Source organism: Mytilus californianus, unplaced genomic scaffold, assembly GCF_021869535.1.
Source record: "Mytilus californianus isolate M0D057914Y unplaced genomic scaffold, xbMytCali1.0.p SCAF_1, whole genome shotgun sequence".
Lineage (NCBI taxonomy): Eukaryota > Metazoa > Mollusca > Bivalvia > Mytilida > Mytilidae > Mytilus > Mytilus californianus.
In genome coordinates this window covers 133,514,067-133,636,865 of record NW_026262581.1, presented here as the reverse complement: position 1 = coordinate 133,636,865, position 122,799 = coordinate 133,514,067, and the positions used below count along the sequence as shown (strand labels likewise).

At 32.8% G+C, this 122,799-nt stretch overlaps 4 protein-coding genes and 1 long non-coding RNA gene across 5 annotated transcripts; 3 read left to right on the top strand and 2 right to left on the bottom strand.

The window, feature by feature from the left end:
- Nucleotides 1-12,645: 12,645 nt before the first annotated feature.
- On the bottom strand, nt 12,646-36,905 carry LOC127735155 (uncharacterized). Its single transcript, XM_052245257.1, has 3 exons — nt 36,876-36,905; nt 25,150-25,217; nt 12,646-17,303 (listed from the first exon to the last, which is right to left on the bottom strand). The coding sequence occupies exon 3, from the start codon at nt 17,280-17,282 to the stop codon at nt 14,787-14,789; it is 2,496 nt and encodes an 831-aa protein (XP_052101217.1). The 5' UTR covers nt 17,283-17,303; nt 25,150-25,217; nt 36,876-36,905; the 3' UTR covers nt 12,646-14,786.
- Nucleotides 36,901-65,292, top strand: LOC127735371 (cytochrome c oxidase assembly factor 7B-like). The gene is made up of 3 exons (XM_052245533.1): nt 36,901-37,090; nt 57,607-57,759; nt 64,826-65,292. Exons 1-3 carry the CDS (start codon nt 36,967-36,969, stop codon nt 65,254-65,256), a joined length of 708 nt encoding a protein of 235 aa, XP_052101493.1. The 5' UTR covers nt 36,901-36,966; the 3' UTR covers nt 65,257-65,292.
- Nucleotides 57,766-60,215, top strand: LOC127735426 (uncharacterized). Its single transcript, XR_007998417.1, has 3 exons — nt 57,766-57,884; nt 57,969-58,701; nt 59,030-60,215. It is a non-coding gene; the product is annotated as an uncharacterized LOC127735426 (long non-coding RNA).
- Nucleotides 65,293-69,654: 4,362 nt separating the features above from the next.
- On the bottom strand, nt 69,655-93,617 carry LOC127735378 (UMP-CMP kinase-like). Its single transcript, XM_052245547.1, has 7 exons — nt 93,547-93,617; nt 87,613-87,780; nt 85,573-85,719; nt 82,027-82,167; nt 79,893-79,969; nt 76,112-76,208; nt 69,655-73,615 (listed from the first exon to the last, which is right to left on the bottom strand). Exons 2-7 carry the CDS (start codon nt 87,688-87,690, stop codon nt 73,571-73,573), a joined length of 585 nt encoding a protein of 194 aa, XP_052101507.1. The 5' UTR covers nt 87,691-87,780; nt 93,547-93,617; the 3' UTR covers nt 69,655-73,570.
- LOC127735128 (SCL-interrupting locus protein homolog) lies at nt 93,555-121,578 on the top strand. Its single transcript, XM_052245208.1, has 16 exons — nt 93,555-93,678; nt 97,501-97,601; nt 100,932-101,033; nt 102,963-103,078; nt 103,519-103,622; nt 103,821-103,883; nt 105,410-105,657; nt 105,947-106,030; nt 106,998-107,084; nt 107,798-107,945; nt 108,508-108,614; nt 109,031-109,124; nt 110,800-112,409; nt 113,002-113,170; nt 116,322-116,452; nt 118,533-121,578. Exons 2-16 carry the CDS (start codon nt 97,513-97,515, stop codon nt 119,557-119,559), a joined length of 4,179 nt encoding a protein of 1,392 aa, XP_052101168.1. The 5' UTR covers nt 93,555-93,678; nt 97,501-97,512; the 3' UTR covers nt 119,560-121,578.
- The last annotated feature ends 1,221 nt before the right edge of the window (nt 121,579-122,799 follow it).

Genomic DNA, 122,799 nt, shown 5'->3' with positions numbered 1-122,799 from the left:
GATCTTGTGGTGTCAACGTATATTTGTTCCGCCTAACAGAAGTTCCACTGGAAACTTTGTTATAAACAATGTCATAATATCTGTTCCTGTTGGAACAAATATTCTATACCATTTATTCCGTTAGGAACATATACTGTAATATTTATTCCAGTGGAAATAATATTCCAGAATATTTTTTCCATTTGGAACTAATATTATGGAGGAACTTCTATTTCGTGACAGTGGATAGTTCTCAACATTTTGAACATTTTTGACAGGTCAAGTTTTCTCTATCTATTTAGCGGTTTTCAAAATAGTTGACAAAAATTGCATTTTACCCCGACGTTCTATTTTCAGCCATGTCGTTCGGTTCCTGTTTGTTGGCAGGCAGGATCATCGGACACATATTTTAAACAAGATACGTCAATGCTTTTTGCGACAAAGTTTGGTTCAAATTGGTCCAGTAGTTTCAAAGATTTTTGTAAAAGTAACAAACGTCGGACGACGGAAACCAAGTAATAAGAATAGCTAGCTCACTTAACCCAAAAGAGTAAAACTAATAAAGAAATCATGTTCTCTCAGACTAAAGTATCAATCAGTACACATCAAACGGGTTTAGTATTAAAATGTCATATACAGTATGAGAAAAGCATGATCTGGTGCAATGCAAAAATATAGGTAAACAGTGTCTAGCATATAATTGAGAATAGAAGCGGATAGCATATTTTCTTTTTTCATTACAGAAGGCTCTACATGATTTGCAGCAAATAAATCTGGCTTCAGATTTGTCAAAGTACAATTTAATTAGATAAAGAGGCACTTCTGTTTGATAAGATTGGTAGGAAGGGTAGTGTAGAGTGTCGAGAAATCATAATAGTCAACGAATTGAAAGAACCACAAAAAGCACGTAGTTTATCTTAAAAACCCAAAGATATTTTTACACTAAAAAATAATGAATTTAATTATTGTCATTCATTTTATAACAAAAGTTCGTATTTAGTTCATAATTTTAGTATTTTAGTAAGGGAACTGATTAACAGCAGAGAAAGATAAGTAGTAGAACACTTAATGAAGGGGAGATGAAACGATATTTGACAGGTTTATGTGTAGTTGGGGGTAGGCAGTACATAATAGAGACCTTAATATGTTCAGGTGATCTTGAATTGATATGTTTGACCGAGTTTTTTCAAATCTTTTCCCATCTTTACATAGACATTAAAATTTCTATATCAGGTTACTGGTATACATTAAAGTGTAGGATAATATGAATTTGCATAATCAGTCCGACTTCCACAATAAGAGTTACCCAAATACATTATGCATCAATATGCTTTCAATCTGTGTGCAACTCCTGCTTTCGGTCTGTGTGCAACCCCCGCTTTCAATTTATGCGCATCCCCTGCTTTTACTCTGTGTGCAACTCCTGCTTTCGGTCTGTGTACAACCCCTGCTTTCAATTTATGTGCAACCCCTGCTTTTACTCTGTGTGCAACTCTTGCTTTCGGTCTGTGTGCAACTCCTGCTTTCAATCTATGTGCAACTCCTGCTTTCAATCTGTGTGCAACCCCTGCTTTCGATCTGGGTGCAACCCCTTCTTTCACTCTGTGTGCAATCCCTGCTTATAATCTGTGTGCAATTCCACCTTTAGGTCTGTGTGCAACTCTGCTTCAATCTGTGTGCAACTCCAGCTTTCAATCTGTGTGCAACCCCTGCTTTCAATCTGTGTACAATCCGTTTTCACTCTGTGTGCAACTCCTGTTTTCGATCTGTGTGCAACTCCTGTTTTCGGTCTGTGTGCAACTCCTGCTTTCAATATGTGTGCAACTTCTGCTTTCAATATGTGTGCAACTTCTGCTTTCAATATGTGTGTAACCCCTGCTTTTGTTATGTGTGCAACTGCTGCTTTCAATCTGTGCAATCTCCTGCTTTCGTTCCGTGTGCAACCCCTGCTTCCAATCTGTGCAACTCCTGCTTTCGGTCTTTGTGCAACCCCTGCTTTCAATTTGTGTGCAACCCCTGCTTTCAATATATGTCCAACTCTTGCTTTCGGTCTGTGTGCAACTCCTGCTTTCAATCTGTGTGCAACTCCTGCTTTCAATCTGTGTGCAACTTCTGCTTCCAATCTGTGTTCAACCCAAGCTTTCAATCTGTGTGTAACCCCTGCTTTTACTCTGTGTGCAACTCCGGCTTTCACACTGAGTGCAATTCCTGCTTTCCATCTGTGTGCAACTCCTGCTTTCAATCTGTGTGCATCCCCTGCTTTCAATCTGTGAACAACCCTTGCTTTAAATATGTGTGCAACCCCTGCCTTCAATCTGCGTGCAACCCCTGCTTTCACTGTGTGCAACCCCTGCTTTAACTCTGTGTGCAACTCCTGCTTCACACTGAGTGCAACTCCTGCTTTCGTTCTGTGTGCAACCCGTGCTTTTATTCTGTGTGCAACCCCTGTTTTAACTATGTGTGCAACTGCTGCTTTCAATCTGTGTGCAGCTGCTGTGTTCAATTTGTGTGCAATCTCCTGCTTTCGTTCCGTGTGCAATCCCGCCTTTTACTGTGTGCAACTCCTGCTTTTACTCTGTGTGCAACCCCTGCTTTCACACTGTGTGCAACTCCTGCCTTCGTTCTGTGTGCAACCCCTGATTTTACTCTATGTGCAACTCCTGTTTCGTTGTGTGCAACCCCTGCTTTTGCTCTGTGTGCAACTGCTGCTTTCAATCTGTGCAATCCCTGCTTTTACTATTTGAGCAACCCTTGCTCTTTTTTTGTGTGCAACCCGGCTTTCAGACTACTAGTATGTTAAAAGTTGCTTTCGCTCGGTGTACATGTGCAACCCCTGCTTTCACTGTGTGCAACTCCTGCTTTCAATCTGTGTGCAACCCCACTGCTTTCACACTGTGTTCAATCCTGCTTTCATTTTGTGTGCAACCCTGCTTTCACTGTCAGGACATTAAAATTAGAGCAGAAGTACCAATAACAAAGACATGTGGCTAATCAAACAAACTAAAGACTGAAAATCTTACTCGTACAGGACTGAAAATAAAGTGTAAGAAGGCATAACTTTTTGACCAGCAGATTAAGTTTTTCACACTTGCATTGGTAACTGTAAGCATTATTTAATACATGTTCTCAACTTGAATATTCATTTATTTGCCACTGAAAACTAAACAGCTTCTGCTATACATCATATTCTGTAACACTGTACTAAATAATATTTTATTTCTTCTTGAGATTTTGTCTTTGTAGACCAATATCATAGATGTATTATAATCACTTTTTAAAATTTAATTGGGCCCTTAATGGCCTAAAGGTTTAGGTAGTCCAACTACTGAATTTAGAACCCTGCACATGGCAGGTACATTCAACTCCACTTTCAATTGACTAGGATTGTCAGTTTTCCTGCCAAAGTTGGGTGGTTCTCTCCAGGCACTCAGGCTTCCTCCAACAATAAATAAACTGCTTCGCCGAGCGAAACGAGAGGTCCAACCCTGAACAGTTGGGGCAAAAATGGACACAATATTCAAGCTTGATACAGGTCTGAATTTGGATTGTAATTAAATATTTGACACATTATAGGTTTCTGACACAGAATAAATGTAGTCAAAGAACTTGAAATTGGTTATATGATTTGAATTTATAATCAATTGAAGATTTCTTGCTGTTGTGCAATACGCTGTGCTGTTGCGCAATACTTAGTAAATCTGTTTTCAGACTATATACAAAGATTTAGCAAAATAAATTGTGACCCCAATTTTTCTTTGGAAAATTGACAATTTCTTAAATCTTGAGGAAAAAAAAATTGACCACCCCCCCCAAATTTTTTTTTTACCCCCCTCCAAAAAAAATAATATTTTAAGAAATTTTCTTTTTTATTTCTTAAATCTTTGGCAAAATAAATGGGGAATGTGTCCATGGGACACAGATGATGCCCCCGCTCGCATATCATATCAAGTTGTAAAGGGACATAACTGAAGAACGGTAAAATGACGTTACCGAAATTTGTACTTGATCTGAGTTCTGTTGTTATAAGTATTGTGTATAAGTTTCATAAAATTTGGTTGAGCCTCAAACTTAAGTGAGAGATCAAAAACGAAAAATTCAGCAATTTTTCCATTTGTAAAGGGGCATAACTCTAGAACAGTAAAAGTGACACCACCAAAATTCAAAATTGATCTGTGTTTTGTGGTAATAAGCATTGTGTATAAGTTTCATAACATTTGGTTGAGGCAAACTAAAGTTAGAGAACAGAAACCAACTTTGGTACGTACGTACTGACGGACGTACAGACGGACAAGGATACAACTTAATGCCCCCTCCACTATGGCGGGGACATAAAAATTGCACCCCCTTTCCACAAAAAATAATTTTTGAAGAAATTTTCTTATTGTAAAATGTGGTACAATTTAAGAGACATCCATACACTTAAACACAAGTCTAATATTGTCTGAAAAGTAGAAAAATGCTTGTTTTAGACCCTTTTTGGCCCCTCATTCCTGAACAGTTAGGGCTATTACCCCCAAAATGAATCCCAACCTTCTACTTGTGGTAATGAACCTTGTGGTACAATTTCACAGCAATCAAAATACTTATACACAAGTTATTGTCCTGAAACTAGAAAAATGCTTGTTTTGGGCCCTTAATTCCTAGACGGTTGGGACCATCACCCATAACCCTTATCTCGCAGTCGTATAAAAATAGAATGCCAGGAATTAGCTAATAGTGCTGAAAGGGGGTTTAAACATCAGTCAATCAATCTAAACTAATTTTTAGTGTACATGAATTTTTGTGCATTTTGTTATACAAATAATCAAGATAAATAAGGGGGAGGTTGTAGCTACAACTAGTAAAATCCTGTCACATGCTTATTTGTCTGGACCATGTCAAATTTTTAAGTAGATCTCTTTGTCTATATATCAACAAGAGTGCACACGCTGAAATGTCTCACCTTCTTTACTAATCATTGATATTATGTTGATAGTCCTAAATATAAAGCTTTATTACAACTGTCACATAAACTTAACATTAACCAAGTAAACAAAACATTGACCAATGAACCATGAAAATGAGGTCAAGGTCAGATCAACTATGCTAGGCAGACATGTACAGCTAACCATTCTTCCATACAACAAATATAGTTGAACTATTGCTTATAGTTTAAGAAAAACAGACCAAAACACAATAAAATGCTCCGCAGGGCGCAGCTTGATACGACCGCAGAGGTCGAACCCTGAACAGTTGGGGGAAGTATGGACACAACATTCAAGCTTGATACAGCTTTGGATTTGGATTGTGATTAAATATTTGACACAGCATAGGTTTCTAACACAGATTGAATGTGGTCTAAGAACTTAAAAATTTTAAATTGGACATTCACCTATTATGGTCCAATATCCAAAATCTAAATACATGGTTAGATTCAGCATATCAAAGAACCCCAAGAATTCAATTTTTGATGAAATCAAACAAAGTTTAATTTTGGACCCTTTTGACCTCAATGTGGACAAAGTTGATAACGGGGCCCAAAAATCAAAAATCTAAATACATGGTTAGATTCAGCATATCAAAGAACCCCATATATTCAATTTTTGTTGAAATCAAACAAAGTTTAATTTTGGACCCCGATTTGGACCAACTTGAAAACTGGGCCCATAATCAAAAATCTAAATACATGTTTAGATTCAGCATATCAAAGAACCCTAAGAATTCAATTTTTGTTAAAATCAAACTAAGTTTAATTTTGGACCCTTTGGACCTTAATGTAGACCAATTTGAAAACGGAACCAAAAATTAAGAATCTAAATACACGGTTAGATTCGGCATATCAAAGAACCCCAATAATTCAATTTTTGATGAAATCAAACAAAGTTTAATTTTGGACCCTTTTGACCTCAATGTGGACAAAGTTGATAACGGGGCCCAAAAATCAAAAATCTAAATACATGGTTAGATTCAGCATATCAAAGAACCCCATATATTCAATTTTTGTTGAAATCAAACAAAGTTTAATTTTGGACCCCGATTTGGACCAACTTGAAAACTGGGCCCATAATCAAAAATCTAAATACATGTTTAGATTCAGCATATCAAAGAACCCTAAGAATTCAATTTTTGTTAAAATCAAACTAAGTTTAATTTTGGACCCTTTGGACCTTAATGTAGACCAATTTGAAAAGGGAACCAAAAATTAAGAATCTAAATACACGGTTAGATTCGGCATATCAAAGAACCCCAATAATTCAATTTTTGATGAAATCAAACAAAGTTTAATTTTAAACCCTTTTGACCTCAATGTGGACAAAGTTGATAACGGGGCCCAAAAATCAAAAATCTAAATACATGGTTAGATTCAGCATACCAAAGAACCCCATATATTCAATTTTTGTTGAAATCAAACAAGGTTTAATTTTGGACCCCGATTTGGACCAACTTGAAAACTGGGCCCATAATCAAAAATCTAAATACATGTTTAGATTCAGCATATCAAAGAACCCTAAGAATTCAATTTTTGTTAAAATAAAACTAAGTTTAATTTTGGACCCTTTGGACCTTAATGTAGACCAATTTGAAAACGGAACCAAAATTTAAGAATCTAAATACACAGTTAGATTTGGCATATCAAAGAACCCCAATAATTCAATTTTTGATGAAATCAAACAAAGTTTAATTTTGGACCCTTTGGACCTCAATGTGGACCAATTTAAAAACGGGGCCCAAAATCCAAAAACTAAATACACGGTTAGATTCAGCATATTAAAGAACCCCATGAAATCAAGAATAAAACCCCATTGAAATTGGTCAAGAAATAAGCAATTTATAGGAAGTATCTTCTTTTGCACAATCCTGTGCTATTAAATATTTCTTGCTATTGCGCAATACTGTACAATTGACAATTTCTTGCTATTGCGCAATATTGTGCTATTGGATATTTCTTACTATTGCGCAATACTGTGCAATTGAAGATTTCTTGCTATTGCGCAATACTGTGCAATTGAAGATTTCTTGCTATTGTGCAATACTGTGCAATTGAAAATTTCTTGCTATTGCACAATACTTATTATATAATAATTTACACATCCTGTTTGGTGTGTATCTCCTACCATATCATTATTATTTGATTTTAAATATAAATCAGAAATAACCAACTTAAAATGGAAAATTTTAAAAGAAACAAAAAAGGAAAAAAAGAAAAAAAAGGAAAAAAAAATAAATCCCCCCCCAAAATTTTTTGAACCCCCATTATGATTCATCACCCCCAAACTCAATCCCAGCCTTCCCTTTGTGGTATGGTACCTTGCAGTACAATTTCAGAGAGATCCATACACTTGAACACAAGTTATTGTCTGGAAACTAGAAAAAAATGTGTTTTTTGGCCCCTTTTTGGCCCCAAATTCCTAAACGTTTAGGGCAATTACCCCCAAACTCAAACCCAGCTTTCCCTTTGTGATATGGAACCTTGTAGTACAATTTCAGAAAGATCCATACACTTACACACAAGTTATTGTCATGAAACTAGAAAAATGCTTGTTTTTTGCCCCCTAATTCCTAAAATTTGGAGGCAATTACCCCCAAAATCAATCCCAGCATTCCTTTAGTGATATGGAACCTTGTGGTACAATGTCAGAGAGATCCATACACTAACACACAAGTTATGTCTGGAAGTTACAAAAATGCTTATTTTTGGCCCCTTTTTGGCCCCTAATTCCTTTACTGTTATTACCATAACCCCCAAAATCAATCCCAACCTTCCTTTTGTGGTATTGAACCTTGTGGTAAAATTTCATAAAGATCCATTCACTTAAACTAAAGTAAGAGTGCGAAAACCAATGTGTCTTCGGACGACGCAGGACGACGCCGGACGACGACGACGCCAACGTCATACCAATATACGACCACAAAAATTTTTTTGCGGTCGTATAAAAACTTAACACTGAGCAATGAACCCTTGAAAATGAGGTCAAGGGTCAAATAAAACCTGCATGACTTACATATAGATCATAAAATATTTCCATACACCAAATATAGTTGAACTATTGCATATAGTATTAGAAAAAAGACCAAAACTCAAAAAACTTAACTTTAACCACTGAACCATGAAAATGAGGTCAAGGTCAGATGACACCTGCCAGCTAGACATGTTCACCTTACAATCATTACATACACCAAATATAGTAGACCTATTGCATACAGTATAAGAAAAAGAGACCAAAACACAAAAACTTAACTATAACCACTGAACCATGAAAATGAGGTCAAGGTTAGATGACACCTGCCAGTTGGACATGTACACCCTACAGTCCTTCCATACACCGAATATACTAGACCTATTGCTTATAGTATCTGAGATATGGACTTGACCACCAAAACTTAACCTTGTTCACTGATCCATGAAATGAGGTCTAGGTCAAGTGAAAACTGTCTGACGGGCATGAGGACCTTGCAAGGTACGCACATACCAAATATAGTTATCCGATTACTTATAATAAGCGAGAATTTAACATTACAAAAAATCTTAACTTTTTTTTCAAGTAGTCACTGAACCATGAAAATGAGGTCAAGGACATTGGACATGTGACTGACGGAAACTTCGTAACATGAGGCATCCATATACAAAGTATGAAGCATCCAGATCTTCCACCTTCTAAAATATAAAGCTTTTAAGAAGTTAGCTAAAACCGCCGCCGGATCACTATCCCTATGTCGAGCTTTCTGCGACAAAAGTCGCAGGCTCGACAAAAACTAATATTGATCGAATCTCAAGCAACTTATACTGAAATTTACGATACAACAAAATCAAGTGAGAAATAACCAGAAAAACAACAGCATGAAAACAATTTTTTATTTTTGGTTTGAAGCAGTGAATGATGAAATAATAAATACAAAATCTCTATCAACAATTAAATAATGATACTATACAGATGGTAGGTATGTACATAATATTGTTAAAAAAATTTAATTCAGATTTACATAAATATAGACATGATAATTACGAGTAATCTTACTGAACTTGTCAACTCATTACAACTTGATAATTTTAGTGTGTAGTAAGTAAAGTTATCTAAAGTTGCTTGCTGTTTGTAATCATGATTTTCTGTTACTATAGTTAAAAATGAAATTAAAGTGATTGTTTTTATTTATGTAAAAATTTTGAACCAAATAACATTTAAATAACTACCGTAGAAGAATTACATGTCATAAAGGTCCAAACAGGAAATATATTTGGGAAAAAACAAAAGTTTCCTAAAGTACTTACAAGTACTATATCCACATTTGTAATGTAAATTAAGATGAACACTAAAGAACTTTAAAAAGATAAAAGTTTAGAGAAACAACAACTCAACTGGGAGCAAGGAAGAAATGAATAGATACAACCGATAGAAATAAATGGGAAATGTGTCCATGGGACACAGATGATGCCCCCCTTTGCATATTATGTTATAAAGGGACAAAACTCAAGAACTGTAAAAGTGATGCTACCCAAAGTTGTACTTGATCTGATTTTTTTGATAATAAGCATTGTGTATACGTTTCACAACATTTAGTTGAGGCAAACTTAAGAGAACAGAAACGAAAAATTCAGCAATTTTTCCATTTGTAAAGGGGCACAACTCTAGAACGGTAAAAGTGACGCCACCAAAATTCGAACTTGATCTATGTTTTGTGATAATTTGCATTGTGCATAAGTTTCATAACATTTGGCTGAGGCAAACTAAAGTTAGAGAACAGAAACGAATATTTCAGCAATTTTTCCATTTGTAAAGGGGCATAACTCTAGAACAGTAAAAGTGACACCACCAAAATTCAAACTTGATCTGTGTTTTGTGGTATTCAGCCTTGTGTATAGTTTCATAACATTTGGTTGAGGCAGACTAAAGTTAGAGAACGGAAACGAAAAAATTCAGCAATTTTTCCATTCAAAAAGGGGCATAACTCTAGAACGGTAAAAGTGACGCCACCAAAATTCAAACTTGATCTGTGTTATGTGGTAATAAACATAGTGTATAAGTTTCATAACATTTGGTTGAGGCAAACTAAAGTTATAGAACGGAAACCAATTTTGGGACTTACGGATAAGGGAAAAACTTTCACTTTCAGAAAGAGTTTCAATTTCCAAATCCAAACATTGTGTATAAAAATTATGAAAATCAAAACAGCAAATGTGAGTTATTGTACAACTTAGAAAAGTTTCTAACCTTTTCTTGGCATCAAAGTATGTGCAGAAACAAATCAATATATGTTCAAAACTAAATGGGAGCTTCTTTTCTGCTCTTCTCACATAAAAATTATTAAAATAAACTGCTTCGCCGAGGGCAGCTGGATACGACCGCAGAGGTCCAACCCTGAACAGTTGGGGCAAAAATGGACACAATATTCAAGGTTGATACAGGTGTGAATTTGGATTGTAATTAAATATTCGACACATTATAGGTTCTGACACAGGATCTATGTAGTCAAAGAACTTGAAATTGGTTATTTGATTTGAATTTATATTCAATTGAAGATTTCTTGCTTTTGTGCAATACACTGTGCTGTTGCGCAATACTTAGTAAATCTGTTTTCAGACTATATACAAAGAATAAGCAAAATAAATTGTGACCCCAAATTTTTCTGTGGAAAATTGACAATTTCTTAAATCTTGAGGAAAAAAAATTGACCCCCCCCCCCCCCTTTCCCCAAAAAATAATATAAATCTTGTGGAAAAAAATTGACCCCCCCAAAAATTTTTTTTTTAACCCCCCCCCCCCCTTCCAAAAATAAAATAACATTTGAAGAAATTTTCTTTTTGTAAAATGTGGTACAATTTAAGAGACATTAATACACTTAAAACACAAGTTATTGTCTGAAAACTAGAAAAATGCTTGTTTTAGACCCTTTTTGGCCCCTAATTCCTGAACGGTTTGGGCTATTACCCCCAAAATGAATCCCAGCCTTCTACTTGTGGTATTCAACCTTATGGTACAATTTCAGAGCAATCCAAATACTTATACACAAGTTATTGTCCTGAAACTAGAAAAATGCTTGTTTTGGGCCCCTTTTTGGCCCCTAATTCCTTAACGGTTGGGACCATCACCCCCAAAAACAATCCCAACCTTCCTTTTGTGGTATTGAAGCTTTTGGTTAAATTTCATAGAGATCCATACACTTAAAAAACTAAAGTTATTGTCCGGAAACCAAATGTCTTAGGACGACAACGACGCTGAAGTGATAGCAATATACGATCCCAAAATTTGTTTGCGGTCGTATAAAAACTGTAATAGCAAATTTTGAGTTATCGTAAGACATTGAAAATGATGATTGACCAATGGACACTACCTTAGGACAACTGTTAAACTTCATTGGGCCTACTCATGAATTCAAAACTCTTGATTAACTTAAATTATTCTGCTATGAAATCTGCAATCTGATCGAAATACAGACCTTGTGTCCACCCTTTGGTTACAAGGATTATCAAGGCCCTTTTCTTCATTCTTCTATGATAGCTATTACATCAACCAATGAAATGTCTGTCTTTTGAGGGTGTGCATCATTACAACAAGACTAGGGGATCCAAAAAAAGTCTTACAGAGCATTGTCAATATCCTTGCAAGTGAAGTGTGGACATTGAATCTGTATCTCAATCAGATTGTTACATGTTTATAGGTAACATTATTATTCTTTAATTATAATTAATTAATTGTCAAAGATCTATAATAATAAATGCTATCATTCAAATGTGTATTGACAGTACTGTTTTTGAGTTAATGATAGTAAAAGAAAACTTAATGATTACATCCATGAGTTTATTTGTTTGCCTTAGTTCACATCCCTTCATCTGGCCAGCAAGGAAGATCAAATTCTTTGATTTTCTACACACTAAATTTTGTTACAAAATTGTGAGTCTTTAGTACATAAGTTTTGTTCACAACATACCTTTAACAACATATTTTTCTTGTTAACATCATAATCACTGTTTCAATCCTCTTTAATATTCATATAAAGTAATGCTTTCAACTCAAATACAATGTACATCTTCAAAAACAAGAGTAGATTAAGGGTAGATAACCTGAAATTCTATGTGAAACTATTAATAACCAAGACTGCCTGATAAAAAACTAATGCTCTTTTGGAAACTTATTAAATCTTTTATTCTAAGACTGAACATAAACTTAAAAGTGAATTAAGAAAAACTGGTATTCTAACAAATACCTTAGTAACCAAATTCTTAATTAACAATCTTTTCAGACAGTATACTTATTGAATTTGTCAATACTAGGAAAACCCCCCTTTTTATACAGCAACATGAACATCAATACAACCTAGTTTACTCAACATTTTCCCCTGAATAATAGCCCCTGAAAGTAGATGTATAAATATCAAATTTATATAGCAGATAATGTAACACTAAATGAAACTAATTCTCATAATAAATAATTATAAATAGTCTGTAATCCCATTGTTGTGTTTGTTCTCACCAATGAAATATAGCAATACGTTATTTTACTAATCACCAACCTGCCTTTTAGAGCTGTACACTTTAAGAAAATATTCAACCATTATTTCAAAGAGTTTTGGGCATTACAATGTACCTATACATTTTATTTGTCATAATTTGTACCCAGCTGATAAACATAATTATTTTTGCTTCACCTTATGAAGGCTTCATTGGAGCTACATCTGTCATTATTCTCTCTATTTCTCATTATTTCAAAGTGTTTTAACTTTATTTAATTTAATTTTTTTTTTTTTATTATGAATGACAACCTTTTCATATGTCATTGTATGTATAATATTGCAATACTTAATGAATATACAATGTCTTGCAATCAATTCAAGGCTCTTATTTTCTACAAGAAACAATAAATTAATTTGCATGCTCATCACATTCTTATAAACTGAGTTTTTTTTTTATTAAAAGTATAATTTCAAGTAAATGTACATAATACTCATTAAATAACAATCACTGGATTCAGCTTATTGTCTAATACAAAAAATACTGAGAAAATCTACCAAAAATAAAATGTACAAATGTACAAATGTATGGTAAATTCATTAGGACTAATTCTATACAGTACAATGTACAAAACATAATAACAGTTTAAAATAGTTTTTTTCAAATCGTAACTCTTGTCAATGTTGTTTTCCTTTTTTCCTATTGCAGCAATATAACAAATCTGATGCTAAATCAACTGGTCGATAATCAATTTCATAAGAGTTTTAGATAAAGGATGATTGTGAAAACAAACCACAAAGGAATCAAAGTCAATTCTTTAACTCTTATTTCAAATAATTTAAACATAAATTTTTAAAGGAATGATAGCTTTCCATTTCTACTTTTAGAATGTTTCAATTGTTTAGACGTAAAAACTTCAGTTTATGAGAAATTAGAGCTGTATTTTTAACACTAATTAACTTAAAACTAAAATTAAAATAAAAAATTATAAAATTGTACAAGAAAAATTTGGATAAGTGTATATGAATAACTAGAAATCAAATTTGTATGGTCGTTTTAAGGAAATCTAAATAAAAAAAAAACAAAAAAACAAAAACAAGAATTACCAACCCACAACAACAGTGAATTATCACATGTTTTACTTAGAAAGTCCATGGTATAAACCGTCAGAACTATGTACAGCACTATTTACAAAATAATTACATAACAATTCATGTAAATCAACAATCAATAACCCTTTGTACATGTAACATAGTTATTCAAAAATAAAGTAAAAACTGCATTCAAATTTTCAACTTTAAGATAACAATTACAACATGCAACCAGGAGTTCAAACACTTAATCATTCCTGCAATAAGTGTGTTCATTTATTTGGAAAATAAAATGCAAATGTGAGATGCCCAAAATTATATTAAAAAGCAGATTCTGAAAAATTCCTTTTTCAACTTTCATTTTTTTTTACAAATATATATTTTTAAATGCTTCTTTTTCATTTGTATTTCTGAAATTTTCTTCTATTTTTCATTAAATATCTTAAATATAAAGACTTATATGTAAGTGCACATTTAATATATTGCTTTTACTTTGTTGAAGAATTCTAGATCTGTACTCTATGGTTAATACTAAATGCAGACTTAGTAGTTGTAATTTTAGAATAAAGCCAGTAAAAGGTAATATTGCAATAATATATGCAAAAAATGGTCTCTATTAAATTTATTCATGATCTTTATTTGAGATTAAAAGCTTTAAATGTAGTATCACTGAACATACGTTTGGATTGATCCAACATGTCTAGATCTGCACTATCATGACTATATGATAAACAAAAATATTGGTGAATAACTGACCTGATATGAATAGTCTTTTTCTCGGCATAGACATAAGTAAAATCATAGATAATAAATTTAATCCTGAGTCATTTTTAGCTTACGTAGGTCAGTATGTAGTATTATTGGGAAAATTTCAACACTTTTCTTTAATGAACCTAACAATGAAAAGCTAGGTACCAAATGTACAGTACTGAGAATTTTGAGTTAGATAAACTAAAGGGCTGTTCCAGAATTAAATGTTTAGAGGGGAATCACTTTTGGTCCCCCCCCCCCCCCCCCCCCCCCCAATTTAATTGATCAATTCCTATAATTCTCCAGACTATCTTTCTTAAAAAAAATAACCATCCATCAAATTTTAATAGGAGTGCCTTTTAATCCCCCTCCCCATAAAATCAATTGACGAACAGCCCTAAACAATTACAGAAACAGATCATATAGTCTACTATTTCAATACCTGAATTTTCAATAATGTAAACAATTGAAGCATACAAAATATGTATATAAAAATAGCTGATCATATAACATCATTGTTAATATATATTCAGTAAAAAATATCATAAAGTCAATGAATCTTTCTTATTACTAAGAATTACTGCATCAAGGACATACTCGAGATTGTCTGTATTCTTGAAAAAATTCCTTTCAAATGTTATTTCTGGTAAGAGCCATCTTAATAGAAGACAAATTTTCTCTTTAAATGCTCGTAAACAAATCTTTGGTTTCTTACACAAAACGATGGCAGGATCATAGACTTCAACATAAGTTTCTTTTGGTTTGTCTTCTTGAGTCGGAGAGTTGCTGCCAAAATTGTCAGAGTTATTTAAAGGGAAATAAAAACTTTGAATTTCTTGGTCACATATCTCATCAAAAGAGCCATCTTTTTGTTCACAATGTGTTGGTGGAACTGATGATTCTATATTCATACCAAATAAGCTTTCAAATATATTGCGGTCGCTTGATTTAGCATTAGTTTTGTGCTCACTTTTTTTATCTTCATGACTAGAATTCAACACATTGTATTGCATTTCTGACTTTTCTTCCGCTTTAGAAGGAGTTGATTCATACTTAGAAAATAAATCAAATATATTAGCAGTTTGTTCAGTTTTAGCACTATTTGGACTAGTTTTTGATTTCGAAATTATGTCTTTCGATATTATATTTTTCTTCTGGTAAAGTATGCTACTTTTTCCCACATCTTCAGGAGAACTAACGTCATGGTCATTCACAATACCAGAATCAGCCTCAGACAAAATTCTCTCATGATTTTCGCCTTTTTCAATATCATCTTTATTTTTGTTTTTATTTCGGTTCTGAAATAAATCCTCATTGACATAACCTTCATTTTCTGATATATCTCCAGTCAAAAGGACTTGAGTCTGATGAGGATAAACTATCCCGTTCTCTACAGGAATAGCATAAACAATACCTTCATTACTACCTGGGAGGCACAACTTTGACAATAATTCAGGTTCAGCAGATTTATTCAATTGGTCTGATTGAGAACAAAGTAATATAGGTGGCGCTTCATCATCAGAGGATGGATTGTTCATTGAGTCTTGTGGACCTTGTTTTTCAGGGTCCAATATTGGTTTGGAAGGATCACAAATTGATACAACATATTCATTTGAATTGATCTGATCATATTTGAGATTCCCTTTTCTTTCAGATTTGAACTTTTTCTTACTTTTACCACTCCTGCTGACCTCAGATTTACTGTTCAAATTGTGTAAAAATTGCTGGTGTGCATTATGAAGAATAGAAATCATTTGATCAATACACTTGTCCACATCTTCACTATCTGGACTGGCGTAATTAAATATTTCATGAACACATTGTGGGAACAAAAGCCTACACACTTCCATCACTTTGTTTCGTAACGAGATGAGCTGAGTCATATCACGAATAAATCGCCTATGATCTCTCATCATGGAATGTGGTTTACGATATCTCACTAAGTCTTCTGATTTTCTTCTATGATGTCCAGATCCCATACAGCAAGGACACATACTCTGTCTTACTTTCCGAGATCGTTTTCTTCGTGGAGATTGTGATTTTGAGTCCTGCTCATTATCTCCTTCACTAGGTGTTGTTGCTGATGATATGAATGACATGAATTGTTGCTGCCATTTGACTTGGGCGATTTGTGTTGATGGCTGAGAATGTTTGACATTGGACCCAACATATTGCACTTTTTCATCCACAATTCCATTTTCAAATACTTCTGTTACTTTATTTGAAACTGAATTTGTGATTTCAGTTGATTTTATCTCACTACTATCATCCAAACTTTCCACATCAATGTACGTTTCACCGGCAGTATCATTTTCTGAACAGTTTTCACTAGTATAACCTTCTGAATTCATACATTTATCACTGTCATTGTTTTCAACAGTCCTAGATTTAACAGCTTCATGAACTTTTGACAATGAATTTTTCTCAGAAACATCTTCATTTTCTGAATCAGTGCCGTCTTCACTTGTTTCTCCTTCAGTTTTCATTTCAATGTCACAGCTAACTTGTACACTTCTTAGAACACATGTACATCTAACATTTGTGTTATTGTTTTGTTCAGAGTTTCCAAGTCTACATTTCTGACATTGAATTTTGTCATTTTTTCCACTTGTTTCAACCTTTGAGAATAGCTGTGAATCTGGAGGTGAACTGCAACTGGTACTACTATTAAATGGGCTGTTTCCATTATTACGAGTTCCAATCTCTGACATAGGAAAGTCTTTACACTCACCCAGATCTGGCAAGACTGCTGAATCAAATGAATGACTCTTACTTAAACCACTCTTTCTATCATTCAAAGTTGGCCATGAGTATCGGCTTCTACTTTTGATCTTCAGAACGTCACCTTTAACTGTTTTGTGCACTTTCTTCCGATGAGGTTTGTTTCTCCAGATCTTTCGTTTATACTTTCTTAAGAGTTTTTCAACAGCATAAGTATATGGTTTATTCTTAAATGCACGGATTTTCATGAATTCTTTGTTTCTTTCCTGCTCTGATTTCTTAAGGTGGGCCAAGAAAGAGCTATTGAAGTCTGTCATATTGTCACTTTCACAGCTAACCTGAAAATAAGATTACAATAATGAATTGTGATTTTGAGGTACTGGTTGAAAACTGTAATGATTGCTCCTTTCTTATTTCATACAACTTTTAATGCAAGTTCTTTTAAAAGCAACATTTTAAATACCTTTGACCATTCTAGTCACATTTTAACTCTAACGTCTTTGTTGTTTAATAAATTTGTCTTTTGGTCTGGCCGACAGTTGTCTCATTGTAAATCATACAACAACTCCTTACTTATATATTAAATGGAGTACATTTTTGTACAATATTTTGAATACCACCCATATACATTGCATTTCAAATTTTCTGACCATATTTTATTCTTGTGTCATGTGAAAATGTGATGAAACATAAAATACTTTTAAAGTTAAAAACTGTGTATTGTACCTGTTTTTTTTCTATCAAAATTCAAATTGCTAGAAAAGAATGAAAAAATATTAAACTTTAAACTTTCGTAAGGTGTTGATCTAATCACCTTACAATACAAATGGTATGGTCCGAAATATAAAATTCTTTGTTCTGATGTAACTTTTCAGATAGTTGTTGTTCTTTTCTTTAAGCATACAAACTTCATATATATATTATTATTGTTGAGCTCTTATAAATTTATCCATATATTTAAACAAAATTAATGCAGCTTTATAAATTAAAAATAAAATTAATAAATGTGGATAGTGTCCGCATGTGGACACAGATGATGCCCCCGCTTGCATATCATATAGTTATAAAGGGACATAACTGAAGAACGGTAAAAGTGACACTACCCAAATTTGAACTTGATCTGAGTTTTGTGGTAATAAGCATTGTGTGTAAGTCTCATAACATTTGGTTGAGGCTAACTTAAGTAGAGAACAGAAACTAAAAATTCAGCAATTTTTCTATTTGTAATGACGCATAACTCTAGAACGGTTGTGTATAAGTTTTACAACATTTGGTTGAGACAAACTAAAAAATTCAGCAATTTTTATGTTTATAATGGGACATAACTCTAGAATGGTAAAAGTGTTGCCACCTAATTTCGTACTTAATCTGTATTATGTAGTAATTAGCATTGTGTATAAGTTTCATAACATTTGGTTGAGGCAAACTCAAGTTAGAGAACTGAAACAAAAAAAATGTACTTGATCTTTACCGAGTTTTGTTGGAATGAATATTGTGTATAGGTTTCACAATGTTTGGCTGGGGAAAACTTCAGTTACAGAATGGAAACTAAAAAATTTTGCAATCTTTCTATTTATAAAGGGGCATAACTCAATAATGGTTAAAGTGACACTACCCAAATTCAACTTGATCTGTGTTTTATCAGTGGTAGTCAAAATTAAACATTGCATTGTATAAAGCATTGATTGTAGTTGATTCAACTATAATCATGGTCAAAGGAAGATAACTCCAATTTTAAAAATATATTATATAAACTTGATATTTAGAAGAAAATAAAAATTTTGCAATTTTTCCTTTTATAAAGGGGAATAACTCTAGATCGGTTAAAGTGACACCACCAAAATTCAAACTTGATCTGTGTTTTGTGGTAATAAGCATTGTGTATAAGTTTCATAACATTTGGTTGAGGCAAACTTAAGTTAGAGAACGGAAACTAAAAATTTTGCAATATTTCCTTTTATAAAGGGGCATAACTCTAGATCGGTTAAAGTGACGCCACCAAAATTCAAACTTGATCTGTGTTTTGTGGTAATAAGCATTGTGTATAAGTTTCATAACATTTGGTTGAGGCAAACTCAAGTTAGAGAACGGAAACCAATTTCGGGACGTACAGACGGACGTACGTACGTACGTACGTACAGACGGACAAGGGTAAAACTTAATGCCCCCTCCGGTACGGCGGGGGCATAAAAAGTAATGAAGACCAAAAAAATGTATGTGTTATGGGTTTCAAAACTGACCCTAATGTTTAATGGGGATTTCCTCAAAAACTTTCCACCAAAATATCAGTTGTTGTAACTCTTTACTTATTTCATAATTAAAAGTGACCAAATTGTGAAAAATAAATGGGGAATGTGTCCATGGGACACAGATGATGCCCCCACTTGCATATCATATAAAGTTATAAAGGGACATAACTGAAGAACGGTAAAAGTGAAGCTACCAAAATTTGTACTTGATCTGAGTTTTGAGGTAATAAGTACTGTGTATAAGTTTCATAACATTTGGTTGAGGCAAACTTAAGTTAAAGAACGGAAACGGAAAATTCAGCAATTTTTCTATTTGTAATGGGGAATAACTCTAGAACAATAAAAGTGACATCCCCAAAGTTCAAACTTGATCTGTATTTTGTGGTAATAAGCATTGTGTATAAGTTTCATAACATTTGGTTGAGGCTAACTTAAGTTGGAGAACGGAAACAGAAAATTCAGCAATTTTTCCATTTGTAAAGGGGCATAACTCTAGAATGGTTAAAGTGACACCCTCAATATGCATACTTGATCTGTGTTTTGTGGTAATAAGCATTGTGTATAAGTTTCATAACATTTGGTTGAGGCTAACTTAAGTAAGAGAAAGGAAACGAAAAATTCAGCAATTTTTCCATTTGTAAAGGGGCATAACTCTAGAACTGTATAAGTGACGCCACCAAAATTCAAACCTGATCTGTGTTTTGTGGTTATAAGCATTGTGTATAAGTTTCTTAACATTTGGTTGAGGCAAACTTAAGTTAGAGAACGGAAATGAATCAAAGCACTGTAAGCGCTGCAGGCAGTTAACCAAAAACCAAGGCAAACGTAATTATGAAAACTGTGGCAGTGTTGCTTCAAATTTTTTTTTCAGATTTGAAAGAACAAACATTAAACATTCGTATATTGTACATTTATGTTTATTTAATGAATTGATTATTAAGGCAAATTTATTAATATTTTATCAAGGTTTTCTAAAGCAACGCATATATCAATGTATATTTTTAATGGTGAGTCTGCAGTGGTACAAGTTCGCAATGATTGCAGGTGTTCTAGTTGGTAGTTAACGTTGGTACCAGTTGACTTTTAGTGGTACAAGTTGGCGTAATTGTATGAATGGACTTGCTTCCCTGGAAGGAACACTGAGTTTGGGTTCTACAGCACAAAAGTTATGAGACACAAATCAGACAAATGTTTACTACTACAGGGATCAAAGGTGAGGTCTGACTGCCCTGACCATAGTAAATGTAAATGACCCCCACCTTCACCCCAAGTCCGTGATATCACTCCATACCAAGTTTGGAATAAAATGACAGGTGATTATAAAAGAGGGACGAAAGATACCAGAGGGACAGTCAAACTCATAGATCGAAAACAAACTGACAACGCCATGGCCAAAAATAAAAAGACAAACAGACAAATAATAGTACAGATGACACAACATAGAAAACTGAAGACTAAGCAACACCAACCCCACCAAAAACTGGGGGTGATCTCAGGTTCTCCGGTCAAATAAAACAATTGGTCAAACATTCTTGGGCTTTACACTGCTTGAAAAATTTATATGTTTTCTTTAAAATGAGCCATAAATGAAAATTTTTATAGGCCCAGAAATAATTCAAAAAATAGTTAAAATTCAATTTACCTAGACTCATTTTTTGCATCAATAAAATTTTATAATAAACAAGAAATAATTGTAACAGGATGCTGTTACGAAGTCTCCCAAACAAAGCTCCCATAATTCGTCATTCCCATGGTCGCCTGACATTGGGCAAAGTCCAGTACACATTGGTTTGGTCTAGTAAAGTGATATGCATATGTCACATAATGTGACGCCTAGGAGATTGACCCTGTATATCATTCAAATTATTTTGAAATGACAAACAGGAATAAATATGGTTTAGGAGTGGGGACCGTTTACAAGTTCTCAAACAGGAGGGGGTGGGTTGACCCCAGGGACTCCCCCTATATTTCATTTGATTTGTTATATTGTCCCATACATGAATATATATGGTTTAGGAGTGGGGATTTCAACCGCTTACAAGTTCTCAAACAATAGGGGGTGGGGTGACCCCAGGGACTCCCCCTATATTTCATTTGATTTGTTATATTGTCCCATACATTAATTTATATGGTTTAGGGGTGGGGATCTCGACCGTTTCCAAGTTCTCAAACAAGAGGGGGTGGGGTGACCCCAGGGACTCCCCCTATATTTCATTTGATTTGTTATATTGTCCCATATATTAATATATATGGTTTAGGGGTGGGGATCTCGACCGTTTCCAAGTTCTCAAACAGGAGGGGGTGGGGTGACTCCAGGGACTCCCCCTATATTTCATTTAATTTGTTATATTGTCCCATACATGAATATATATGGTTAAGGGGGGGGATATCGACCGTTTACAAGTTCTGAAACAGAAGGGGGTGGGGTGACGCCAAAGATTCCCCCAAATTTTCATTTGATTTGTTTTATTGTCCCATACAAGTATATATATGGTTTAGGGGTGGGGATCGCGACCGTTTACAAGATAAAAGAACATTTTCAAATTGAAGGGGGGTGGGATGACCCCCAGGGACACACCCTATATTTTATTTGATTTGTTTCATTGTCCTGTTCTCATTACTGAAGACCACGCGTGTCTATCACTTACTGTTTTCGAGTATAAATAGTCATTTGAAAATAAAATCCCATAGGGTTCTACAGTAAACCCCTCCCTTCTTTAGGCCCCTCAAAATACCCCTAAATAGTTCCCAATGCACAAACGAAAGATTGATGGCTCCGCTAGACATGTTAGTCTTACATTTTATGAAACCCTAAGTTAACCTGACAAGGGGTCCGAGTTGTTTTCTTAGACGGTCCGACTTGTCTCTGGGACGAGTTATTCCGCATTTCTTAAAACATCGACCTGATTGGTCGACATTGATAACGTCGATTTCCGGTTTTTCATTCATAAAATAACAACAAGTTCAGTGATAAACGGAATAATTTAATAAAAGAAAGGAATTTAAATGTGCATACATTTAATTGAAATCAATTAAATAATCACAATCTTCTTAAACTAAAAGAATATCATGATTAAGAGTTCTTTCGCTTAATCGGACTTTATATCATCAGAATCAAACGAACTTACGTTTCGTGTAAGTTAAAATTACCGCCAACTTAGACTACATGTGTACTATATATAACTTTATTCCCTCTATCATAGAGATTTGGTGTACATGAACAATATTCCTACGCATTTTGCCATTTGGGAAATATAAACGACTTGTAATTACAGATTTTCGGCGATGAAATATTTCATACAATTGTTCTTTGCCATCTTAGCCAAAAGCACAGGGGATAATAAACTACGTACGGATTTCTATTGAGCACTATTTCCTATGTGCAACTTCAAATATTATGCGTCGTTCGACGATCATTTAAGGTTATTCTGGTCATATTTTTTGTATTCCAGAATTAAAAGAATGAAAAAAATGTCCAATTAGTTATAAATAACATATTAGCCTGCTAGATTACAACAATGGCACTTTTTTCAGCATTCGTTAGGAAGAACACAAATCTAGGGTGCTAGCATAAGGCAGCTTAACTGCCTAAAAATTCAGCAATTTTTCCATTTGCAAAGGGGCACAACTCTTGAAAGGTAGAAGTGACGCCACCCAACTTCAAACTTGATCTGTGTTTTGTGGTAATAATCATTGTGTATGAGTTTCATAACCTTTAGTTGAGGCAAACTAAAGTTAGAGAACGGAAACCAATTTCGGGACGTACGGACAAGGGTAAAACTTAATGCCCCCTCCGCTACGGCGGGGCCATAAAAAGTGTGGAAAACTGTTTTGCCTGACTGACGAATGGACAGACAGACAGACAGATGGATGGAATGCAAACCTAAAGTCCCCTTTGACTCCGTCGGTAGGGGACTAAAAATAAGGAGATGTGGTATGATTGCCAACTAGATATCATTGAGATGGGAGCCATCTCTGTGGGCCCCGCTGTGAATAATGTGTGGTAAAAAAATTGTATCTTTATCATTTTACATGGGATTGTCAACTGAAACCGAAGTTTATGACCTTGACCTTTGAACTAGGAAGTTGTACATACATTATGACACACCCTCTGGTGTTGGTTTATATACATGTCAAGCATAAACTTTGAAATCATAACGGTTCTCAAGATGTAGAGCGGACACAATCTTTACCATAGGACATGGGGTTGTCAACTAAAACCAAAGTTTTTGACCTAGGAAGTTGTTCATACATTATGACACACCCTCTGGTGTTGGTTAATATACATGTCAAGTATAAACTTTGAAATCATAACGGTTCTCTAGATATAGAGCGGACACAATTTGTTACGGACGGACAGACGGATCACTATAGGGCGTCCACCATTCGGCGGGGCCCTAATGAGACAACTATCCATCAAAGTTCAAATGAAGTGGATATAAGCAATTACAGGCAATTGTACGTATGCTGATTATCTGCCACCATTTATTAAAAATTTGATGTGTGACAGTGTCCAAGATTTTTGTTGACAATGCAAAACCAACCATAAATCTCAACAACAACAGATGCTACTTTGTACGACTCTATAGTGGTTAAATCCTTGACTTCAATAGTTTAGGAAATAAAAGAGGAATGTGTCTGAGAACACTAATCGCCACGCTCAAGCATTCTTATGATATGCTAGGATCTCCATGCCCTGTTTTAGGAAGGTGCAACGCCATCGTTAAATTATCTTCGCCATTGTACCCACCATTTTTAAATTACTGCACTATGATTGAAAAGAGTTGTCAAAATTTGTTTTCATTTTGCTAGCCATCGCCATTTTTGTTAGCAATTATAATCAATTGCATATCCCCTTTTCCTGATTACTGTTTTAAAGCCCTGAGGAATATCCGGCTTATGATTGCTAATCACTTGTACAGGTAGATTGACACACTCGACAGGAGTACTTGATCAAGAGAGAAGATTAATTGCATCATTTTATTACTTTTCAGCAAATGCGGACGAAAATTAAGATTAAAAAATAAAATTTAAATTCAATTATGAAGAATAAATGGAGAATGTGTCCCCATGGACACAGATGATGCCCACTCAAGAACAATAAAAGTGACGCTACCCAAATTTGTACTTGATCTTAGTTTTGTGGTAATAAGTATTGTGTATAGGTTTCATGTTTGGTTGGGGCAAACTTAAGTTACAGAAAGGAAACTAAAAATTTTGCATTTTTCGATTTATAAAGGGGCAAAACTCAATAATGGTTAAAGTGACACTACCCAAATTCAACTTGATCTGTTTTATCAGTGGAAGGCAAAATTAAACATTGCATTGTATAAAGCATTGATTGTAGTTGATTCAACTATAATCATGGACAAAGGAAGATAACTCCAATTTTAAATATTACTTGAACAATGACATCATTAATATTTTTAGAAAAAAAAAATGAAAATTTTATTTCCATTTGTAAAGGGGCATAACTCTATAACAGTAAAAGTGACACCACCAAAATTCAAACTTGATCTGTGTATTGTGGTAATAAGCATTGTGTATAAGTTTCATAACATTTGGTTGAGGCAAACTAGAGAACGGAAATGAAAAATTTTGCAACTTTTCCATTTATAAAGGGGCATAACTCTAGAACAGTTAAAGTGACGCCACCAAAATTCAAACTTGATCTGTGTTTTGTAGTAATAAGCATTGTGTATAAGTTTCATAACATTTGGTTGAGACAAACAAAAGTTAGAGAACGGAAACCAATTTTGGGACGTACTGACGGACGTATGGATGGTTGTACAGACGGAAAAGGGTAAAACTTAATGCCCCCTCCGCTTACGCAGGGGCATAAAAAAAAAACACATCCTTGCAGCATGTACAGTAATGTATCTTAAAATATTTATCCATTTACAAGTTACTATTATTTTGGATCTCTAATTTGTACCTGTTTTCAGATAGACATTTCAATGGACGTATCTGTATGCCTGTATCTTTTTATCTTCAAAACACTCTCTGAAATGATAATTCATATTGCAGTCATACATAACATAGATGTATATATTGAATAAAATTGCAAAATGATTCAATTTTATGTACAATGTAATATTTAGAATTGAGTTACACTTGCTCATTTAAAATAATCTTCAAAAGGAAAAAAAGAAACATGTCCATATCTATTCAACAGAATTATGATGATGGATGGCTGTTTAACATTCTTTGGCAAATTAAATGCATATTCAGGATGAAAACATGTTAGTAAGAAATGAATTTTAACCCTCTTTTGTACTAGACTGACAGTCTGAGACAGATTTTTGAACGCTTCAGTTCAGTCAGTAACAGTTCACACAAATTATTCATACTATGACTTTGCTCTTACTCCTTTACCCTGTTTACTTATCGAAAAGCAGCAAACATCAAGTTCCCAAAGTCTTTGGTTTGATTGAGTGGGATCGAACCTACCAACTTTAGTACTCAAGGCGAGGATGCTACCTCCAGACCACAGTGGTAGTTATCTTACATAAAATTGTGCAGGGATGATTTCAACCTTTTTCAACTGATGACCTATGAAGGCATTTGATAATTTTCATTGCGAAAACAAAATAGTGATTTAACATACTTATTAAAAATTTATCTTTGTACTATTGAAGTAATTTGAGCCATTATGATTATTACAATTTATTAGTGTGCAAAACCATGTTTTCTTTTTTTGTCATTTTGATTATACATGTAAGTAGTATTTATACTTTCAAATGTTTTAAAAGTTCCAATTATTGACAGTAATTCATGTTTAATTTACAGAGAGAAACAGCATCAACATAATTTAGCCCAAAACAAGAGGCTCTCAAGAGCCTGAATCTCTCACATGTAATTTTTTGCTTAAATCTTTCATCAATGATTATTTTTGCTTTTCAATATATATTAATGAGTGGCTTAAAAATGCCTTTTAAATGTTCTTTGTATCTGTCATTTTTCTTCAAAAGCAAATAAACTGCTTCGCTGAGCGCAGCTGGATACGCCCGCAGAGGTCCAACCCTGACCAGTTGGGGCAAAAATGGACACAATATTCAAGCTTGATACAGGTCTGAATTTGGATTGTAATTAAATATTTGACATATTATAGGTTTCTGAATAAATGTAGTCAAAGATCTTGAAATTGGTTATATGAATTGAATTTATATAAAGATTTCTTGCTGTTGTGCAATACACAGTGCTGTTGCGCAATACTTAGTAAATCTGTTGTCAGACTATAAACAAATAAAGTTCAATTTCTTCTCAATGTCATATTTGAAATTTATGAAAATCAATAGGGAGATTAAATCAATAGCTATGATTAATTCACCAAAGTTTCATGAGAACTGCTGAAAGCATTTTTGAGTTATTGTCCAAAAACTGGAAAATCCCCCCATTTTTAAAGAATAAAACCCCATAACTCAGAAATGTTGAATCTAAAATTTATAAAATTCTAAAGGGAGCTTACATCAACAGATATAAACAATTCACCAAAGTTTCATGAGAACTGCTGAAAGCATTTTTTAGTTATTGTCCGAAAACTGGAAAATCCCCCTTTTTTTATGAATAAAACCCAGTAACTCGGAAACGTTTAATCTAAAATTTATAAAAATCCTAAAGGGAGCTCATGTCAATAGATACATATAAACAATTCACCAAAATTTCTTGCAAGTTGGTGAAAGCATTCTTGAGTTATTGTCGGAAAACTGGAAAACCCCCCCTTTTTTAATGAATAAAACCCCAAAACTCGGAAACGGTAAATCTGAAATTTATAAAAAACGAAAGGGAGCTCACGTCAATAGATATAAACAATTCATCAAAGTTTCATGCATATTGGTTAAAGCTTTTTTGAGTTAATATCCGACATGTTGACGACGGAGGGACGTAAGCAAGCTATATGAACAAATTGTGAATAAAATGCTCCGCAGGGCGCAGCTTGATACGACCGCAGAGGTCGAAACCCTGAACAGTTGGGGCAAGTATGGACACAACATTCAAGCTTGATACAGCTCTGAATTTGGATTGTGATTAAATATTTGACACAGCATAGGTTTCTGACACAGAATGAATGTGGTCTAAGAACTTAAAAATTTTAAATTGGACATTCACCTATTATGGTCCAATATCCAAAATCTAAATACATGGTTAGATTCAGCATATCAAAGAACCCCAAGAATTCAATTTTTGATGAAATCAAACAAAGTTTAATTTTGGACCCTTTTGACCTCAATGTGGACAAAGTTGATAACGGGGCCCAAAAATCTAAATACATGGTTAGATTCAGCATATCAAAGAACCCCATATATTCAATTTTTGTTGAAATCAAACAAAGTTTAATTTTGGACCCTGATTTGGACCAACTTGAAAACTGGGCCCATAATCAACAAGAGTGCACACGCTGAAATGTCTCGCCTTCTTTACTAATCATTGATATTATGTTGATAGTCCTAAATATAAAGCTTTATTACAACTGTCACATAAACTTAACATTAACCAAGTAAACTAAACATTGACCAATGAACCATGAAATTGGGGTCAAGGTCAGATGAACCATGCTAGGCAGGCATATACAGCTAACAATTCTTCCATACTACAAATTTAGCTGACCTATTGCTTATAGTTTAAGAAAACAGACCAAAACACAAAAACTTAACACTAAGCAATGAACCTTGAAAATGAGGTCAAGGTCACATAAAACCTGCGTGACTGACATTTAGATCATAAAATATTTTCATACACCAAATATAGCTGAACTATTGCATATACATGTAGTATTAGAAAAACAGACCAAAACACAAAAACTTTAACTTTGACCACTGAACCATGAAAATGAGGTCAAGGTCAGATGACACCTGCCAGCTAGACATGTACACCTTACAATCATTCCATACACCAAATATAGTAGACCTATTGCATACAATACAGGAAAAACAGACCAAAACACAAAAACTTAACTATAACCACTGAACCATGAAAATGAGGTCAAGGTCAGATGACACCTGCCAGCTAGACATGTACACCTTACAATCATTCCATACACCAAATATAGTAGACCTATTGCATACAGTATAAGAAAAACAGACCAAAACACAAAAACTTAACTAATAACTGAACCATGAAAATGAGGTCAAGGTCAGATGACACTTGCCAGTTGGACATGTACACCTTACAGTCCTTCCATACACCGAATATATGAGACCTATTGCTTATAGTATATGAGATATGGACTTGACCACGAAAACTTAACCTTGTTCACTGATCAAATGAGGTCGAGGTCAAATGAAAACTGTATGACGGTCATCAGGACCTTGTTAGGTACGCACATACCAAATATAGTTATCCTATTACTTATAATAAGAGAGAATTTAACATTACAAAAAATCTTAACTTTTTTTTCAAGTAGTCACTGAACCATGAAAATGAGGTCAAGGACATTGGACATGTGACTGACTGAAACTTCGTAACATGAGGCATCCATATACAAAGTATGAAGCATCCAGCTCTTCCACCTTCTAAAATATAAAGCTTTTAAGAAGTTAGCTAACGCCGCCGCCGCCGCCGGATCACTATCCCTATGTCGAGCTTTCTGCGACAAAAGTCGCAGGCTTGACAAAAATCTAAATACATGTTTAGATTCAGCATATCAAAGAACACTAAAAATTCAATTTTTGTTAAAATCAAACTAAGTTTAATTTTGGACCCTTTGGACCTTAATGTAGACCAATTTGAAAACAGAACCAAAAATTAAGAATCTAAATACACGGTTAGATTCGGCATATCAAAGAACCCCAATAATTCAATTTTTGATGAAATCAAACAAAGTTAAATTTTGGACCCTTATGACCTCAATGTGGACCAATTTAAAAACAGGGCCCAAAATCCAAAAACTTAATACACGGTTATATTCAGCATATTAAAGAACCCCAAGAATTCAAGAATAAAACCCCATTGAAATTGATCAAGAAATAAGCAATTTATAAGAAGTATCTTCTTTTGCACAATACTGTGCAATTGAATATTTCTTGCTATTGCGCAATACTATACAATTGACAATTTCTTGCTATTGCACAATATTGTGCTATTGGATATTTCTTGCTATTGCGCAATACTGTGCAATTGAAGATTTCTTGCTATTGCGCAATACTGTGCAATTGAAGATTTCTTGCTATTGTGCAATACTGTGCAATTGAAAATTTCTTGCTATTGCACAATACTTATTATATAAAAATTTACACATCCTGTTTGGTGTGTATCTCCTACCATATCATTTTTATTTACTTTTAAATATAAATCAGAAATAACCAACTTAAAATGGAAAATTTTAAAAGAAAAAAAAAGAAAAAAAAGAAAAAAAAAGAAACCCCCCCCCCCCCCCAATTTTTTGAACCCCCTTATGATTCATCACCCCCAAACTCAATCCCAGCCTTCCCTTTGTGGTATGGTACCTTGCAGTACAATTTCAGAGAGATCCATACACTTGAACACAAGTTATTGTCTTGAAACTAGAAAAATGCTTATTTTTGGCCCCTTTTTGGCCCCCAATTCCTAAACGTTTCAGGCAATTACCCCCGAACTCAATTCCAGCTTTCCCTTTGTGATATGAAACCTTGTAGTACAATTTCAGAAATATCCAAACACTTACACACAAGTTATTGTCATGAAACTAGAAAAATGCTTGTTTTTTGCCCCTTTTTTGGCCCCTAATTCCTAAAATTTTGAGGCAATTACTCCCAAAATCAATTACAGCCTTCCCTTTGTGATATGGAACCTTGTGGTACAATGTCAGAGAGATCCATACACTTACACACAAGTTATTGTCTGAAAGTTACAAAAATGCTTATTTTTGGCCCCTAATTCCTTAACTGTTGGTACCATAACGCCCAAAATCAATCCCAACCTTCCTTTTGTGGTATTGAACCTTATGGTAAAATTTCATGGAGATCCATTGACTTAAACTTAAGTTAGAGTGCGAAAACCAATGTGTCTTCGGACGACGCCAGACGACGACGACGACGCCAACGTCATACCAATATACGACCAAAAAATTTTTAATTTTTGCGGTCGTATAAAAAATGTCTTTAAAGGACAATAACTCCTTAAGGGGTCAATTGACAATTTTGGTCAAAAAAAACTTATTTGTAGATCTTACTTTGCTGAACATTTCTGCTGTTTACAGTTTATCTTTATCCATAATAAAATTCAAGATAATAACCGAAAAACTGCAAAATTTCCTTAAAATCATCAATTCAGGGGCAATAACCTAAAAATCAGATATCCGACTAAAAACTGCATTTTACCCTATGTTCTATTTTAAGCCATGGCGGCCATGTTTTCTGAGGAAACAGAAAATAAAACACAAACTTTATTCTCGATAACCTAAGAATCATTCAGCTTAAGTTTGGTTTAATTTGGTTCAGTAGTTTCAGAGGAGAAGATGTTTGAAATAGTTTACACCGGACAGGCGACGACGACTGATGCCAAGTGATGGCAAAAGCTCACCTTTCCAAATGAAAAAGGGAAATGAGATCTGCAGCATTAAAAAAAGTCAGTTTCTGGTTACGACCTTAAAAAATAAGCAAATGAAACTATTTTATTTTTTTTTTGCAATCCAGTGTGCACTGTTAAATTTGATGAATTTCTGGAAGGTATTTGATCAATCTTGCCCAAGCCAATCACGGACTGTTCTATTTTCATGAATAGTATTTTTACTTTATACTATTCATATGGCTCATTTGCACTATGGAACATATGTTATAAATCACTGACTGCACATTGTGTAGATTGGTTTGTTCATTTAACAATTATATGGGACACTGGACCAATGTGACTGCATTAAATCACTAAATTATTTAAAAATATTTCACTATCTCTTGTTCTTATACAGGCATAGTTAATTGTAAACCCTATGGTAATTATTTCAAATACTAGGGCAAACCTCCCAACTTTTCATATCGCCATGGGGGATTTAAGCACAAGAGGAACTAATGATCCTCTTATATTATTGTAATAAGTGTTCTTTATCTACTACTTTATTGTTTGAATGAGTATATATATGCTTAAATACCCTTTTAACTCATTTGAATGCCTGTTTTATGGTGTTAAGTTTATAAAATAAAGAATTTTAAAATTCAGGTCAACACTTCTAATGGGGGATATTCCCAATAAATCGGGATAGTTGGCAGGTCTGCCTGCTAGGGGCAGAATCAACTTAAAATGTATGCCAGAATGTCTTGGAGCAGAACGACATGAAACATATTGTTGAAGCCAAATTCAAGTGAACCGCATTGTTGTTGAATACTAATACAGTCAACTCCACTTAATCGCATACCGCTTAATAGCATAATAGCTTAATATGCTTAGTTAAAACTGATGAGATTTTTGACCAGCAACGGCAATTTGGTAAGTATATTTTTCTTGAATGCATCATTATATTTGCTATTATTTCACATTCACTTTTGAGTTATTTAAATGAAGTTTTAAAACAGTTTTTTTCGTGTTTGTATGATGGAATTAGATTTTAAAATAAACCTCGATGTGTACACAGGTAGATGTCATAAAATGTCAAACAGGTAATTGTTGTAAAAACAGGACCACAGACTACACGAATGAATTTTATTTTTACAGGACATTCGGATTGGTAAACAACCTAGCTTTACCAGACCGAATGAAATTTTACCAGACCATTTTTTTTTTACATCTTAATGTATGTTATCCGACAAAATACAACAAACTTATGACTTCTTGTGGCCTACTCCTCTCCAAAATGCACAAAAACAAAATCATGTGATAAGAGTGTATATTTTGATGAAAGTTGTGCACAATTGCTTGAATGCATTTCAGTGATAAAGAAAAGTAATGTCACATGACATGAAAATTATTTGTAAACTAAAAATAATTTAGAGTTTCTATATAAAATATTTCCTGTTTCTTCTTTCTTTTTCATATATCTTTTGATTTTCAATTTTAGTGTTTATATTTCAGTGTTCCAGCTAGCATGAAATGGAGGGGCGCCGCGCCCCGCCCCCGAAATTTTGCGCCCCTCTGCCTTTTTTAAGCGCCCCTGCGCCCCTCTGTGCCCTTTTGAAAAAAGTTTAAACAACGATCTTTTTTCCTCATATTGTCGCCATTTTGTTGAGTTCTTTATACACACACTTCATTAAGACAACAGATTAAAATTGTTAACACTTGTTACCTGTATTATAATCACCTATTTGATAAGAGTCAATTACTTAATCAGGTGAAATTTACGACCCTGTCTAATCCCTTTGCCCTGAAGCACCAAACATCCAAGTTAAATGAATTGATTTTTTAACACCTGACGATGCAAAATAGAATTTATAAAATAAAAGTGAACGATGTTCATTTCTATTGTAATTGTTATTCATAAAATAACGTTCATTAAAAAAGAATCATTCCAATAGTATATTGTAAATCGTCAACACGCAAAATGCCGACGAAAAAAAGAAAAATTGACCAACTCGAGAAAATGACAAGAAGAAAATATCAAAGACATGCCAGTCTATTACATCTTTTTTATTCAAGAATAATGACCATCAAAGGTTAAAAAATAATTTAATTCTTTACCTTTATGAAAAATCGAGAAGAAGAAAGGTTTTTATCAGATATCGCAATTGTTCTTCTATTGTAAATTCCACCGATTACGGAGCACTCGAAAGTCCGATTTTTATAACATTTTTCTTAAATTGAAATCCGTTTTGACTAACTTTAATATTGATATTATGAGATACGCTCAACATGAAATATACGGATATGCATGTTGAATTGATAATAAACTTTCAAAGTCGAATTAATTTATTATTGTGCCGATTACGGAGCTCTCGAAAGTCCGATTTTTGTATCAATTTTCTTATTGAAATCCGTTTTGACAAAATTATTGATATTATTAGATACGCTCAACATGAAATTTACGGAGATGCTTGTTGAATTGATAATAAACTTTCAAAGTTGAATTAACAAACTTATTTGTTGAATCAATCTATTTCTCAAGATCGAAATAAAGACAATTGTCTCATTGGCACTCTTATTTAAATTCACAACCAAACCTACACAATTTTCAATGTATGTAATAGTATAGAGTATTTAACTTAGCTACATGCTTGCTAAAAATATGTCATTATGTGGTAATATTAAGTATTTGATTTTTTTCAGGAGAACGCGCTAAAGTGCCCTTTTTTAAAAACGCGCCCCTCTATTTTCAAATCCTAGCTGGAACACTGTATTTCATAGCTGTATTTTGTGTCCTGCTTAGTTTTTTTAAATTTATTTATTGTATTTGATCGGCAAACCCAGAATAAGCCTTATCCGTTCCCGGAATCTGATCCGGTATTGTCTACATTTCCGGTTGATGGCAGCCATTGTCTGTTTTTTTGTCATTCAGATATGTTTTTACTCGGATTTACACATTACTTGTTGGTGATTTTCGGCATAAAGCTAGCGGTTGAACAAAATAAACATTGCTGTAATGAATACTAAAGATAAAAATGAATTTTGAGATCGTTTGGGAATTTTGTTTGAATGCTTGAAAAATCCATGAAAAAAAAACAACACCGGACATTCAGACTGGAATTCAACAAAATTTTACCAGACCGATCCATTATTCACCGGATTTGTCCGACGGTCCGACGAATTTCGTGTAGTCTGGGACCATTCTTAATCAAAAAGTGGTATTTATTGATTGGATTTCAAACATTGTCCACAGATTACATTTGGGGTGAATTTTAAAAACAATAACGCTTGCTAATTAACTTTGAAAGACCATCCAATGTGTACTCTCGTAATTCGGCATGGGGTGATTTGCATTTATGTTAAACATTACAGGGCATTAATATATGGTTGAAGAATTTTATACGCCAATCATTTATTTTTATTGATTTTTGAAAAGAGCATTTACTTCTAATTATTATATTTTCTCACATTCAATACTCGTGTCCAGTAAATAACCCGTACATGCATGGCCCCTTTACCTGTTTCCTGCTTTGCATAACGAAACTAACGAGGTTAAAGAAACAGTGTTACATCACTGTGCAAGCGGTAAATACTGCATATCAAAGGCAGCAAATCTATTTTTAGAACAATTTGTTCTAATTTTGTATCCCAGGTAAAGGTGACATCGGTTGGCAAATAAACTAAAACAAAATGTGTTTATAAACTTTATTGAAAGAATATAAAATACAATAACAAGAATGACACTAGACATAAAACTTTTATTAGAATAATCAACATTCAATATGTTGTAAGTGGATAATGGCCGTTCATCTTTCTTCACAACTTCAGGGATTTCCTTTACTGATCTTTACTATCGATGTTATTTGACTCCATAATTTGGCATTTCGGATATAAGCAAACGCCGCTTAATTGCATAATTTTGTCTGACAAATAGGCTTTGCAATTAACCAGAATTGACTGTAGACCTGTCAGGTTCCTTCATGTACTTTATATCTAGTTAAAAAAGGTGGTATATGTACATGTGTTTGCCATATTATAATTCCTACACAGGAAGCAAGTTAACTCGTACCACTGCAAACTCGTACCACTTTGAAGTCGTATCATTCACAACTCATACCACTGCAAACTTGTTCCATTAAAAATACATTCTAGTGATTCCAAAGGTCAGTCAGCAGCCGTTTTCTAATTTTTTAGATCAAATATAATGTCCCATCTCAAGGGACGTACATTGACCATGTTGACAGCTGATTGCTTTATTTACATTGTCTCGAATGGTTAAACAAGGTTACATCCAATGAACGATCATGACCCAGTTTTTGTCAAATTGAAAAGTAAATATTGACTGTACCTTAAATCAGGAATGCATATATATCCTAACCAAATTATTAAAAGCAGTAAAATAGCAGTGCCAGGAAAAGAGTACCGTTACACTTGGTATATATAATTCCTTATTTACACACCATTTGAATGCATTTAAATAAATTGGTACGAGTATACAAATTAAAAATTCGTAAGGGTTCCGCGGAACCCAGTGTCTCGCCTACTTTTGCTGTTAATCACAGGCTCAACAAAAATGAGGAAAAAAATTAATAAAAATATTCCTCTCTATACTATCTTTTGATTGTAAGTAGCTTCTGTCCAAGTTTGGTAAAAATCCAGGAAATGTTTTAAAAACTTAAACTGCAGACTGTATGTAATGTTAACTGGAAAAAAAACTAAGTCCATTTATAAGTAAAACACGGAAAAAATGGAACAAAATTTCCTTCTAGATACTAGCTTTTAATCATAAACAAGCTTCTGTCCAAGTTTGGTACAAATCCAGGATAGTTTAAGAAAGTTGTTAAAATTTTAAAAACTTTAACCACAGAGTGAATGTAATGTTAACTGGCAGAAAAACTAAGTCCATTTATAAGTAAAATACGGAAAAAATGGAATTTTTTTTTTACCAAATTTACTTCTGGATACTATCTTATGATCATAAACAAGGTTCTTTCCAAGTTTGGTAGAAATCCAGGATAGTTTAAGAAAGTTATTAAAATTTCAAAAACTTTAACCACAGAGTGAATGTAATGTTAACTGGCAGAAAAACTAAGTCCATTTATAAGTAAAATACGGAAAAAATGAATTTTTTTTTTTACAAAATTTACTTCTGGATACTATCTTATGATCATAAACAAGCTTCTGTCCACGTTTGGTAGAAATCCAGGATAGTTTAAGAAAGTTATTAAAATTTCAAAAACTTTAACCACAGAGTGAATGTAATGTTAACTGGCAGAAAAACTAAGTCCATTTATAAGTAAAATACGGAAAAAATGAATTTTTTTTTTACAAAATTTACTTCTGGATACTATCTTATGATCATAAACAAGCTTCTGTCCACGTTTGGTAGAAATCCAGGATAGTTTAAGAAAGTTATTAAAATTTCAAAAACTTTAACCACAGAGTGAATATTTGTGGACGCCGCCGACGACAACGACGACGACGACGCCGACGGAATGTAGGATCGCTATGTCTCGCTTTTTCGACAAAAGTCGAAGGCTCGACAAAAATGGTATGAATTTACCGTGGTACGAGTTAGCAGTGGTACAAGTTTGTTTTCAGTGGTACGAGTTTGCAATGATACGAGATAGCTATAATTCCCTACACATATACCAGGAAGTTTTTCTTCAATATCAACAAAAATATATTGAATATGAAAGTTTTATATTCTAACGAGTACATTTCATATGCAAATTCTTTATTCACATGAATGTATAGACTTGCGTTATGTGTATTTTTGTATATGATGAAATCAACATGTGCACCTGGTTTGACAAAACAGAAAGCACTTTTTTGGAAATATCATACATCTTTATGCCAAACTCAGTGATTGGTTAGATTCAGTTGACAATAAATAAAATAATCAGGTAACATAAACTGGGCAATAATTGAGAACAATTACACATCGTATCACTTTGGGACTTTTTTTTTCGGCTTGCAAATAATGAAAACATAACAAACATGGCCGCTGGGATGTAAACATGCCAACTGTCAAACATTAAAAATAACGATCTGACACCACCCTGACACTGTCAACAGTTTAAAAGGTATGAAGAAGAAAGTGGGAAACACAGCTTGTTATTGAAATAATTGTCAAAACCAACAACGCATGCTGTCATCGAAATAAATGCAACATTTGTTGAATGTTATACTTACTACTTGATTATTCTGGCGCGAACTGCCATCTGGTGGCAAATCACAGTTCAACTTTCGACAACTCAAGGTCGCACTTGTTCAATTATATAAAATGGCAACAAGTGCCAGTACTCCTTATTCGTATGATTTGAGTAACGAAGAAGATGTAAAACATTACCTTAAAAATATAGAAATCGAGTATTCCTTTCATTGCTTTAGTGAAAAGAATCCTGACGGTAAGTTGACAAACTGGACAACATAAATTGTAGAACGGAATTGAGTAATTTGAGAAAGAAAATGGATACTGGTCGTTTTTCCGGATTTAAACATCTTCAACAGTGATGATAAAAGACTTTGTCATGCTCCAAAAATAGTGACAAGGTCTATTTTAACCATTTTTTTCTGCCCCATGATAGCCAATGACCCAATGACCAAAACCATTAAACTGATATTGTTTGAGCTGTATTTGGCAAACCTTTCAGAATTTTGGGTCATCAATGCTTTATTCAACGCTAACTAACTATTAATTTTATTTGACGTTTAAACTGCTTTGATTCGAGTGTCACTGATGAGTGTTTTTGTAGACAAAAGGCCTGTCTGGCATACAAAATTATAAGTACAAATGAGGTCTTTTTTTTACAGCGAATTACAGAAATTCTAATGAAGATAAGATAAGAAAAATTTATTTTAATTCGGCATAAGTTAAATATACAACACAAGCTCTAAGGACAGAATATAAAAACATATAGGTCAACTATATTTGGTGTATGGAAATATTTTACGATGTACATGTCAGTCTGGCATGTTTTATTTGACCTTGACATCATTTCAAGGTTCATTGCTAAATGTTAAGTTTTTGTGTTTTGGTCGGTTTTCCTTAAACTGTATGCAGTAGGTCAACTATATTTGGTGTATGGAAATATTTAATGATGTACATGTCAGTCTGGCAGGTTTTATTTGACCTTGACCTCGTTTTCATGGTTCATTGCTAAATGTTAAATTTTTGTGTTTTGGTCTGTTTTCCTAATACTGTATGCAGTAGGTCAACTATATTTGGTGTATGGAAATATTTAATGATGTACATGTCAGTCTGGCAGGTTTTATTTGACCTTGACCTCGTTTTCATGGTTCATTGCTTATGTTAAGTTTTTGTGTTTTGGTCTGTTTTTCTTACACTTTAAGCAATATTTGGTGTATGGAATGATTGTAAGGTGTATATGTCTGTCTGGCAGGTATCATCTGACCTTCACCTCATTTTCATGGTTGATTGGTCAATGTTCAGTTTTCCTGATTAACTTTTTTCTTAGATACCTTAAGCAATAGGTCAGCTATATTTGGAATGATTTTAATGTGTACATGTCTGTCTGGCAGGGTTCAAATGACCTTGACTTCATTTTCATGGTTCATTGGTCAATATAGAATTTCCATGCTTTGGTCTGTTTCTTTTATACTATAAGCAATAGGTCATCAATATTCTGTGTATGGAGGGATTGTATTAAAGGTGTACATGTATTTCCGGCTTGGTTTATCTGACCTTGACCTCATTTTCTTGGATCATAAATGTTAATGTGATACTTGTAGTAAAACTTTATATATAGGACTATCAACATAAAATCAATGGTCAGTATAGTAGGCAAGACATTTCTGTGTGTGCACTCTTGTTACAGACAGGACAGTATCTTTCCTCGCTAGGAATGTTAAGATGTCTTCCCCTTTCAATCATTAAATAATGTGCACTTATGCTAATTTTGCATATTGCTGCTCTATCATTTACATTGTTTATTGAATCAACATATGATGGTCTTTGACCCATTTTGTAGACTTGACGAAAGAAACTGAGTTTAGAAGATTCCTGTATGTTTGCATTTTGATTTTGCAAACACTGATCATAAATTCTTTGTTTTACTTGTCCCAAGTGCTGCTTTGTTAAACAACTTTTTTCTACAAGATATATCCTAATTTTTGTAAAATGCATTTAGTTTTTTTGATCCAGGGGTTTGAAAACCTTGTTGCACAGAAAATTTGATTTACAAGGGTATTTTCTGATGAAAGTATATGCTCTAAAAAATTTATGCTTGAAAATACAATTTTATTTTTGAGTGGAATTTGACCAAGCCCAGCACGACAAGCATCATTTGAAACCTTGCAATGAACACCAAGTGCTTCCTTGATTAATTTAATGTAAAATTGAGAATGGAAATGGGGAATATGTCAAAGAGACAACAACCCGACCAAAGAGCAGACAACAGCTGAAGGCCACCAATGGGTCTTCAATGCAGTGAGAAATTCCCGCACCCGGAGGTGGTCCTCAGCTGGCCCCTAAATAAAATTGTGTGCTAGTTCAGTGAAAATGGACGTCACACTAAACTCCAAAACATATAAATGAACTAAAATTAAAAAACATACTAGACTAACAAAGGCCAGAGGCTCCTGACTTGGGACAGGCGCAAAAATGCGGCAGGGTTAAACATGTTTTGTGAGATCTCAACCCTCCCCCTATACCTCTAGCCAATGTATGATAAAGAAACACATATAAATGTGTAGTTTTTCAAAGGGTTCAGAGTCCCTAAAGGATGAGTAAACACCCCAAATTTCATAACAGTACATAAGTATAGGTGATATTAATGTATCAAACAATTTTTCAAGTAGTCTACATGGATTATTCAGACCAACAGTTTTCTTTATTTTGAAATAAGCTTTTCTTGTCTTTTCCATAAAAGTATTAATAATGGCTAAATTGAAATTACCATTACATTTTATTACAATACCTAAATAAGAATAATGACTAACAGTTTCAATACAAGAATCATTTGAAGTAAATTCATCCAAAAAAAGTTTTACCATTTGAATTAAATACAATAACTTTGGACTTATCTGTCTTAACTTGTAGTTTCCAACAGTCACAATAATCATATAAAGCATTAAGACTTTTGTAGTCCTTTTTATACGACCGCAAAAATTAAAAAATTTTTGGTGGTACTGTAAATTCAGAAATTATTGCGTTCATTTATTATTGCGATTTTTGAAAAATGGACATAAATGCGAGATTAATAATTGCGAATTCAGGAAAAGTTGCATACAGATATATGCATCAGATATCAGAATGCGAGTTCTTATTATTGCGATACTCACCCAGTCGCATTATTTGCAATACTAAAAACCTCGCAATAATTTCTGAATTTACAGTATATTGGTATCACGTTGTCGTCGTCGTCAGCATCGTCCGAAGACAGATGGTTTCCGGATAATAACTTTAGTATAAGTAAAAAGAAATCAATAAAATTTTAACACATGGTTTATAACCACTAAAGGAAGGTTGGGATTGATTTTGGGGGTTATGGTCCCAATTGTATAGGAATTAGGGGCCAAAAAAGGGGCCCAAATAAGCATTTTTGTAGTTTCCAGACAATAACTTGTGTTAATGTGTATGAATCTCTCTGAAATTATACCACAAGTTTCCATACTACAAAGGGATGGTTAGGATTGACTTTGGGGGGTTATGGCTCAAACCAATTAGGAATTAGGGGCAAAAAAAGGGGAAAAACAAGGGTTTTTCTGGTTAAAGGACAATTGAGACAATTTAAAAGCAGTGTAAGGGAGGTAATCCAAATCAAAATCCAAATTAATTTAAATAACAATGTTTGATTACCTCCCTTACACTGCTTGTAAATTATGTATTAAGAAATGATGATTGTCTGAGATACTGACCATAACTTGATGGAAAGAATTATTTTTTGGAATAAGGGAAACGGGGGAGGTGAAAAATATTGGAGGGGGACAATCTTTCTCATTTCAGATTTCAGAAATTAAAAGAAAATTTCTTCAAATATTTTTTTTTGGGGGGTTTATATTCAACAGCATAGTGTATTGCACAAACACAAAAAAACGGGGTAACATTTTTTTTTGGGGGGGTCAATTCGCATAGTGTATTGCACAAAAGCAAAAAATTGAATATAAATTCAAATCATATAACCAATTTGAATAGAAGTTCTTTGACTACAGTTATTCTGTGTCAAAAATTTAATTACAATCCAAATTCAGACCTGTATCAAGCATGAATATTGTGTCCATTTTGGTCCCAACTTTTCAGGGTTGGACATCTGCGGTCGTATACAGCTGCATTCAGCGAAGCAATTTATTTACTTTGAGACAATAAGACAATATCATCTGCATAAAGAAGAATATTTAAAGAAAAGTCCCCAATTACAAATGGATCAGAATTACAATTAATTAAAGCATAAGTGAGGTCATTAATATAATAATTAAAATTGTCAAACATATCTCACACACATAGCATGCAATAAAAATTAAGCAACAGATTTAGAATGAAGTAAAACATTGTTTACCTATATAAAAGTTTAAAATTTGGATTAAAAATATGGTAACTATTTAAATAAATTGATTACTTTAATAAAAATCAAATAAAAAAGTTTAGAACTAAAGTATATGCTTCACGAACTAGAAATTTCAAAGAACAGAATATTTTCAACATGAATTGATTACCCAATTTCTGGAAATATGTGTCAGAAATTAAAATTTAAATATATAAAAATTCGCGAAGAAATACATCAATACTAGTCCAAAGCAACAAAAAGCAACATAAATAATAAACAGCTCAAGAGTTATCTGCAAGCAGAACAGCGACATTCCAAACTGTTCCAGGACTGAACTAGACTTTTAAAATGTGAAAAACTATTTTCAGTCCTGAAATGGTTTGGAAGGCTGTTCCATAAAGTTGCGGCAGCAAATTTGAAAGATTTTTTACCGGAACGGGTTGACTTTACCTTTGGAACATCCAGAATATTTACATACCTGAAAGAATACTTAGATTTTTTGACACTCACAAAATTTTGTAAGCACACAGGAGCTATATTGTTCATAATCTTGAAAGTTTCTAGAGCCATTGTTCTTACCCATCTGATCTGCAAGGAGGGCACCTTAGCTTTATGTAAGAGGTCCTCGTAGGAGCTGCTAAAATTCTCGTATACAAAACGGAGTGCTCATTCCTGCAAGAAATGGTTGTTGGTATAACTGTTTATTAGTTTATTTGCATATTAAATTATTACTATGGTTAAATATCAGCAGGGAGACAATATAAAGAGTTTTGTCTAGGGAACACATGGAAGGTACAAAAAAATTTCATATTGTATCAAGCAGCTCATTTTTATTATTATTGATAAATTGATTAGTGTTAAAACGCCACTTTCAGCACCACTGGCTGTTATTGTTGCGGTAAGTTTTTATTGGTGGAGGAAGCAGGAGTGCCTCTACAGAACACCGATCTTGGGCAGGCAAAATGACAATCCTAGTCAATTAAGATTATAGTTTAATGCACCTGCCACATGGGGGTTTAAACTTATACAACCTCAGTGTTGACAGGCTAGTGATACAGTAGCTGGACTACTTAGACTACTTGGCCACTAAACCCCCCCTTTTTTAAATATAAAGTTTTATCATCATAATTTCCTTCTCCAATTTTCGTTTTTTTTCCGAAGATATTTTTCACACAACTTATATTACCATTAGATAATCATGATAATACTAAATAACCATATTGTTTAAAACCAGTTTCTAAGCACTTTTTAATCATGCTCAACTCGCCACTATATTCAACATGTTGAATGTGGGCAGTATATGGAGGAAGAAGAAGAATACCTAATCAAATAGATGAATGGGTCCATAAAGATTGCATATTATTTTTTTTTAACAACATAATTAAATATTTATTTCAATTACTGGCTGATGTTACAATATCCTTCAGAAGTCCAAGTTCCTACTAATGTTCCATGTTACATTCCACTAATTACTCAGGGCAGTTATTAGTTGTAAAATTCATATAACATCAAATATATATTCAATAATATCACTCATAATGATTGTTCAAATGTTTTCAAATGGTTACTAAAATATTATTTTGAATTGTCACACTTAATCTTCTATTGAATTCATTAATGAAAATTGAGGAAACATTGACATTTTTTGTCTTTTGATCAGATATGTAATACGCTTTGTAAATTGAAAAATTAACAATTGTTTAAAAGTAGTTAAAGCCAAAATACTCTTCGTCTGAAATTTTATATCCAAATACTAAATGTTTTAATTTTATCTTAAAAGTTATTTTACTTCTCTTTAAAATTTCATTTATTTTGTTCCAAAAATGTTCATAAATGGACATAGTATAAAGAAGTGATCGTAATCTTCTTCTTGTGTACAAAAGTTACAATAAACTGTTAACACAGAGATATGTGTAGCCTTTTTGTAATTTTGTAATTTTGATAATGCAAATGTTGAAATTAAAATAGCAATACTTAAACATGTAAGTTATGCAAATATTCAGAGTCAATGAACCATGACTGAAGGTACATGGCTAAAAATCTCCATGGAAATGAGATATGCCAATGCTAATACAACTGCATTCCAAATACCATTGACTTATCATAAGCCGTTCCCTTTTAACAAACCTAAACACAAACATTAACTTGTTAACTATGTAAAAGTTTCAAAGTCAATGAACCATGATGAGGGGGTGGAGCTATATAATCTCCATGGAAATGAGACTTGCAAATGCCAATAAATTTGCATACTAAATATCATTGACTTAACATTAGGGGTTCATCTTAAACTGATCTAATCACAAACTAAAACATGTAAACTAAGCAAAAGTTTCAGAGTCGATAGACCATAACTGAGGGACGGGGCCAAATATTCTCCATGGAAATGAGATGAGCTAATGCTTATACAACTGCATACCAATTAACATTGGCCTTCCACTAATGGTTCCCTTGAAATGACCAAATCACAAACTAATACATGTAAACTAAGTAAAAGTTTCAAGGTCAATAGACCATGACTGAGGGGGGGGAGCCAAATAATCTCCATGGAAATGAGATATGCCAATGCTTATACAACTGCATACCAAATGGGTCAATGTTCGCAATTGTTTCTCCATAGGCAGTAATGGTAACGTTTTCTTCTGTTGCTCAGTCCATATCGTTAACTTGGATATGTATGATGGCTCGTTTCGAAGCTGAGACATTTTCACATATGTGGTTAAATTTTCGGGGTACGAAGTGAGGTTATTTTTTCTGTAAATTAGCAAACCCCGAAAATCCTTTCGTGATGCAGCTCCTCGTGGTAAAAAATCCCTTTTTAGCTCACCTGGCCCAAAGGGCCAAGTGAGCTTTTCTCATCACTTGGCGTCCGTCGTCCGTCGTCGTTAACTTTTACAAAAATCTTCTCCTCTGAAACTACTGGTTCAAATTTGACCAAACTTGGCCACAATCATCATTTGGGTATCTAGTTTAAAAAATGTGTCCGGTGACCCGGCCAACCAACCAAGATGGCCGCCATGGCTAAAAATAGAACATAGGGGTATAATGTAGATTTTGGCTTATATCTCTGAAACCAAAGCATTTAGAGCAAATCTGATGTGGGGAAAAAATTGTTTATCAGGTCAAGATCTATCTGCCCTGAAATTTTCAGATGAATCGGACAATCCGTTGTTGGGTTGCTGCCCCTGAATTAGTAATTTTAAGGAAATTTTGCCGTTTTTATACGACCGCAAAAATTAAAAATTTTTTGGTCGTATATTGGTATGACGTTGGCGTCGTCGTCGTCCGTCGTCGTCGTCGTCGTCGTCGTCTGGCGTCGTCCGGCGTCGTCCGAAGACACATTGGTTTTCGCACTCTAACTTTAGTTTAAGTGAATGGATCTCCATGAAATTTTACCATAAGGTTCAATACCACGAAAGGAAGGTTGGGATTGATTTTGGGGGTTATGGTACCAACAGTTAAGGAATTAGGGGCCAAAAAGGGGCCAAAAATGAGCATTTTTGTAACTTCCAGACAATAACTTGTGTGTAAGTGTATGGATCTCTCTGACATTGTACCACAAGGTTCCATATCACACAGGAAAGGCTGTAATTGATTTTGGGGGTAATTGCCTCAAAATTTTAGGAATTAGGGGCCAAAAAAGGGGCAAAAAACAAGCATTTTTCTAGTTTCATGACAATAACTTGTGTGTAAGTGTTTGGATATTTCTGAAATTGTACTACAAGGTTCCATATCACAAAGGGAAAGCTGGAATTGAGTTTGGGGGTAATTGCCCGAAACATTTAGGAATTAAGGGCCAAAAAGGGGCCAAAAATAAGCATTTTTCTAGTTTCCAGACAATAACTTGTGTTCAAGTGTATGGATCTCTCTGAAATTGTACTGCAAGGTACCATACCACAAAGGGAAGGCTGGGATTGAGTTTGGGGGTGATGAATCATAAGGGGTTCAAAAAATTTGGGGGGGGATTTTTTTTTTTTCTTTTTTTTTCTTTTTTTCCTTTTTTTTTCTTTTAAAATTTTCCATTTTAAGTTGGTTATTTCTGATTAATATTTAAAAGCAAATAATAATGATATGGTAGGAGATACACACCAAACAGGATGTGTAAATTATTATCTAATAAGTATTGTGCAATAGCAAGAAATTTTCAATTGCACAGTATTGCACAATAGCAAGAAATCTTCAATTGCACAGTATTGCGCAATAGCAAGAAATCTTCAATTGCACAGTATTGCGCAATAGCAAGAAATATCCAATAGCACAATATTGCGCAATAGCAAGAAATTGTCAATTGCACAGTATTGCGCAATAGCAAGAAATATTCAATTGCACAGTATTGTGCAAAAGAAGATACTTCGTATAAATTGCTTATTTCTTGATCAATTTCAATGGGGTTTTATTCTTGAATTCTTGGGGTTCTTTAATATGCTGAATCTAACCGTGTATTAAGTTTTTGGATTTTGGGCCCCGTTTTTAAATTGGTCCACATTGAGGTCCAAAGGGTCCAAAATTTAACTTTGTTTGATTTCATCAAAAATTGAATTATTGGGGTTCTTTGATATGCTGAATCTAACCGTGTATTTAGATTCTTAATTTTTGGTTCCGTTTTCAAATTGGTCTACATTAAGGTCAAAAGGGTCCAAAATTAAACTTAGTTTGATTTTAACAGAAATTGAATTTTTAGGGTTCTTTGATATGCTGAATCTAAACATGTATTTAGATTTTTGATTATGGGCCCAGTTTTCAAGTTGGTCCAAATCGGGGTCCAAAATTAAACTTTGTTTGATTTCAACAAAAATTGAATATATGGGGTTCTTTGATATGCTGAATCTAACCATGTATTTAGATTTTTGATTTTTGGGCCCTGTTATCAACTTTGTCCACATTGAGGTCAAAAGGGTCCAAAATTTAACTTTGTTTGATTTCATCAAAAATTGAATTATTGGGGTTCTTTGATATGCCGAATCTAACCGTGTATTTAGATTCTTAATTTTTGGTTCCGTTTTCAAATTGGTCTACATTAAGGTCCAAAGGGTCCAAAATTAAACTTAGTTTGATTTTAACAAAAATTGAATTTTTAGGGTTCTTTGATATGCTGAATCTAAACATGTATTTAGATTTTTGATTATGGGCCCAGTTTTCAAGTTGGTCCAAATCGGGGTCCAAAATTAAACTTTGTTTGATTTCATCAAAAATTGAATTCTTTGGGTTCTTTGATATGCTGAATCTAACCATGTATTTAGATTTTGGAAATTGGACCATAATAGGTGAATGTCCAATTTAAAATTTTTAAGTTCTTAGACCACATTCATTCTGTGTCAGAAACCTATGCTGTGTCAAATATTTAATCACAATCCAAATTCAGAGCTGTATCAAGCTTGAATGTTGTGTCCATACTTGCCCCAACTGTTCAGGGTTCGACCTCTGCGGTCGTATCAAGCTGCGCCCTGCGGAGCATTTTATTGGTTATTATCTTGAATATTATTATAGATAGAGATAAACTGTAAACAGCAATAATGTTCAGCAAAGTAAGATCTACAAATAAGTCAACTTGACCAAAATGGTCAGTTGACCCCTTAAGGAGTTATTGCCCTTTATAGCCAATTTTTAACCATTTTTCGTAAATTTTTGTAATCTTTTACAAAAATCTTCTCCTCTGAAACTACTAAGACAAATCTGACCAAACTTGTCCACAATCATCATTAGGGTATCTAGTTTAAAAAATTCGTAAGGGTTCCGCGGAACCCAGTGTCTCGCCTACTTTTGCTGTTAATCGCAGGCTCAACAAAAATGATGAAAAAAAATAATAAAAATATTCCTCTCTATACTATCTTTTGATTGTAAGTAGCTTCTGTCCAAGTTTGGTAAAAATCCAGGATAGTTTATGAATCTAATAAACGTTTTAAAAACTTAAACTGCAGACTGTATGTAATGTTAACTGGAAGAAAAACAAAGTCCATTTATAAGTAAAAAACGGAAAAAATGGAACAAAATTTTAACAAATTTTCCTTCTAGATACTAGCTTTCAATCATAAACAAGCTTCTGTCCAAGTTTGGTACAAATCCAGGATAGTTTAAGAAAGTTGTTAAAATTTAAAAAAACTTTAACCACAGAGTGAATGTAATGTAAACTGGCAGAAAAACTAAGTCCATTTATAAGTTAAATACGGATAAACTGGATTTTTTTTACAAATTTTACTTCTGGATACTATCTTATGATCATAAACAAGCTTCTGTCCAAGTTTGGTACAAATCCAGGATAGTTTAAGAAAGTTGTTAAAATTTTAAAAACTTTAACCACAGAGTGAATGTAATGTTTCCTGGCAGAAAAACTAAGTCCATTTATAAGTAAAATACGGAAAAAATGGAATTTTTTTTTTACAAAATTTACTTCTGGATACTATCTTATGATCATAAACAAGCTTCTTTCCAAGTTTGGTAGAAATCCAGGATAGTTTAAGAAAGTGATTAAAATTTCAAAAACTTTAACCACAGAGTGAATATTTGTGGCCGCCGACGCCGACGGAATGTAGGATCGCTATGTCTCGCTTTTTCGACAAAAGTCGAAGGCTCGACAAAAATGTGTCCGATGACCCCGCCCGTGAACCAAGATGGCCGACATGGCTAAAAAATAGTACATAGGGTAAAATGCAGTTTTTGGCTCATATCTCTGAAACCAAAGCATTTAGAGCAAATCTGATGAGTATAAAATTGTTCATTAGGTCAAGATCTATCTGCCCTGAAATTTTCAGACCAATCAGGCAACCCGTTGTTGGGTTGCTGCCCCTGAATTGGTAATTTTAAGAAAATTTTACAGCTTTTGGTTATTATCTTGAATATTATTATAGATAGAGATAAACTGTAAACAGCAATAATGTACAGCAAAGTTAGATCTACAAATAAGGCAACATGACCAAAATTGTCAATTGACCCCTTAAGGAGTTATTGCCCTTTATAGTCAATTTTTTACAATTTTCATAAATTTTGTAAATTTTTGTAAATTTTTACAAAGTATTTTCCACTGTAACTACCGGGCCAAGTTCATTATAGATAGAGATAATAGTAAGGAGCAAGAATGTTCAGTAAAGTAAGATCTACAAACACATCACCATCACCAAAACACAATTTTGTCATGAATCCATCTGTGTCCTTTGTTTAATATGCACATAGACCAAGGTGAGCGACACAGGCTCTTTAGAGCCTCTAGTTTAACACAATAAGTTCTTTGAAAATTTAATACTTTGAACACTTTTAATAGCTCCATAGTTTTTACACATTTATTCTATGTTCCCCTACTTTCTAAATCAACACAAATGGTTAAGCTCAGTCACTTGTTTATCATAGAAGCGTGTCAAATATCACTACACAGAGATTTTTTGTTTACACACAACTTTTGAGTTCCTCATTTTGAGGCGCATTAGGGATATTGACCCAAATATCATTGACCTACCACTAGTGGTTCACCATAAAATAGACCTAATCACAAACTAATACATTGTTGACGCTGCTGCCGCAGCTGCTGCCCCCGCTGCTGCCCCCGACCCTGGAAACAGCATACCTATGTCTCGCTTTTTGACTCTGTCAAGGCGAGACAAAAAATATTGTTTACAATTTTCCACCTGAATAAAAGTTTCTTTGTAGGTAAAATATGTTGTAGTAATTTCCATCTAAAATTTTTAAGTTTATTTTCTTTTAAATACTTGAATGAAAATTCATATAAATTGTTTTGATATAACACATCATCGCAGCCATTTTTTGGTCCAATAGCTGGTTCAAATTTTCTATTTATCAGAGTCTTATATATAAGATATAAATAAGGAGTAGTATGAGTGCCAATGAGACAACTCTCCATCCCAGTCACAATGTATAAAAAGTAAACAATTATAGGTCAAAGTACAGACAACGGAACCTTGGCTTACACCGAACAGCAAGCAATAAAGGGCCCCAAAATGACTAGTGTAAAATAATTTTAACAGGAAAACCAACTGTCTAATCTATATAAAAAACGAGAAATGAGAAACACCTTTGAACCACACCAACAAACGACAACCACTGAACAAGCTCCTGACTTAGGACAGGTGCATACAAATGCAGCGGATTTAAACGTTTTAACAGGCGCCAACCTTCACCCTAACCTGAAACAGTAGTGTAACATTACAACATAAAAAGACACTTTAAAATATCAATTGAAATGGCCTAAATCGATCAAAAAGATATGTAAACAAAAACAAGTAAACATACACTGAATTAATAAGTTTGATCTATGACACAATATAGATACAATATTAATAAAAAAGATGTAAAAACAATGTCAAAAAGACAACTCTTCCCTGGGACAAAATGGCTTTAAATAAAATAACATACACGGGTAAATTTGAATAGAATAATTTTGTTGTTAGGAGTACAGAAACATTTTTTACAAAACAAATTAATTTGTTGTTCACAGTACGAGTACAGAAGTGAAAATTTATCGTCATACTAAATACTTATCAAAGGTGGTACATATTAAAGATAGTGAGATGAGATTTAACACAAAATAAGATGTTTGTTAGTGATTCTAATATTATAGGTAAACCTTTTCATATAAATTGGTTTCTTTTTATATTAACAGTGCTTTTTATAGAATTTTCTGACTTTAAGATGGCTGCCCAGTCTTTTGGTATTGATTTATTTACCAAATTAATTTCAGCTACCCAATTTGATCTATTTTTATACGACCGCAAAAAAAATTTTGTGGTCGTATATTGGTATGACGTTGGCGTCGTCGTCGTCCGGCGTCGTCGTCCGAAGACACATTAGTTTTCGCACTCTAACTTTAGTTTAAGTGAATGGATCTCAATGAAATTTTACCATAAGGTTCAATACCACAAAAGGAAGATGGGGATTGATTTTGGGGGTTATGGTACCAACAGTTAAGGAATTAGGGGCCAAAAAGGGGCCAAAAATAAGCATTTTTGTAACTTCCAGACATAACTTGTGTGTAAGTGTATGGATCTCTGTGACATTGTACCACAAGGTTCCATATCACAAAGGGAATGCTGGGATTGATTTTGGGGGTAATTTCCTCCAAATTTTAGGAATTAGGGGCCAAAAAGGGGCAAAAAACAAGCATTTTTCTAGTTTCATGACAATAACTTGTGTGTAAGCGTATGGATCTCTCTGAAATTGTATCACAAGGTTCCATATCACAAAGGGAATGCTGGGATTGATTTTGGGGGTAATTGCCTCCAAATTTTAGGAATTAGGGGCCAAAAAGGGGCAAAAAACAAGCATTTTTCTAGTTTCATGACAATAACGTGTGTGTAAGTGTTTGGATCTTTATGAAATTGTACTACAAGGTTCCATATCACAAAGGGAAAGCTGGAATTGAGTTTGGGGTAATTGCCCAAAAAGTTTATAGGGAATAAGGGGCCAAAAAGGGGCCAAAAATAATCATTTTTCTAGTTTCCAGACAATAACTTGTGTTCAAGTGTATGGATCTCTCTGAAATTGTACTGCAAGGTACCATACCACAAAGGGAAGGCTGGGATTGATTTTGGGGGTAATTCCCTCAAAATTTTAGTAATAAGGGGCCATAAAAGGGCAAAAAAACAAGCATTTTTCTAGTTTCAGGACAATAACTTGTGTGTAAGTGTATGGATCTTTATGAAATTGTACTGCAAGGTTCCATATCACAAAGGGAAAGCTGGGTTTGAGTTTGGGGGTAATTGCCCTAAACGTGTAGGAATTTGGGGCCAAAAAGGGGCCAAAAAACAAGCATTTTTCTGGTTTCCAGAGAATAACTTGTGTTCAAGTGTATGGATCTCTCTGAAATTGTACTGCAAGGTACCATACCACAAAGGGAAGGCTGGGATTGAGTTTGGGGGTGATGAATCATAAGAGGGTTCAAAAAATTTGATGGGGAATTTTTTTTCCTTTTTTTTCTTTAAAATTTACCATTTTAAATTGGTTATTTCTGATTTATATATAAAAGCAAATAATAATGATATGGTTTGAATAGGTAAATTAAAATTTTTTAAGTTCTTAGACCACTTTCATTCTGTGTCAGAAACCTATGCTGTGTCAAATATTTAATTACAATCCAAATTCAGTGCTGTATCAAGCTTGAATGTTGTGTCCATACTTGCCCCAACTGTTCAGGGTTCGACCTCTGCGGTTGTATCAAGCTGCACCCCAGCGGAGCATTTTATTTAAAACTAGCTTTATTTTCAAATTTAATAGATTTATTGTTCCATATATATATAATATTTGTTTTTTTATATCTGTAAATGTATAAAGCTTTTTAGTTAGACCCCCACCAGTTAATTTCCAACATTTGAGGATAGTTTTATAAAAATCTGGGATTCTTTCAAGTCTTTCTTCTGGATTATCCCCACTGTTCATTTGAAACACTAGCCAGTTTGACCCAAAATTATAGAAATTGTACTGAGGTATAATTTTTCAATCTCCTTCACAATCACTAGTCTTTTAACCCACATAGCTTTTAAAGCAAAAAAATAACTTATGTCTATCTTATCTAATTCCCCCTTTTCATATGGACCAATGATTGAATTTCTTTTAAAGGGGCATTAGCTGTCAAATTCATGTTCACCAATTTTACTCAAATTCTTATATTCAACTTATAACATATTAAAATACATATCCAAATTATAAAAGGTCTAAAATAAACATTTACGATGCATAGACTCGAGTCGATAGTATAGATCAGCATTTCCTGCATATTTTAGTCTAGATGCCATCTAATTAACCATCGAGGTGACCTCCCAAGACTGCAGATGGTCAAATAACCCGATATAAACATAAACATAGATATAAATAGATTGCGAACTCGTGCAATTGGATTATTCTAGGTCTGTTTGATTTCATATTATAGGTTAAAATAATATGTTAAATAATCGCTTTTACCTGTATAAGAATGAATTTTTCTAGATCGAACCAGTCAACCAAATGGTTTACCCTTGTTTCACTTTCAATCTTTACATTCTTTTCCATTTAATAACTGAACACGCCTAGTTCATGCGTAACCCATCTCTAGCTATAGGGATCAATTAAAGTTCACATGAATACGAATTCAATGAGGTCGAATTATTCACTTGTAAGTGAATAATTCATTAGCAATGTTTCTTTGCTTATAAATTTGATAAAACTGAACCAAACTGGCTGTTAAAAGCGAATAGTTATTTCACTATTTCACTTTGTTAATGATTGAACAAAAAATAAATCATATTTTTTTTTTTATATCTCGTAGCTAATGCCCCTTTAACTTTATCTGGTTTATTATCCCAAACGAATTTAAAACAACCTTTTTCTATTTCTTTCAAATATTTCTCAGGAACTATACAAGCAGTTCCTATAAAATTGAAAATAGGCACAATTAATGTTTTAATTATCAAAATTTTTCCCAAAATAGTAAGATTTCTTTTCTGCCAAGAACAAAATAATTTATTCGTCTTTTCAATTTTTTTTCCCAATTTAGTTTTTCACATTCCTCTCTACAGTGCCCAAAGGATATGTCAAGAGATTTAACTGGTCCGTCGCTCCAGTTAATTCCCTCAATTTTGTCTGTACATGATTTTAGCTTTCCTACCCATAACCCTTCTGTCTTATTTCTGTTTAATTTCAATCCTGAAAAAGAACCAAAGATTTCAATTTCATTCATGGCTAATTGAACGTCGTATTTGGAACAACAATATAAAGTAGTACTGTCTGCTAGTTGCGAAATTATTATACTATGATATTTGCCATCCAGTTTGATTTTGATACCTTTAAAATCGGTATTGCTTCTTAATCGTGACGCCATGATTTCAACTTTTAAAACAAATAGTAAGACAAAGGACATCCTTGGCGTATTGCTATACAAAGTTTTAACCCATCTTATAAAAGAATCATTAAATCCAAAATGTTGTAAAACTGAAAACATAAAATTCCATTCTAAAGAGTCAAACACTTTAGAAAAATCTACAAACACTATAGCCCCTTCTATTTTGTATAAATCAGTGAAATCAATAATATCTTGTATCCGTCTAAGGTATAAACCAATAAATCTATTCTCTACATATCCAGTCTGGTCTTCTTTATTAAGCTTTGGTATTATCTTTTTCAATGGTTGTGCTAGAGGGTACAAAAAAGTTTCATGTCAATATTCAAAAGAGAAATAGGGCGATAATTAATTAAGGCGAAGTGTACGTAATTGCACGCCTCTAGCGGAATTTAGGATAAAAAACGTGCGTCGTTAGTTACGCGGGTTATCTCCCCTACTCTCAAGAAAGGAAAAATGGGCACATGAAAGAAAAATGACTTCGTGCGGTCTATCATGAATCCAAACAAGTATTCATGTGCTTTCTCAAAACTTCAAAGAAATTATTAGAATGACTCCAATCAGAAATCTGAGTATCCTATTGTAAGTTAGTCTGACTTTATTACCACTGTTTTTGTTTCAGACACGCAGGAGCAGGTACACAATACGACTCGTGTTTTTTTCAACAGAAGGTAAAAACGCATAAACAACAAAATTATAACCAAATAAACAAATAAACCAGTGACAATTCTGCTTCTATTCGTATCAAATTCATTAAAATCAAACCAGAATTGACCCTATAATATTTTTAGAAAAACCATAGTTTTGAATGAAATTCACAGTGTAGCGTAAAATTGTAGGTAACGAATAATTATATTGCATGTGAATTTGTGTGTTGAACAAGAAAGGCGTTGGCATGTCCGTTTTTATGCAATTGAAAATTTTATGATGTTTTATATTTTATTATTTATGTAAAAAGTATAAAAGATACTAAGGGGTAATCGACAACTAGTACAACATAATGAACATTTATAAGCCGAAGGCGAAGAAAAAGCCAACAGCAAAAAAAAAAAACCCATCAGATTTCGTCCACAAAACATTACACACTCAGAAACTAAGAATTGAGCACTATTACATTTATCTCAGAATAAGTAAAATATATGTCATCCAAATCTCAGTTTTCAAGGTGCAGAAAATAAACAGGTGTCTTCTATTCCATTCCGTCCGCAATTTTTGGGGAAAGTAAAATCTAAATTTAGAACCATGGTTGAAACTGAAACTACACATGTATGATAAAAATAGAACGTGTTATTTTTCTTTATCGAATTCCAATTTCGAAGGGATACCGAAATATGTTTTCTTTTGTTGTGCTTTTGTGTATCATTCAGCAGTAGTATAAGGTAGGGGAAGAAGGGGTAGGGGTGAAGAAAATAAGGTCTACAATGTCGGGGCTTTTTATAACCGACTATACGATATGGATTTTTCTCATTGTTGAAGGCCGTATGGTTGCCTATAATAATTGCTTACATCTACATCATTTAAGGTAGCTGGGGTGTCTAAATGTTGGACGATACATTTTTCTTAAACTTCTGTAAAAGACTTCTGGGTCAATGTAATTTCAAATTTCAATATAAAAACTGGGGATCACGGACCGTGTTTTTTCGTAATAACACATTGAAATTAACGAAATTTGGGTTATTTTATATTGTTAATATAGGGGAAACTTAAGTTTTCCTTATTGCAGAAACATTGAACGATAGAATTGGCTAAAATTCGATGAGAAAATTGCTTTTCATTAATAACTCCGAAATATCCAATAAAAATAGGGGGTCACGGGCCTTATTTTCTTGAAAAAATCCCCAAAAATTTTAAATATACTTTACGACACTTAATTTTTTGATAGTTCAATCTTTAAATTTCAAGTTTTAGGTATTTTGTTGTATATTAAATGATACTTGGTAAAATATTTTTAAAACAAAAAAGTATTTTTGCAACATGATCAGAACGGACGCTCAGAAAAAGACACCCGATCTACCTTAAACTGTGGCAGATAGTTGTCTCATTTGCAACCATACCACATCTCCTTATTTTCATATTATATTAACAAAACTGCAATTCATTTGCATTATATACAGGGACAAGTTATATCAAAAACTCCGATCTGATTTACTTTGCTAAAATTCATATGCGGGTTCTTCTTTTGACCTTATTACAGCCATAAAAATTCTCAAGATAATATGCAGATGCAGTTTTCTTATTTTTTGGGAGTCGTGCATGTGGATATTCAACAAATAATGGTACAAGAAATTGTTTCCTTTTTTACTTAAAATCTCCAGCAAACATTATATTATGCTTTGTCGTGTAGTTAAAGAAAAGGGAAAGCGATCGAGACAGGAAATTTTTTAAATAAAATTGCAGAGTTGTGTCACGTGCACGTGTGTGAACCTGACAAATAAAATGGGTTTTGTGCGCAATACCTCGAATAGCGCCGGAAATGGTGAGGATGAAAAGATGCAGCAAATTATATACACTTTTTTAAAATACAAACATACAGAAATAAGATTTTAAAAAAGACGTGTATACGCGATCCCAATATTATAACCGATTATTTAAATACGTATAGAATCATTCTGTCAACGGGTTATAAATAATTCGTAAATATAAATCAACATGTAGACATCTTATACGTTCAGGTATTTCACATCCAATATTTTATGGTAATATTCTTTACAAAGCACAAAAATGTCGGCATTCACCTCAAAAGCTAACCAAAACTTTAAACAGACTTATTCGGAAAGGATATAGTTACGATACTGTTGTCAGGTCATTAAGGATTGCATATTTTGGTATTAATATTGATTCACTCATAGGGTCTTTGCATCGGAAATAAACACTATTATTCTAAAACCAGTGATTGGCATGATACAGGTTATGTTCTTCTCATATATTTTATGATTGTATGATACTAAACCCCTAACGGGAGGTATTGTACTTAATTTTCATATGATGAAGACATAATCTTTCAATCAGTTTAATTGAGGTCTGGAGCTGGCATGTCAATAACTGCTAGTAGTCCTTTGTTAATTTATGTATCATTGTCTTTTTGTTTAGTTTCTTTTGTTACCTATTCTGACATCGGACTCGGGCTTCTTTTAAACTGAGTTATTGCTATGTGTTTCTTTATTCTACATTGGCTAGAGGCATAGGGGGAGGGTTGAGATCTCACAAAACATGTTTAACCCCGCCGCATTGTTGCGCCTGTCCCAAGTCAGGAGCCTCTGGCCTTTGTTAGTCTTGTATATTTTTTTAATTTTAGTTCATTTATATGTTTTGAAGTTTAGTGTGACGTCCATTTTCACTGAACTAGTACACAATTTTATTTAGGGGCCAGCTGAGAACCACCTCCGGGTGCGGGATTTTCTCGCTACGTTGAAGACCCATTGGTGGCCTTCGGCTGTTGTCTGCTCTTTGGTCGGGTTGTTGTCTCTTTGACATATTCCCCATTTCCATTCTCAATTTTATACACACTCACGATTTTGTTTCGACACTGTACGGTATAATAGCGTTATAGAGTTATATCTAGTAGAAATTGTGATGACGTTACAGTAGACATCAATAACGTCGCCGAATGTTTTTTATTCTTTCCGCTAAAAATCAAACTTCCACATGATATAGCTTGAAAACTAGCACGGTTGCTAAGGACTTTCTTTGCACCAATGGGTTCGTCGTTCATTTTTGAATCGCATATCGATTTTTAAAAAAATTCTGTGGACCAACGAATTAGAAAATCTTGATAAAGTAAAAATATCTGCCGATTTTTATGATTTTCCCTATATATCCTTTGTATTTTTGGCGTATCATGCTGTTAATTTCAACAGCTTGTATCTGAAAAACGAAAACGGTTACCCCCTTTTTTTATTTTATTGTCTGATGTATTTTTACAAGCAGAATCCACATGTAAAATAAAAAAAAAATCTGTGGAGTAGTTAATTACGTACACTTCGCCTTAAGTGACAAGGGATCACCCTTTTTAACTAAAAGTGTTAATACACTTGTACACTGTGAATATGTAAGTGTTTGATCTTTATATCCAATATTAAGAATGTTTACTACTATGTACTTTAATTTATCGCAAAATTTTCTATAAAATTCAACTGTTAATCCGTCTTATCCAGGAGATTCGTTAAGTTTTATTTTATAAATAGCATCTGAGCATTTGTCTACTGTAATATCCCCATCACAGACTGATTTATCATTTTCATCCATTTCTTTTTCCATAGTTTTGTCTCAAATATATATTTATCCCTTGATATTTTATCAGGCTTTGCGTCGAGTATACATTTTTATAATACTCTTTTACACTACACAGTATATCACCTGGATCTGCTATAATCTCATCATTTTCCCCTTTTGATTTATTGATTGACTTTTTTACCCGTCTCTGTTTTTCTAAACCTAAAAAGTACAAGTTATTTTTTCCCCAAATTCAACCCATTTCTCTCGTGATCTAATTTGAGCCCGTTTAGCATTTTGTTCGTAAATTTCGGTAATATTATTTTCAAGTTCTTCAATATTCTTGTCTAAAGATTGTATATTATCACTTCTTAAATTCTTTGTTTTTTTACAGGTTGTTATAGATTAGCATCGTTTTATGACACAATAAAAATTGACAAACAGAAAGCAGTAAAGCTATATCAAACAAATTGTGATGATAATGAACATGGGGATAGCTGTAACAAGTTAGCCAAACATATGATGCTGAAGGGAAAACTTGGGGGAGGTAAGACAAATATATATTATAGTGAAGGAAAAGATTTCAGGAGGTAAGCCAAACATATAACTCTGAAAGGACAGCTTGAGGGAGGTAAGACAAATATATTATAGTGAAGGGAAAGCTTTCAGGAGGTAAGCCAAACATATAAATCTGAAAGGACAGATTGAGGGAGGTAAGACAAATATATATTATAGTGAAGATAAAGATTTCAGGAGGTAAGCCAAACATATAACTCTGAAAGGACAGCTTGAGGGAGGTTAGACAAATATATTATAGTGAAGGGAAAGCTTTCAGGAGATAAGACAAGCATATAACTCTGAAAGGACAGCTTGAGGGAGGTAAGAGAAACATATGATGCTGAAAGGAAATCTTGGGGGAGACAAGTTAAACATTTAATGTTGAAGGGAAAGCTTGGGGGAGGAAAGAAAAACATATAAAGCCAAAGGGAAAGCTTTCAAGAGGTAAGACTAATATATCATGCTGAAGGGAAAGCTTTGGGGAGACGAGACAAACATATAATGTTGAAGGGAAATCTTGGGGGAGGTAAGACAAACATAAAATGCTGAAGGGAAATCTTGGGGAGACAAGAAAAACACATAATGCCAAAGGGAAAGCTTTCAGGAGGTAAGATAGATATAATGCTGAAGGGAAAGCTTATGGGAGGTAAGAAAAACATATAATGTTGACAGGAAAGCTTTCAGGAGGTAAGACAAACATATAATGCTGAAGGAAAAGCTTGGGGAAGGTAAGACAAATATATGATATTAAAGGGAAGACATGGGAGATGTAAGACAAACAAAATATTGAAGGGAAATCTTTGGGAAGGTAAGACTAATATATAATGTTGAAGGGAAATCTTTTGGAAGGTAAGACAAATATATAATGTTGAAGGGAAATCTATGGGGAGGTAAGACTAATATATAATGTTGAAGGGAAATCTTTGGGAAGGTAAGACAAATATATAATGTTGAAGGGAAATCTTTGGGGGAGGTAAAACTATATATGATGTTGAAGGGATATCTTTGGGGAAGTAAGACTTAATATATAATGTTGAAGGGAAATCTTGGGGAAGGTAAGACAAATATATAATGTTGAAGGGAAATCTTTGGTGAGGTAGGAAACATATATAATGTTGAAGAGAAAGCTTTCAGGTGGTAAGACATACATCTTATGTTGAAGGGAAATCTTGGGGGAGGTAAGCCAAACACATAATGCTGAAGAGAAATCTCTGGTGAGGTAAGACAAACATATAATGCAAAGGGAAAGCTTTTAGGAGGTAAGACAAACATATGATGTTGAAGGGAAGGCTTGGGAGAGTTAATACAAACATATTATGCTGAAGGAAAAGCTTGGGGGAGTTTAAGACAAACATATGATGTGGAAGGGAAAGCTTGGGGGAGGTAAGACAAACATAAAATGCTGAAGGGAAATCTGGGGCGACAAGAAAAACACATAATGCCAAAGGGAAAGCTTTGAGGAGGTAAGATAAATATAATGCTGAAGGGAAAGCTTAGGGGAGGTAAGACAAACATATAATGTTGACGGGAAAGCTTTCAGGAGGTAAGACAAACATATAATGCTGAAGGGAAATCTCAGGTGAGGTAAGACAAACATATAATGCCAAAGGGAAAGCTTTCAGGAGGTAAGACAAACAGATGACGTTGAAGGGAAGGCTTTGGAAAATTATGCAATCATATAATGCTGAAGGAAAAGCTTGGGGGAGGTAAGACAAATATATGATATTAAAGGGAAGACATAGGAGATGTAAGACAAACAAAATATTGAAGGGAAATCTTTGGGAAGGTAAGACTAATATATAATGTTGAAGGGAAATCTTTTGGAAGGTAAGACAATTATATAATGTTGAAGGGAAATCTTTGGTGAGGTAGGAAACATATATAATGTTGAAGAGAAAGCTTTCAGGTGGTAAGACATACATCTTATGTTGAAGGGAAATCTTGGGGAGGTAAGCCAAACACATAATGCTGAAGGGAAATCTCTGGTGAGGTGATACAAACATATAATGCAAAGGGAAAGCTTTTAGGAGGTAAGACAAACATATAATGTTGAAGGGAAGGCTTGGGAGAGTAAATACAAACATATAATGCTGAAGGAAAAGCTTGGGGGAGTTTAAGACAAACATATGATGTTGAAGGGAAAGCTCGGGAGATGTAAGACAAATAATATTGAAGGGAAAGCTGGGGGAGTTTAAGACAAACATCTTAAATACATAAGATCTGAAGTATCTGTCTGTCATATGTCCTTTGTCTTGAAAAAGTGTAATTATTACATACACTTCAATGATAGATAAGTGTATGTACAGTATTTCAAGCTCTAAAGCATCCTGAATCTTTGATATTCTCTGTTAAATTATTCACTACTCTCCTCTGCTATTTTTGTTCCCATGTTATGTTTCATGGTATCTAAAACTCCTTTGTTGCATTGTTATATTTCATGTTATCTCACCCTCTTTTGTTGCCATGTTACATTAAATGGTATCTCCACATCTTTTGTTGCCATGTTACATTACATGGTATCTCACCAATCTTTGTTACCATGTTATGTTTCATGGTATCTCCACATCTTTTGTTACCATGTTATATTACATGGTATCTCCACATCTTTTGTTGCCATGTTATATTACAAGGTACTGTAAATTCAGAAATTATTGCATGGTTTTTATTAATGCGAATAATGTGATTGAGTGAGTATCGCAATAATAGGAACTCACATTCCGATATCTGATATAAATAACTGTATGCAGATTTTCCTGCAATCGCAATAATTAATCTTGCATTTTTGTCCTTTCCACAAAAATATTAGCACGCTTTAATTTCTGAATTTACAGTTTCTCCACATCTTTTGTTGCCTCGTTATATTACATGGTATCTCCACATCTTTTGTTGCCATTTTACATTACATGGTATCTCACCATTCTTTGTTGCCACGTTATGTTTCATGTTATCTCACCCTCTTTTGTTGCCTCATTATATTACATGGTATCTCCACATCTTTTGTTGCAATGTTACATTACATGGTATCTCACCATTCTTTGTTGCCACATTTTGTTTCATGTTATCTCACCTCTTTTGTTGCCTCGCTATATTACATGGTATCTCTGCATCTTTTGTTGCAATGTTACATTACATGGTATCTCACCATTCTTTGTTGCCATGTTATGTTTCATGGTATCTTACCATTCGTTGTTGCCATTTTATGTTTCATGGTATCTCCACATCTTTTGTTGTCAATGTTATATTTCATGGTATCTCACCATCCTTTGTTGCCACTTTATGTTTCATGGTATCTCAACATTCATTGTTGCCATTTTGTATTTAATGTTGCCTTACTATCCTTTGTTGCCATGTTACACTTCATGTTATGTCATTATCTTTTGTTGCTATGTTATACTTCATGTCATCTCATTATCTTTTGTTGCTATGTTATACCTGATGTTATCTCATTATCTTTTGTTGTCATGTTATACTTGATGTTATCTCATTATCTTTTGTTGCTATGTTATACTTGATGTTATCTCATTATCTTTTGTTGCCATGTTATACCTGATGTTATCTCATTATCTTTTGTTGCCATGTTATACTTGATGTTATCTCATTATCTTTTGTTGCTATGTTATACTTCATGTTATCTCATTATCTTTTGTTGCTATGTTATACCTGATGTTATCTCATTATCTTTTGTTGCTATGTTATACTTCATGTTATCTCATTATCTTTTGTTGCTATGTTTAATGTAATGTTGCCTTACTATCTTTTGTTGCCATGTTATGTCATTATCTTTTATTGCTGTATTTAATGTAATTTTATCTCACTACTCTTGGTTGCCATGTCATGTTTCATGGTATCTCTCATTTTTTCGTTTCCATGTTATATTTCATGATATCTCACAACCCTTCGTATTTATGTTCTATTTCATGTTTAAAAACCATCCTTTGTTGTAATGTAATATTTCATGGTATCTCACCATCCTTTGTTGCCATGTTATATTTCATGGTATCTCACCCTTCATTGTTGCAATGTTATGCTTTATGTAATTTCACCATCCTTTTCTGCCATGTTGTATTTAATGGTATCTCACCATTCTTTGTCGTCATGTTATATTTAATGGTATCTCACCATTCTTTGTCGTCATGTTATGTTTCATAGTATCTCACCATCTTTTGTTGCCCTGTTATGTTTTAAGGTATCTCATCCTTCATTGTTGGAATGTTATGTTTCATGGTATCTCACCTTTCATTGTTGCAATGTTATTCTTTATGTAATTTCACTATCCTTTTTATATTGGTATGACGTTGGCGTCGTCGTCATCTTCCGAAGACACATTGGTTTTCGCACAATAACTTTAGTTTAAGGGAATGGATCTCTATGAAATTTTACCAAAAGGTTCAATACCACAAAAGGAAGGTTGGGATTGATTTTGGGGATTATGGTACCAACAGTTAAGGAATTAGGGGCCAAAAAGGGGCCAAAAATAAGCATTTTTGTAACTTCCAGATAATAACTTGTGTGTTAGTGTATGGATCTCTCTGACATTGTACCACATGGTTCCATATCACAAAGGGAATGCTGGGATTGATTTTGGGGGTAATTGCCTCAAAATTTTAAGAATTCGGGTCCAAAAAAGGGGTAAAAAACAAGCATTTTTCTAGTTTCATGACAATAACTTGGGTGTAAGTGTATGGATCTTTCTAAAATTGTACTACAAGGTTCCATATCACAAATGGAAAGCTGGAATTGAGTTTGGGGGTAATTGCCCAAAACGTTTAGGAATAAGGGGCCAAAAATAAGCATTTTTCTAGTTTCCAGACAATAACTTGTGTTCAAGTGTATGGATCTCTCTGAAATTGTACTGCAAGGTACCATACCACAAAGGAAAGGCTGGGATTTATTTTGGGGGTAATTGCCTCAAAATTTTAGGAATTAGGGGCCAAAAAGGGGCAAAAAACAAGCATTTTTCTAGTTTCAGGACAATTAACTTGTGTGTAAGTGTATGGATCTTTATGAAATTGTACTACAAGGTTCCATATCACAAAGGGAAAGCTGGGTTTGAGTTTGGGGGTAATTGCCCTAAACGTTTATGAATTTGGGGCCAATAAGGGGCCAAAAAACAAGCATTTTTCTAGTTTCCAGACAATAACTTGTGTTCAAGTGTATGGATCTCTCTGAAATTGTACTGCAAGGTACCATACCACAAAGGGAAGGCTGGGATTGAGTTTGGGGATGATGAATCATTAGGGGGTTCAAAAAATTTGGGGGGGGGTCGATTTTTTTTTCTATTTTAAGACTTTTATGATGTATTTAAATTGGCAATTATGGTTGCAAACTCCATTGGAAATTTGAATTGAGATTATGACCATATCTTGAGGGAAAAAAAAATTTTCTTTTATTATTGGAGGGGGGTCAATATGCAACAGCATAGTGTATTTCACAAAATCAAAAAAAAGGGGGGTAAATTTTTTTTTGTTTGGGGGGGGGGGGGGGGGGGGGGGGGGGGGTCAATTTTGCAACAGCATAGTGCATTGCAAAAAAGCAAAAAATTGAATATAAATTCAAATCATATTACCAATTCTAAGTTCTTTGACTACTGTTATTCGGTGTCAGAAACCTATTATGTGTCAAATATTTAATTACAATCCAAATTCAGGCTGGTATCAAGTGCGAATATTGTGTCCGTTTATGCCCCAACTGTTCAGGGTTGGACCTCTGCGGTCGTATCCAGCTGCACTCAGCGAAGCATTTTATTTGCCATGTTATATTTCATGGTATCGCATCATTCTTTGTCCTCATGTTATATTTCATTGTATCTCACCATTCTTTGTCGTCATGTTATGTTTCATGGTATCTCACCATCTTTTGTCGTCATGTTATGTTTCATGGTATCTCACCATTTTTATGCATTAAGTTTTACCCTTGTCCATCTGTACTTCCGTACGTACGTCCGTCCGTCCGTCTGTTCGTCCGTCCGTCTGTCCATCCGTTTGTACATCCGTCCGTCCGTTCGTACGTCCCAAAGTTGGTTTCCGTACAACAATATAGTTTACCTATTGCTTAAAGTATCCTATTAACAGACAAAACCATGAAAACTTAACATTGACTTTAGTTTGCCTCAACCAAATGTTATGAAACTTATACACAATGCTTATTACCACAAATCACAGATCAAGTTTGAATTTTGGTGGTGTCACTTTAACCATTCTAGAGTTATGCCCCTTTACAAATGGAAAAATTGCTGAATTTTTTGTTTCCGTTCTCTAAATTTAGTTTGCCTCAACCAAATTTTATGAAACTTATACACAATGCTTATTACCACAAAATACAGATCAAGTTTGAATTTTGGTGGTGTCACTTTAACTGTTCCAGAGTTATGCCCCTTTACAAATGGAAAAATTGCTTAATTTTTTGTTTCTGTTCTCCAACTTAAGTTTACCTCAACCAAATTTTATGAAACTTATACACAATGCTTATTACCACAAAATACAGATCAAGTTTGAATTTTGGTGGCGTCACTTTTACTGTTCTAGAGTTATGTCCCTTTACAAATGGAAAAATTGCTGAATTTTTCGTTTCCGTTCTTTAACTTAAGTTGGTCTCAACCAAATGTTATGAAACTAATACACAATACTTATTACTACAAAACTCAGATCAAGTACAAATTTTGGTAGCATCACTTTTACCATTCTCCAGTTATGTCCCTTTATAACTTTATATGATATGCAAGCGGGGGCATCATCTGTGTCCCATGGACACATTCCCCATTTATTTTTTGCTATGTTATGGTTCAGATACAGATCAAAGATTTTGTAAAATGGAGGGGCCCACCATAGCAAAGTACTGGAGGGGCATGTGATAAAAGTCTATGCATTTACCATAATTGTCTGTAGCTTCATACCCCATAATCTGCCTCTCGGGAAAACTACATATTTTATATACATTCTAATGTTATTATTGAAAGTTTACAAATAATGGATGTCCAATTTTGCATTGTAGAATTAGACCAACAAAAAAATTGATAATTAACTATCTTATCCCATCTTTACTTACTTTTATTTCAGGCATTAAGGATGGAAAAACAGAGGACATTTTTAAATATCACCACAAAGCTTGCCAGTATGGAAACAATGAATCATGTTATTCCTCAGCACTGATGAACATGGACCCTGAATATGTTGGTGAAAATAAAAATCTTAAAAAATGTTTAGAATATTTCAATATAGCTTGTGACCGAAATGATGGTAGGAGTTGTAGTAAACTAGGAGAGATCTATAGAAAAGGTACACATGTTCAAAGAGACATGACAAAAGCCACTGAGTATCATAAAAAAGGCTGTGATTTGGAAATGCCACAATCATGTATCAATCTTAGTTATATGTATAGAAAGGGTGATGGTATGCCAAAAAATGAAGACTTGGCTGAAAAATATAGAGACATGGTGAAAAAACTGGCTGAAAAAGAAAAGGCATCAACATTAAGAATGAGTCAATAGTTTGTTCTGTTTAATAAAGTAATATTTTGATGTTAATTATTACTGTTTATTTGATTAACTATGTCTTTATTATACTTTTAAGCTTATTAATTTTATGGATAAATATTAAGAATCTTAGGCTCAGCTATGAGAGTTACAGACGTCAATATGTAACTGTCAAGCTTAATAGACATCTTATCTTACACCACTGGATCAATTTGAACTTGAGTTTATTCTTAGGGTGTTCATTATAAAACTTACACATTTTATAATGCCACTCACTTATCAACATGGCTGCCATTACTAATAATAACTTTCAATGGTATGCGATGTTTTTAATTTTAAATTATATCTTATATGGATCAAATATGGGAGTTTAGTGGTCTGTTTGATGTTTCCTACTGTACAACCAGTACGGCAGTCAAAGGAGTAAGTTTGATAAGTGCCCTATTTGGCCCAGAATATTAAATCCATTGGTGTCAGTTAAAAAATGTTTCAAATTAATGAAAAGTCATGTTAGAAAATAAAACAGAACTTTTGTTGTTAAACTTTTCTTATAAAGTGTTGATATTGACACTCTGATTAGGCCAAAACTATATTGACACTCTGATTAGGCCAAAACTAGAGATTTTGGTGAAAGTTGAAGAAATCATTTAGATTTCAACCAAATTTAGTCCCAGGAAACACAGATTGCAGGCTTCGACAAACTAAATGTTCAAGTCAGATATGTACTTTTTTTAAACAAACATAAATGTTAAAAGATATTTTTTGTTAACACATGTTGTCTGTGTTTCTAGTGCTAAAAATCAATGAAAATTTAACTGTTTTCATGAAAAAAATGCTAATACATAAAATTTCAACATAAAAATCTATTTCCTACATAGCTATAATTCTTTGTGATATTGGCCAATTAATCCTAAACCCTAAAATAGGGGCCTTATCAAACCTACTCCTTAATAAAAAAAAATTAGTTAGCATATTGTTAAGTAATAGTCCTATAAACAGAGGAGACATTTCAGTGTGTCCAGTCTTGTTGGTATGTAGAACCTTAATGAATAATTTTAAAAGATTGAACTTGTATAAAAATATGAATATGTGGTATGATTGCAGATGGGATATCTCTACAACAGAGACCAAATGATGTAAGCAACTACTAAATGTTTTTATTTCACGTTGATCTACTTTTCCTTGAACAATGATCTAAATAATTTTGTTTTCAAAAGGGAGGAATAAAAAGTCTGAAATAATAAAATACAGTGAATGAAAGTGCATTTTATTTCAACGTCAATAGCAACTTTATTTTGTTCATCAGTGGAGCATTAGTGGTAGTGACTGTTGAATTTCTATTTGTGGAATATAGAATATATAGCCCTTTACATGAAACCATATCACGATAATCTTGTTCATCATGTCTGTCACTCTGCTATGAGGGTAAAATTTTAAAGAAGCTTCTGGATCAATATCCATAAAGACCAAAGAAAAAAAAGATAATAATTACAGGTCACTTATAATATGGCCTTCACCATTGAGCAAAACTCCTACCATAAAGTAAACCATGTAAACCATAAAGTAAAGTATGACAAAATGTGAAAGAATTCAAAATTCCACTTTTTATCGGTCTGTAACTAAGGTAAACCAACATTTTGAATTTCAGCCTTTTTAGCACACCTGACCTTTAAGGCCAGGTGAGCTTTTGCCATCCCTTTGCATCCTTCATCTGTAATATTTATAAAAATCTTCTCTCAAACCACTGGACCAAACTTTGGCTAAATTGGCCTTAGGGTATCTAGTAAAAAATTTGATTTATTTATTCTTGTCCATCAAGAAACCACCATGGGTAAAAATAAAACATAGATGTAAAATGTTGGATCTGGCTTATATCTCAAAAACTGAAGCAGTTAAAGCAAAACTGATAGAGTTAAAATGATAAGCATGTTAAGATTAATCTGCCATGAAATTTTCAGACCAATTGGACAACCCTATTTGGAGTTATTGCCCCTGAAATAATAAATTTTACCAAATTTCTTATCTTGAAAACTGTTATAGAGAAAGAGAAATTTTAAACAGCAAAAATGTTCAGCAGTTATCATCTACTGATAAGTCAAATTGACCAAAATTGTTAATTGATCCATTATAGGAGTTATTGCTCTTGAATGATAGTTTTCGTCTCGCTTACAGAAGTAAAACTAGACAAAGTGATGCCCCCGCACTCCACTCTGAAGTAACTGTATTATAACAAAGTCAATGTAGGACTTTCTTTGAGATATTATTGTGTCTGGGAGACACAAATGATGTCCCTGCAGATACAAAGTGTTATTTTAGAATACACAAAGTTGAGCATGGGAGCACATAGATCTATGGTTCACTGTATAGGAGGAGTTATCCGGAAACACTATGCACTTCTTATGCAAGTATATACTCCAAAAATTACAAAGTTCAACTATCTCCCAAAAGAGCAAATATTAATAAAAATCAAAACACTGACCACATGCACACCTTCAATATATGTACAAACAGCCAGCAAAGTGAAAACTCCCTAGCATTCAAACTGTAGGAGGAGTTATCTGGAATGGCTATATACCTATAATGGGACGGACGGGCGGAAGGACAGATGGAAGACAGACAGACAGCGGTAAAACAATATGCCCCCCCCAACTTTCAGTTGTGTGGGCATAAAAAAGCGTGATTTAGACGTACTATTTCTGGCAGCGACATCGGCATCAACAATGTATTAGTTTGTGATTAAGTCTGTTTATTTGGAACCATTAGTGATAGTTCCATGATATTTGGTATGCAGTTCTATTAGCATAAGCACATCTCATTTCCATGGAGATTATTAGGCCCCTCCCCCTCAGTAATGGTCTATTGACTTTGAAACTTTTGCTTAGTTTACATTATTAGTTCATGATTCGATCAGTTTTACAGGGAACCATTAGTGGTTTGAATATTTTGCACAGTTAAATACAAATTAAAGTCTGTGATTAGATCAGTTTAAGGTAAACCACTTCTAAGTCAATGATAGTTGGCATGCAGTTGTATAATAAATCAATATAAGCATTTGCAAGTCTCATTTCCATGGAGATAATACAATGGTACTGACTGTTCACTAGCATGCTATCTTTTGGAAAACACTGTTATCTCCCTTTTCATATATAGTGATAAGTTTCAGATGGTGTGCTGTTTTATAAGCATTGGCATTTCTCATTTCCATTTAGGTTATTTGGCCTGCACCTTCAGTCATGGTTCATTGGCTGAATCATTTGCATAGTTTACATGTTTAAATATTGCCATTTTAATTTCAACATATGCATTTTACTATCAAAATTACAAAACAGCGAGACATATCCCTGGGTCAACAGTTTATTTATTAATTTTTTAGTTTTTTTGCAGAAACTATGATAGATAGAAACTTTAAGTGACAAAAATGTACAGCAAAGTAAAATTTACAATAAGTTAACATGATCCAAATTGGCAATTTATCCTCTATAGGAGTTAAAGCCCTTGAAAGATTATTTTTACTATTTTTTTATAAATACCATTCTTGATTCTTTGAAACTGCAAAGCAAAATCTATTCATATTTAATTAAAAATAAATAAGGTCTTGGGAGATCCTGGAAAGATAGTAACAAGGCTACAACTTATGTTCCTATTGAACCCTAAGGGAAATCACATTATCATCTCTCAAACTATATTATCATTTTGAGCTTTGCAAAAACATTGTATAGATCTTTCAAAATAAATCCTCATTTCATTGTTATAATTATATATAATGAAAACACTTGAATGCCCAAGAGGCAATTCTGAGTTGTGATTGTTCAACTTCGAAACTCTTTGATGAGAGTACAAGGCTAGATTTTGGGTTTATGATATGGAGAATTGTATTATTATATTTCATTTTGTACTAATAAGTTGGCACACAAGACAGTAATTCCCATTTAATCCTATTAGAAATTGCAACTGGACATTAATCAAGCAACAAAGAATGAATAAGAAGGAATTGTTATGCCTGTCTATGATGGTACTGTTCTATCTTTCCATTCCATATTAGGTTAATAAATGTGAACTTTGTTAAATATATGGCGAATTAGAGCTTTGCACATGTGGAGCAGGATATGCTCACCCTTCCAGAGCACCTGAGATCAACCCTGGTTTTTTTCCGTGGGGTTCTTTTTGCTGAGTCTTTAGTTTTCTATGTTGTGTTTTGTTTACTGTTTTTTTGGTTTTTGGTCTATTTTTTTTTTTTTTTTGCTATGGCGTTGTCAGTTTATTTTGATATGAGATTGAATGTCCGTCCCTTTAGTATCTTTCACCTCTCCTTTGCAGTTCACTAAACATGGATATGTGGTAGTGTGAGTAGGGCATGGTGTTCTTTGGGCACATATTCTTTTTCTCAGTAATATCAATACATACTGCATTAAAGTCATTTCTGCCAAGTTTTATTTCAATCCATTTGTGATCCCTGTCTTTATCATGCAGTTAAGAAGTTCAAAATGTGAATTGATCAAACAGACTTATTCTAAAGGACACACCTCATAAAAATAGCTAAATCCAAGAGGCTAAAAATAAGGGAAAAAAAGAAAATTTTCCCAATGTTTAATAAAGAGATGGCTAACCTTAAGAACTTAAGTACTTTCTAACAAAAGCATTGAATAAAAAATTAGTATTTATTAGTATCTGAAAAGGAATGAAATATAAAATGTTTCCATAATGTAAAACAAAATGTCTAAAAAATGAGCGGTTAATCATAAATATCTTATTTGTCAAGTACAATATATGTCATTTTATTTGTAAATCAATATCTTTACAACAACTTAACAATTTTGATTACAAAATATCACTCTGGTCTGATGTGTAATAATTCATTATATATAAATCTTGTTTTCCCATTGCAAATACACTTTGATAAAATAAAAAACCTTAATATTGTATGTCTTGGAAGGCAGAGGACATTTTAGCAAAAAATATTGTGACATTTTAGTGCAAAAGTATAACATTGGATGTGAATAGATCATGATGACCACAAATACGTGTACAAAAATTGAGACAACCTTTGAACCTGCACAAACAGACTTTTAAATTGTTATATTCCGGAAAACACAATATTTCTATATTAAATGTTCCTGTGATAAGAGTAGACCAGTGTACTCGAAAACTTGTATGTGTAAGGACTTTGTGGAACACTCCAAAAATTGGGAACCTAAAAGATCTTTAGATTTTGTATGTACATGACTCTTTCCAAATTTTTGTATCAATATGCAGCAAAGATTTTTAGATATCAGTTTCATAAGCTTCTAATGCAATTATCTCGATAAATACTGAACTTAAAACATTGTGTATTAGAATGTATATTTGTAATAACACAGTTTGACAAACAATTTCTTTAAACTGTACAATTGTTGTTAAGATGTAACTTTTGATCAGTATCGTCACCGACATTGTTTTATTATTGATTTTCTCAACTTTTTCATAGGAGTGAATTTTCTATTGTTCTTAATCACTAGATTTCCCACTGACTATTCACAATTTTGTTATGGTGATTATTATTCAACCAGGTAAGTTTTTGCTAATATTGGCTATCAAAAATACAGGTGAACAGATAAATCGGGTGCTACAATGGGCTATAATGTCTGTGCTAATTTGTCTCCCATTAGTTACAAATATTTCTCTAAAATGTCCTGCGCCCATCCTGGATGTATTTTAATTTATTTATTGATGTGTTTTATCAGCAATTATTAGTTATCTTTATTTCCACTACCATCACATTCATGATAATTAACAACAGAAAAAAATAGTGGCAATTTTGCAGCTAAAAAAAGTTGTAAATAATGCTGAACAGTTTAAGTACATGTACTTGTGAACATTGAAAGGTTCACTTAAGATACTGTTACATTTCTATTTAAAATAAGATATCTAGTATGTAGTTACTTCAGTGTATAGTCTCTGGTATTTTCAAGTCTTTTCATAACTTACATGATTTCAATAACAATTTTGAATTAACACTTGCTATGTGACTGCATGTTTTACAGTATTAACAAACAGGAACATGCTATGTGACTGCATGTTTTACAGTATTAACAAACAGGAACATTGTATTTTAGAACATGGTCAATTTCTGGTGTTCCACTTATACCTACATAAGTTAAAGAACATTTTATCATTTATTTATAGAGTGAGGAACTAATTGCAACCTACAGTATACATATTTGTTAAAGCATTCTACACAATGAAAAAGTAAAAACATTCCTAAAAAATGTAAATATTTTAAGGCAATAAATTACCAGGTCAACATTAAAGCAATTAAAAATAAAAAGAAGATTATCAAGTTATACAAGCTTCCCTCTTAAGACCAGATTTTTACAATAAGATCATTCAATCTTAAAACACAGTATAACATATGTACTTTTAATAACAGTATTAACCTTGCTAATTTATGATATATATATAAATACAGAACAGTTATCATTTAAATAAAGCAAATGGTAGTATTTACAATGGAAGTTAAATAGTTTTGTTAAAATGATTCAATGAATACAACCAAAACCATCATTAGAAATACCCATAAAGGTTAAGAACAATGAGAGAAATAGTTTTAAAATTCAACATAATCTATGGTTTTCAATAAATTTTCTTTTTCAAGATAATAGCAAAATTATTTATGCCTAAAAAGTTTATAGACCTACTTTTAAAATACAAAGTATCAAAAGAATACATTATTACAAAACAAGTAGAGTCTAATAAGGTATGAAAAGTGGTAAAAAGATTTGCATCCTATACGCATTCCTTTTGTTATATATCACATCTTGAGTATATATTTGATATGTTTTAAAATGCAGAAAGGACTGATTCCTTTCTGTGTTTGATAACAAGACTTAATGTTAAAGTATTGACTATACCAAGGTTTTTTGTGGATGATTTATTTCCGACATCAGTAAGTATCATTCTGTCCATCTCATGAATTATTACTTCCATCTTTTCTATTGCGTGTATACATTTGTTTAAAAAAATAGTACTTTCAAATGTTTTTTATTGTATGAATAAAGGTGTACCTATGTAATGGTTGTTTTTAGGGAGTAATTTCAAATTAATAGCTTCACTGGTCACATTAGAGAGGTATTTTGATATTTATACAAAATAAGCTACTACACAAGGTTTCCGCCTTATAAAACAAAGTTGGATGGTGATGAGATTGTATAAGAGGAAGTGTACTAAGAAAAACTGTTCAACAGTATAAAAATAAGAAGATTTGGCATAATTGCCAATGAGACAACTATCAACCAGCGTTCAAATGAAGTGGATTTAGGTAATCATAGTCCCCCAAATGGCCTTCATCAATGAGAAAAGCCCATTTGTAAAATTGTAATATTTTTATACAACAAATGTACTTCTTCACCATTTTAAGGTAATATGTTGTTTCCTTGCAGTAGTAGTGATAAGAAAAAGTAGGTGTATTTTCTATATTGCGTTAACTTCCAAATCTTTTGGAATTACAAGACATTGAGATTATACATATATTAACAAGACGTTGCATTTGGTTTCTAAGCTTAGTCTGAAGTTTGAAAAACAAGAATGTGTCCATAGAACACGGATGCCCCACTCGCACTATCATTTTCTATGTTCAGTGGACCATGAAATTGGGGTCAAAACTCTAATTTGGCATTAAAATTAGAAAGATCATATCATAGGGAACATGTATACTAAGTTTCAAGTTGATTTGACTTCAACTTCATCAAAAACTACCTTGACCAAAAACTTTAACCTGAAGCGGGACAGACAGATGGACGGACAAACGGAAGGACGAACAGACGCACAGACCAGAAAACATAATGCCAATACTACTATTGTAGGTTGGGCATACAAAAATAAAGCTAAAACCTTCCCTGCAGTATGAAGCATCAGTCATGGCACAATGAAGAGAAGACAAATATGTTTGTTTCATAAAAAATACATAGAATTATCGATGTTTTCTTCATGCAATGTAGCAGAAATTAATATTCACTATGTAAAACAATTAACGCCACAAATACTTATTTTTTCATGTTTTTTTTTCCAAAAAGTAAATTTGAAGTAGTATGAAATGACTTGGATTAATGCTAAATGATATATTTCAACTGATAATTCACTAAAAGTGTATAAGAGCAATTCATACTATCAAATCAAGCCATCTTTAATAATCTATACAGGTTTTGAGGCATGTTATAATTGATTTGGTGAGACATTTTATAACAGGATTAACAGCATGTTTGTAGACTGAGAGTATGGCAGTTAACAATCACATTTAATAAAAAGTTGCACATAAAAACCCACGGATAAAATAAATATATAAATATTACTACTGTTAAGAACTAATCGTTGATATAGCTTTCTTAACTTCTTCAAACACCTGAAATTAGAAAATATCAAAATTAAGGAATATTCTTGATTATTTTATTAATCAAAATATCACTAAACATTTCAGATTGTATTTCAAACTGCTGTTTATATATACATCTAAATTAAAAAAAACTTTGATGTGGCAGCATGGTAAGTAACATTATAGCTAATCTGAAAGGTATACCATCTACTTGCCACTATATATAATATACTGTGTTACAACCCTAGATAAAGCAGACAAGGAAAGGCATTACTTGACTAATGAAAACTATATTTTTTAATAGCCTAGTTGGTCAAGTGGTCTAGGGTGCTGGACACAGTGCAGGCAGTGTTGCAACGATGTCACAGAAGCAAGGGTTCCATCCAGCTGAGGGAAGAACAAAAAATTTCAAACAAAAATTTGCAAATCTAACATTATTGGGCTAAATTTTAGACGAATTATATATATATATATATAATAAAAACTATAACACAATTTTCCATACGTTTCGGCCATTATGGCCTTCTTCATTGGAATAAATTACAAAATTGAAACAACAATTACATCGCTTGGATACATTACGTTATAATTACTACTATGACGTTCTCTTTTTTTCTCTATAAATATTTTCACTATCGTTCATACATTGTGTTGAGTCCATCAGGCTCTAAAGTTTTAAATTTTTTTATCCAAAAGGCTTCTTTAGTTTTTCTGTAAATTTCTGTTCCAAATATTCTTTCTATTGCGGTGACTTTTAAATTTTTCATCGAATGATTATGTTGAATGAAGTGGTTTGCTACTGGATCGTCTGTTTTGTGTGTTCTAATTTTTGAAAAGTTTAATAGCATCCGTTGATATAGTGTATCACCTGTTTGTCCTACATATATAAATTTTTCACATTTTGTACAGTTAATTGCATATACTACGCCCACGGTTTTACAGTTTATTTGTCCCTGAATGGTATATTCTTTTCCGGTGTTATCACAAAATACCTTGGTTTCATTAATGTGTGAGCATAATGCACAATTTTTCCCGCATGGTCCACAGCCATTAGTTTGTTTATAAAATAATAAATTGTGCTTCTTGTGCACTAAGATGTCTTTTATGTTGTTGTCGCGTTTGAATGCTACGATAGGCGGATCAGGGGAATATTTTCTTTAGTCTGTTAGATTGATGGAGAATTTTTAAAAATTTTCTTAGAATTGAATGTATATTTGGAAGCGCTTTGGAATACATAATTACCAAAGGTACTCTGTTGTTTTCTTTTTTTGGTTTGTACTGTAATAGATCGTCTCGGTTTAAATTGTTGACTTTTTTTAATTGATCTTCAGTTGATGAATTGTAATATCCCCGTTTTTTCAGGTGCCTTTTTATTTCTTCTCTTGGAATTTGGTAATTTTCTTCTGTTGAACAACATATATATGCAATACTCAGAACCATGTCCATCCCCCCAAATGTTTCCAATCCCCATAACCTGTTCAGATGACGTCACTGAACTCCAAAACATGTCTAGTTGATGAAGGACGCCATAATGTGTCCTTTTTATGAACACTAATCATGTTAAAATTGAAATAGTCCATCTTAATTTAAAAGTGTTTCGTTATCACAAGAGTATTACAGGGACCTTAGCCTCAAAGTGTACATAACAATTTTTGATTGGGTTATTAAATGTAATTTTTCAAAAGTTTTGTTATTGTAAAAAGGGGACAGAAGAACTGTAGCTCTAAAGTACCAGGGTTCCATGATTTTTAGCAAAATATGCACATAATGTCAAATAAAAAGTGCAGGTGCTACCAAATTTAAAAATTGTCAACACAGAACACTATCAGATAGTTTTCATTAATTCATTTTTTTTAACCAAGTTATACCAAGTATGTTTTCTACAGCTCGGGTCTGACCACAAAGACTGATTATTATTTTGTTTGTTTACTAACTTGTAATAAAGTTGCAAATTTAAAGTAGCTTCAACATACAAATTTTAGACCTCCTACCATCTCTGCAATTTAAGGAAAAGTCCCTATTTAGGATTTTACTTCTCTTAACTCAGTATCTTTATTAATCTTCAAGAATTGTGCAAAAAACATCTATCTTAATATTTTCCTTTGGACTCAAGCAGAAACCTGACATCTTCAATCGTATCAATTGATTGAATTAATTTAAATATTACTGACGTCACAGACGACTATATTAGTGCTAAAATTTTTAGGCATTATGGCATCTTAAAGGTTAATGCGTTTCGGCATATAACAATAGATAGACATGTTTGTGCTTGGAAATCATTTGACATATTTGAGTGAAGTAAATAGTAGGATAGTTTGGAAAAAAGAAATCGGACATGTTTGGGAGAGACATGAATTTTGTGGACACGTTGGGCGAGACATGAATTTTGCAGACACCTTTGGGCAAAATGGACACGATTGGGGAATTTGACACGTTTCGGGGGTTGGAAAGTTTGAGTGTGTTACATATATATGACTTACATCATCTGACAACTTTTCACTATGACTTGATCACTGTTGGACTTACCTCATCTGCAGACTTTTCACCACTGATTTCTTTTAATAAATCTAATTTTCTATAATATTCTATAATTGGCATTGTGGAGTTTGAATATGTATGTATTCTGAAAAGAAACAAGACTATAATTTGTATTGCATCAAATTTTAGAACTATGTCTATGCTCAAATATTGGTTATTGTCTTACTAAAATTAACAAACCTAGCAATCTTTTTGAAAAAAAAATGTATCAAGAAACTTTACTGCAAAATAGATGATTTCAATTTTCCCATTGTGAACTTTCCATTGAAGTGTAGCCACATTCCAGCAGCTCCTGAACATATATCGTTTCACATAACTTTATGTTTCTCCAAGTTGAACCAGGTCACATGTTTCCTATCATGACTTCCTTGACAGAGGATCAATTGATGTTTACAAGGAACATATTGAACTAAAGTTTCCTAATTGTTTAGTTGATATCATCTTTTCAAAAGTTTTACGAGCACCAGCATGAATTAAAGAACCTTAGTGAGCGCGCTCACATACCCCACGTCCCCACATTGTCATTGGAGAAATAAAATAAGTGTAAGAAAAAAAAAAAGTATCAGAAAAAAAAATTGGAATCATAATTTCCTGTCAATATGCACATCTACATAGTATGTCCTTATTATCTACACAGTTTCATGAAATTCTGTTGTGTGGTTTGAGAGGAGTTGCGATGACAAAAGGTTGCATTAGTATATTGGGCAAATAAGTTCTAAGGGGCGTAACTCCTGGGAAAAAAATTGAATCGTAATTTCCAGTCGATATGCACATCTTCGTAGTATGTCCTTATAATCTGAAAAGGTTTCATGAAATTCTGTTGTGTGGTTTGAGAGGAGTTGCGATGACAAAAGGTTGCAGTAGTATATTAGTCAAATAAGTTCAAAGGGGCGTAACTCCTGGAAAAAAAATTGAATTGTAATTTCCTGTCAATATGCACATCTACGTAGTATGTCCTTATTATCTGAAAAGGTTTCATGAAATTCTGTTGTGTGGTTTGAGAGGAGTTGCGATGACAAAAGGTTGCAGTAGTATATTGGGCAAATAAGTTCAAAGGGGCGTAACTCCTGGGAAAAAAATTGAATCGTAATTTCCTGTCGATATGCACATCTACGTAGTATGTCCTTATTATCTGAAAAGGTTTCATGAAATTCTGTTGTGTGGTTTGAGAGAAGTTGCGATGACAAACTGTTGCAGTAGTATATTAAAGTAAATAAGTTCAAAGGGGCATAACTCCTAGAAAAAGAATTCAATCGTAATTTCCTGTCGATATGAACAACTACATAGTATGTCCTTATTATCTAATAAGGTTTCATGAAATTCTGTTGTGTGGTTTGAGAGGAGTTGCGATGACAAAAGGTTGCAGTAGTATATTGGGCAAATAAGTTCAAAGGGGCATTACTCCTGGAAAAAAAATTGAATCGTAATTTCCTGTCGATATGCACATCTACGTAGTATGTCCTTATTATCTGAAAAGGTTTCATGAAATTCGGTTGTGTGGTTTGAGAGGAGTTGCGATGACAAAAGTATGCAGTAGTATATTGGGCAAATAAGTTCTAAGGGGCGTAACTCCTGGGAAAAAAATTGAATCGTAATTTCCTGTCGATATGCACATCTTCGTAGTATGTCCTTATTATCTGAAAAGGTTTCATGAAATTCTGTTGTGTGGTTTGAGAGGAGTTGCGATGACAAACTGTTGCAGTAGTACATTAAAGTAAATAAGTTCAAAGGGGCGTTACTCCTAGAAAAAGAATTGAATCGTAATTTCCTGTTGATATGCACAACTACTTAGTATGTCCTTATTATCTAAAAAGGTTTCGTGAAATTCTGTTGTGTGGTTTGAGAGGAGTTGCGATGACAAGAAACAGGACTAACGGACTGACAGACGGACGGACAGACGGACAGACAGATGGACAGACGGGTCAAAAACATTATACCCTCTGCAACTCGTTGCGTGGAGTATAATTAGTTAACCATTATGGTATATGTGTCATATATGACCAAGGAAATGTTTCCCGTGCTGTAGGTAAATCTTTTCTTCTATTTCCATAATTCATGTATTTTATACATCACCCAATACCACTTTTAAATTGTTACTGGCCGTGAGCAACATGATGGGTCACACTAGTGGAGCAGGAAATGCTTACCCTTTGGAGCACCTGATTTCACCCATGTATTTTGTTGGGGTTTGCTGTTCAATCTAGTTTTCTGTGTAGTGTTTTGTGAAAGGTTGTTGTTGTATTAGTTGTTTTTCTTTATGTTATGGTGTTGTCTGTTTTACTTCTTTAACTAACGGTCTTGATTGTCCCCCTGGGTATCTTCTATCTCCTTTTTTTTTGCAATAATTGAAATATTTACTAGGAATACTTTTTTCAAATGATCTGAAAAGGAGTGCAGTTTTCTCTCCTTAGTGAATATTTTCTGGTAAAAGGTGAAAGAAGTAGATAAGGCCGCAAAACGGCCCCTCATTCTTGCTTAAATTTTGAATAAGGATTTAATGAACATTATCATAATGTTTCATAGCTAAAACAATGACTAGATAGGAAATAGGTCTCTTTCGGAAAATTAATGAATCAGTGTTCTTATTATAACATCACAAATAGCAAAAAATTTGATTTTCACAATATCTCCTTAGGACTTCATTTGTTTCAAACAAATATATATTTCCTGTTATTCTATCTAACTATGTTTCATTTCAAACCTTTCATAACAAAACTAGATGATAAAAATTCCTATAAATTTAACCGAGCTTTCCAAAGATCTGATATCACCATCAAATTTGCAAAAGGAAAAAGGAAACAAGCATTCTGAGAGTATTGCATGGCAATACATAGTCCCCTACCAGTTAAAAATTCATTGAACTGGAACAAAATGCTAACTTGATCTATAACTTGTCATGGTGTAAACCAAGTCAATATCTTCAACCATGACGAAAAAAACTGTGGAAAACTAATTATTTAAGTGAATTTTCTAAGTCCAAGGACCATAACTCTGCACAAAATCATCAGATTGGTTCAAAATTCCAACTTGATCTGTAACTTGTCATGATAAAACAATACATCAAATACCAAATCAATATCTTCAACCATGAAGAAAGAAAGAGTGGAAAACTGATTTGCTGGGATGACGGATGGACAGACAGATAGACAGACGGATGGAGTGCTAACCTAAAGTCCCCTTTGACTTCGTCAATAGGGGACTAATAAATAAATGTCAAGACAACCACTTACAGAGTTTTGAACATTGGACATGTAAAATAACATGTTGCTGGATGAAAGCAGTTTTGTTTTATTTTCTAACTCTGGGTCAGTGGTATAACAAAGGTACACAGAATGTACAATCAGAAGCATTTCAGAAAATCACTACAATCTATAACATTGGCATTATACATGCAGACTGCATTATTACTTTATTCTTTATCAATGGCTATCAAGCCATAAAGAAAGATTAAAAGTATAATTTTTATACTTGTTTTCTGAATAGGTAATACATCTGTAAAAAGCTGGAAGTGTAATACATCTTTTTAAAAAAATCAAGGGGAATCATACTTTCCAATTAACCACTTCATTTGTGACAAAATTTGGTAAAAATGATGACCAATTTATAATATCTGTTTCCCTGCAGTAATAAAATATTATGTTGATTGAAATCTGATGAATTAATGCAATGTTATGATGTACAGTAAAACCTGTATGAACCAGACCACTGGAGTTATATCATCATATTATAAGTGGACAGATCAAATTAATACGAAGTGCAGATAAAATACCTTTTCTTTAAACTATCCATATTGTCATCTGCTCTACCACTAGTCTGTCCTCGACTTAGACATCTTTGCACACATACCTAAAACAATTTTGTATAACAAATCAATGAATAGATGAACTTTATTCTCATAAAATATCATAAACATGACATAGTTTCTATATATATACAATTACAGATCCGTTTTGTTACATCTTGTGATCCGTTTATTTGGCAATCGCCAATGGCAGTCAGCAGGGTTTAAGAACATCCGTTTTTCGACCTGTTAGTCAAATGCGTTTTGTTTAAATATACTTTTTCACTTTTTTGGTCATTTGGAAAATGTTGTTTGTGCTGTATTTAGACCCCTCTACCAAGAAATTTGTTTTGCATGCACAGGTATAAAAATTGTGGTTTTTATCCAACACAATCATAGGTTTGAACATTGTTTTCAATTTAGACTTATTTATACAATTACATATATACACATATCAACATGGACATATGTGAACAATCTTTAACTTGAAGAACCAACTATTACAGGTATCATTTCAATAAACTTACATTGTCACCATCTTATGGTGTTTATATATCTCAACTTTTTCGATTCCCTCGTGTATGTAACAATGTATTTATTTGATTTTAACGAAAGAAATCTCTGTATAACTGAAAAATTATTACACCAGGGTTTTCGATATCACAAACTAGTTAAAACATTTACTAAATTTTATCATCGAACTCTGGCTTCTTTTTAACTGAGTTTTACTGTGCGTATTGCTGTGTGTTTGTTTATTCTTCATTGGCTAGAGGTATAGGGGGAGGGTTGAGATCTCACAAAACATGTTTAACCCCGCCGCATTTTTGCGCCTGTCCCAAGTCAGGAGCCTCTGGCCTTTGTTAGTCTTGTATGTTTTTTTTAATTTTAGTTCATTTATATGTTTCTGAGTTTAGTGTGACATCCATTTTCACTGAACTAGTACACATTTTTGTTTAGGGACCAGCTGAAGCCAGCCTCTGGGTGTGGGATTTTCTCTCTGTGTTGAAGACCCATTGGTGGCCTTGGGCTGTTTTCTGCTCTTTGGTCGGGTTGTTGTCTCTTTGACACATTCCCCATTTCCATTCTCAATTTTACAAAATCTTTGTAAAATGATAGTTCTATTTGAGTTAAATAAATAGTTGAATTCTCATGTATTTGAATTTTAGCAGCAATATTCTGGCAAACATTGCTTTTCCCCTGAATTCAAAGCTTTATGTTTCATAATATAATGATATTCATTGATATCATTTGAGTCTTAAAGAGGAAAAAGTCTGTAGTTTCGAGATTAACCTCGCCATCTTACCGTCTCAACTGGTAATTATCAACAGCTCTCAAACAAAGAGGAAATTCTCAGCTTCAATGTAGCGAGAAACATCCTAGAGTTTTGAAAGATCATAGATAACCAGTTTATCCCTATTTTCTCAGGCAATGTCAATGACGACATCAATCCATTCTCACACTACCTGAATGAGAAAACCCCATCTCCGTCAAATACTGTGAGATGGAAAATTATCATACAGATGACCCTAAACATAACAGTGATAGAAGTAGATCATAACAAACAGTATTCACGTGCATTGTTTTAGTCTAGAATTCATATCACAGTAGTGTTTGTTCTTGCTTTAGTCTATATTTGTTTGATTTGCTGTGCAATTTGTGAGTTGTCCGACATGTAAGACTTCCAATTAAGCTATGGTAGTCAATTAATTTATGCCATACTATCAGATACTTGAAATTTAAAATATTCAAAAACAAGAAAATTTTCATAATTATATCAATAGAATCTTTCCTCTCATATTTCTGATGTTTAATATAAGTTGTTATAAAATGATATGAGCAAATCGGCCCTTATACAGATAAATGTGTTTAACGTTAAGTTTTTTAGTTTAATTGAAGAGTTAGAATCTTTTAATAAAAGTGTTATGAACTGGCTGTTTCTGTATTGGCCCTGTTATTGATTCTCGATCAGCTGTATTGGTCCTCGACTCGTTTGAGTCTCTGGGCTAATACAGAAACAGCCAATTTAAAAAGCACTATATAAATCTTAAGATTCCTTTAAAATCTTTCTGTGGTCAATATCAATAAATCTTAAGTTTTCTATTGTTCAATAACATAGACTTACTTCCTCTGAGCAGTTGAAAAATAAAACCATTTTCACAACAGATATTTCATCCATTGCTTTTTTCCATCCTTCTAAATTATCCTGATTCCTAGGAAAGCCATCTATCAAAAATGTGTCTTTTCCTTCACTTTTTTCCATTGCCTAAGAGAAATATCAACAGCATATATATTAATGCTAATTGTTTCTATACTAACTGAATTTATTATGTTTTTTTTGCTGTGCATGTACTGATTTTGTGTCATGGATGGATACTCCATATACTTTGTTTTTCTATTATGCAGCGAGCAAGAACATCTGAACTTACATACATACTCACAGTTTACAACTGAATTAACACTCTTGCTAATACTGATGCTAGAGTTCATCTTAAACATTTGTTTTGTAATTTGTTAATTCTATTTTACCGGTAATCCATTGAAAAAACTTCTTTTTTTTTCCATTACATATGACCAAGAGGCACATCACTCACCTAGTGAAAAAATTGCCAGTGAGCTAATTAGGACATTTATATGCACATATGATAGTTACTCTTGTGTTGCTGATCATTTTTGCATTTAACATTTTTAACCTAGCTCCTATAGTTTTTGAAACAATGGCAAGTAAATGCAACAAAATTTTAAAATCAACATTTCAGGGGTAATAACTCCAAATTAAGTGGGCAGATTTTTCCAAAATCTTCAAAGCACATAGAACTTGTTGTGTTGACCATTTTTAACCTAACAGTTTTTCTCTAATTACTATAGTTTTAGAAATATTAGACAAAACTGTAGATTGACCCATCTGTTCTATATTTAGACAAGAAGTCTATGTTGGTTGATCAACCTGGACAAAAATAACAAACTTTGTAGTTGACATCCTATAGATGAAGCAGACATTGAGTAGATTCAGAGGAGAAGACTTTTGAAGAAAATTTTATGGACGAATGATGACAGACAACGGACGGAAGATGGACGCAAGCTCACATTAAGCTAAAAAATCAAATGTGCAGAAAGTGATAACAGGTCTTTCTTACTTGAGCCACAATTGTGTACTTCAGATTAAAATGGCCTGAAAAGTTATTGAACAATGGCAATGAATTTTTTTTATTTCTTGTCATTCTAGTGTTTTTAATGAAATGATTTTAACTGTTAGTTTTCCTGTCAAAATAGTATAGACATTACCTTTCTAAACCCTTGTACTAAATACCTTGGGAAACAATAAACTGTACACACAGAGATATGGCTCGCTTTTTTGTAATTTTGATAGATTAATGCAAATGTTGAAGTTAAAATGGCAATATTTAAAAATTTAATGCATGCAAAACTTTCACTGAAGGTGCAGGGCCTTATAACCACCATGGAAAATAGAAATGCCAATGCTTATAAAACTGAATACCAAATACAATCGACTTTTCATAAATGGTTCCCTTCAAACTAACCTAAACACAAACTAACTTGTAAACTATGCAAAAGTTTCAAAGTCAATGAACCATGATGAGGGGAAGGGACCATATAATCTCCATGAAAATCAGACTTGCAAATGGTTAGACAACTGCAAACTAAGCAAAAGTGTCAAAGTCAATACACCATGACATCTTTATACCACCCATCATTGACCTACCACAGTGGCACTAATGGTTCCCATTAACCTGACCTAATCACAAACTAATACATATAAACTAGGCAAAAGTTTCAAAGTCAATAGACCATGACTGAGGGGTTGGGGTCAAATAATCTCCATGGAAATGAGATGTGCTAATGCTAATACAAATGCACACCAAACATCATTGACCTACCACTAGTGGTTCCTCATAAACTGACCTGACTACAAATTAATACATGTAAACTATGCAGTGGCGGATCCAGAACTTTTCATAAGTGGGGGCCCGCTCCAGTCATGCTTCAGTGATTCCCTATATAATCAACCAAATTTTTCCCACAAAAGGGGGGGCCTTTTATGCTATGCACAAATTTCAAAGTCAATAGACCATGACTTAGTTAGGGGGTGGGGCCAAATAACTTCTATGGAAAAGAGATGTGCCAATGCTAATTATACAAATGCACACCAAATATCATTGACCTACCACTAGTGGTTCTCCATAAACTGACCTAATCACAAACTAATACATTGTTGAGGCTGCCGCCATAAACAGCACACCTTAAAAATACTTAGGAGGAAAACTAAAATTATCAGTTGTAAATACCAGGTGTCACCTTCCCACTGTAAAAACCATATTATAGGTTTTAATACAATAATAGCTTCGATGGAACTAGGTAAATCTACATTTAAGTCAGCTGAACCAAACTGTTTCACCTGAGTAATATTGATTCAAATATCTACCAAATGTTTAAATAACACCAGATAAAACTCAAACGGAAATTGCCAGGTTTAACAGTGTAAGATCACAACTTTGAAGATGAATAATAGACCTCCTGCATGTGACCTGGTGCAATTTGGCTTTACATAAATGGGTTAAAATACTGTACATCCCATCCTTAACTTGTAAAGCATCTTTTTAAAAACACAGTACTGATTTTAACAATAAAAAAACTTAATGTGTCTCAAATCAACTTCTAAAATGTCAGCATTCACCTCAAAAGCTAACCAAACCTTTAAACAGACTTATTACCAAACCTTTAAACAGACTTATTTGGAAAGGATATAGTTACTATACTGTTGTCAAGTCATTAAGGATTGCATATTTTGGTATTAATATTGATTCACTCATAGGGTCTTTGCATCGGAAATAAACACATTTATTCTAAAACCAGTTGTTGGCATGATACGGGTTATGTTCTTCTCATATATTTTATGATGGTATGATACTAAACCCCTAACGGGAGGGATTGTACTTGATTTTCATATGATGAAGAAATAATCTTTCAATCAGTTTAACTGAGGTCTGGAGCTGGCATGTCAGTAACTGCTAGTAGTCCTTTGTTCATTTATGTATCATTGTCATTTTGCTTAGTTTCTTTTGTTACCTATTCTGACATCGGACTTGGACTTCTTTTTAACTGAGTTTTTACTGAGTGTATTGCTATGTGTTTCTTTATTCTACATTGGCTAGAGGTATAGGGGGAGGGTTGAGATCTCACAAAACATGTTTAACCCCGCCGCATTTTTGCGCCTCTCCTAAGTCAGGAGCCTCTTGCCTTTGTTAGTCTTGTATGTTTTTTAATTTTAGTTCATTTATATGTTTTGGAGTTTAGTATGACGTCCATTTTCACTGAACTAGTACACAATTTTATTTAGGGGCCAGCTGAGGACCACCTCCGGGTGCGGGATTTTCTCACTGCGTTGAAGACCCATTAGTGGTCTTAGGCTGTTGTCTACTCTTTGGTCGGGTTGTTGTCTCTTTGACATATTCCCCATTTCCATTCTCAATTTTATTTCTGTTATCAATTTCATATAATCAAGTGATTCTAGAAACTGTTTGAAAGATAGTAAAATAGTAAATGTGAGTTTCATTCAAGTTCCAATGTTCAAATTCATCATTTTCATTATAGAAAAATGATTACAAAGTTATTTAACTCTGCTTAAACAAGGTCAACGTTAATATCCTACCCTTCTTAAGAGAGAGCATGTAATTTCAACAGGTACTATTGTTCCATTTTTTATGTGAGACTGTATTTCCTCCCCAAACTGGGATCCTTGTCTATTTCTTTCCTGTCTTAAAAGATCACCAGCAGATAAATGTACATAGCCATATTCCTGAAAAATAAAAAAGATATTTTTGACATAAACATACAAACATCGATTGATTTCTATGCAAGTAAACATTTGGTAAAGTTAACTGGGAATAAAAGAGAACATGACATTTCAAGTATTTTATCAGTAAGTTGTAACTGTGGTTACAGTTGTGCTAATGGATACATCAAAAGACAAAATCATATTGAAATCTAGATTTCCCATGAAAACACATTTCAGTGTAGATAGACACAATATCATTATCCAAATACAAAAAAAATCTATGAAAACCATTGGTACATTTTGTTTATCATAAAACACTTTATATTTTAAATAAATGGTTCCTCAGTATTTGAACAGACCTGGCATGGACAAGAAATTTTATCAGCTAAGATACATCAAATGCCACAGAAAATTTCTGGACTCGTTTGCTTTGGTATGCACTGTACAAATTTAAGGCTATTCTAGAGAATCAATGCTTCCTTTTTTTTGATACACTTTGACTCAAAATCAGACTTAATTCTCTATTTTGTTTTTTGTTTTATTTTGTTATCTCATTAATATATATTTCACATCTTCTGTATATATAATAAAATGCTCTGCAGGATGCAGCTTGATACGATTGTAAAGGTTTAACCCTGAACAGTTGGGGCAAGAATGGACACAACATTCAAGCTTGATACAGCTTTGAATTTGGATTGTGATTAAATATTTGGCACAACATAGGTTTCTGACACAGAATAAATGTGTGCTAAGAACTTAAAAATTTTAAATTAGACATTTACCTATTATGGTTCAAGATCTAAAATCTAAATACATGTTTAGATTCAGCATATATAAGAAACCTAAGAATTCAATTTTTGATGAAATCAAACAAGGTTTAATTTCAGACCCTTTGAACCTCAATGTGGATCAATTTGATAACGGGGCCCCAAATCCAAAATCTAACTACACAGTTAGATTCAGCATTTCAAAGAACCCCATATATTCAATTTTTGTTGATATCAATCCAAGTTTAATTTTGGACACCCGATTTGGACTAACTTGAAAGTTGGACCTAAAATCAAAAATTTAAATAAATGTTTAGATTCAGCATATCAAAAAACCCAAAGAATTCAATTATTTCTGAAATCAAAAACAAAGTTTAATTTTAGAAGCTGATTTGTCAAAAAACCTGAAAAATTCAATTTTTGTTGAAATATAAAAAAATAGTTTACTTTTGGACCTTTTGGACCTTAATGTGGACCAATTTGAAAATGTGGACAATAAATTAAAAACCTTAATACGGAACATGGTTAGATTTAGCATATCATGGAATTCCAAGAATTCAATTTTTGATGAAATCAAACAAAGTTTAATTTTAGACCCTTTGGACCTGAATGCGGACCAATTTAAAAATGGGGCCCAAAATCCAAATACATGGTTATATTCAACACATTAAAGAACCCCAAGAATTCAAGACTTTGAATTAAACCCCATTGAAATTGGTCAAGAAATAAGCAATTTATACAAAGTGTTTTTGTCCCTTTTTCCTAAATGGTAAGGGCCTTAACCCCCCAAATCAATCCCAACCTTTCTTTTGAGGTAATGGACCTTGTGGTACAATTTCATAGCGATCTATAGACTTACTTGTATACCCAAGTTATTGTCTGGAAACCAGAAAATCCCTTGTTTTTTGGCCCCTAATTCCTAAATGATTTGGGCCATAACCCCTAAAATCAATTCCAACCTTCCTTTTGAGGTATGGAACCTTGTGGTACAATTTCACAGAGATCCATACACTTATTCACAAGCTTAGCCTTATTCACAAGCTATTGTCCTGAAACAAGAAAAATGCTTGTTTTTTTACCCCTTATTCCTAAACTCTCACCACTCAGCCACTGAGGCCCCAAAAATGATTTGTGTAGGAATACAAACCTTGACTATTTTCTCACACTGGGTACCCTTTCCTGCACCAGGACCTCCTAGGACAAACATTACATTGTACATCGTCATTCTGTGTGATACAGAGTGAAACAAGGTCCTACGTCCTAAACCTCTCAGGATTTGTTTAAAAACCAGAATGATGAATTTCTGTGTCTGGATCTAAAAATAAATTATTGGACGGCTTAGTTTGTATCTCCTTTCTCAATAAATTTATTATCATACTTGCATATGGTTTAGAAAAGTAAAATATATAATTTCATTTGACCTATTCAGTACAATGGATGCTTAGGAAATTCTTGAAGTTGGGATTATCGAAACCATTGTTAAAATTGTATTTTCCAAGAATTTGCTGTAAAAACAATTTATGTTTTACAACATTTCTATGTATGACAACTTAGGAGAATAATCCCCTAACAACAATTCTAACAAAGGAAACAAAAAATGAATAGCTTATAAGGAGAGGAAAGTCCATTTGGACATCAGCCATTGGGAGTTTATTTGAATGATTATTTGCAGCATTTATTGATAAAATTGGCATGCTAAAAAGTTGAAAAAATAATTTTGGTATGATTGCTAATCATACAACGATCTACCAGTGACCAAATGACATAGAAGCTAGCGACTATAGATCAACGTACAGCTTTCAACAACGAGCAAAACCTTAACTGCAAAGCAAGCTATAAAAGGCCCTGACATGACAAATGTGAAACAATTCATTCAATAAAAACTAACGGCCTAATTTATGTGCAAAACAATAAACAAACAAAAAACAAATATGTACAACAACAAACAACCACTGATTTTCAGGCTCCTGAATTGAATGCTATTTTATCTTTTAAGAAATGAAAATAATTCAAAAGGGTATATTTGAGATCACAGCAATTTCATGTCTATAAAATAGAATTGAATACACTTCATTCCAAATTTATCATAACAATAAACAATTAAACAAGTAGAATAGAACAATACTGAGGGAAAGAAATACTTGATTGATAAAATGTAAAGGGAAAACAAATTCAATATTGATACTTCATACAAAAATATAGCATGCATATTATTAATTATCAATAATTTGACTTGTACATGTTTGGAAAAGCCAAGGCTCCATGTTGAAGGCCGTACTTTGACCTATAATTGTTTACTTTTTACACATTGTGACTTGGATGGATAGTTGTCTCATTGGCACTCATACCACATCTTCTTATTTATAATAACATTTATACAGCATTAATGTAATACACATACATATCTTATGTAAGGATTTATCAAAATAGTATACATGAAATACACAGTATACACTAATTCAAATTTTATACATATATGAGCTTAGGCTGAGGTAGTAGCCATAAATTTTAAATATGTTAAAAAACTTATGTTAACAAATTTGATAAATTGGTAACCAGTGAGTATGGTTAAAAGTGTCAAAATTATTAATAAAAGAGTCAACAAGATTGAAAAAAGCTTGAACTTTATCAAATCAGAATTTGAATGCAAGAAAAAGAATGCCCGGGGATTGCCTGAGATTCCCTCTGAAAACGAAGAAGCAACCGAAACTATTGCCAGACTGCAAAGAGATCTTGAAGATCTCAAAGAAAGACAACTTGATCTACAAACTAGGTCGATGATGAAAAGTAGATTTTTACTTGAATCCTAATGTATGATAAAATTCAAGACCAAGACGGAAGACACAAAGAAAATTATTCAAAATTTTATGACATCTGAATTAAAAATGTCAACCTTACCAGACTTCCATCATTTTGTCTATAGGGCTCATCATTTTGGACAAGAGTACATGGAAAAAAATCCTGATTGGTCAATTAAGTTTAATACTAAACAAATAGTATGTAGATTCATAAATTTCAAGCAGTGAGAACTCGTACGGAAATCTGCTAGTGAATCGAAAGGCACAAAATATGGCATAAATAGACCTGTTTCCAAAGGAGATAAACAACCGTAGGAAGGCTCTGTGGTCCAACTTTGAAGAGGCACGTCGACAAAGAAAAAAAGCTTTCTTCAAGAGAGACCGCTTATTCATTGACGGGAATGAGCTTCACCAAAAGAAATATTTTATCTGTCCAAGGGCAATAACTAAATAAAAAAATAGTTTGGTTTTTTTTAAAAAAAAATAAAATTATCTTAGAGTTGGACTTGAGAGCAATTTCTGATATATTTAATTATATTTCCAAGTGGCATAACTCATTAAAAATATTTGATTGGCAATTATTTTCTAAATTGTCCGTGACATTGCTATTATTAACCTTTGATATGAATTTGATAAAAAATCTGGCAAAAATTGTACATGTGAGAACGCTTTTAAAAATGATTGAAGGGCACTGATTTTCAAAGTCGTCCCAGACATTGCTGATATAAACCTACAATATAAGTTTCATAAAAATCTGGCTAGAATTGTACACATGAGAGCACTAATTATGCAATTTTCCATATTATCAATATTTCTAAGGGCCATAAGTCTTTAAAAATTATTGAACGGCACTAATTTTCAGCTTGTCTGAGACATTGCTAATACATGTATAAACCTACAATATCCATGTGTCATAAAATCTGGCAAGAATTGTACTTATGAGAGCCCTTACAGTGCAATTTTCTATATAATTAATGTTTCCAAGGAGCATCTCTTTTAAAAATAGTTTATTGGCACTGATTTTCTAACTTGTCTGAGACATTGCTAATATTAATATAAACCTACAATATAAGTTTCATAAAAATGTGGTAAGACTTGTACACATGAGAGCGCTAACAATGCAAATTTCTTTTTCTGCAAGATAAAGTATAAAAAGATTAAAGACGCCGATTGAGTACATGGAGTAGTTTTGAGTTGATCACTAAGTCTTAATCAGAGCTCCAGATAAGAATTCACAAAATTGGGTTTTTACCCACCAATTTTAATGTAATTGAGTGAAATAGTTTTTTCAATTGCATTATCAGTTCCAATTCACCCCTCAAGCAAATTTCAAATTGGGTTTTTCACCACCAAGCTCCTGAATGTATTGGGTTTTTTCATCATCTAAATATTGAATTGAGGCATGTCATAATGTAATCATATCAAACAAAGATGTTAATCCACTGTTTATCTTAAATATGTTTATTTCAACATGTTCAAGTATGTATATGATAGCCGTTTTAGTTAAGTTTAAACACTGACGAGCAATTTTTTTGTTTAATTTGTGTCTGGTTTGTTTCAACTGTTCTGCCAGTTTTGTATTTTCTGTCAATTTATATAAACTGATGTTACTAGTGGGGCAGTAACTGATTACCTTTCTAGAGCACATACGATCACCCCTGCTTTTTGTTTGGGTTATTATAACAATCTGTTGACATTGCTCATGTTGCTTGTCGGCACTTTATTTTTCCAAGTATGGTAAATAGTTTTTTTTTAACAATATTTGTCATGATTTATAAGAGTGAAGTGTGAGTCAGACTCTGCTTCATTATCATCACATGTAATATCAGAGGCAACTTTGGCAATATATAAATTTTTATTGATGATATCAATATGTTCAGAGCTCTCATTTTGTCTTTTCACTGCTGACAGCTGAATGTTAGGGATCCCTTCATGGCCCCAACCACTTGTACATGTTGTAATTTTGTTGTCTCATGGCTTGCCGTAGACTTACATTCAGAGCAATATATGTATGAGACCCCCGTTTAATTGATTTTATTTAGCCATTGGTTCTTTCCTTTCCAGGCAAAGAATGTCTTATCTGACACTGTGTTTTTGCTTAAATTAAGTAGTATTTTCATAGAAGGAAGAAAGGACTCTGTTGATGATTTCATCTAAAATGTCACATATATTCGGAGCTGTCGCCTTCTCCATTAATGAATTGATAGTGTGACTTGCATACTTTTATGCTTTCGCACAGCCGTCTGTTGTCAAATAGTTCAACAGAATTTACGATTTTGTTACTAGCTGTGCTTTTTCCGCCTCTACGAATCAGATATTTGATGTAACGCTCTATTTCTAGAACGAAAGTAGACTTCCTAATATTACAAAAACAGATTTACACGACAACAATTTATCGTTTAGAGTAAAAAATGCACACAATAGCGACAATTAGGGTTGGGAACGCATAGTTTAGACACAGCGTTCCCCCTAGGGCCTTTACTATCATGGTAATGTGATGCTATACTGCTTGAATGTGTTGCTATCTCAGATTATTATGTTATAGATTGTGTTATGGATGTGACGCTATAATTTCTAGAAATGAGATGGTATTTTAAAATTCCCTGTTTACCAGGATGCTATATAAATTTTGTGGGGAAAACACTGAGACATAGTGTTGGGTTTTCCTTTGCATGAATTGGGTTTTAGAATACTGCAATTGTCAATTGAATTGGGTTTACAATTGTTTTTATTGCGTAATCTTGCAAATAATTACTACAGTTAATTGTTTTTCAAACATTATAAATATTTTTTAATAAACTATAACAATGTATCCTAATTATTTATCATGGTGATCAAAGATAATCTTAGGGAAACGCTTTGGGAAAAAATGTCATAATTCAACACAGTGGTCAGTGACAGGAAATTTAATTTCGTGTGTATTGTCAGGTGAACTCTTCAATCATGTCAATCTATTTAAATCCCATAGGTAGTTTTGACATATATTTATTAGTTTAAGATAAATAATGCAATTTGAATGCTTTTGTTAACCGTGGGACCTTAAATTTGGTTCGAGTCAACCGAAATTTCGACTCATCAGATCAGAAGTCTATATCATATAATTAAATTGAACAAAGTTCTGAACTGTGTGAAAACTTCGTCTCATCTGTAATTTTGAGTCAACCGGGTTCGAAACAGAGAGTTAACTGTACATAAATCACAGGCACTAGTCTGTGAAAAAAAAACAAAAAACCTCTATTCTTTAAAATAACACAAGGGAACCAACTCATATTTTTGAGATATGACACCCAGTTGCGAAAATCTGTTATATTTCAATTCCGCAGTTGTCTACCGACTGAAACTTTTTAAATAGTAAATATGCATTGAATTATCTACAAAATGGTGTATGACATGCCTATTTCTTTTCACTCAGAATCATCTGTAGCAGGCCTTCCAAGTAGGCCAACCGTAAATTATTTCTTCTTCTCACAGCGAAATGGCAATGTGATGGCAGTATACTATACACCTATCTCGTGATATTTTTATGAAAGAATAACACCAGTGGGTCAATCATCATTAAAGTCATCAAACAATTGGTTCTTATTGTGCAGTGTGCTAGTGATAACATAACGTCATAAGCAAAAAAAAATTGTGAAATTTACTGGAAAATGCAAGAGTTCAAGAGATGTCTTTTCCCAGAGAGGAATATAATACAACTTGGCCCAGAGTTGTTTTGCACCCCAGGGATCACCTTATACACCTTATCGCTATTCCCGGCTGACCTGAGAATCTGTCCCGCTTGAACTATTGACGTCATACAACAATCACTTTTCCATTGTGGCATCAGATATTTTGTATTATGACGTCAAAATTTTACGGGAACCTGTGTGATGTCCAGTTATGGCGGACAAATAGTGATAAGGTGTATAATTTACAATATCTGGTTCAGAGACATATTAATAGTATATATGTCTCTGTCTGGTTCAGTGGTTGGAGAAAAATGTAAAAAATGCCATTTTATAGTGCTATTTTAAATTACAAGCTCACAGAGAGAAAAAAGAAAGAACATGATTGACTTTATCTTTCAAAATAAATTAAGGTAGTGACCATTTCAAGATGTCATAACTACTTAGTCTAGTGAGTTAGGTGCAACAACCACCCCCCCCCCCCCCCCCTTTTTCAAGATTTTTTCACAGAAAATGTCTCTTTCGAGATTTGCCACATTCTAAAATACATCTGTACGTACTGCAAATAAAACGAATGATTTGAATACACTGGTGTTAATAATATTTGTTTTTTCTTACTCAGACAATTGGATTTCGAAGTTTTTTTTCAACGTGACAACTGAGTTAGCTACCCGGAAATGAGAAGAACAAAGTTGAGAGGGCATGCGCATCTAAAATTCAACTGGAAGCGCCAATGCGGCGACTTGAAAGGTGAGAAATATTATGTGGAACTGGACAATTAGTGTACTGCTTGCTATTCAGTGATTATATTTCATTCGAACAAACTTTTATGAGTTTAAAAATGCATTAGATAAAGTTTGAACGGCCAAATCTAAATAGAAACATTTATCCATTTTCATAGTAGATGGCTATACAAAAAGGTGACTTCCGGTTGTAAACAAATGTGTTTCTAACGATTTTTGTTACTTTTTCAAATGGGTTTTAGTATACGAAAGTTACAGACGTATTAAATCAATCAATATTTATATGAAACAATTAAAGATTGTGATAAGAACTTTGAATTAAGCTTCATCATCAAACGTTAAACATTCGCGGATGTTGTCAAACATGCACAAGCGTGTTTGACATTACATTATTCAAATGTCAACTTATTTGCATTAAGATTTAAACAAATATATTTGAAAGAACTTGTTTCAACTTTGGAAAGATTGATGTCTAATATAGCATTTCATTTTTGAAAAAAAGAATATAGAAGCTGTATTTGGAATTACCACTGACTGGCCTTTAAATCTTATGTGGGGTATAACTTGTACCATTGCAAACTTGTACCAAGATTCAAGATTTTATTTACCATTCATGAACCCTCAAGAGGCATATACTCAAAATATGACAATTTCACAATGATTATCATAGCATAACAAATTATGAAAGATACATTGGTAGAGTACAAATGTCTACACGTACCTATTAACAATGATTAAACATACATGTATACAATATACATGTACCAATGTTTTATGAACTGTTTTTGCAAATCTTTATGAAAAATTTATTGATTTTCATGAATTTTTAATTAGAAAAAGATGCAATATATGTTTTTTATGCATTGTTTTTGCAAATCTTTAAAAAAATATTTATTTCTTAATAAAATTGTCGTATTATTATAGACATACAGGACAGTGCTGTGAAGTCTCATGCAATTTGTGTGAGACTCAAGCATTTTCATGCTTATGTGGCAGCATTTTTCTTTGTTCTATTGTTTTTTTCTCTTTGATCTTTACAATTTTTGCCAAATCTCATGCATTTGCTTCACGAAAACTTGACAGCCCTGTATAAGACAAAAAGCTTTATTTAGAGTCGGTACACATACAACACAATTACAGACATAAATTGAATTGTTTGTTATGTTTACATGACTTTCTATTACCATTCAAATTAATAAATTAAATTCCTTTCATTGTGTGATATAAATGCCTTTAGTTAACCAATCAACTTGTTTAATCTAAATAATTAATCATGATTGGTGTTTTATAATTTCATTGCTTGGAATTCATTTTAAAGTTGTTTCAAAGCCACAATTCTCACACTTGAATTCTATGTGATAGTGAGAACAGTTTAATATTATTTATTAGATTGCATATGTTATATGTTTGATAATAAAATTGTAAAATAAATATCAGAAAAATTATAGTAATATTTGAGGTTTTGTTGATTTTATCTGAGACATAATAATACAATTGTATCTTCGATTTTATTTTTAACTTGTTATGCCCATACCACTCCAGAGTGTTTAAGTGTTACCCTTGTCCGTCTATATGAACACACGTCATGTACGTCCCAACATTAGTTTCTGTTCTCTAACTTTAGTTTGCCTCAACCTAATGTTATGAAACTTATACACAATGCTTATTTTCACTAAACTCAGATCAAATTTTAATTTGGGTTGTGTCACTTTTACTGTTCTTGAGTTATCAGTCAGAGATATAACTCTATAGGGTTATTACAGAAAATAACTTGCGTGTGTTATTACAGATACTTTCATGAGTTGTCTACTCTTTATTCCTTAAATTTTCTAAATCTGTAATAACATATGTTTGTTATTTGTAAAATTATTTCATTTATAGTGGGCTCTAGGGAACTCTTGAGACCTTGCGCAGAAACTAAATGCATAGCCTTGATAACTAATTTTTTAATTAAATTAATTCATTTTTGATTAACCATGGTAAATCAATGAGACGAGGCTATTAAGGGATAAACTTAGCTGTGATAACAAGGCTAGGTTATTAAAGGAATATAACTTATTATATAAGACACTTGGGAATTACTGAGAAACTTGCGCAGAACCTCATTACATGCTCTGGTCATTATTTCTTACAATAAATTAAAATACATTGTAATTAAGCATGATGTATGTCTGAGCAAATGCTTTGAAGTGATATAGAGAAGCTGTGATAACACCCTTTAGTTATTACAGGCATATTTTTTCTGTAATAACATATAGGTGTACTATGCAAAATTGGCAAACTATGAACTGTTATATCTTTCAATAGTTAAGTATACATATAGACAAAAGTAATATCAATAGAACTTTTATACATTTTAACTAAACTAATGATGTATATTTTTCCTTTGAAACATGTAACATACATATGTTATCACAGTTCTTTGATTTTTTAGTGCACAATAACAAATGTATGTTATTTTTCTGTAATAACCCTATAGAGTTATATCCCTGACTGGTTATGCCTCTTTATAAATGGAAAAATTGCTGAATTTTTTGTTTCTGTTCTATAACTTAAGTTTGCCTCCACCAAATGTTATTAAAACTTATACACAATACTTATTACCACAAAACACAGATCAAGTTCAAATTTGGGTGACATGACTTTTACAATTCTCTAGTTATGTCCTTTTATAATGTTATATGCATGCAGGGGCATCATCTGTGTCCATAGACACATTCTCCATTTATTTGTTGCATATATATACATTGTAATCACGCCTACTAGTCAAGATACAATTAGACACAATGCAGAAACATAACAAAAAAAAAATTTCCATTTGGTTTTTTTTCATGCAAGTAGCCAAGGAACAATCAGCTACAAATTGTGACTTTCAAATTATTTATTCTTTACAGTCTTATGAGTTATTCAGTTAAATTTAAATATATCTTCAACATTTAAATAAGTTTTACAAGTTTGCAAAGGTAGGAATATACTGTGGTACAAGTTTGCTTTTAGTGGTACAAGATGACTATAAATCTTTGCTAATTAGCAACAAGGTGCACATTTAGTGTCAAGAATATGGAAACATGTATTAAAGGGGCAAACCAGTGAACATGAATTTGACAGCTAATGCCTCTTTAAAGTGCTTTTCATTTCATCTTATTCAAGTAAAAAAAATATATAAATAAGGAGATGTGGTATGATTGCCAGTGAGACATCTATCTAGTATCTACCTAGTTCAAATGAAGTGAATGTAAGCAACTATAGGCAACTTCATGGCCTTCAACAACCCATACCGTATAGTCAGCTAACAAAGGCCCCAATATCATGAACATGAAAAATGTGAAAAAATCACACAAGAAAACTATCGGCCAAATTTATTACAAAACAATTTACAAAAACACATGCACACATTTTAAATGGGAATGAAAACAAAGATTATCCAACTTTCCATTGGAGAATATATGAAATCAAAACATAAAATATTGTTTCCTTTGCTAACACTCTATTTTGTACATGTTCATTCTGGCAGGATTCATCAGCTTGACCCAATTTTCATGGTCTACATCACGTTTTGGTATCTAGGTCTGTTTCCCAGTTACTACTAGAAATAGCATTATGTAACATATATTTGGTGTATGGAATGATTGTAAGGTGTACAAGTTCACCAGGTAGAGTTCATCGTATCTTGTCCTCACGTAACATGGAACATTGATAATGGTAAGTTTATATGATATTGCATTAAGCCTTTATCTAAAAACATAAATTTAATCATGATCAGTAAAGCAAGTGATACATTTCAGCATGTGGACTCTTGTTTTCAGATATTATACTTTTGTACATGTAGGTCACAACCACCATGAGTGCTTTGATGAAGATGAAAAATATTTCTGGTCAGCAAACATGTACCGGTAGATTTGTAGGAAACAATTTTACAGAGGATAGTAGGTATGTATATGAGAATATCTGTCATTACCTGGTACATATAACAAAAGAATACCTAGTCAGAAGAAAGGTGTATATCATTGGTTCAGATGTAACTTATCCCAGGAAATTATGCACTTGGTATTAAACCTTGGTACAGATATTGAAAGCGTTCGGGCAGTAGGAAGCAGTTCAATAAAACTTTAAAGGGGCAGCTGCCAAACAGTGTCAAATCAATAACTTAAAAACACTTTGACAGAACCTTTTCAAATTTATATATGTTGTTTCCTGTGACAAAATGAAGATCAATGAAGGTCAAGTTTAATTTTCACAAGTTTAGCTTTTATCGTTGTTGAGTTGTAGACCTTTAAGAAGTGAAAGTGATACTAAGAGCGTTGTCTGTGCAATAACTTAAGAATGTTTTGAGGAAATTATTTCCAATTTAGATATGTTGTGACTAAATGAAGGTCAAGTTGGATTTTCACTATTTTGGCTTTTATCGTTATTGAGTTGTAGACCTTAAGTAGCAAAAAGTGATACTTCGATTGATTTTAGCCTTTCAATTTCTGAACCCTACAAAAATTCATTTATTTTTTTTACTTGATCCTGTTTGGGGGTCCAGATTTGCAAATATCATTTTCATGCAGGAAAATCTGGTTTGCTGTCGATCTGACAGCCTCTTGTTTTAAAACGACATGATCAATGAAATTAATGTACTTGCATGGATTACCTGTAACCTCTATTGATAGAATCATCATTCTATTATAATACATTTACAAGTAATTGTATAACAAAACATTAACATGCATCACATTCAATTGTACTTATCTATAGGTGATTGGATGATGATATTAATTTGTGATTATACCTTACATTATATAGTTATTATTTGATTGGCTAATACGGAATAATGTGTCATTGTTTAATTTGATGTTTTTCCAAAAATTGGTAGGAGCGGTGAATTACCCTGACAAATTGAAGCCTCCATCGAACAACCCTATTATTCCCTAGTGAATAACTCTTGTGTCCCTCAATGGTCAAGAGTTAACTCCCTTTAAAGTATGACATCACTTAACGTCAGATAAACATCAGCAAATATGGCAACGGCCAGGTTAGAAGCCCATTAAGTAATGAAGAAACAAGACCAAACAAGGCTTGGAAATTCATCTAGTGCCGAGGATATCTCTTTGTAAACAGCCCTTTTCAGGGCCATCTATATTTTACAGAGAGAGTCTACCTTTGTTGTACATACAAGAAATGTTAAACAAAATAGCTTTCTAATGAAAGTCGTAAGTGTTTTGACAATCTTTTACAATATTTTACACTTAATTGTTTGTTCTGTATAATAAAACAGTTGTGACCCATTGAGGCGGTGAATATCCAAAATTGTCAACCATAGTAAGGGTTATTCCACAAGGGCTAAAGCGGGCCATAATTGTATTATAACATTATTATATAACATGTGTAACCTACATGTAGGATACAATTCTTAAAGAATGAAATAAGTGGGGCTGAAATATTGACGCACAGACTTGAAGGATATTATCACAGTCAGGATTCTACTTAGTCAAAATTATCTCCCAATTAGGCCAGTCAATTTTTACAATCGTAAAAATGGAAGCCATTGTAGGGATGACATGCTGCCAATTTAGCTCTTGAAAACCGATAAATTTATCCACATAGCACCATTACGATCCTTTTATGCCAGTTATATTTTAAAAGACAAATGTATGTACTAGCTATTGAGCATCATTTAATGTACTTTTCTGCATTCAGTCAACTTAAAACAATTGTCTGATTGGTTGTCAGGTGGAATTTTCGAAAGTTCAAAAACATTTAAAAAAATTCTAATTTAATATTTCGTGGAAGGGCAGACTAAAAAATTTTAGAGGTTGAAGACTAATAACCCTAGAAAACATACACAAAAAATGAAGTTTTTTTTCAAGTTATGCATTTTTAAGATCCAGTTGTAAAGTCTGTCGTCAAGTACTTTTAGTAAAAATTTGTTGTTATGACTCTGAGGCAGTCCCAATATTCAGTCTTGAAATGATTGCAACTATTACTTTTTTAGAATGTATGATTTTGATTTGATTTATAATATCTATTTACTACATGCACTCTGTAACTGTTTTATATGTTCTAATGGTACATCTACACTGAACTATCATGACTATACGATTGTGAACTGACTATGTGTTAATTAATATGTTGTATGTTTGCTTTTTTTTTCTGCTTATTATTTTTTTACTTTTTATTGTATATGAGGGCCTCAGGGAAGATTAGTAATTGAATTTGTAACTAACTGTGTTTACCCTCTTTAAGTAAAGAATTTATTATTATTATTATTATTATCATTAGAAAGGTATTTCACTTGACCCATATATGTCATTTTTTAGTACTGTGAATTTTTAATGTTATTAAATCAACTTGTAGCCTAATTATATAAAAATAATAGAATCTGAAGCGAGGTGATGTATCAAATATTTTTACTTTATCCATTTTCAAGACAGAATAGTCAACAAGGTGCACTCTCTTTTCGATGCAATTATTGTCCATTTTTGGGATTTTTTCCCAAAAAACTCGCTGGGGGCAGAGATGCAAATTAATGCTTTAGAAAGATCAATCTGTTATCTTTCTGTGGAATTTTTTCAGCGGAATTTATGCATATGCACAAAAAAGATGCACTAGGATTTGAACCTGCCACAATCGATTGTTTTATGAAATTTGTCTATAATTTAAAAGTTTACAAATATCTCGAAGCTACATACTATACCGGTAATTCAAGTAAAACACGTATATAAGATGTATAAAATCCTAAATTTTGCACCTATATTAAACTTTTAAAGCCCATAGAAACCGATGTAAACAATTCAAATATACCAATTTTGCTTTTTTACCTTCTCTAACAAAGAGTTCCATTTCTTTTGTTAATTTCAACTGGGTTTCTGTCTGATCAGTAGCACTGATAGGTCTAATTTGATACTAAATTGCATTCACATGGTCTGTCAGTCTAACAAATATTTTCTCAGGTACTACTGAACAGAATTACTTCATATTTGGTAAGCAACTTGACAGTGATAAGTTGTAACAATAATAAGTTGTATTGTGTGACACCTACTTACTTTTTGCCAAAACAATAAATTTTTCAATATATGTTGAATGAACTTATTTTTTTGTCAAACATTTTTCCAGTACTAATGAATAAAACAACTTTATATTTGACCAACAGCTTGTTAGTGATAAGCACTTTTCAAATCTGTCAGACACCTAATTCCTGTTTTCCGATACAGTACTTTGAATTGAGAATGGGGGACGTTCTGCATATAGTTAATCCAGTTAGATGCCTCTTTTCAGAAACACAGATGAAAATATGTTGAAATTTCCTAGCACCAAAAAAATTCTATGGGACCATACTAGTGTAGGAGCTGATTCCCTGATTAGTATTTCATATTACAGGTAGGAGTTTGTACTATACACACACACACACGATACTAGGTATACACATCACTGATGAATAGACTTTCAAAGATATATAACTCATTATTCCTTGATGGACTTAACAAGAAATAAAAACAAAGAACCCATGGCAAGGTTCAGAAGCTGTTGTCGCATGGTCATCAAAGCCTTTTTTATATGCCCGTTAACGGGACGTTTTATGGTATACTGTTGTCCATCGTCAACATGTTGAAAAAAACTCAAAACGCTTGAACCAATTTGCATGAAACTTTGGTGAATTGTTTATATCTATTGACGTGAACTCCATTTCGATTTTTATGAATTTTAGATTTTCTTTTCTGAGTTATGGGGTTTTATTCATTAAAAAAGGGTGATTTTCCAGTTTTCAGACAATAACTCAAAAACGCTTTCACTAATTTGTAAGAAATGTTGGTGAATTCTTTATATCTATTGATGTGAGCTCCCTTTTGATTTTTATGAATTTTAGATTTTCTTTTCTGAGTTATGGGGTTTTATTCATTAAAAAAGGTGGATTTTCCGGTTTTTGGACAATAATCAAAAATGCTCTGAGCAGTTTTCACAAACTTTGGTGAATTGTTTATATCTATTGACATAAGCTCCCTTTCCATTTTTATAAATTTTAGATTTTATGTTTTTGAGTTATGAGATTTTATTCATAAAAAAGGGGTGATTTTTCCAGTTTTTGGACAATAACTCAAAAGTGCTTTGAGCAGTTTTCATGAAACTTTGGTGACTGGTTTATATCTATTAAAATAACATCCCTTTTGTTTTTTTATAAATTTCTGATATGACATTGAGGAATTATGGAACTTTATTCTTTGAAAAAGCGATGGGCATATCATGCGCTCATTGCGCAGCTCTTTATTACAAGTTAGTTTTACTCTATAAAGACAAGCTTCCTTTCAATGTTAACAATTTTTAGATTTTTTTATTTCAATGTTATGGGACTTATTTTATAGAATTTCACAATTTGAAGCATGCTCGAAATACCTCAATTTTGCTTTATCAGATCATTACAAAATATATAATCAGGGCTTCCCCAAATTTATAAAAGGCACCTGGGCATTTGATCAGACAGATGACAATGATTCATTTGACCAACAAATAATCAGTTAACAAGAAATGTGAGAATTTTTTTATCCTTGTTACCAGTTGGGCTTTATATTCAGTATCTAATATTTAGCACATGCCTTGTAGAGATAAATTTCAAAGAATTTAGCAGTTTCTACATAATAAATCATAAATTTAAAAAGAATAGTTAACATGTACAGTATTTAAAGTGTAATCACAATGATGGCATCTTTTAATTTGATTTTGGCTGAAAATTATGGGGCCACACATTTTTGTTAACCAGACATTTGGACAGGTGAGTTGTCAATATTTGTCTACCTAAAAGCGTAATAGTCAGATTTGCTCAATTGTCAGGCACATTTTGGGAAGCCACATGTATCATCTCTGCATGATAAGGAAAAGCTCTCTTTCATTTTGATGATTCTTTTAATTTTCATTCAAGAGTTTTGGGAATAGTTACATTTTTATGCCCCACCTATAGGCATTATGTTTTTCGGTCTGTTCGTTCGTTCTTCCTCCGTCTGTCCTGCTTCAGGTTAAAGTTTTTGGTCAAGGTAGTTTTTGATGAAGTTGAAGTCCAATCAACTTGAAACTTAGTACACATGTTCCCTATGCTATGATCTTTCTAATTTTAATCCCAAATTAGAGTTTTGACCCCAGATTCATGGTCCACTGAACATAGAAAATAATAGTGCGAGTGGGGCATCCATGTACTGTGGACAAATTCTTGTTTTCAAATGATTTATATATTAAGAGTCATACTACCTGATCATTTCTGAAATTAACAAAAATACACAATGTAAGCCTGAATTTTAAACTTATTATCTTGATTTTCAGAAAACCAAGATTATGTATATCAGAAAAAGTTCTACGATTTGCTCATCGGCATATTGAAAGTAAAGGGAAGACACTATGTGGCTGTGCTCTTGTTGGACAGCTAAGTATAGATGATGGTTAGTTTAACTGACATTAAAACAAAATGATGTTATTCACAAATCATGTAATCTCTTTTTGGTATAAAGTAATTTTAGGTAAATAAAATTTTATTTATTCTCTTCTAGATTTTGAAGTGTTAACTTTTCTAGTTGATATCCTTTATACACCTGATTACATACATGCAGTCTATCTCTATATAATATTTATTATAATAAATGACAAACTTTCTTTTATAGCAATTACATAGAGTTGAAACCTTTTTGCATATGAAGTAGGCTTACACAACATAATCATTGTGATAATAAAAAATGGTTAAAACTCAATATATGAATATATGTTTAATGATATAATGTTCTCATTATTCCATGTCTGAAAGATTATTTCAGCCTCATATTATTTGTTTAGGCAATGTCTTATTATTGTTATATATGCAATTTATTTTGTTTGTATTTTGTAGATGGGGAAGGTTTGACATTTACATTGGACAGATTTGATCCTGGTGGTGATTCATTGAATAATAGTTATTCTCTGACACCTGGTGATTTGGCAGTACCATTCCAGGTTTGTTCCTTTTGTAATATAATATCTACTATGAAAAGAAATATGTAATGAATTTATTCTAGTTCATTCTTTGGTTTCCAACAAGCAGAAATGTTTGCCACTTCATGAATTTACATTTTAAAATATACAAAAAAAAGAATTATCTATTAGCCAATTTGTTTTACACTAATAATTTATAACTAATTTGTCTTTTTATAGGTGATGTTAAATTCCAAAAATGATCGTCAAAGTTCATCAGATGATTACCTACAGGCTTTACAGGTAACTGATTGTACTAAATGTATCATTTACATCCAACTCGTCACTTATTTTCTTGCAACTGATTAATTCTGTTATGATTTTATAAATTTCTGATGTAAGGAATGTGATTCCATGATTTTCTCATTAAATTAAGTTACAGGTCACATACATTTGGTATAGAAAGGCTGTAAGGTGTACATTTCTATCTGACCTGATTCATCTTGAGCTTATTTTCATGGACCTATGGTCAATGTTAAGTTTTATGATACCAATAATAACATCTTGGTCTAGAAGACATAAAACATACAATTGAGTCATAATCAGTAAAACAGACAAGACTTTTCAGCTAGTCCCATACCTGTCAACTGACTTGTATCCTGCGGGTGTGACCCGAGATTTTCACAACTCTGAGGGGTCACCGGGGATACCCGCCGGGTCGTTAAATATCCCGGGAATTCAAAAAATGACCCGATTTCACCCAGATTCTTAATCCTTCAGACTGATTTCATAAGTGATTTTCCTTTGAAATACCGGCAAATTCGTAATTCTTCCTGGACAAGAAGTTCAACTAGCTGTGCAAACTCAAATTAAGTGATCCATTTCAGTGCATGGCTTCACTTGACAGCTTTGGTGTCAAACACACTGTTAATTAACGCCAATTACCTCATAAATAATTTGTGTATTTCAAAGTTGTTTCACAAAAAATTTGAGTTACTTCCCCTTTTTTGTCACCTTTCAAAATATACTCCTTAAATTTATGTTTATTTTTTGTAAAAAAGATTAAATCTAAAACAAATTGAATGCAAATACATATTAGAATATTACTTTTCATTATTTTTCTTCCTTAGTACAATTAGAAAATAATAGTTGAAAATCATTTTTTTCATCTCTACTTCCTTTAAATGTTTAACTTTTTTTTTTATTATACTCTAACATCAACCAGTCTTGAGATAATGTTTAAAGCTGTACAGAAAAATGCCCACTGAATGTCTTATGACTGGTGAACCGATTATAATAATTATATAAGGGGTTATGGCTTGGATTGAATTGTTAAAATATTATTTGAAACATTAATCTATCAAAATCATAAGTGCATTACAACAATAATAGTTTAAAATTATTTTCAGTTAATACTTAACCATTGGAACATGTTTTGGAAACTGTTTGTTTTAAAATATAAAAACAAATATAAAAAAATGTCCCCTAAATACTTAATTTCAGCTGAAAAAAGTTCGTACGTGTTATGACCTGAGATTTTATTCTTCAATGCAGGTCATGACCTGCATTTTCATTTTCATAGGTTGACAGGTATGTAGTCCACAAACATGCTAAACTTCAAATAGAAATAAAGATTTGAAAAATAGATTGTAAATCAACCGACTTTAAACATAATCAGGATCTTAACTGGAACCACAAATTTGTTTATGCCATCACCTGGCAACCATTCTGTGACCATGGCATATATTATTTCTCCTGACAAAATGTTGGTTTTTAAAAAACTCAAGAAAAGGCTAAAATTGTATGTTATAATTGTTATATTTTTACAGCTATTGAAACAGAGGTGTTGTAGTAAGAACTCCATTGACTTGAGTAATTTTCTCCTGACAAAAGGCTGGTGTAGTATTTATACAAGTGGAGATCAATGTGTTCACCATTTACAATTTGATGTTGTTACTATGGCAACTGAGTTCAAGGCAATACAAATTAATGCTGTACCTATTGTGCCAACTGCTTTATCTAAAAACCTTTCAGGACCAATGAGTATGAGTCATTTACAAGGAGAACCAAAAACAGGGTACGTATAAAATTATTAAACGTACCAGTATATTATTATCAAATCTCTGATCAATGTAAAAGACAGAATTTATATTAGTTAATTTTTGTGTTCAAATCTTGTTTATGTATTACATTTGTATTAGGTGGTTGTTGGTTTTCAATGTTAATAGAAGATTTCAAACATCTACAGTTTTCCTGGAAATGCATTCAATTCTTGGCCTTCAGTATAGTAACAAAGTGACATGTATGCATTACTTCCATTTTGCATGGATTGTAAGACTTGAAATCTTGTATTGTTTTATTTTCAGCTACTTAACCATGGATCATACTAGAAAAGTGCTGTTAGTGTTGGAGTCTGATCCAAAAGTGGCTAATTTACCCTTAGTTGGCATGTAAGTCAAGTTTTGTAAATGTTAAAACTGAGAGAAAAAGGTCACTTGTTTAGTTAATAATATTTACATTGACTGATTACTTCACATGTGAGTCCAAAAAAGTAATAGATGCTCATAAAATTAACAAAAAGTGTTGGTATGGTGTCATGCATCTTTTAATAAAGACCTTCCATAATTTAATGTTAGAATTTTGATGATATAAAAAAAAAAGTTTGCTTGAATTTACTGAAAGTGTATTTTCTGAAGAAACTGTGTAAATTATTTCTTTGTAATGACATAAGAGGACCAAAAAATAAAATGTAAAAATTACAGACTATTAACCAGAAGGATAATATTGAGCTCTTATTTTACAGGTGATAGGTAATTGAAACCCTATTTTACTAATGAGTTCATTTTGGATTAACCAGCTACCTCTTTAAATGATGGACAAGATAGATCTCCAGCTTATTGAATACTTTTGTTATAAAATACATTTGTAGATTGACAAGTTAAAAAAAAAGCAATGCACATCTTCTTTTTATGCCCCACCTAGGGGCATTATGTTTTTCGGTCTGTGCATCCGTTTGTCCGTCCGTTCTTTCCTCCCTCTGTCCCGCTTCAGGTTATAGTTTTTGGTCAAGGTAGTTTTTGATGAAGTTGAAGTCCAGTCGACTTGAAACTTAGTACACATGTTCCCTATGATATGATCTTTCTAATTTTAATGTCAAATTAGAGTTTTGACCCCAATTTCACAGTCCACTGAACATAGAAAATGATAGTGCGAGTGGGGCATCCGTGTACTATGGACACATTCTTGTTTAATACTGTTTAAGTTCCATATAATACAAAAAATAACTACAAAAGCTATTGACATCATATGAAAGGCCTCTATGCTTCAACAGTTTGCATTTTTAGAACAAGAAGACACAAGCTTTGTCAATAGTATCATGTGAAAGATATCAAAGAGTTTTTTTTTTTAATGTTTCAGATGGGTTAGTGGTGTTTCCTTTGTATACAGTCCATATATTTGGGCTTGTTGTCTCAGATATCTACATAACGCAAGTCTTAATGACAGGTAAGTCATCCGATGTTAAATTTGTATTATTCTTCGATAATATTTAGATAGTAAACTGAACACATAAAATTTACCATTGATCTTTAAAAAAGTCATCTATAAAAAAGTCATCTACTTTTTTGTAAATCTATAAACAGGAACATAAAACAGACATACAAAAAAAATCATTTACAATGACTGAATTTTTAACAGGAAAAAAACATAATGTTCCTTTTTTATTTTATGCTTGATCACTTTGAAGTTAGTCATTAGAAATAATTGTTTTAAAGATGCAAGCTGTCACTGCCAAGCTAGTAAATTTAACATGTGAACTGTTTTACTTATGTAGAGTTTATCGTCATCCTGAATATTTTATATGATAAAAAGATGTGGAGTATATGTCAGACATCCAGAGCTCAACATATGGTCTTCAATAATAGACATGTCTTTATAATATTTTGATGCTGTGTAACTCTGTGAGCATTTTACTCAAAATTTTACAATAAAAATAACTTGTAAGTCATTAAAACTGAGGGTTTATAGCATAGATACAAGTAATTTTACTTGTAAGATTTTTGTGTGGAAAACAGAAGTGTAATAACCTTTTGTAGTTGTTATTGTAGAATGTTTCTTTTGAATCTATTCCACTGGTGCTATTTACCAATACCAAAATGCATTACCAACTTTTCATGCCTAAATTTTAAATAATTAGTATAGAAACACTATTATTGTAGAGTGTGTGTTCCTCCAGAGTCTTTCTTATTGGTGCTATATAACCCAATGCATTCAAAACCAGAGTTTTATGAGGTTGTCACATCTACTGGCAGTGGTCAAATGAACTTTGACCTCTTCAATGGATATGAAGTGATCAACTTACCAAAGGTAAGCAGTTGTTTGTATATTTTTGTCATTGGGTTTCTGTCTCTTTGAGTTCTACCCAGCATCTTCTATTCATAAAAATACATGCCAATCTGTTGTACTATATTATGTTCAACTAAATAGGGAAAACAAATCTTGAATTGAGATAAAAAAAGATTAAATAAGAAGAAAACAAAAAAAACTTTTGTTATCATATTTATCATTTGAGAACTTACTTATCCTAAAATTTGGCAGTTTCAATCTGTAGTAATTAGAGGTGCATTAAAATCTTGGAAGGTGGTTATGCTAAAACCAGTATTTAGCAAATTCTGAAAAATAAGCCTTTATGCTCATTAAACCCAGTGGACCTGTGTGAAGAAACAATTTGAATATGTGAATTTATATCACAATTTGATGTGAAAACAAATACCAAAATGTTTTTCAAAATATAATTCCTGAAAATATGATGCCTTAAAATTGAAGGGCACTCATTACTTTATATTTATAAATAGGACACAGAACCTAATAAATATATTTTTTTATTTTGAAAACACAGTCCTGAAGAAAAAACATACTTTAATTTCAGACAATGACCAGTGGTAATCAGACAATAGAAATGGACATTGGTGCTGTTGATGGTGGACAGAAAAAAGAAAAATTTGATGGTGCTATACATTTGCTCAAAAGTCAGAAGTAAGTGTAGAGAATATGTTGTTTTAATGTCAGGAGTTTAAAAGTTAAATTGGCCTACGAACAGGAAGTAATTTAGGAAAATGTGATTGTGACATACCCATACATTTGCTCAAAGTCAATGGCATGTAAAAAGAAAGTTTGAGAGTGTAATGGTTCTGTATAGTTGCTGATAGTCTTAAGCAAGCTGGTGAATTTGACAATGTGGTACATTTGTTTTTGTTTTTAAGTTAAAAAAGAAAGGGGGGGGGGGGGGACTTGAAGGCATATAAACAATAAATAAAAGTCAGGGAGAGACCACTGTAGATCAAGTTTACTGTTTTGTTTAAACATTTCAAAAGCCTTATATTTACATTTTATAGGAGATTATTGAAGTAAAAACAAATAGTTAAAATGATTTTAATGAAAAATTGTTACAGATCCAGTAAACAAGAAGATGTCTCAGTGTCGTCTGCTGTGTCAGTTGCTGATGAAATGACACCAAGAAACATGCCAGCACCTCACAAGTCACAGGTACTGTAGAACAAAACTTTTTTACCTGGAAATTTAATATTTTATTATAGATAGCACTGTATGAAAGTACTACAGATTCTGCTTACTGTAAATTCAGAAATTATTGCAAGGTTTTTATTAATGCGAATAATGCTACACCTTGAATATCCCAATAATAAGAACGCACATTCTGATATCTGATACATTTGTCTGTATGTAGCTTTTCCTAAAATCACAATATGTAAATTTGCATTTTTGTTCATTCTCAAAAAATCACAATAATAAATGCACACAATGATTTCCAAATTTTCAGTATATTCTATGTAAACTCATTTTGTATTTCAACACAGGAATTATTACCTATGTTGGACTCTAATCTTAATTGACTCGGATTGTCATTTTTCTGCAGAAGGTTAGTGGTTCTCTCTGGGCACTCCAGCTTCCTCCACCAATTGAAAATGACTGTCACGATGTGGCCCATAGTGCTGAAAGTAGCATTTAACACCAAATTTATTTTTTTAGTTTGTAATGTTGATAGTTTTTTATTCGTCCATTCGGAAAATCTTCTGTTATTATGAAATCAAATATGGCGATGTAAGTTTTACTGTATTTAAGCCTAACATAACTGAGTTCTTCTATTGTTGTCACGCCTTGACGGAGTCAAAAAGCGAGACATAGGTATGCTGTTTCCGGCGGCGGTGACGTCGGCGGCATCATAAATGTATTAGTTAGTGATTAGGTCTAGTTCATGGTGAACCACTAGTGGTAGGTCAATGATATTTGGTATGCAGTTGCATTAGCATTGGCACATCTCATTACCATGGAGATTATTTGGCCCCGCCCCATCAGTCAAGGTCTATTGACTTTGAAACTTTGCTTAGTTTACATGTATTAGTTTGTGATTAGGTCAGTTTATGGGGAACCACTAGTGGTAGGTCAATGATTTTTGGTATGCAGTTGTATAAGCATTGGCATATCTCATTTCCATGGAGATTATTTTGCCCCGCCCCCTCATTCATGGTCTATTGACTTTGAAACTTTTGCTTAGTTTTCATGTATTAGTTTGTGATTAGGTCAGTTAAAGGGGAACCGTTAGTGGTAGGTCAATGATAATTGGTATGCAGTTGTATAAGCATTAGCACATCTCATTTCCATGGAGACTATTTGGTCCCTACCCCTCAGTCATGGTCTATTGACTTTGAAACTTTTGCTTAGTTTACATGTATTAGTTTGTGATTAGTTCAGTTTAAGATGAACCACTAATGTTAGGTCAATGATATTTGGTATGCAGTTGTATTAGCATTGGCATATCTCATTTCCATTGAGATTGTTTAGGCCTGTACATTCAGTCATGGTTCATTGACTTTGAATATTTGCATAACTTACATGTTAAAGTATTGCTATTTTAATTTCAACATTTGCATTATCAAAATGACAAATAGGCGAGACATATCTCTGTGTTAACAGTTTATTTTATAGGAAACAATGTTCTTTCTGCATTTAGAAAAAATACTTGAATGCATTATTAAAAAAATATTGCAAAAACATCTTTAAATTGTTTTTTGATTATGTAAAAACTTATTTTTGTTGTACCAACTATAGTGTCATAATTCATAACTGATAAAAAAAACTATGACTTGAATAAATGCCACTGTTTCACCTTTTAAGTAAATTTCTTTTTTCCCCTTTTATCCAGCTTCCAGTGATGACATCAATGGTTCCTGAAGTCAGTTTATTATTTGGGGAAGACTCAGGTATTTGTGTTAATCCAAAAAAACCAACAATTACTCAGGGAAAAGCAAATGGTGTCTCTCACATGACAGACTTTACACGGAGTAAAGTAGCTCCTAACTTGCCAGTGCTACATGAACAGCCAAATGTTCAACATTCTAATAGTGCGTCTGGATTTAATGCTCAACAAAATGTACATCAACAGACTAATTTCCATAGTGGACGACTTGCTCAACATTATATTAATTCTGTTCCAAAGCCTGATAATTCTGCCCAATCTTCTAATCAAGGTCATGGGATTCAAAGTAGAACTTCTCATTCAGATCCTACAATTGAAAATAGAACTTCAAATTCAAACCATTTCAATCAAAATGTGGATCTTATGTTTCAAAATAGGACTTCTAATATGGATCCTAGATTTCAGAATCCAAATTTTATGTATCAGAACATGGCTTCTCAACAAAACAACACACACAATAGGACAGAAATGAACTCAATTCAAAGGATGCTACCTCAAACTGTGCCAGGACAAGTGTTTCAACCATATCCACAGTATGTCACACCAAACTATTCCTCTATGCCATATGGACAGCCATCACATGGATATGTCCCTACACAAGGAATAATGGGACCGCCACAGCCACAACAAATTGCTACACAACCTCAGATGCCTTATCCTTGTCAGCAAGATGTTCCACATGGATATAGACCAATGGGTCAACAATATGTCAATAATCAGCAAGGAATGATCACTAATGTACATCAAACAGCACCTAATACACAACATAAGTTTGTTCCAATTACATCACAAAATCAGCAAATTGATGTAGCAAATAGTGTGCAGAGAAATGTCCATCAGGAACAGCGACCTTCTCCACATGCTGACAGTAGTAAGTCTAGTGATGACAGTGGATTGAGTGTCACACCAGAGAAGCAGATTCCACCACCAAGACCAAGTAGTAAAAATAGTGCTTCCATGGAGGAAGAGCCAGACTCTGTATTACAGAGTAAAAACATCAACTGGAATCAGGTGCCTCCAGAAGTTTATCAGCTTTTGATTCAACAGGATGCTCAGCTTAAAAAGTTACAGTCTCAGATACAAATGTTAATAACAAATCAGAGTAATTCATCTCAGAACACCACAACAACAGAACTAGACACTCAAGTGACTTCTGTCAATAAAACTAATTCTACTCATAATAACAGCAAAGCTGAAATGTGTTCTGTTGCTGTCAATACTACAGCGTTCTCTCCAGACAAAATTCCAAGCCGTCAGTCTGTTTCTCTTCAGACTAGTCCCCAGAAACCAATGTCATCTAGGTCTAGTGAATCATCAGGTGAACATACACCACGACAAGGGTCACAGTGTAGTGGGGATGATGGTCGTACTCCAGCAGAGATACGTCATCGTGGGATACTTCCATTCAATAGTACCCACAAGGATGAGTTTGATTTAGATGCCTCACAAGATCTGTCCAGTGTAGTTAATAACATGGCACTCCATGACAAGACAATAGATAGCATACAGTCTGATATGATAGTTGATATGCCAAGCTATCATTCTTCCCCTACCAGGTAAGGCACTAAACAAACTAGCTTTTGTTTTAGAAGGTAATAAGGTAGATGATATTTCATTCTTATATTACAAGAAAACAGATTATTATCAAGGTCAACTGTCCTTCTTTATGACCCGATGAGTGAAGTAATGGTCTGCCAACTGTCATATGAAAGTAGATCCCACAAAAAGTAGATCCCACAAAAAGTAGATCTCATCTACATATATTTTACACTTTCTTGGTTTACTGTGGATACCAATCTTTGTTTATTAAGAAAGTGATGTATTTTTGTGGATATTTGATTTCGGGTTTTTACTAAAGAACATTCAAGCCTATTAAAAATTAGTACTTGGTTAAACATTTAGATTAGTGGTTCACCTGTACCCATGAAATCAACAAACATTGGTATCCCACAAATAATGATGAATTCACAGTTTATAAACTTTCAGTTGAATTTCATTTTATCAGATACTAAGTTGCCAACATTTTAGCCTTTTCACACTTAAGGTCAATTTCAGTTTGATAATATGAATATGGTTTATGTGTAATTATAGGATGAGGCAAAGTTTGTAATCGTATATCATGTAGATTGTGTTGTGTTTTTTTTTCAGATCTGAGAAATCAGGAGATACATTATGTAATTCCCAGGATACCCTATCTAATTCTATTGATAAAAGTCCTACCAGTGCTAGTATGTGTGGTAGACCAGACGAAGAAGATTCAGGCGATGAACAGGACCCGGTTGACACAAACGATAAGGAATATTATGATAGATTAATGGTAAATATACAAACAAATCAGATGAATTAATTTATAGATGGTTTAACTGTTAGTTATTTGTGAGCATTGTACATCAACCTTTATGAAAAGACTAAATATAACTTATTTGATATAAAAAAAAAACAAATGATTATTGTGTATTCTGTGTGTTTACATGTTTTTGGGTAATATATTTTATTGTTCACGGCGTTGTCAGTTTATTTTCGACTTATGAGTTTGAATGTCCCTTTGGTATTCTTGGCCTCTCTTTTACATGAATTTCATGGTCTTTTTTGTAGTTTTAACATTTTTTCTGTTTCTTCCAACTGTAAATAGCAATTTGTCTACCAGTGAAAGAACAAAAACTGGAGGTATATGTTGAATATTAATGAATTCACATTGCAATGTATAGTTTCCTTTAGTTATGCCAGAATTGTCAGGGACCATGATATGTTTTGATGACACTAGTTAATTTTGATTGTTACAAAAAAGTAAGGATAAGTTTAAAGTAAAAAATATTGGTATAGTTGTCACTAATTGAATTTTCTTGAATAAATTAAAAATTTCAGATAGGTAGTTCAACTCTGGAGTTCAAGTTGATAATGCTTGTATTTGTTTTTTTGTTTGGTGTCTTTCGCCATCTTGTATATTTCAAAAGCAGAACACAATCGGTCTATAGATCATTAATATGATATACAAATTTTGAGAGAGGAATGTAATTTATCTGTAATACTCTTCTAAATGAAGAAAAATTTTGTTTAATCTTATTATAACTGTGTATTTGTCGAGCCTGCAGAGTTTATGTCGCGAAAGCAATACTAGATTCTGTCGTCAGTGTGGGCGGTGTCAACATTTAGGGTCAGTCTGTGGTTAAAGTTTTTTATACATCAATAACTATGTCGACCTTCATGGAAATTTATGAAATTTGGACAGAAGCTTGTTTCTGACCAAAATACAGTATAGAAAGCAAAATTTTGAAAATGAAATTTTCCGTATTTAACTGATAAATGGACATTGTTTTTTTTACAAATAAACATTCAGATTCAGTCAGATTTAGTTTTTCAGTCATCAATAACTTTGTTAAACCTTCATGAAATTTTATGAAATTTGAACACAAGCTTGTTAATGACCAAAAAAGCTTGTTAATGACCAAAATACAGTATCCAGCGCAAGATTTTGAAAATATTTATTTTCATTTTTCTGTATTTTACTGATAAATGGACTTAGATTTATTTGAAAGATAACAAGTTGATACAGTCTGGGGTTAAAATTTGTTACACACCAATTACTTTGTCAAAGCTCCATCAAATTTTATGAAACTTTGGTAGAAGCTTTTTTATGATTAAGAGATAATGTCTGAAGCAAACTTTTATTTTTTTTCAGTATTTTTCTGATAGATGGACTTTTTTTTTTACAGTTAACATTTACAGACAGACTTGGATTAAATTTTTTTGACATGATAAATTTGTAAACCTTTATGGATTGTTATGAAACTTTGACAGAAGCTGATCTTCAATACCTAGAAATAGCATCTATAGAAATTTGTTTGAATTGACTTTTAAACTCTGTATTTTACTGATAAATGGACTCACTTTTAATAAAATTGAGAATGGAAATACACTTTTACACTGACAGCAGGAATCACAGGCGAGACACAGGGTTCTGCAGAACCCCTTACAAATTTGTTTATGCCCCACCTACGAGAGTTTTTCAGTCTGTGTGTCCGTCCGTTCGTCCATCTGTCCCGCTTCAGGTTAAAGTTTTGATATTAGGTCAATGATATTAGGTATGCAGTTGTATTAGCATTGGCACATCTCATATCCATGGAGACTATTTGGCCCTGCCCCCTCAGTCATGGTCTATTGACTGAAACTTTTGCTTAGTTTACATGTATTAGTTTGTGATTAGGTCAGTTTATGGGGAACCACTAGTGGTAGGTCAACGATAATTGGTATGAAGTTGTATAAGCATTAGCACATCTCATTTCCATGGAGACTATTTGGTCCTTACCATTCAGTCATGGTCTATTGACTTTCAAACTTTTGCTTGCTTTACATGTATAAGTTTGTAATTAGGTCAGTTTATGGGGAACCACTAATGTTATATCAATGATATTTGGTATGCAAATGTATTGGCATTTGCAAGTTTCATTTCCATGGAAATTATATAACCCCACCCCCTCATTATGGTTGATTGACTTTGAAACTTTTACATAGTTTACAAGTTAATGTTTGTGTTTAGGTTTGTTTAAAGGGAACGACTTATGAAAAGTCAATAGTATTTGGTATGCAGTTGCATTAGCATTGGCACATCTCATTTCCATGGAGATTGTTTAGCCCTGTACCTTCAGTCATGGTTCATTGACTTTGAATACTTGCATAACTTAAAGTATTGCTATTTAAATTTCAAAATTTGCATTATCAAAATAACAAATAGGCGAGACATATCTCTGTGTTAACAGTTTATTCTATGTATAATCTATACACAATCCGACAATTTTGCATAAACTGTAGCTTGAAAAAAAGCTCCAGGAACAATACTTTTTATACGCCCGTTTTTTTTGACGGGACGTATTATGGTATACAAATGTCCGTCTGTCCGTCTGTCTGTCTGTCTGTCTGTCCGGCGTAAACATGTCGCACCGTAACTTGAGAATGACTTATCCAAATGTCATGAAACTTAACATAGTTGTTTCTTATGATGGTCAAACGATCTGTATACTTTTTGGTGAAAACAAGATTAAAACTTTTTGAGTTACGGGATTTAGTAACTAAAACAGGTGTGTGTTTTTTTTCACATGTCACGCCGTATCTCAAAAACAATTTATGATTATTGCTAAAATTTTACACACTTAGTTATATTAATCTAAAGATCTGTATACTTTTTGGTTTTGATTCAAAATTTTATTTTAGAGATATTGAGTTTTTTGTAAAAAAAAAGGGGGTTTTCGCATGTCACGCCGTATGTCAGAAACTATTTATGCTTATTGCATAAAAATTCACACACAAGACAACGGGCATATCATGCGCTCATGGCGCAGCTGTTTATTACTATATTTTTGAAGAAAAAAATGCATGATATAAATTATATTTGCAAATTATTAGAAAATTCTATTAGTTTTAATTTAGACCCCTGATCTACTTTAATTGAGGTTTTGTGATTTTTTTTATAGAATAACATTCAAGTACTGCTGAATCAGCAAGATTCAGAATCGCCACTAGGAGACCAAACAGACACATTACAAAATGATACGCTGCAACAAAGTATTATGTTAGGCCAGTACATCAACTCTATACAACACAGGTATGAACCACCAAACTGATACTATTTTTTTCTAGTGTACATAATATTAAAGATTTATATTGTAAGTGATCTTAAGCAAACAATTTAATTGGAGATGAATGAAATTCATGTCAAAGGTTAACATTAGCTACATCTCTGCTGAGATTAAAATCAGTGCCGTTCAGTCATGTTGTCAGTTATTATTTGAGGCAATATGCCCAATGAAATTGTAAGTAATATAAAAAAATTGACATTGCAAGCATTCTCCTGCTAGCAGCTTTTTGGATTTAAATGAAACTCATGTCAAATTTAACATCAGCAATTTCTGGATGAGTTTGAAAATCACCGCAATTTAATTTTTTTTAAGAAAAAATCCTTGGAAATGTAGATAATATGGAAAATAAACATTTTAATTACTCCTGCACCTACATATCTCCTCAAAGATTAATGAATACCTTAAAATGAAATTTATGTCAATAGTTTACATCAGCAATATCTCAGATGAGTTTGAAAATCAATGCAGTTAGAATATTTTGTATGTTTATGAAAAAAATATTGAAAATCGTCAAAGAAAGTTCAAAATTTATGTCAAAGGATTTATATGACCAATGTCTCGTCAAGTTCAAAATTGGCGCAGATTTATACGATTAGATTATTTTTACAATGATTGGCATGGTCAGCCTCTTTTATTGGCACATAGAATACCAGCAAAGTCTGTGATTCTCTATTTCAAATAAAGAACCCAATTATGATTTCTGCAAGTTAGTATATGTTTCTGCCTATTTTGTCAAAAATGTTGCTTTAGTGATATGCACCAGTATTATGGCAGCTAAAGTTGGCAATCTTGTTCAGTTTGTAGGAGGAACTTTTCTGTATATTCAATATATATATAAAATTTCCTTTATACTGGTGGGTACTTATCTGTAGGATAAGAGAACAAGATACCACCTGTTAATGAAGGACCCATAGGTAGCATATTATTTTATTATTCCACTGTATGTAAATATTGATAGCGAAATCAATATTTTATTGGTTGATACTATCCCACATGACATTGGACAAAACTTCATATTCCAGATAATTCCCCTCTGAATATCAGGACTACCTTGTGTGACATTGCATGCAGATAATGTACATAACGTTTTGAATGTTTTTAAACCGTGATAGTACAGTCAGTATCGTGCTCAAAATTAATTCAGACTTAAAAACAAAACAAAAAAATTTGTCATAGAATAAATGCTTAACTCATGGTCACTTCTGTTTATGTTGAGTTTTGTTATAAAAGTAAGTAGATATGAAAATTGTATGTAAAATAGTATTTTATGTTCAGGGAATATAAAAAGTATAGCAAGTGGAATAAAACATTCTTTTTCCTTTGTTTGGGACATATGAACATTTGTTCATCCTCTACTTTACACAAGGGAAATTCTCAACTTTGTTGGTCACTGTGTATGACTACAGTCACAGAGCTGTGAGAAGAATTACTGGTACTTATAAAAATGTTAAAATATTTAAAGTCATATGATAATGTACAAATATATATCACTATGTTGTGCTTTGCCGTAAAAAAATGTAATTTAAATTAGCATGCATTTACCTGAGCCAATCAATCTACAATCTTGTACATACAAAGTCACTTTGCCGAAATGGTCCGGAAAAATGTTGAAAAAACATGGCATTTTTATTTTATTTCTTCCAACATGTTTTCATTGTTTCATTTTTTTCTTATGAAAACTATGCTTTTCATATGAAAAAGATAACAAGATTTACCCCCTGAACACCATTGATTGTACTATTTCAGTACACAGTAATCGCTCAGAATAAATTTAAGTCCTCTCCTTTTTAAGTCTTGATCCAAATTATTCTCAAGTTAATTTTTCTTCAGAGATCAATTAAACAAAGGAAAACTAAGTAAAATCCATACATATTATAGACATATAAAACTTTATGCCATTACCTTGACTGGATTAAAAATAATAAAAATAGGCTACCTCTATCAATTATCAATTGTAACACCTGTGTTTCTGTATAAAGAAAATAATGAAATCATAAACACAAACAAAAAGCCTTCATAAAAGAAATTTTTTAAATTTATTTACAGATCTGGAAATGCAAGTCGAACACCACTTGAGACAACATTTATACCAAAAATCAATTATATGTCTATGATGTTTGATTCCGACTCAGATTGTTCAATGGAAATCAATGCTATGGCCATGAAATACTTGAAGGATGAACAACTTACTCAGATGACAAAATTACAAACTAAAGCAAAATTAGGAGGTAACAACAGTCATCAGCGTGTAGCCATGTTACGCCATATTTTATCAGATGACAAAGAAGCTACGCCAAACGTTACTACCATGGGAATGTCTCCAAATGACATGACATTTGCAACAAGGAAATACATGGAGAAGCATGGACTAATAAACAGTGATTCACGGAATACAACTGCAGATAGTACTGAAAATGAAAGTTACCAACTACAATTAAATTTTAGTACGATAACTGGTAGATCTGAATCTCCTGTACAGCTGACACAGGATGTTATTAACAACACAGGCAATGACAGCTATAAAACACCCACACGACAAACTGTCAGCGGTCGACATGTGGGTAGTCCTTTAGTTAATAGTCAAAATGTCACAAACACTCCGTCAGATAATCGCAACAGGACTGCTTCTGTAAATAGTGGAAATATAACAAATAAAACCAATAGTCCTTTTGTTAATAGTAAAGCAAATAGCCCATTTGTAAATAGCCAAACAAAATATTCTGTTCCAAATAGTCAAACAAATAGTCCTTTTATGAACAGTCAAACAAAGAACCAATTCATCAACAGTCCGACAAACAGTCCTTTTAATAACAGTCATCAAAAGACATCAGAAAAACTTGGGAGAATGAACTATCATTTTACTCCATCACCAGGGATGCAAGCTTCCCCTCACATTACCAAAGAAAGACCAAATGTGTCAGAAGACAGACAAGATGTATTTGATCATAGAAGTCCAGCAGAAAACCGAATGGATCACCATAGACAGGAAAACCAATATAAACATTTGTATCCAGATGATGATGATAAAATATTAGATATTACAAGATTAAGAATGTTACCAAAATTATTATAGCAAAAATTTAATTAGGATAAACAGCAAAACATTTTATATAGATTTTGTATTAGTAAAAGGGCATATTTATTCATTTACTGTTTTAGTTTGATGTAAAAATATCTTTTATTTTATCTGTGATATTAGTTCTGATAATAGAACTTGTAAATTTGTGACAAAACACTTGTTCTGTACAGCACCTTGATGGGTTTTAAAAGCCTTGCATCATTTCCATGGAACTGTGATATTATTGAGATTTAATCTTGTTTATGTATCAATTTATTTTACTGGTATCAAAGTAAGATAGCATTATATAGTAATCTAATATGATAAAGCCAAAAACACTCATTATAACCCCTACAGGTTCACCTTAAAGTTTGGTCAATTCTAGTTATTTGACTTGGAGAAAAGATACTGAACATAAAAATTACAATAAATTCACTGAACCCAAATGTTATTCTTTTTTTCACAAAATAGCTGTTAAACTAGAGAACAAGCCCCCTCCCCCCCCCCCCCCCCCCCCAAAAAAAAAAAACTTTTCCACTTTATGTTCCACATTATTTATTTATAGTTTAATACAGGTAAACCAAGTTTGATAGCTCAGTATTGTAGTCTAGTTTTAATGCTAATTTAGAATTATGGAAAACAATTAGTTTATATATAAATTAGTTTAATTTCAATGAAATTTTATATGATCATTAGCCTGTAAACCATTCTCAATAATGTTCCTTTAAAAATACTATGCATTTTTTCCTCATCATTTATATGACTTTATAGTACATATTAAAAAAAAGATGATGTGGTATGATTGCCAATGAGACAACTCTCCACCTAATGACATAGAAAGTAGCAAATTTAGGTCACTGTATGGCCATTCCAACAAAGAGCATTCCATATGAATAGTCAGCTATAAAAGGGCCTGACATAACATACAGAATTTGGTGGGGTTAAACATGTTTGTGGGAGGCAAACCCTCCCCAACCTTGGACAGTTGTGTAATATCACAATTTAAGAATAGTGGTCACTGTATTGTCAAAAAGAACTGATATTTACAGCCTGTTATTCACAGCAGGAAAATCTTTCGAATTGGAAACATTATTCTTCAAATGCTGGTACCTAAATTTATGAAAAAAATAATTTTCTTAAAAAAAAACATCTACGGGTGTCATTTCTTCAGTTTTTTCATTAAATTTCATAAAGTTGAAACACGAATGGCATACAAATATTATTGTTTTGTGTGATTGAAAATAGGTGTCAGGATATGTTTGCTGTATAAAACTGGGTTACACCAAATTGATTTTTAGTTTTTAATAATTTGGTTGTATCATATTTTAGGGGTTAAGTAACAAGTTTCGTCAAATTGCATTTGAAAACAAATAAAACTAAAAAAATCATTTGAGCACATACAAAATCAAATTTTAAAAATATTGATAAGTACCGGTAGCACAAAAATGCTGCATAATTTTTTTTCTCCCCAAGTGAAGTAATTTAAGGGAGTAATTAAACTTGTCTACTCAAACCTCTCAATCTTCCTTAATCAAAAGAACTAAAAATGACTGTGACCTTGTCAGTTGTTTTCCTCATTGGTATGCCTAGAAAGCATTTATTTGTTTAGTGTTGTAGGTATATTTGAATATTTCTTTAGTTTTTAAATAGAATAATTGAATTGATGGATAGTAATGTCACAAATTCTACTCTAAATACTTGCTATTTTATTGAAAAAGTACAAATCAATATTTGAGAAACAAGTATTTTTAATAAGTATACATGTACATTATTTTATTGATCAGTTTACAGCTGTTACCTTTATGTTTTTAACCACCTGTTTAAGATAGAACATACCTGTATGATCTGGACCTAGTTTTACCTGCTGTATGATATGAACTCTTTTAAACTGCTGTATGATAGAAAATTAAGAGAAAGATGATGTTTTACCTGGCTGTATGTTAGAAACTGAAAATCTTATTATATGTCATATTGTTATATAATGCATTTTATTTATTTTAGAAAATATAAAGCAGAATAAAATTAAACTATTTATTTTACTTTCAATGTTATGATATGCATGAATAGTAGAAGTGGGGTAAACTAGACAGCAACCAAACAACACAAAAAATTAAAAGACATTCATGGTCAACAAACAGACAAGAGTCTATACAACATGTCAATATAAATATGTTTGGTTTTTTTTTTAGTTCTACAAAATGTTAAAAGATTTATTTACATTGCTTATTCCATAGGTTTTTACCCTTTCACTTTGTGGCGGAAAGTTTTTTCAAAGTTGCAGTTTGAATGAATTTATCTCTTCAAACTCCTAAACTGGTAAAAAATTTAGCAATTGCTTTAATAAGTGAAAGGTTGTTAAAACCATTTGCAGTGTAATACTAAATGTTCATAACATCCAAATACAGTAATTGAATTTCATTTTTCATAAGAGATGTGGTACACTTGGAACACCTACTTTATCACAAATACTAGTTTATAAGAAGTTTAACATGACTTCTGGTACAAGAGTTTTCTCTTAAATAAGCAGCAAATTTATCTCATACTGGCATGTATGATGAAATTCAGTTTAAAAATTGAAACAATACTACTGACATGTTAATTTTTTTTTAGCAAATGGGAATTTATAAAAGCTTTTATAGCTTGTATATAGTGACAGTGAAATCTTGCTCCTGAACCACATGACAGAATTTTATGAAACTTTGAAAGAATATGAATCACATAATGTCTTTTTACAATATCTATTTCTCCAGCCGACCAATCTTTAACATGACATGGACTTTGTCATATCTCTACACTACAGTAAACATTTGTATCCACTTTTAGACCAATAATCAGAAATAAAGGCCATTGAGCACTTTCAATTTTTTTTTTTTATCCAAATTATATTTTGGATTTTCCTTAGCAAATCATGGACTTATCTTGGGGTACCCATTTTTGTTGAGCCTTTAACTTTTGTCGAAAAAGTGAGACATAGCGATCCTACATTCCGTCGGCGTCGTCGTCGGTGGTGTCCACAAATATTCACTCTGTGGTTAAAGTTTTTGAAATTTTAATAACTTTCTTAAACTATCCTGGATTTCTACCAAACTTGGACAGAAGCTTGTTTATGATCATAAGATAGTATCCAGAAGTAAATTTAAAAAAAAAAATCCTGTTTTTCCGTATTTTACTTATAAATGGACTTAGTTTTTCCCCCAGGAAACATTACATTCACTCTGTGGTTAAAGTTTTAATATTTTAATAACTTTCTTAAAA

Bases quoted from the DNA above. Each gene is read 5' to 3' on its own strand.
- LOC127735371 (XM_052245533.1), top strand. From the start codon at position 36,967: ATGGCAACAAGTGCCAGTACTCCTTATTCGTATGATTTGAGTAACGAA. The intron at 37,091-57,606 runs GTAAGTTGACAA...GTTTTTTTACAG, and splicing joins TAGTGAAAAGAATCCTGACG to GTTGTTATAGATTAGCATCG. The intron at 57,760-64,825 runs GTAAGACAAATA...CTTTTATTTCAG, and splicing joins GAAGGGAAAACTTGGGGGAG to GCATTAAGGATGGAAAAACA.
- LOC127735155 (XM_052245257.1), bottom strand. From the start codon at position 17,282: ATGACAGACTTCAATAGCTCTTTCTTGGCCCACCTTAAGAAATCAGAG.
- LOC127735378 (XM_052245547.1), bottom strand. From the start codon at position 87,690: ATGACGATGTACAATGTAATGTTTGTCCTAGGAGGTCCTGGTGCAGGA. The intron at 76,209-79,892 runs GTATTTTATCTG...GTTTCTTTTCAG, and splicing joins ATGGATAGTTTAAAGAAAAG to AATACATACATATTCAAACT. The intron at 73,616-76,111 runs GTAAGTCCAACA...TTCTAATTTCAG, and splicing joins GTGAAAAGTCTGCAGATGAG to GTGTTTGAAGAAGTTAAGAA.
- LOC127735128 (XM_052245208.1), top strand. From the start codon at position 97,513: ATGAGTGCTTTGATGAAGATGAAAAATATTTCTGGTCAGCAAACATGT. The intron at 97,602-100,931 runs GTATGTATATGA...GCCTCTTTTCAG, and splicing joins AATTTTACAGAGGATAGTAG to AAACACAGATGAAAATATGT. The intron at 107,085-107,797 runs GTAAGTCATCCG...CTATTATTGTAG, and splicing joins AACGCAAGTCTTAATGACAG to AGTGTGTGTTCCTCCAGAGT.